The 144179-nt window shown below is 43.2% G+C and overlaps 1 protein-coding gene across 6 annotated transcripts; it reads left to right on the top strand.

The window, feature by feature from the left end:
- The first annotated feature begins 70396 nt into the window (after nucleotides 1-70396).
- On the top strand, nucleotides 70397-138862 carry RMDN2 (regulator of microtubule dynamics 2). Of its 6 annotated transcripts, none has more exons than XM_059716431.1 (11): nucleotides 70397-70654; nucleotides 72430-72719; nucleotides 82412-82610; nucleotides 83973-84075; nucleotides 86624-86684; nucleotides 103451-103526; nucleotides 105984-106061; nucleotides 123055-123153; nucleotides 124959-125012; nucleotides 125115-125195; nucleotides 136476-138862. In XM_059716431.1, exons 1-11 carry the CDS (start codon nucleotides 70424-70426, stop codon nucleotides 136527-136529), a joined length of 1326 nt encoding a protein of 441 aa, XP_059572414.1. In that variant the 5' UTR covers nucleotides 70397-70423; the 3' UTR covers nucleotides 136530-138862. The 6 variants fall into 6 exon arrangements, with proteins under 6 accessions (XP_059572414.1, XP_014455560.1, XP_019356113.1 ...); XM_014600074.3 differs by having other exon boundaries at nucleotides 70517-70654; nucleotides 72244-72719; XM_014600073.3 differs by lacking the exon at nucleotides 70397-70654 and adding an exon at nucleotides 70786-71145 and having other exon boundaries at nucleotides 72244-72719.
- The last annotated feature ends 5317 nt before the right edge of the window (nucleotides 138863-144179 follow it).

Genomic DNA, 144179 nt, shown 5'->3' with positions numbered 1-144179 from the left:
CTCATCTGTGAGGAGTGGCCACACATTGATGGATTTAATCACAGCAGTTACCAGACAGCCACTGTAATTAAGACAGGTCATTGTCATGTGTATTACGCCCCCATGCATTTTTAAATGGCCATGGGATGCTTTGTGTAAAGCTCATTTGACAAAGTTTAAATTAAGCACCTCCACAGCTATTTTAAAATGTGTAGGGGCTTAATACACATGATGGAGCAGTGACGCTAGAGCATTCTAATTAAAATGTGGAGCAGACTTGATGCTCCAACAGGTTCTGATAAGAATGCAAATGAGCACATGTATAGGCAGCTAATGTGTAACAAGGTCCATATTCAGCCTTCTTCTGCCAGGGGAAGGCTTGGTGTCATGCAGGAACTCAGAGGAGATGTGATGATTAAAACCAACAAATAGAAATTAAATTCTCAGGAATAAACACTCTTAAACCAAACTGTGCTAACCCAGGTTAATACAAGCAAGGACTGGTAGAACAAGGACCAGTTTTGCCTTGTCTGTGGCATTGTTTAAGATGAGTGAATGTTCTTGGGTAGGCTTCTCAGTGGGAGACAGCAAATTATAGAAAACATAAAATTGGTAAAGTTCTGCTTTCAAACAACTCACCTACTCCACAGAAACCATTTGCAGTGACAATTTCCCTCCCGCTTTTACTGCATTTTTCTGTTTCAACAGAAAATTAACGAGGTGTGCGTACATGCAATGAAATGGGGACCTGAAAGAAGGTGGGAAGATGGAACAATTTCAAACTTGCATGGTGAAAAAAGTATGCAAAGCCTTAACATGGTGCCTATTCAAATAGACATATTCATAATGTGTGTTGAAAATACAAATTAACTTCCTGAACTGTTGATAACCATTTGTCTCTAAAATGGAAGGCACCAGAGAATAAATTAAACTGGTTACCATTTCATACCATCTTAGAGATATGAACTGTTCAAACATGTGAAGCTTTAGGTAATTTGACATGGCCTATGAAGGCTATGCTAGCCAAAGCAAAGACAGAGGCTCATTTTCTTGTCAAAATAGGACTGTAAGGTAACCTCAAATACCTACTCAGCAGCAAGAGCCCACAGAAATCTCTTTACAAATATTGTGGCATCTACTAATGCCAGGAAATCTCACCTTAGCTAAAAAATGTGACTAATATATTGAGAGCAAGATCTTGAATGCTACCTCCAGCTCTGCTGATGATAACTTTTGGTACTCTAGATAAGCTGAAAGTGTTAATATACCATAACTAGGACACCTGTGCTAGCTTAATCTAGTTAGCACAGGTAACAAGAGCAGTAAGATCCAGTATCATGAGCTTCTGTTTGTGCTAGCAGCTGAAGAACAAAATCTCCAGGGACTTTGGATTCGTGCTCTGGCTGCTAGCATGTACACCCAAGCCTGTGCCGCTGTGTCTTCACTGCTAGTGAATATGTCTGCATGGCACAAAGTGATGCAATACAGAGATACCTAAGTAGCTCTGCATATAGACATACTCATATTAGTTACTAGGGCTGTGTGAAATTTCGCCAGCCATTTTGTTTTGAAACTTTTGACCAATTTTGAGGTCAAAACAGCAACATCGGAATGAAACAAAGGCTGTCAAAATAGCCTCAAAACAAAATGAGGCTAGTAGAAACATTTGGAAAGTCGAAATATTTTGACTATAGGCTGGGGATGGGAAGTCAGTCCACCTGGGCTGACTTCCCATCCCCAGTGCAAGATCTGGCAGGGGACAGAGAATCAGCCCAGCTGGGTTAACTCCCCATCCTCCACGCTAGATCCCCATCCCCCATGCTAGATTGCACAGGGGGTGGAAGGCAGCCCAGCTGGGCTGCTTTTCCATCCCCAGCACTAGATCATGCAGGTGGTGGGAGGCAACCCAGCTGGGCTATCTCACTGCCCCTGGCATGATCTAGTGCGGGGGATGGGGAAGCAGACCTGCTGAGCTGCCTCCCGCCCCCCACGCAATCTAGTACCGGGGATGGAGAAGCTGCTCAGTTGGACTGCCTCCCACCCCCAGTGTGATCTAGCATGGGGGATGGGAAAGCAGCCCAGCTAGGATGCCTTCCACCCCCTGCATGATCTAGCACTGGGGATAGGAAGTCAGCCCAGATGGGCTGACTTGCCATCCCCAGCAAAACATCAAAACAGTGTTGAAATAGCCTTCCTGTTTTGATGGAATGGAATGGAACAGTGGTTTTGACTCAAAATGAAATTAAAAATGGAATGCTGTCTTGTCAAACCGTCAAGACTGAAGGCAAAACAGCACGGTGCCATTTTGCACAGCCCTATTAGTTAGTTCTAGCTAGATTAAGCTAGCAGAAGCATGCTAGCACCTGGTACACTCACATCTTCATTTGGCTGTGTAGATATTAGGGGTGTGCGAAACAGACTGTATTTGATTCAGATTTGGGCTGAATCGGGGGACAGTGATTAGATTAATTGATTCAGATCACTGTCCCAATTAGATTTGGCTGAATCTGAATCTGAAGATTCGATGCTGATTTGGAGAATCAGTGATTTGGCCATAGACAAAGTTTTAAATGTTTTTTTCTATATGCCTCAAGGTATCAGGCTTGGGTCATGAATACTGAGATGGTGGGGTAGATGGAGCATCCCACAGCAGCACAGGGGTGCTCGGCCACAGACCCAGAAGTGGACAAGAAGTACTTCCAGTCCACTTCTGGGTCTGCTGCTGAGCGCATAGGGGACACCACCCCCACCCCATGCTCCCCTTGCTTGGTGATCACCTGCAGGAGGACCTCAGATGCCCCCCAGACCCAGGAGGCACCAGTCGCCAAGCAGGGGATGGGGGAGAGTCCCCCGTGCACTCCGCGGTGGACCCAGAAGTGGACCGGAAGTCCTTCTAGTCCACTTCCAGGTCTGCCACTGAGTGAACTGGGGACCCCCCCGCATTCCCATGGGACACTCCATCCACCCCACCATCTCAGCATTCACGAGCTGCCTGGTACCTGGAGGTATGTAGAAAAAGCACATAAAACTGTGTCTATGTCTGAATCATCGAATCTCTCTGAATTGGTTCGGAGGGTTCCAATTCAATTCAGAGAGATTAAAGGGTCTCCTGATTCGATTCAGATTTGGAGATTTGGCCACCAAATTGGGCAGAATCTCAACCGAATTGAATCAGTGACCAAAGCTTCACTCAACCCTAGTAGATATGCTCTTTTTTCAGTAAATGAAAGTAGATTTCTTTCCAGAACAGAAAAAGAGGTGTGACATTCATACTCTGGCTAGTGGGAATACTCAGTCAGATGGTATCTGGGACTTTTGCTGCTTCAGTGCTACCTTTCCCGCTTTATTTATGCTGTAGAAACAATACTGTTATATCTGGTGGGTGGCCAGTGCAGTTGGTTAAAATGTAGCTTCTACCCCAAGATGTAGATAAAAAAAAAAGAGGAGGAATTGTAAGGTAAATGGATAAGTTGGAAATAAGAAACACCTCATTGTCCCATAGAAATAGTCAACATTTATTTTGTGGGAAATTCTTTTGCCATGTCGAGGTTAGGGAATCCTCTGGAACACCTGCACTTTGCTATTAGAACTTCATCTGAGCTGGAAAATTCTTCCTCCGGATGCAATTTATTACCCATGTAGCGGATGCTATTCTGCTGAACGTGTAGCAGCTAAGTTTTGGCTAATAGTTTCCCTTTTTCAACACAAAGTGAAAGCAGGGAGTTTGTGGGTCTGAAAGAATTTCTTTTATCAATATGGAAAACTGAGAATATACATTTAAAAAATGCTTTGATTATTTTGCATGTCTGCTTAGGTAAGGAAATAGCTATTAAGGGTACGTATGTACAGATTTTATGTTTAGGTCATCGTAACTAGGGTTAGATTGATCTAAATGCCCATCTGTGCAGACATTTGAGGCATATAAATTGAGTAAAAAATGGCGGACCCAATCTAAGTTGGCTCACCTGAGTAGGTGAGCTAACTTTGATTAGGAATGGGGTAACCTGAGCCAGCAAACATCTACACCTATCTGAAGCACAGCCCTTACACTTGGAAAACCCAGTTTCTTGCCCCAGCCCTGGGGCTGCGCTCTTCTTATCCACCCCTGCAACCTTGACCAGGCTATTTTTAGCCCCTCTTGTTCCCCCGCCCCACTCCCCCAGCCCCAGATAAATAACCTCCCCTATAGACCCACTAAACCCCTCATACCCATTATCCGGCCCCTGGTACTTCCCCTGGGTTCAAGTTGACCTGGTTGCTTTGGGGTCCATGTGGCACACCCCAACTGGTCCAGGACCCCTACTTCAGCTGGTCTGGGACCCATGCTGCATGCAGTGTCCATAGGCACCACATGCAGTGCAGGTCCCAGATTGGCTGAATTAGGTGCTGCATGTGGTGTAGTCCTGGACTAGCTGAGTTGGGGGGTAGTGGGGTGAGCCACATGCAGCACAGATTTTGGAACAGGTGCCTCACTACATGCAGTGTCCAATCTGGCAAGTCCAGGATCCATGCTACATGTGGTGCCTGCTCTTACTGGACTGCACCATATACGGCACCCGTTCTGACCTCTCTGGGATCCGCACTGCAAGCCCCAGCCATCCAGCTGTCTGTGTGATGTGTGGCATGGACCCTGGATTGGCTGGAACGGATGTTGTGTGAGGTGGGTCTGGCATGTGGGAGTAGCAGAGGTGAGGTCCCTGGGCCCAATCCAGCCAGTGGAATGGCCTCCTGCCACCCATCTGGCTTGCTGGATCAGATAAATTTGACACCCCTAGCCCAATCCCATATTAGATGCTGCAAGAGTACGTGCATAAAACCTATGTAATGGACAGTTCTGAAAAAACAAAATGCATTCATGAATGTGAAACAGGGCAGTGGAGATATCAAATGCATTCAAACATTTTACATTTGTTCAGATTTACCTGAAAACGATGACAGCACTTATTCCTCTCTCACAGATACAGCAGTAGTTTGTTGACAATAGCAATCAGCATATTTCTTCTTTTTAAACTAACAGACAAACCCAATGGCAAAATATTTGTTAAAATGTGCTCCAATCCAAAAGTCCTTGCACAGGAGGGAGGTTCTGATTGGGATCCAGACCTGCATGTCACAGCTGGCCCTTTCCTGCCAGACCAGAAAGCCTGAAGACAAACACCCCATTTGTGAAAATCTGGCTCCAACTTTGAATTCTGTGGCTTGGACTTTATTTTTACCATAAAGCAAAACCCAAAACAAATAAATAGAAAACAAGCCCAAACAAATACTTGGATTTAGGGGAAAAAATCCAGGGATTGAAAAATGACAGGAGCAAAATAAACGGATTTTACAAAATGTTTTCATTCTCACAGTTTTCAACATAGTAGTTCTAGGTGGTCTTATTGATTGTACTGTCACATAAAGTTTGCATAGGCTAAATGTCGATTAATAACCAAGTCTCTGAAGTGCATCAGTTTGACATTTTCCTGCTGTGGTTGAACCTTAAGCAAGTCTTTCAAGCCTGGCGTACGTCATACCTAAAGAAAGACTAAGATTTGTGCATTCATTCCACCTCCCCCTCCTTCATATATACATCTTTGGGTTTTTACTAATGAGAATGTTCTAGGGAAATGTCACATCTATAAGGACAAAGAACAGGTACTTGCCTTTTTATATACTGGAGTTTACATATAGAGAATGCCATATTATATAGCGTAGAGTTCAGTGGTACAAAACCCAGAGTGGAAAGACATATACCACAACTCCTAGATCTATCCATGCACAGAAAACAATTGCAATGCGTGCTTGAAGCGGACAGAACTATCCTCAAGACAGACTGAAGCCAGATTAATTTGCTTTTAGCTAGACATTGCCGTATTTATGCAGTTCTTCATCATAAAAAAAGACAATTTGGTAATACCAGTACAATCTATAGTACTGGTTTTACCAATTTTTTTAACATTATTATTGAGACAAACACTGAGAACACTAATCACCCAAAGGGCATGGAGGGGAGAACAAGAAAAAGGTAAATCAGAGCCAACTCATTCTTCAAACAAAGTGGTGCATCTTGGATTCCACAGCATCTGCACTGGAAGTATCCTTTGAACTATGGAAGATAATAAATAATGAGCCACCTCAGTAAGGAAGAGAAAAGTTGTACTTCAAGACTTGTTTATCAGACAGACAAATGACTTTATGTAAGTTGCCAAAAGCGATGTGTTTTTTTTCTTAATTTGGTTTGTTTAGCTGTCAGTATTTATTATCTGGGTTTTGTTTCTACTCTCTGGATCCAGTTCAATTCATATTTGGAATATTTGGACTCCTTTTCCAAGGCTGACTGTTAAAGCCTACTGAAACAGCAATTTCAGCAAAGGTACATTTGCCCTCAGTTAACATTAGCTTCCCAATTACAATCAATTAGGCTGTTTTTTCCTGCGGTGTTTTTTTGTTGGTTTTTCTGAAGCAGCAGCCAAAACCAAAAAGTACAGGCTATAGATAACACAAGAGAAGGAGCCCACAATAAAAACATCAGGGTTTTGTCCCCTGTCACACAAACCTCCATCTGTTTCCTGATTTAGACTGGAGTGGGGAGAGTTGGGTCTGGTTGGTTTTGGTTTTTTAATTTCCTATTTTAGTTTCTCTTTCATCTCAGTTGTTCAACTGGAATCCCTCACTCCCTTCTCCAAAACTCTCAGTAATCACCAGGAGGTGTCAGCGTTCTGAACGCTCTCTGAGCCAAATTAAAAGTTGTATGCTGTAGCAATAGCTAATCTGTCTAGTTTCAAGCTCCATTTTCTTTTCTGACTGTGGGTTCAAAGATAGCATGCCAAGCTGCTCTTGAAAGTTGGCATTAAGGGGTGCTCATACATGTGATGCCATTAACATGTACAGGTGATGAAAATGTCACTTTGTGTGGCTTAATGATGACACGTACACATACGAGACTTCTGGGGGGTTTAAATTATATAACATCATTGCAAACTAAATTACATCTAGATGTAGTTTGGTATGCAACTTTGCAAATTGCAGTGATGCACCTGTCAGCTTCTGCCCCCTCCAGAGAGCTGAGAGGCCCCTGAGCTGCAGGGGGCCCTAGTCCTTTCCTTCATGGCAGCAGCACACCCCATGGCTGCCCAGGTGGGCTGCTAGAAGGCTGGGTGCTGCCCCACCTTGGAGGCAGCACCTGGATGGATCCAACTCTTCCCCAAGCCCACCAGGGTTTCCTGCACCCTGTGCATCATCCCCACAATCTTCTCCGGTAGCCAGCACTCTCAGCCACCCCCCTGCTGCTTCCGCACACTGCCCCAGGGGCAAGCCAGCTCATTCCTGGGTGGTCCCAGGTGGCAGGAAGGTGGCAGGGGCAGTGCATGGGGCACTGGATGCCCCAGCAGGCTCAGGGGAGGGTTGGAACTGGCCGGGTGCTGTCTCTGAGCTGCTAGCAGCACCCAACCTGCTAGCAGCCTGCTCGGGCAGCGCCAGGAGGTGCCGCCACTGTGGAGGGAAGGACTGGGGCCCCCTGCAGCTCAGGTGCTGCTCACCCTGCCAACAGCTTGCCCCCCAACCACAGGCAGGCTCTGGCTCTGCCAAAAGAAAATAAAAGGGATCTGGCCTGTCACCCTAATGTGACGGGAAAATTTAAATGGTTTAGTTCTCAGGATTTTATTCTATGCTCCACTGTTTCAATTTAGGGGACGTAGAATAAAACCTTGGGGATTAAACCCCCATCACCTCTAAAAGCACCCAAGTTGCTCAAGGGGCAGGTTTTGCTCCTGATGGGCTGTGCTATATTAGGAGGGAAGGAGAAATGAGTGGAACCACTCAACCCCACTGGGACATGCAAACTCTCCTTGTGCCCAGGTAGACAAAGGGAGATCACACACACACTGAGGAAAAGGCAAGTCCTTTTCTTTGTCACTTAGTGTGGCACAGTGTGTCCCTCTCCATGTGGCTAAGCCAGCTCTGCTCACCTGCCCTCCTATGAGGTAGGGGAAGGAGGCAGACTGTGTTCTTTCTTCAGGCACATATATGGCTCCCAATACTGTTTTGCTCAAGCATCCCCCTGTGTTTAATTGATTTATACTAACAGTGCCCCAAGAACTGTTTTTATTTTCCTTTTGCAGATGGAAAACTAAGGCCTGGGAACACCAAAGGACATACTTAAGGTCACACAGGAAGTCTTTGGTACAGGAGGGACCTACACACAGCCCTCAGCTAGGGTCCTTACCACTGGAGCATCCTCTCTGGGGACACTAACAGGGGAGGAGTACATGTGTTTCCTTGAGTGCTGAGACTGCTCTTCTGCCTAATTTTTGTGTGGTAAGTCCAAAGACAAAATGTTTCTTGAGCTATCTCTGTATATTCTTACCCAACCCCCACCCTACATCCATCAAGGATATGGTATTTCACTGTGAAGATTTATATAGGGTGCATCTACATGTGAAATTAATGAACCACAATAAATGCCGGCACAGTTTGTGCCGCAGTTAACTGTTTCTTAGTGCAGCATCTACATGTGTGCCCAGGATAGCAACAGGATAGCAACAGTTTGAGCCAGGGCAGAGCAGGTTCAGGGGGACAGCCCTGGGCTCCAGGCACTGGTGTTGGGCAGCGGAGGGGCTGGCTGGGGCACGAGAGTGCCAAACATGTGGAGCCATGTAGCTAGGCAGCAAACAGTGCCTGCACTTTAGCACCCTTGCACCCCAGCCAACCCCATGTCACCATCTACATATGCATTTCTGTGCAGTAAACTACTCCACCATAAGATAGTACTGTCCCTGACTATTTTACAGTGAAATTGGTTAATTTACTGTGCTCTAATATCAGCACATATGTAGACTGTGATGCTTTACTGTGGAGCTAATTAGCTAACTCCACAGTAAAACACACATGTAGATGCACCATAATGACCTAAACTGTTCCATGCAATGGCATGAAAGGCATTATATATTTTTCCTCTTACTCCACCTCTAGCATGGGAAAAAATGTAAGGCATATAATATCACATCTATACTACCTCTGTGCCTCACCCAGGGATGCCACTAGGCACATCTACATGAGGTGCTGACTGTGCATTAGCTCGTTACTACCACACAGTACCCTTGTGTGGCAGGAAGCATGACGCAATGTTCCTGTGCAGTGGTAATGAGCTACTGCACAGTCAGCATCACCTAAAAGCCATTCAGTGATGCTACTGCGCAGAAACTCTGGTTATTTTGCAGTCATTTAGTACTTGTTTATACAAGTATTAAATGACTGTGCAGTAACAACTGTGCAGACAGCATCTCATGTAGACATGGCCACTGTGAAGGAGAGCCTCCCACTTGCTCCTTCTCTACATCTGCCAAATCTTGGAAATGAGGCAATGGAGTCACCACAAAGCAGCTATGAATGCATGTCCCAGTACTGCTCTTGGTCTCTCTGGGTGAATCTATATGTGCAATTATAGTGGCTGAATAAACTGTGGAGCTTATTGCTCCAGAGTTAATTGCTCCTGTGTGTGCAGTTTGAACGTGTGCCTGGGAGCAATTAACTCCAGAGCAATAAACTCCACAATTTATTCAGGTGCAGCATATGGAGCCTAGGTGGAGCAACCCTGGCTGTCAGGGGGCCCTGGGGTTCAGCCTGCCAGCCCAGGGCTGCTCCCCCTGATTTAATGTGCTGCAGAGGGGCTGGCTGGGGAATGAGGGAGCTTCAGTGCAGGACTAGCTGCCAGGCAGTCCCTTCACTGAAGCATCCTTGTGCCCCAGTCAGCTGGGAAGTGTCTACACCTGTACTACTGCAGAGTTTTTTCTCTGCAGCAGGATAGTACTTGTAAATGCTAGCTACCCTGCTGTGTAGTATTACTCTATCCTAATAGGGAGAGCATGTATACATGCCAAGAGATTTACTGCACAGCTAATTAGTCAATTGCACAGTAAACATCTCATGTAGGCACGCCTTTTGTCTCTCTCTCTGTGGTCAGGCTCCTCTAAGATGGTGACAGTGCCAGGTTTTGGTGCATGTGGAGTAGGAGAGGGAGTGATCAACATCCTGGGTGTGGTGTGTTGACAGTGTAAACCTGCCTTGAATGCCTTTCAACTAGGATTTACTAAGAATCTTTGCAAACTTCTGACTTCCCCCTCTTTAGAAATGCTGGAAGCAAAATATTTTCAGAAGCCTCAAAAAGATAGGTTCTTTCAATGACTAATTGTGAAAAGCAGAATTCATAGATGAGAAGTGTGGCCATTTCATAATTCTGTAGTCAGAACAAACAGGGCAATATTTTTTTGGCTACATCTTTTGGATATTTTGTTAGAATCTTTTTATTTCAACTTAAAGTGCCAACAGGCTTCTGCCAGTAAATGGGAATGAATTAACTGTGTAGCACTTCTCCACTGCCCAACTTCTCCTTATCCTGTTCTGAAGAAGAAAGGCTGAGACATCAAGTCCGACCCCCTGCCATGGCAGGAAAAAGTACTGGGGTCAAATGACCCCAGCAAGGTGTTCATCCAGTCTCCTCTTAAAGACCCCCAGGGTAGGAGCCTGCACCGGTTTGCTTGGAAGTTGGTTCCAGGTCCTAGCTGCCCTGACAGTGAAGTAGCGCCTCCTGATGTCTAGTCTGAATCTACCCTCTGCCAGCTTGTGACCATTATTTCTAGTCACTCCTGGTAGTCACTCCTGGTAGTGCTCAGGGGAACAGGGACTCCCCCAGTGCCTGCTGGTCCCCTCTGACTAGTTTGTAACAGGCCACTAGTTCCCCCCTCTGCCTTCTCTTGTGGAGGCTGAACAGGTTCAGGTCCCTTAGCCTCTCCTCATAGGGCCTGCCTTGCTGCCCCGTAATCATGCGGGTGGCCCTCCTCTGGACACTCTCAATGCTGTCCACATCCCTCCTGAGGTGCGGCGCCCAGAACTGGACGCAGTACTCCAGCTGTGGCCTGACCAGTGCTGCATAGAGGGGGAGGATCACCTCCTTGCACCTGCTTGAGATGCATCTGTGTATGCATGACAAGGTGTGGTTGGCCTTCCTGACCACGTCCCCACACTGGTGCCCCATGTTCATTTTGGCATCAATAATGATTCCAAGATCCTTTTCTGCCTCTGCACTGACAAGAAGGGAGTTCCCCAGGCTGTAGGTATGCTGCTGGCTCTTCCTCCCCAGGTGCAGCACCTTGCACTTGTCAGTGTTGAAACCCATCCTGTTCTCATCCGCCCACCCCTGTAACCTGTCCAGTTCTGATTGCAGCCTGTTCCTCCCTTCTAGCGTGCCCGCATCCCCCCACATCTTAGTGTCAGCAGTAAATTTGAACAGGGTGCTTTTTACCCCCTTGTCCAAGTCACTGATGAAGATGTTGAACAGCGCAGGTCCGAGGACCGAGCCCTGGGGGATCCCACTGCCCACATCCCTCCAGGTCAAACAAGACCCATCCACCACCACTCTCTGGGCGCGGCCCTCCAGGCAGTTAGTGACTCATCTGACTGTGTAGGTGTCGACGCCACAGTCCCCTAGTTTTTTAATGAGAATGGGGTGAGAGACAGTGTCAAAGGCTTTCCTGAAGTCCAGAAAGACTACGTCCACTGCTACCCCTGCATCTAAGGATTTTGTGACCTGGTCATAGAAGGTCACCAGGTTGGTCCGACAGGACCTGCCTCTAATGAACCCATGTTGGTTGCCCCTAAGCATAATCTCCCCTGCTGGCACCTCGTGGACATGCGCCAGGATAATTCTCTCAAAAAGCTTACCCAGGATCGAGGTAAGACTAACTGGCCTATAGTTTCCTGGGTCCTCCTTTTTTGAAAATGGGAACCACATTGGCCCTTTTCCAGTCCTCTGGCACCACACCAGAGCACCACGAGTGCTCATAAAGCTGTGCCAGGGGTCCCGCAATGACCTCTGCTAATTCCCTCGGCACTTTGGGGTGGAGGTCGTCAGGACCAGCTGATTTAAATACGTCTAGTCCCTCCAGAAGTTCCCTGACTAGATCCTCGCTGACCCTGTGCCTAGGTGTGCCTCCCCCGGGGCCTGAGGGGGTCCCAGCAGATGGGCTAATCTGGTCCCTGCTCAGGAAAATGGAGGCAAAGAAATCGTTAAATAGGTTAGCCTTGTCATCTGGTGCGACAACTGGATTTCCTAGCGTGTCTTGCAGAGGCCCCACGTTACCCAGTACCTTCTTTTTGCCCCCTATATATTTAAAAGTTCATTGTACATCTCTCAGCAGCACAAATTCCTGCCACTAAACGAATTAACTCTTCTCCCACACAAGCAACTTTAAGAGAGGGCACAGCACATCCACCCCCATGTAAGTGAACCATTGTGTAACTGTAAACAGTGGACTTATTTGCCACTTACAAAAATTAACGCCCTCCCCCCTGCCTCGTTACACTTGGCTTTGGAGCAAAAGCAGAGCTAGATCCACAGAAGCCCTGGTTGTCGAAACCAATCTAATGCCCCTTCCCCACAACTTACAAGTCCCCGGCATGACTCCTTGGGCATCTCTGGCACTAACATTGATCTTTGGGTCTCTGGAATTTCTGGCGTGTCGCACAATTCCAGGGACAGTACCATCATGGAATCTGATGCGTTCTCCTCTGGGTTATTGGGGAAAGTGGGGTCATGGTCAAGACAACTTCGTCTTGGCTGTCTCCATCCTCCAGCTGCTGCAAGCACTAGCCCCCACGCCTCTGACTCATTGCCTGAAGGCTGTGTGGTGCACATTGCACTGTCTGCCGCAGTGGCAGGACAGTCTGTAGACTCTTGCAGGCTAGGTGATGTTCTGTGGCCTCCTGCACCCTCAGCAACACTGTCCAACCTTTCAATTACTCAACTGTGCTCCTGGGGGTCTATTTGGTCTGAGGGGATGAAAATTTGGGATTTGTCCATTCAGTCTTCTGCCCAGTGCCTACCTTTTTTCTGCTGAGCACTTGACGGATTTCAGGGGTAATCCCCTGTGACAGGGGACCATCTCACGGCTGGTCAAATCATTGGCCCACCCACCTGTCAAGGGCAGTACACCCACCTGCCTTACCTGCCACGCTTTTGATGTAACCAATTAGTTGTTAATAAGGTGGGAGGATGCCCATTTTAATGCTTGATGCCAAGGGCATAATACATGGCTCTGTACTGTCCCTTCACCATGTCCCATGCCTCACAGATGGCATCACAGTGTGGCTTCGGCCCCACCTGGATCCCAATGTGGCTTCAGCCCCAATACATTCCTGTTTGGTATTCGGACCCCACCTGGATCCCTCCCTCTCAGGTGGTCTGCTCCACCCTCATTCTGGACTGCCAAGCTCCCTGAACCCGTTTCTCTCTCGGGCATGACCCCCTCTAGGACCTTTGGCCATACAGGCCCTGGCCTCACCTCCAAGCCAGTCGGAACTCCAGGCCCCTGGCTCTGGGCATCACTTGCAGTGGGTGCTCTGGTCCTTCAACTGATCAGGTCCTGGCACCAGCATTGATCAGGCAAGGGTTTCTCTGGTCAGGTTTCAGAGCAACTAGCCCCCTCCCTCTCATGTGGGTCTGTCTAATTGGGTCCCTCCAAACACCACTCACTCTTTCACTAAGGCTAGCCTATGCGCAGTCCTTCAGGCCCACCATACAGACCCTACTCTATGCAGCCCAGGGGGTGCTGATTTGTATTCATAGTATAAGCACTTGGAGAATTTCAGTGCCCCATTTGGAGAGGGGGGAGGTGATCATGAAGCGGCATTCTGCTCTTGTTTCCAGGGGCGGAGGGTGAGGGGAGTGGTATGTCCAGTCAGAAGGCCAAGGTCTCTTGTTAGCCTGAGCAGAACTTGGATGGTTGGTATGTGGATTTGAATTTGGCAGGAGCACTGGGGGCAGCCTGAGGAAACTGGGACTTGGGGGGCTATGGGAACAGAAACCCAGAGACATGGTGAGCAGTGTCTGGGGATGGAAAGGGAACACTGAATGAAACAATGACCCCCAACAGTACAGGAATGTGAACGCAGGAATGTGCATGCAGAAGGGCGGTTCCAGGTGTCTTCTGGGATTGGGACCCCCTGTGAAATAATACAGGGAGCGCATTATTAGAGTTCCAATTAGCGCAGCACAACACTCCAATATGTGCATGAAGATAGATATAAGAAATTCACAGGGTGCAGATTTGTGTGCATATTATAAGTGCTCAGAGAATTTCAGCACCCTGTTCATAGGGGTGGTTGGTTGAATGAAATAAGAAAAAGGTGGATTTACATACAAAATAAATTTTACTGGATGACACAGAAATAGGAAAGTAAAAAATAAGATAAGAATAAAAATAAAGATAGTAATGAAAAGAATAGGAATAAAATAAGAATAAATTAAAAAATATTGGTGTAAAAATTAATTTTTAAAAATATGTGTAAAAATTAATGACATTAAATGACACTTAAATTAATGAAATTGCACCATTTTCAGTCATGTATATTTATCAGCGAGCTGTGAGCTACAGACATCACCACGTAGTGGGGATTAGCATTGTGTGGCGCCCCCTGCTGTAATTTAGTACGAGATCAGCAGGGTGGATTGTTATGCAGTGACCCCTGCAGTAATCTACTGTGAATAGCACACTGAGCATTTCATGAGACTTAACACTGATGATGTGTAAACACTTACAGAAAAATAAAACGCGCCATTTCAATTTAGAGGGCATAGAATGCAACCCTGAAGGACTAAACCCCCGTCATGTGTACAAGGACCCATTGGGATTATTTTACTCTGGCTCAAATTGCACCAGAGTTTATTCAGTTGCATTAATTGCATGTGTAGACATGCCCATTCTGTACCAGAAGAAAACCGCTGGTAGCGCTACCTCTTGATTTGGTTTTTAATGTATTCCTTTTAAATGTAGCAAAAAAAATCCAGTTTCAAAAATAGATCAACAGGTAACAAATCATCATGTCATTCCTGATGCTCTTTCTTTGATACTTGTTCTGTTTAATTCTTCATAGCTGTAACTGGCACAGGATCCAGTCCTTAAGTTGTCATTGACTTCAGCGCTAAAGGATCAGTGCCTACTAGAATTCTATTATTTGAGCAGGAAAGAAAATATCCTGAAAGGTGCCCCAGGAAAAGGGAATGGGAGAATGAGTGTAAATAAAGTATGAGGCTAGGCAGACCCAAAAGAAATGTTTAACATTCCATGCTCTCCACAAAGGGCAGGTCAAGGAAAGGAATGAGTGGTTGGGATGGAGCACATGCCACAAATATTTTTCAAGTCCTGTTCAGCACAGTATATCTGGTCACGTAAACATCCACAACAAATAGAAGGAGTCTGTTCTAGAATGTGGCAAACCTTCTGGGTAACTGGATATATTCAGAACTGGGTCAAACTATCTTGAGTAGCCACAGAAATTGAATTCACAGCTGTACGTGAAATACACAGGCACAAGCAACACAGAACTGTGTCCCAAGACCAGATGTTTTCAGAACCAAGCAGTTACAGCACATCTTGCATGAGTCCCAGTCAAAACAATATACATTGCCATGTTATACGTGCACAGATACGCCCCAAAGGGGTGAGTTTTCTAGAAGTTTGAACTGAAAAATGTCACAAAGGTTTTCATAGCAAATTAAAATGACAGACATGTTGAGCCAGATTGTGATCTTTCGTATGCCAGTGTGAAATCCATAGTAGGTGCATGAACTTCAGAATCCTGACGCATCTAAATAAGGAATAAAAATTCCGATACTGATTTCACTTTGACTCATGCAAATCAGGATTAATGCCCAGGGGATCTATGTTATTTCAGTGTTTTAAAGCTAGTGAGAGACCAGAACTAGAGTTATTTTCTGTTTATGCTGCAATTCAACTCAGCCAAACATTTGGTAATTGTAATTTGACCAATGTGGGTAGTTTTTAGGAAGCTGCAAAATGGGATTCAACAGAGGTGATCGTGTGTTTGTTATTTAAGCCCCCCTGTTGTTGTTCCTATTGCACAAAAAGGCCTCCTTCATGCATTAGTAAGACTTTCTCTGTCTGAGCTGCAGTGCATGCATTTCAGTTTTGTTCATTTATCATAGGAGGAGTCAGTGCAGTGCTACATTATCTCAGGAGGCTGATCAGCCTGCAGATGTTCTGTCTTAAAGGGGCAGCATTTAAGACAGAACAATGCACAAGAGGAGAGCCCATGCCTTTACACACACAGAGTGCAGAATATTTTCTCTCAAATGGCTGGCTATCTTTGCTGGTTGGACCACGGGAGACAGCCATAGTTCTATTTGCTTTGTGCAGACAGGAAAGCAGGGAGGGTTTCCCCATACACTTGGATTAGAAATCTTTCCAATTCTTTATAAGAACAGAGGAGGTTTCTTCCTCTTACTCCTATTGCACACCTATGCACCTAAACCAGATTCTACCCGGTCTGATGTCCTCTACTCAGCCTCTCAAAACACACTGTTCCACAGGGTCTCTGACTGCCTTTCAGGAAGCCAATAATTCTACTATCTAAAATAGTTTGGGCAAACCATAGTGCTTTTTTTTTCGTCTAGTGACTACTGCCAGGTTAGTTTCTGCAGACATTTTGCTCTGTGTGCAGCTTAAAGCCACTTGCTGGGTAAGGATGTGAACTCCCTGGAGCTCAAGGTTTTCTGAGCCCTGAAAATTATTTTTGAGAATAGCAGGGTTCAAAAATTTAGCTGGAGTTCATGAACCTATTTTTCCTGTAATCAGAACCCATGTTTTAGTCAAGATTGATTCAGTTTTAAAAATAAACATTTTCCTAGCTAAAGGGAAAGTCTGCATTATGTATATGAGATAGAATAACACCCTCCAAAAACTCCATGTGTCAGAAGTGGGTGGCCTGTACACTAGATACACAACCACTTCTAACTGGGTTTTTTCCTTCCCTTCCTATTTCTCTCTGTTCCCTCACAGTCATTGTGTGTCTTTCCCCCCTGCCTGTTTTTTGATATATTTGAACATAATTTAAAATTTGTGTTCATTATTTTCTGTTTCCCTAAATGGAAAATGAACTAAGGAAAGCTAGGCCATGTGTAGATGAAATGAGAGGTGAATTTGCAAGGCACTTTAAAGCAGGCTAAATGCTTTTGCACTGCTTGAATGGTGTCAGTGTTTGCATGCCTTGGCAGCATATTGCACATTAATTCCAGCTGCTGTAGGAAATTCAGTGGTGTAATGCACCTTAAATGACTTGGGGTGCAGCAAACTAAAACTCCTTTGAGGAGTTTTAGTTTGCTGTACCTACAGCCACGGAGAAAAGCACCAGGCTACATGCAGCTCCACAGCTCTGCAGGAAGCCCTGCAGACAGCCTGACAGCAGTCCAGGAAAGCAGTGAGCCTGATCTTCTCTTTTGCTCCCCTGGAGCCTGTCTGCCTGCCTGAGCTGCACAGGGGCCTGGTGCTTCCCTCCACAGCTGCAGTGCCGCCTGGGACTGCCCAAGCCGGGTGCCTGTGGGCGGGTACTGCAGCTGCTGCAGAGGTAAGCACCAGCCCCCCTTCCCCGCCCTGCAGCCCAGGGACCACTCCGCCCACCGGCAGCTTGCCCTCCCCTCCCCACCGGAGAGGCAGGTAAATTAGCTGGGTGTGTGCACAACACAGGTTTAATCAGCCCTAAATTGAAGCAGTGTTTTTTAAAACCCACCGCTTTAATTTAGGGCCCCTGTTTCATCTACACACACCCCTAGAGTTCACATCAAATTTCAAACTGACAATCCTTGTGTGGTTTCAAAACTAAGCAGAAAGCATTCACTTCTCCTTAAGGGGTCGCATGTCTGATCTTGAATTGTTGACATAAACGTGATGATGAAGGGTTATCATGGCTTTCGTGTAAATTATTCCATCCAGCTGATAGCCTGAATTAGTATTAATATCTAGCAGACTAAGTATCAGGTATCTCTACAGAGAGCATAGGGTAGGGGATCCAATCCACCAATCCACAGAGTGACCTTGGAGACTGTTTAATACTGAAGTGCTGAATAGCCTCAACAGAACTTTCTTCTCCAGAGACTGTACAGTGTTTATTTAAATCTTGCCTAGTACCTGCCAATCCCTCTTCTCTTTGCACAAATGATTTGCATGGTACTTCACAGCAAAGGGCTCTTTTATCCTCTAAGCAGAGGAAGAGTCAAGATTTTCTTCTTCAGGTGTTCTTATGTCAAAATCCATATGGAATCTCTATTAGCCGTAGCAGACGTTGCATCCACTGATCAAGCACACTAGAAAAATAATTGTGCATGGTCATCAGCCAGTGACAGTTTTGCACTGGGTTTGTTTTATAAAGCCATAGAATTATCCATCCTCTAAAGGAGATAAATCATTAAAACATGTTAGGATATTAGGCAGGAAAATGTAAATTACCCATGTATGACAGGGGCTGTTCCAGATCAAATTCTTTCCTTTGATCTTTGAAAAGATGGTTATTAAGTAGAAGGGTCAGCTCTCAGACTTTTGCTGGAAACTGTGCTCATCTCAGCCACCCACGTAATAAATAGTCACTAAATCATTTTGCTGCCCTAGGCAACCCCTTGGACAGAGATCTTCAGAGAAAGGGGGTAACAAAATCAGCTTAGAAGCAAAACAGTCTGCAACCTGTGACTCACAGGCCAGATCCAGCCTGGAGAGCCATGTGACCCAGCCTGTGGCGCTCCCCAAAGGTCCAGAAATTTGGCAAGGGGGGAGCGGTGTCAATTAACATTGGGGACTAATCCAGCACATGCCAGATCTGGCCTCAGCCTTATGCACACACAATGAGGGGCACAGACTGGATCCGCTCCCCCCTGACCCCAACCCACACTGCACCACTCATCTAGCCCACAGGGCCAAAAACCTGGGCACCACTAAACCATGCTATGGATGAGGTATCTGGGAATAATCATGAGAGGCCAAAGGCAACCTGGAAGTTATACCCTGGAGTAGCCAAGCTGGATGAAGTGCCTGGGCAGGCAGGCCCAGTCACAGGGACTGAGGTCATGGCACAAGAGGGCTGATGATGGACATGACTGATAACATCTGTGAGGCATGGGTGTCATCTAAGGGGCAGTTGGAGCCATATTATAAGACCTTAAAGTGAAGTAGAGACATCTGAACACTAACATGGGGTTGGGAATCCCTGGGGCAGCCTCCCTTTCTAAAGATCTAAGAAGAACAAGGTATGGCAAGTGAGAAGAAGGGGAGCAAGCCAGAGAAGTGAGGGCAGAGCAAAAGGCTAAGTGGCCATCAGGGGGAGTCATGGCCACCCCTGAAATGAGTGCTTGTTATAGAAGTTTAAAACATGTCTTGGTCCTATCCACATGGCAAGAGAAAACTGTATTTGAAACACTGGAGGATACCAATTCTGCAGCACAGTAGTTTCTATAGTGGAAACAGAATTTGGCTCCATCTCTTAGTCCAGAAGCAAACCAGTAGAGTATATCTGCAAGGGTCCCCAATGAGAGTGAAATCTATGCCATAGAATTAACAGGCAGCCATTTTCTCTTAACATGAGACAACTTGATTGTTTCCATTATTCTGCCAATGAAAGCAGAAGTAGCCTATACAAAAGGAAACTATCAAAGTAGCAGATTATGAAAAAGGACTACAGTTTGCTGTCTACAGTCTACCTTCTTTGAGATGGCCTATGCTTCTAGAGACACAAAAGGAGAACAGTCCATCACCCAAGACTGCAAGGCTTATATTTATGCCTAACCTTTCTGTAAGAAGCACCAGAGATACAGAAGTCCCTTGTACACTTTTCATTTACACAATAATTTAAAAGAGAGACCCAATTTGACCTAAAGCAGTTTGGGAGGAGATTGAGTGCATGCTGCATTGCAGCACAGTTGCTTTGAAAATCTTATCTTTTTAAACTAATAATGCTACAGAACATTGTAGAACTAGAAAAAGCATTATACAATGCAAACCACTATAACTGATACATTACTAACCTAAAATTTGTTCCTGCCAAAATACATAACAAGTTTGGCTATCTGTTGTTTCTTGGCTGCCTGCTTCTATGGAAACTATCTAGAACTGAAAAATAAAACTTGCCAGATGATTCAGACAAAAGTGTATAGTGAAAATTGCCTGTACAATAGCTGAAAACACTTCAAAAGGCTGACATCCATGTCCTGGAATTACTTTCCAGTTACTATAAAGAACCAGGTTGCTTGTAATTTATTGTAGTAGGTTCTGGTTAACCACTATGGTATGTTATGGAATTGCTAGAACATTTGTAAGGAAAAATCTTCAAGCATTTCATCCTTACAAATAAGGTTTAGATGAAGATAATGCATAAAGCTGGTTCAGAAAGACCAGAAACCTGAACCAAAACAAAACCCACACAGACCAAACCATACAAAACCCCTTAATTGATTTTCTTTTTAAATCATGGAGAATTATGTAAATAATTCTTTAAATTGTATGGGGACAGAGTGGAAATGTATAATTTAGGTTTTGATTCAGCAAAGCCTTCAGCATGTCAGATCCAAGGTACCTAAAACAAACTTAGACATAGTTTGGATACTTATGTCTGAAACCACAATCCAAAAATCCTCTACTCAGCATTCACCTAACCTCAACTCACTAGCTACCTTCTTGTATAACCTGAGCTCTCCCTAGGTACCTGCAGTTGGGCTTCTTTCTATTCCCAGAACTGTTTCAGTCTGAACAGGTAGATGGCTAGCTTCTGTCTAAACCCCACTAAGGGGAAGAAACCAAGTGGAGTGACACCTAAGTCCCCTGAGGGACCTATTCTGGTAGGTGTGCTCTGATGGCACACACTGACAGCATTGAGTTCAGAACAAAACATGTGATGGAACTCTGACCATTCCATCCCTGATTTTGGGTGTATTTCTTACTTGCCAATTGCCCATCAAGAATGATTTTGGGGGGGTGAAGGGGGGGTTGGAAATTGGTTGGTAAGCCAATCAGCACGAATAAAGCATGATAGATAGACAGACAGACAGATTTAGGCTTTTATAATATTACAATTTTTATCCAATGGCTGTTTTATGTAAAATGCATGAGAAGCGGGAAGGAGACCTTTCACCCTCTCCCAGCTGGTTGCTTTAGTCATTACACTACAGAACCAGACTCCATTGTACTTGTTCTCCTTCCGGCCTCATGAATCTTGCATTCTTTGCTGTATAGTAGCTCGAGTTCAGCAGGAAGAGCAGCAGGTGCCTGCCTCCCTCCCTCATCCTTAGTCTATATCTTCGTGGTTAGGGTATTCTTCTGTGAGATTTGAACTCATAGGCCATGACCAGATGAGCACAGATGTTTGGTTCCCCCAGGAACAAGTACCAGTGGTGCACCTTGAGCCACAGCTACTTGTCTTAGGGGAATGTCCGTGCCATGTGTGTTTTGACGCACAGCTAGTTACCTCAGGGGTGGTACAGGAGGCTGGGGCCAGCACTGGGCTGGCCCCAGTAGCCTTACCTGGAGTCCTGGGGGCCTCCAGCAGTAGTGATCCTGCTGGGCTCCACTTTTCAGGGAGGGATAGGTTTTCAGATACAGCCCCATGCTCAGAATTTTCAACCTGCTACCTCTAAACAACGTGTGTGCTTTTTGGATAGAGGAACAGTAGACAGTTAACACTGGATTTTTGGATTCCACTCTAGAGGCCATGGCATTTATCCCAGAGACTTCATTTTGGTCTGGCCCCAAGTGTATAAATAGACCTATTGAGTTCAGCTGGGATTAGTCACATGCTTAAAGTTAAGCACAATCTGAGGTACCTTGCTATCTCAAGGTCTTAAGGCTAATGTCAGAAGTCATTTGCAACCCCAACTGAAGCTTGGCATTGCTGCATAATAATCAGGTTCCTCACTCATCACTTATCTACTATCTCTTCACTTTTAAAACCAGGCACTTATACATTCCTTCTGGGCATGACTCAACTCTTTACCTTTCTCAGTAAGAAGTTCTTATTGGGTACACTACATTGTACAGTGGTGTTAATAATGTCTGCTGTTTAGGATGGATAATTTGGTGGAATTAAGTATACAAATCCCTTTGAGCATCCTAATTGTATTTTACTTGTTTAATGGACAGCTGGAAAAAATGAAAAAAAACCAGATTTTTTAATTTGATTTTGCAATGCATAACTATAATAAACTGAGGTTGAAAATTAGGCAGTACTGAGGATGTATTTGCATCTGTCCTACCCATATTTTGCTTTTTGAGTAGTGTGGTGAGATTGCATTAATTTACTGATCCCAAACTACTGAGATTTGCCCCTTTTCTGACCCTTTTGGAACTCTTCCCTCTCTACAAGTCTCCTATAAAGCCCCATAAACTACTTGCTTAAAAGTTCAGTAAACTTTTAGGAACTGACTATAAATAAAGAACAACAATATGAAAGAGCAGCAACCTACCTACCTTATAGCATGCCTTCACTTGCATCTGGGACTATAGACAGATAGTTACCCATGTGGGTCTTAAGGTAGGCAAAAGGCAGGCCAATGTGACACATTATAGACTAATTTATTCAGACAGGCATAAATTTTCATGAGGTGGAGCAGGGGTGGGCACTTATTTTGGGTGGAGCCTCTTAATGAGTTTTGGTGAGCTGCCAAGGGTTGCAAGAGCAGCTCCACCCCTTGATAGGTACCCTGGCCCCTGGTTGCCATCTTGGGATGGGAAGTCCCACCCCTAACCCCCTGACTTTTGCCACCAAAAGTCCTTCCCCTTGCCCCCAAAAGTACTCCCTTTGGGAAGGGGATTTGCCATCGTGGAAGAGGAAGAAAAAACAAAATTGCATACTAAAAATCAAACAATCACAATAACATATTTTAATTTTATTTTTTTAAATGGTGTCCTGATTTGTGTGTGTTTGTCTGATGTATATAGAACTGATTGCATAATAGTGCAAAATGAGGTCTTACTCTTGTATATTGTAGGGAAATGTGGAGGGGTGGTGGGGTGTGGAAGGGTGGGTATGGGATTTGTGGGGGCCTGTGTGTGGGTATGGGGTATGTGTGGGTGGGGGTGGGTGGGTATGAGGGGTTTGTGGGGTGTGTGGAGGGGGAGGGTGGCTGGTGGCCTGTGTGGGGGATGGGTGTAGGGTGTGTGTGGGGGTGTGTGGGTGTGTGCATGTAGTAGTGAGCAGGGCTCCCCACAGAGGTGCATAGATGTGTGTGGTTTGAGGGTATGGTGGAGTGTGCATGGGAGCCCCCTGTGCACTCCCCCCCCCGCAGCCAGTCAGCATCTGCCCTGCAACAGCCTGGAGCCCCGTCCACCCTGCAGTGCTTCCCCACCACTGCCAGCAGCATGCAGCCCCAGCACCCCCTGTGCCCACTCAGCTACACAGGAGCAAAGCAGCCAGAACCCACGCACAGCCTTGACCCAGCCCATTCTGCACCACCTGCCTGTGATGCATCCTGCCACCCCTGGGCACACAGCAGGACTGAGGTGGCTCCACAGCTGGACTGCCTTTCTAGGCAGCCTAGGTGGTGGCTCCTACTGCAGCTGCTGGCCCCAGCCCCACAGAACCAGCAGGGACCTGTGCTGCACAGCCCCCATCCCACGTGCCCCACACCTGCCCCAGACTTTCCCACCCAGTCTCAGCAGTGGTGGCGCAGGAGAAAAGCTGTTGTTCAGTGCAGGGGGAAAGTGGCCCCTGCCCCAACCACTGCTGGCAGTTCCCTGCTGTAGCTGCCTGGAGCCTGTGCTGCACTGGGCTGCCCTGCATCTGCTTTGCACTACCGCTGCTGCCCTGCAGGGCATCTCAGAGATGGTGGTGATACAGTGTAGATGCAGGGCAGCCCTGCATGGGCTCTAGGCAGCTACACCAGGAAGCACTGACAGAGGTGAGGGGGAGGGGCCACTTTTACCTTGTGCTGAGCAACAGCTTTTGTCCCACGCTGCCACTATTGAGCTTGGCTGGGTGGAATTGGGGCTGTGCAGCATGCCTAGAAAGGCAGTCCTGCTGCAGAGCTGCCCCAGCACTGTTGTGTGCCCAGGGGATGGCAGGACGTACCATGACTAGACTGTGCCTGGGCGAGGAGGGACTGAGGGACCTGCCACAAACTAAACCAGGGACGGGCAATTATTTCAGGTGGAGGGCTGCTTACTGAGTTTTGGCAAGCCATCGAGGGCCACATGACAGGCAGCCAGGGGCAGCTAAGTATTAATTTTCTTAATTTTTTAGGGTCCCCACGGGCCAAATAGAATGGCCTGGTGGGCCACATCCTACCCGTGGGCCACATTTTGCCCACCCCTGAGCTAGACAAAGACCTGCTGTGGACCAGGCCTGGCCTGCAGGCCATATTTTGCCCACCCCTGGCTAGAACCTACTTCATTCGATATTATGAGTACATTAATAACATCTGTTGTGAATAGATTATTCATAGCATCTGATGAAGACAGCTGTAGCCTATGAAAGTTCATGCCTCTCTGAACAAGTTAGTTTATAAGGTGCCAGCCTGCCCTGCTTTCTGGGAGTATAAGTAAAGCTATCTTTACCTAACAAAGCTAAACCAGAATGGTAGGAACATGCACTCAGTATCTACCCAAAAAGTGGGTAGATACTGAGTGCATGTTCCTACCATTCTGGTTTAGCTTTGTTAGGTGGTACACAGAGGACCAATCCAGATTTCCTTCATTACTTATACTTTGAGAATACAGGGCATGAGTTTCTAATGAGTGGCTGCAGAGCTATATAAACTGGGGAATGGTGGCTGAGGAATCTGTTTCCAGGGGCTGAGGTGAGGCTGATCATTTTGTAGTTCTCCAGGTCCTCCTCCCTCCCTTTCTTAAAGATGGGCACTATATTTGCCCTTATCCAGTCATTCAAGTTCTCTCCCAATCAGCATGAGTTTTCAAAGATAATGGCCAGTGGCTCTGCAATCTCACTGGCCAACTCCCTCAGCACCCTTAGGTGCATTGCATCTGGCCCCATGAACTTGTACACTCCAGCTTTTCTAAATAGTCCCTAACCTGTTCTTTAGCCACTGTTGGCTGCTCACCTCCTCCCCAAATTGTGCTGCCAAGTGCAGTAGTCAGGGAGCTGACCCTGCCTGTGAAGACTGAGGTAAAAAAGGCATTGAGTACTTCAGCCTTTTCTGTATAATCTCTCACTAGGCTGCCTCCCCCATTCAGTAAGGGACCCACACTTTCTCTGACCTTCCTCTTGCTGCTGACATACTTATGGAAACCCTTCTTGTTACACTTCATATCCCTCCAGTTGCTCTTTCGCCTTCCTGATTTCATCCCTGTGTGCCTAAACAATACTCATATACTCCTCCCTAGTTGTTTGTCCAAGTTTCCCCTTCTTGCAAGCTTCCTCTTCATATTTTAGCTCACTAAAGAGTTCTCTGCTAAGCCAACCTGGTTTTCTGCCATACTTGTTAGTATTCCTGTGTGTAAGGAAGGAACAAGCATTCCTGTGTCCTCAGGAAGGTTTATTTAAAATACAACCAGCTCTCCTGGACTCCTTTCCCCCTCAGACTGGCCTTTCGGGGGATCCTGTCCATCTGTTCACTGAGTCTAAGTTTTCTTTTCTGAAGTCCAGGGTCCTTACTCTTTTGCTCTCCTTCCTTCCTTTCCTCAGGATCCTGAACTCGATCATTTCATCGTCATTGCTGCCCAAGTTGCTGTCCACTTCTACATTCCCCACCAATTTTTCCTTGTTAGTGAGCTGCAGGTCAAGAAGAACATGGCCCCTAGTTATCCTCTCCAGCACTTGCAACAGGAAGTTGTCTCCAACACTCTCCAAAAGCTTCCTGGAGTTGGAGGAGGCAAATTCAATAAAAGCAAGGACAGGAACTCAATATAGTGATCTCAGTAGCTGTACTGACTGTAAATTCCCACGCTACTTCCATAAGACTTTATGAGTAAATTATGACAGGGACTTCAGCCTCAACTCTGAGACCTAAAAGCAGATGCTAACTGTATGTTTTCATATAAAAAGAAAAGTGATATGTAGATATGCACAGATATATCTGTGGTTAACTGAGGCCTTCTGAGGGAAGGGGTGTGTTTGTGTGGACATGCAAAAAATTTGCAAGCACCACCCTGCACTATTTTAAGTCCTGGAAACCAAACTGGTGATTATTGGCTGTCTAAGTTGTCAGCAAATGTCTAGCCAATGTGGTGCTGGGACAAGCTGAACTCAGTGGCAAATACAGGAATGTGATAATGAGCAGACTGTTGCACAGGTCTTCAAAAGCATAAAACTCACTAAAAATTATATATGATTAAAAAGGCATAAAAATACAGAGAGAGGGTTGGAATAAATGTAAAGGGTTGACAAAAATGTAAAGATGAATAAACTGTGTGCCTGTTTACCTAACAGAATCAAGGAAAACATTCTAGGCAAGGATTTATTGCCCTATCATTATGTCTTTGAATAGAATCCGAAGTCCCGAATTCCTCTCTCTGCAGCCTCTGTTAGAAAAGAGAATCATAGGACACTTTTACAAGTGCTCCAGGGGTGAGGGGCATGGTGCTTTAATTAGAGTGGCTCCAAGAGGTGCTCTAATTAGAGCACTGCAGCATTTTATGTATCAGTGTCCCCAAGCTTCAAAATGGTGGCACGCGAGCTTGAACTAAAACTCATCTGTTTAGCTCAAGTGCCCTGCCACCATTTTGAAGCCTGGGGATGCTGATACACAAGACAAGGAAAGCTGTTGGAACACAGTAATTACCACACTCCAGCAAACTTGATTAATTGTAATTACAGCATGTCAGAACAGCCTCTGCACTCATGTACAGGCGCCCACAATCTTCTCAGTGGGTTGCTGGAAGCACTGACAGATCATTTAGGCTGAATTTTTTCAACTTTTATGCCCCAAATCAGATACCTAAGCTTATGTATTAGGCATATAAATAATCGGCATGGTATTGAGAGGTCATGAACACTTCAATGACAAGTGCCTTTTCATAGCTAGCTGAAGCTGCTTTTTTAGGTGTGTAAATTTAGGCATGCAGGTCTGAAAATGTGACCCTACACCACCTGTGCCTCTATCTGTCCTGTGTCTCATGGGTAACATGTAATTGCTTCTGCAATTAATAGCTTTTAAGTACTTTATAGGTTAAGCATAACTTGTTAATAACTGATATGTATATATTCAGTTTAATGCTAATTAAAATTAACATTAATTAATTAACTAATTCAAGCCTTTGTTTTCAACTTGACTATTTCACAGGGCTGTAACTTCACTCTTACAACATTTTTTGCCATGATTGCAGGGATTCTTAGGTAGTCATTTTACCTTAAATACAATGAAGAGTTGGTGTGGCCTTTTGTAAACCAGAAGCTCTTGGCCCCTGTGGAAGGAGAGACTCTGGGAATGGAGGGAAGTCTGCGGCTGACCCTTCTTTTCCGCTTACCTCACTTGGAAGAGGGAATGCTACAGAGGACTGGAGCACCATACTGCACTTCCAGAGCCAGTGCTCGGGACAACTGGCAGCAGTGGATCCCGGAGAAGTACTTCCAGCCCTGGAGAGGACAGCTGGAGAAAGGCTGCAGTGTTGCAGCGGACATGCTGGAGGACTCTCCTGTTTGAGCCAGTCTACGGCAAGCAAGAGACAAGGACAAGCAGGAGGCACAGGCAGTCAGAGGCTTGCCAGCTAATTAAGGTACTGGTGGGCAGGATGCCAGAGCTACTGGCCTGACTGTGATGGAATGCTCAGGGTGAAGAGGAACTGGATCAGAAGCAGCATGGGGTGAGCTGAGACCTGGGAGAGGGGCTGCCGGGTGTGGAAGTCACCAGCAGTTGATTTTTTTTTGTTCAAAGACTAAAAGTAAATAGAGAAAGGAAGTGACCTAGAGTATATTGAAGGACTTTACAGTCAACCTCAGCTGATAGACAGGGGATGAAACGATGAAAGTGTTTGGTTTATTGTTTTTGGGGGGGTTTACAACTGATTGAGGCTGAAGTTGATGTTTGGATTTGGACCTCTGTGGGACTGTTAAAAGGGCAATTGGTAGAGAGCACTGACCCTGAAGACAATGCATGCCTGTAACAGGGGGCCTTCTTGGGGCCGATTTTCCTGTGGCCCACCCACCTGTTTCTGGGCTAACTGCCCGCCTTCTAACTGACCACCACGCCTTGTTGTTAATTAATTAATTGATGTTAATTAGGTGGGAGGCTGCCCATTTCTTGCCCCGTTGCCAGGGGGCACTATCTGCAGCTCCGTTCCTCCCCTACACCACAGCCCCTGCCTCGCAGATGGCATCCAGATGTTACCAACATCACCAGCCCCACACTGGGCCCCAGAATCCTACTAGTTGAACCCCACTTAGATCCCTCCATTCAGGCAACCTATTCTGCCTTCATTCCCAGCTGCATAGCTCTCTGAGCTGCTCCTCCTTATGGGTGTGGTCCCCCTGGGACCTCTGGCTCACTGGCCCTGGCCCACCTCCAGGCCAGTTGGAACCCCAGACCCTCAGCTCTTGGGCGTTCCTCACAGTGGGCCCCTGGCCCTTTGACCCTTCTGGTCCTGGCCCCAGCTTGGACCAGTTGGGGGATGTCAAGACAGGTTAAGATTCTATGGCCCGATTCTCTCTCTTTCTGGGGTCCACCTTCTAGACCCTATAAAGGGGGTAACCCACCCGGTTGTGGGGGTTAGGGGTTAAGTTGCCCTGACCCACCTTTCACCGGGGTGATAACTGGCCTGGCATTTCCTGGGCACTCCCGCACCACTGAGAGCCCCACCAGGCCACCCACTCCCAGCAGGGTGCAGTTTTAGGTCATGCCCAGGACCAGGAGCCTCCTGACCATCCCCTACAGCTCCTCCCTTACCTCCAGATGATACCAGCAGCCCTGCAGCTAGGCAATGTTGTTGCCTGGCCTTCCAGCAGCAAAATGCCCTGTTTATATGGGCAGCCCTGAATCCAAAATGGCTGCCTTCATCAGGTACCTGCCAGCTGCTGTCTTCAGGCCCTTAAAGTGGCAGGCACAAACACTGCCCTGCCACAATGCCCTGTTGAATTAATTCTGGTTTGTTTTGGGACTATTAAAAGGAATTGATATGAGTTCACGTGGGCACCCTGTCAGTGGACCCATAACAGGGGAGAGACCTTTGCTGAACCACCAGTCAAAAATCCAAGGCACCCCACAGTAGGGCCTAATGTGGATTCCCAGCAGCCTGGATAGGTCTGCCATATGTGACTCAAAAGATGTTGCCCCCAGGAGCAGAGCCATCCTATAGCATCGAAGAAGTGGTAAGGATGGGGTGTAGTGGAGGTGGAGCCCCATGAAGAAACTCCTCTGGCAAGCCTCAAGCTATCACCCAGTGGAACTAGCTCTCTAACAGAAGTGTGATCAAAGTCATGGTGGGTGACAGAATAACATCAGAGCATGGCTGGGGGATAGCATGGCCCCTTTCACATCCTGTCATCATTTGCCGGGAAGATGCCAGGCCAGAGAGGACTTAGACCATATAGTACCTACCCCTGACTGTCCCCAAAAAGATGAAATTACTGGAGATACCAACAGGTCAAGCAAAGACATAAAGACACAGTGTAAACATGCTAGCATTCTATCTTATGTGTTTGTAATCTATTTATAACCCTTGTGGTTAATTAATGTGCAAAACCAAAGGCTTGACCCTAATACATGGACTTCTGGGTTGTTTTGGGCACATCACCATCCTTAATCAAGAAACAGTCTAAAATTCTGTAGGAGTTACCCATGTCTGTTATCTGCACCACACCCTGAAGCAAACCTTAATCTAAAGCCCTGTATCTTTATGATACATTTACAAGATAGTCTGGATAGCAACTGCATGGAAGGTCTGGAATGCTTGAGCAAGAGATAGAAAGTTCTTTGTTTGGTATCTTTATATGATCCTATTTTGTGCTATGGGCTCTGGTCTCATTAGCCATGAAATATTCTTCACTTTTTTAACTGACTTAATTCTATTACTTATGGTCTCTAACAAGGCTGAGTATGGAGGTGTTTGGTGGCTGATGAGAGACATGGATAGTACCTTTACAGATACCAAACATATAAATTATAGACTTGTGGAAACTGAGCCTCTTAAAGGATGTTATCTTTTTAAAATATAATCTCTCTGGTTTTAAGGTCTAATTTGTTGTAACGAACTTGATGGCTCATTAATGAGCGCTCTGTTACCTTCCTGTCCAACTTTGTGACTCCATAGTCTCTCTAGTACAATAAAAGAGGAGTCAGCGACTGCATGTAAGCAGGAGTAGCAGACTGGAGGCAACTGACCAGCAGTGTAGAGATGCAGCCAGGTATCCAGGGCAGAGGGACAGTGAAGACTTTCAGTTGCTGCCATAATCACAATTGTGCAGCCTCCAGCAGCAGCCATTTTTTTGTTGTTCCACCCCCCAAATCAATGTCTGAGATGATTGCCCCATTTTCCTCCATCCTAGTTATATAACTGCAGCTGACTGGGAATTGGTGGTGTAAAGAGATCACTCATTTACTAGCCAGAACCTGCTGCTTGGAGCATCCTGTAGTACTCACCTCTGAGCCGATGGTGGATCCAACTCACTACTGAACAACAGAGGAGGCTGTGGCACACCATGACACTTGGGTTGCCAGCTCTCAAGTGGTTGTGATTCTCATGATAGTAATTGATATTTTGAAAGCCTCAGAGGCTGGAATCATCTAAGAATCAAAGCTTCCATTGATTAAACCACCCCAGGAAAAATAACCTCAATTGTCCAGGCACAATGTTGGGTTCTGAACTATCTGTTATGACTCAGGAGAGACCATGGAGTCATTACAGATAGTTATTTTAAAATGTCAGCTCAGTGTGCAGTGGTAACCAAAAAAACTAATAAAATGTTGGATGTCATTGAGAAGGTATTGACAACAAAACAAGAGAACATCATTGTGCCATTATATAAATTCAGTGTGTTCTTCCCTCCTGAATACTGTGTGCAGTTCTGCTTCCCACATCTCAAAAAGGATGTAGTAGAATTTGAAGTGGTACAGAGAAGGGCAACTAAAATGATCATGGTCCTGGATCAGTTGCCATGCCAGGAGAGACAAAAAAGGCAAGGACTCTACAGTTTGGAAAGAAGAGAAGGCTGAGTAGGGACATAATAGAGGCCTATAAAATCCTGAAGGGTATAGATCAAGTGAACAAGGAACTGTTGTTCACCAAATCTCAAAATACTAGAACTAGGGGGCACTCACTGAAATTAGTAGATGACAGATTTAAAACTAACAAGAGAAAGTATTTTTTATGCATCTCATAGTTAACTTGTGGAATTCACTGCAACAGGAGGGGGTGAAGGCAACTAGCATAGCTAAGTTCTAAAAGGGACTAGATACATTCATGGATAACTCTGAATGGCTATTGAACAAAATGGTTGGAGATGATTCCTCTGGCCTCTATAACTCAGTAAATGATGGATGCCAGAGAGGGTATTGAATAGGGGATAGATCACTCTAGAGATATCCAGTTTAATGCTCTCCCTGTATACCATCCACTTCTACCATAGTCAGGCCTATTTGATATGCCAAAAGATCCTGGGTTTAGGGCCATCATGAATTACTATAAACCTCCCTTAATAAGGGAAGCCACTGGGGAGACATCAACTAATTCCAGGGGAGAAATAAAGAGAAAACAGGAAGGGGAGTGAGGTCATAGGTTAATAACAAAGGAGGCAGAAGGGGACACTGAGCAGAGTACACTGGGCAGAACCTACTACCCCCTGAATGAGTTGAGAAAGCCTGTGGATGCCAACCAGTGAAACTCTGCCTGAAGACATGAGTGGAGGAGTGACAGGAAGATGGCCCCACACTTGCCTGGGTTCCCCCAGTTAGAGCCTCCTTCCTGGTCTTGTAGATGTCCATCTTGGCCAGAGCCAGGAGAGGGTTGACCAGGAGGTCCCAAGGCTTGGTGGGGCCATGGATGGGGAGTGCATAACTAAGAAGTGTGAAAAGAAGTGCAGCCAGAACCTCAGCAGGAGGATTTGGAGGAGGCAGAAGAGGGGCTGAAACCTGGAGCACTCGAGGTAGGCATGTACCAGGGTCTCCCTCTGTTGGCAAAAGGGGAAGATGTTGGTGGTGTCTGTAAAGAGTGTCAGGTGCACACCTATGATGCCAGCTCTATGAAAGAGCCACACAGTCAGGGACAGGATACTGGTCTAGAAGGACCACTGATCTGATGCACTATGGTATTTCTTATGTTCTTACTTTTAAAGGCTGGGAAGTTCGTTCCAATACTTAGGATAGTTGCCTTCTAAAATAATTATTTTGAATATTTTCTGTCAAAATTGGAGACCACCAAGTAATACATTTGGCTAGGGGCTTTTCTGTTACTCAGTAAGAATAGGTATGATCTAATTTGAGTTTCAGAGATGAAGTAATGATCTGCTTGTGATTTAACAGATAAAATTTACTTCAGCAAAGTCATTACTTTCCTTACCAGCTGCAAATAAGGTGTTAACTGTATTTATTTTTTTAAATGAAACCCATGTTTCTGCAGAAACTTGTGCTGAGGGTCTAAGCTAATTTTTTTGTCCCTTTGGGTATCATCTGCCAAAAACAGTATCTCTATTTTCTCCCTGCAGCTGCTAGTTCCTCTCTCAGCTTCATTTGATACTGTTTCTTCTTTATACCTATTAGTTTTTTATAAATTAATCTTCTTGATCTGTTGGAAACTGATCATTTGTAGACCTATATTTCTTCAAGGCTTCCGTTAAGGAGTCTAGCTTTGAAGCAGTCTTCATCAAACCATAGTTTGTTCCATCAACCCCTATTCTCTATGAAGACACTCTTTTTTGTGAGAACATTTTCCAGCTGTTAAACAACTTATTTGTATTGAGTAATTGCTTCCTAGTTCTTTTTCTTGAGAACACAAGATAACTGGCCTAAGACAGTATCTTTGAAAAGAGCAACATATCTCTTTCTTAATTCATTGTTCATTTGATTCTCTTATAGATTACTTTGACACTGAAAGCTAGTTGTATAGTTTGTAGGGAAGACTCTTCATAAAATTTTAATGGACTTGTTAGGGAAAGGGAGAAGTATTCATTTTCCATATGTGGCAGAATTTCAAATTATTTATACTACATAAATGGTTCTATGAGTATAGAGTCTATAACACTTGCTCCTTTATTTGTAACAAAGATGAATGTTCCCGTTGGTTTTTTCAAATCTCATGATTTTGGGAGTGGGACTGGCTCATGACTTTGAATATTTGGAGTCAATAACTTTCAGAGCTACCCTAACATGGAGTCATTTTTGCTATATTAATTGGGCTTCCTTATATCTGGCCCTTTCACTGGGGAGCAGCCTCTAGCTTTCTTTTCTTCATTAGCATTGCTGGAATAGAGACAGTTTGTCTTTTCAAGGGTTTCACCAACATTGTCTCTTCCATGGTGTCTTCCTGTGGCTTTCCCCCTCTCTGACCAGCTACTTTACTGCTCTGAGCAAGGATTATATGATAGAGGAAAATTGTTCTGGATGAAGGCTGAGAGAGCAGAGCTAAACAAAAGAGAGTTATTTAAGATAAAGGGATGGGAAAAACCAGAGGATTCAAAGGAGGGAGAAGATGGGACTTTTGAATGCCATGTGCTGTTGGAATGTATGGCGTTACACTATGGCGGTGTTTTCTTGAAGTTGTTGAGGCACATTTTCAACATTAACTCCAGTTAAACAACATTATTTTTGTCTGGGTTTTATAAATTAATAAACAGGAAATGTATTATAGCAATAAACTAAGAACAGGAAAAAGGAAACGCTACTAATCAAACAGGAACAAGGTTTCTTAATGCAGAAAGGAACAAACAATAGTTATACACTGTTATCTCTCAGCATTGAGGCAGATAGCGAATTACTTTTAAAGGATTACCACAAAATAGTGCAGGACAGGAAAATAAGAGACTGTTACCATAAGAGAGAAATAGAAGTTAAGGAGCAACATATTTGGGGCGGCTCTGTGCCTTGGTGTTGCCCTATGAAAAGGTATGACTAGCAAGACTTCCCACTTCTCTTGTTCTTGTGCAAATGCTAGGCACCCTCACATAGTAGCTATTCTGTGAAGCCTTAAGTTTATGTTGAGGACCAGACACTGAAGCTACCTCAGCTTGGACCTGGCCCTAGGTTTAAGGGTTTTTTTAAAATTGTTTTAAACTGCACACACACACATATGCATACACACATGCACACCATACTTACTCTAAGAAGACACTGAATTTAAGGTGATCCACCTTATAATTAGATTCTATACATGGAAATTTATAATTTTCTTCTAATTTTCTATGTATAGAATCTAATGGTTGGAGGTCACCATTGCTGGGGGGGGGGGGGGGGGGGCAGAGGGCAGGGCAGGGCAGGGCAGGGCAGGGCAGGTAGTGTGAAGTGGCCACCAGATTATGCCTGCTTCCTTTGCCCTCTGCCTCTCCCGCGCCATAGCCTTAGCCCCACTTCCCTCTCTGTCTCTGCCTCCCTCCTGCCCCTCCTCTTTAGGCCCTGCTCCTCCCTGCCTGTTTGTCCCAGCCTCTTTTCCCTCCTCTGCCTCACCTCCAGCTTCTGCTCCTTGCTTTGCCTCCACTTACTCTTGTTCCAAACTGGCAAATTCCATGCACGCTGTAACCTGGGGCATGGAGCAACCCCCCGAACCAGCCCTGAAGTATCTGGGCCAGGCTGGGGCCATGCTCAGTGCCTTAGGCTGGAGTGTGCATGGAACTTGCCAGTGCAGAGCAAGGGTAATTGTGGGGGAGGGAGAGGGGCATGTAGGAGAGCAGAGGGGGAGATGGAGGGAAGAGGCTAAAGGGGGAAGATGGCAGCATGCAGAGGTTATGGGAGGAAAGGCAGCAGCTAAAGCCCAGGTAGGGGCTGGAGCCCAAGCCACAGCAGCTGCCTGTCTCCCCTCCCACCTCTCCACTCCCTTATTCTGTCATACTCTATTTTAGGATGAGGGACTTTCCCCCCATGCTAAGTAGGAAAAAACTCACCTTAGAATTGAGTAAATACAGTAAATGCGTTAGCAAGACGTTAATGGAACACACCCACCATCGCTAAAGTTAAACTTCACTTGCTGGCAGGGACACTAGTCAAGCAGACTGGGCTGGGCCCAGTGGTGTCAGGGACTCTGAGCAAGCAGGCCAGCCTGAACCAGATACTACAGCAGGCATACCTGCAGCAAGACCCAGCTAACAAACTGTGCCCCAGTTTAGGAGCAGCAAGCATTTTGATGGGCTGCTGGGAGCACCACCTACCCATTTAGGACCAGCTAGGGCCCTGGGTCTGCAGGCCAGGCAACTGTTCTGTTTCTGACCCTGATTCTCAGTTCTCTGCTTCAGCTTTGGATTTCCCTGCAGTTCTGTTTCCTGGCTCCTGACCCTGGTTTGGCTCTCTGTTTGGACTCTGCCCTGTGGATTTCCTTCTGGATTGGTACCCAACATCTGACCCCTGGATCCTGACCCTGGATTCTGTCATGGATGATACTACTGGCTCTCCCTCTGGCTTGGGTATATGGCTCCTGCCCTTTGACCTCACCCCAGGGCCTGCTTTCCCTTGGCAGCCTAACCATTAGGCCAGAATGTCTATGCCCTGGTCCCTTATCCTAAGACAGGGTTTACAGCAGAAATATACCATTGCTCATTTAAATTTTTTTGGTTTTTCTTGCACAGGAACATTCTATTCACAGTATTCTTTAGTGGGCAAGTGAAGATCCTTTCATGTATCCTTTGTTCTTTTTTTCAGCCTATGTGCTATGCATTTTAGCCACAAATTCCTCCTTAGATGACAGATGACTTTTTTTTTTTTGTACTGAATCCTTACTCAAGAATAAATTGTTGTTCCATGAGGTCTACTGTAAAAACAAAACTATTTCCCTGGAAATTCTTAATCATAAATCTTGTAGAATTAAGAGCCATTTAATAATCCAGTGTTATATCTCATTTAATAATCCAGTTTAATAATCCAAGTTATATTTGCAGGGTAAATGTGTGCTAATGAAGTATTATTTGTACTTACATTTTAAAAAATTACTTTTCTGAATAAATTGTGATCATAATTAAAATGCTGAAGCAGTTTAGACCAGATTGTGGCTGTCTGCAAAAGATCACCTTAAATCTTATCCTGTGTCTCATCTGATTTCTAGGCAATATTGCAAATTTAAGTAATTGTATTTTCACTCCCTCTGGTCTTAATTCTTGCTGGCACTGAAGCCTAATCCTGCTAGGCTCTTATCACTGTGGTACCTGAATTTATTATAGTCATTAATGGTTTTCATTCTCAGAACAGTCTAGGAAAAGAGGAAGTGATATCTATATGCTACCTACGGCCAACTGAGGTATGGAGTACTTTGAGGGCTAAGTACAGACAGTCAAAAAGCCTTAGGCTGAATTCAGCTTTTGCAAATTAGTCTAAGATGCATAGATTAAACTGAGAAACAACTGGATAGACATTTACACCTTTGATTTAGGAAATTCAGGCACATGCCTGCAGTGGCTCAGGCCAGAAGCCAGGGGGCACTAGACCACAGCTCTCTGGCACACAGCTAGCATGAGCTGTGTGTTCACTTCTTCTTTCTTCTGCCCCAAGCTCTCCTGGATTTGCAGTCCAGAAACACAGAAACAGGACCCAGCAGGGTTGCTCATCACTTCCTCTTCCTGTTTCCAGGTGCCTCTGGCATTTGTAGTCCACAGTCGCAGCCAGCAGTAAGTTTGAACAGCGGAAGGGGCATAGGTGACGCATGGCAGGACATGGGGAGGCACTAGCTGGCCACTTGGGGACCCCCACCCCCGGTCATGACCCACTGGTGCCCCCCCAGACTCGTGAGGCAGCAGTCAACCATGGAAAAGCATGTTTAACCACCCTCCCTGGCCCCAGACTCTAGCAGGTTTGCCTGGGGAGGAGGGGCAGTCCCTCTTCCTCACAGATGGCTGTATCCCCTGCCGGGCTTACCTCTGCTCTCCCTTGTAAGCCAACCCACACTGCTTCAGCTAGGGAGCAGAGGGGCGGGGCCAGCCCTGCTCTGCTGGAGCTAACAGTACAGCACAGCCCAGGGCTGCAAAGCATGCTAAGGGACTGTGATTTAACTTGAAGCAGGAAGGGGTCTGGGACAGAAATTTCATAAACCAGTTTCACCCAAATCAGTTTGGGTCTGATATTACATTCAACCAGGTTTATCTTAAACCAGTTTCAGTCATTTTGAAACTGGTTTATGTGCACTGAGCTTCTGGTCTGTTACTGGTTTAAACCAGTTTCTGATCACTTAAACCGTTTTATGTGTAACTTCTGTCCCTAGCCTTAGTGACTTGCCAGCAGTTATGCAAGAAGCCAGTAGCTGAGATAGAGACTGAACTATGGTGTCTTACGGCATTTTTACATATGCTGCAGGACACGGTGCTCGGCACTTCAATTAGCAAGCCATGCTAATTAAAAGTGCCCACATGTCATATGTATCAGCGTCCCTGCAAGTCCCTGTGCTGAACAAGGCATGGCAGGGCACTTTGAACTAAAGCTCATTGAACTTGTCTTATTTCAAAGCACCCCACCACCATTTTTTCAGTGCAAAGATGTACTAGGATGCTGGTACACATGATGTGGAAGTCTGTCAGAGTGTGTCATTTTCCATGCTCCAGCAGACTCAGTTAATCAGGTCTGCTCCAACATATTGGATTTCCTGCATGTAAAAGCAGGCTCTGCACACATGTATAAGAGCCCTTAGTTTCTTGTGCACTAAAAATATCCACTAAAACCAACTTATTTTCCACTGGTCAACAATTTCCCTATTAACTTTAGAGGCTAGATCCTCCTCCTACTGCTCAGTAACAACATGATTCAAACGCCCATACTCACTGGGCATGACTACATGAAACGTTTACTGTGAAGCTGACTAATTAGCTCTGCAATAAACATCTCAGCATCTACATGTGCACCCTTATTAGGATGCGCAAAACTAATACACTCTGCAGCAGGGTAGGACTTATAAATATAAACCCTACCCTGTTGCGGAGTTTTTTCGTGTGCAGCAGTGCATGTGTAGATACTGAGTCAGCTGGCTGAGGCACAAGGATGCTTCAGTATGGGAGTTGCCTGCCAGCTAGCCCTGTACTGAAGCACCCTCGTGCCCAGCCAGCCCCTCTGCAGCACATTGAGCCCAGTCGGAGCACCCCTGGGCTGGCAGACTGACTCCCTGGGTCTGGAGTTAGCTTCGTAGTTTATTGCTGTGCATTAATGGCACATGTAGAAGCACCAACAGAATAGTATCTTAGTCCTCATTCATTCTAGCAGGGCTACTCCTGCAATAAGGTACTACCAAATCTAAGAATGGCAGAACGGGATACCAAGGTAAATCAATCCCCTTCCTCCATTATGCAGTAGAAAATTGCGAAGGAGAGAGGAATGGATTTGTGCAACTAGACTGTATCTACTTGAATATTCCATGTAGTATCACAAGGGCAGAAGTGGGGCATTACTTAGCAGCAGATTAGAAAGTACACAGTGAAGGAAGTAAGAGGCTTACTTCCCTGAAGTGCCCCCCATGTCTCTTCATCACCCAGCACAACAGCTGAGGATGGGGTTTGTGCCAACAATCAATAGTGCCCTATGTGGGCAATGTGCAGATACATTCTTGCAAAATCAGCTTCACTCTTCATTTATAGGAATTTCAAATACTGTACCAGGTCACCAGGCAGAACAGACTCTGACAGGAGTAGCTGTGAGGTGATGTTCCTAGACTTGTCCTTCCTCTGCTGATATTCAAGAGTTCTGTGCAAACTAATAACTAGGGCTAGATGGATGTCCACGTATGCTGACCGAAGCGGTCACATTTCAGGTCTCAAATACAAGACTTCATACCTTAGTTTCCCTCAATTTAGTTCACTCAACTGGAATCCCAACCCAAATTCGGTGATGTAGCAACAGGTCAGATTAGCAGATTCAAAAAGGACATGTGCTATATGATGGATCTTCCCCTTTATGAAAGGCCCAGCTTAAATAGAGGAACATGGTATAACAAAGGTCTTCCAAGTCCTTTGGATCACAGGCAACAGTATAAACCAGAAGAATCCTTAATTACAGTAGAACATGTCTTTGTTATGAAAAAAGTGAAAAAAAATCTTCATGCAAAGTTATGCTGTGTTCATGAGCAGCAATGTGAAGCATGGCACAAGGAACAAGACTCTGACTCTAGAAATATATGATAATGCACATACAATGCAGTTTACCAGCATGTACTAATAAATATGGTCATTCTTTAAGGGACAGGGTAATTGTTTAGGGTTCACAAAACCTAGGCCCTGTTCCTCAGCTGATGTAAATTGGCATGACTCTATTGAAGCCAAAGCATAGCAAGGCACCGGGGTGCTCCTTTAAGGTGGCAAAAGGGTGTAATCAAGGACTCACCTGGTCAGTAGTAAGCCAGGGTGGAGTGATAAGTCTTAAGCCATTAAGCAGAGACCTCCTGAGTACTGGAAGAAAGCCACTCTGCAATGCAGAGAACAAGGGAAGGTACCTGGACCAGACAGGGCCTTAATTATGTGGGCAGGTGGCCCTGGGTTATGTTAAGCCTAGGAAAGGCTTGAATGCCTGCCAGAAGGCAGATGTTTGCTATTAAGTTGTACTGGCAGTTTAGCCTGGAGCCCTGCAAGGGCAGGCAGGGCCTACTCAGAAGGTTGGCAGCTCAAGAGTGGCTGAGAGTGGAACCATCAGGAAGTGCAAGGACTTAGCAGGTAAGGTTGTGGAGATCCATGAGCTTCAGGCCCAGAAAGGACTGGAAGGGTGATCAGAGGGTCCAGGAACACAAAGCAGGACTGAGAGAGAGTGAGATCAAAGAAGGTCCAAAGACCAGGAGAGTGCCTGAGTGTAGAATCTGGCAATTCAGCAGCCAGTGACTGGCAGATGGTTGGACTAGAGGGTCTCTGGGCCCAGGGATGGGGTGAAAGCTGGACTAGGGTCTATGAATGTGAAGGGAGCTGTGCACGGGACCAGGGGTCTAGAAGCCTATAGAAAGGAGCTGTGTGTGGGACCAGGGGGTCTAGAGCCCAGAGAAGAGCCAAGCATGTGAAGGTAACATCATAAGTGGTAACACCTGTGAGGCTTGGGGCATGGTGTAGGGGTGGAACAGAGCCACACAATTTGCCTTTAAGGCTGCAGGTGCCCTGCAGGGGCACAGACAGGCCAAGCGTGACGTATCAGGTCTGAGGGTGGGATTTAGACTAATGGGGTCCAGGAGAGACCTGGTGTAGGAACAGTCTGGATTAAGGCTCATTCTAAGGCCTCCATTACCCAACTTTCAATAAGAACAAGGTGTGATGGGCTAGCAATTGAGTGTGTGTGTGTGGGGGGTGATATTAGAAGCAGAGCTGGGCAGGAGCTGCGTGGCCACCCCTGTGGCCACAAGCCTGCTACACAAAGCTTGAAACCTTTTGCCCAAGGCACTCCTAAAATCTCATTCACGAGCTGCTTCATTCTTTTATAAGCATTGAGGCTAGATTGTGTGCATATACTTCTGATGATTTGGTATTCACACTGGCCAAATACATGGAAAACATGTTCCTCCCATTTTTCTTCACCTGTATTATTATTTAAGATATTAATTAGCCTTGCAGTTCTCAGCCAAGCAGTCATTCTGAGGTCTAATTGAGTGATAATGGAAGGAAAAATCCCCTGCTAATTTCAGACTCTCTAAGGAAGGCATGAGCCACTAGGCAGGTGTAGTCCATCAAGCCATTAAGACACATTACAGTCTTTGAAAATCTGAGACTTTCATTCTTGAACCCATATTTTAAACCCTTTACAGCTAAAACCTCACAAGTTACAGTCCAGAGAGTAAAGCAAACCTAAATCTGCATAAAAGTTCGTTTTGGCAAAATTAGTTAAGAAAATAGGACAAAATGTATGAGCAGGGAAGAGGGAAATCTGAAGACACTAAGACTTTTTTTTAAAAGAGGGTTTTCACCAAGATCTTTACATAAACTGAAAACTTCATTAAAACACACAGCTTGAAAGGGCTTAGTGGACATGGCTCTTGTTTATTATGTGAGACTGTGATGTCAGTCCAGGTGGAAGCAGTAATGAAAAGTTATGAGATTTTGATCTAGTTTCTTTGAAGGTTAACCAACATCAGAACCATCATATAATACAGCACTAGTTGGCAAGACTAGCCGGTTCCATGTGAGAGGCCTTAGGACCACATGAAGGATATGTAAACGGAACTACAAATCACTTGTGGGGGAGTGGATCAGTAAACGTAAGTCAACATCTTTTGATGCTTATTATGACTAGTTTTTAGAACATTATGGCCCTTATTTCCAGAAACGTGCATGTTCCTGCCTTATAGATGAAAAACACTAATGGAGTGTGACTGAGGTCAGCGTTTACACACAGGCCTCCCTACGTACACACACAGCCCTGATGTGCAGGTAACCCCTGAGAGCTGTGCATTCTCAAACTAGACCATTTAAAAGAAAAGCAATGTAATATTGTTCAGAAGCATTTATAAGCCCTAAGGATAAGAGGTAGCATACCAAAAGGGTGAATTAAACCACAGAAAGTGGAGGCAAGCTAAACAGCCACAGTAGCTGAATTTTAACAAGGAGCTGATGAGATCCCCTTTCCAGCATGTCCCTGAATGGACTTATCCCAGAATCTAGGACTCAGACACCCCACAAATTTTGGGACAGGTTGGATTTGGTTACAAGGTGCTAAACATGAGACTACTACTTTTCTGTCAAGGAAGGATACTCTTCTCTTGCACTTTTTTCAGCCTGCAGTCAAAACTCTTTTTTCCTACAACTGTTAGAAACAAACTTCAGCTGAGATCTGCAGCATAAAGAAAGCAAAATGGGGCAGATCCTCAACTAATGCAATCATTAAAATTCTACTGAAGTCAGTGAAGCAATACAAACTGCGCATCTGTCTCCTGCATGCTTAGCTACCTACACCGTAATGGAATACAAAGGCATGCTAACATAAGTTTGCTAACATACATTAATTAATAGCATTCCCAAACAACTTGAATGAAATGGGATCCTTTGCTAAGAAAGGTCTTGTAAATGGGAATTATCTTGTACAGCATATTTGCAATGCCCACTGCATATGCTTTTCAAATTCCTCACTCAAGATGTCTTAGTCATTGCCAAAGAACACACCTGTTGGGCCCAAATTCTCTCAAATTTCTTCATTACCTTGATGCAAACAAATGAAAAAAAAACACTTCACAATTGATAGGCAGCTGATGTGCCAAACACACAGTCTAGCAGAGTGGCCAATCGCATCTCAGTTTCCTTGTGCCTTTCATTCTGATAGCTATTATTTGTGGCCCCATCAACTCCTAAGCTACCTTTGGGCCTAAACGAGCTTCAGCATTATCCGTTTTGTTGGCCCCTCCAGCACACTCCCTGAGCCTAAGCTATTTGTTACTCCTAGGGTCCTGAGGCCCACTGTTTAGGCTTCCGGGGCCAGTGTTGGACCCCAACCCCCATTCCCCCACTTGCAGCTTACATATTACCTTTCCCCAGAGCACCACCTATATAGGCATCCTGGGTTCACAAGTTAACTTTTCAGGACCAGATGAGATGTAGCATGTTACTCTTCACTTAGCACAAGAAAAACACAGAGCTGCCAAAACTGTAAGCCCTACAGGCACTGCCTCAGTTTTCTCATCACTTTGCAGCATTCTTTGGAGTACCCAGGGATCTTTCTCCTACAGCCCATGCCTTTTGACCAAGGAGCCCTGTGCCTGCAGATCAGCAGCATACTTTGATCTTGACAGGCTTTTCAACCAAATAAACCCTCTCTGGGCACTGGGGACAGGGGGAGCCCCAATTTGGAGCCAATCCAGGAGGAGCTGCATGTCTGCAGCCTCTCTCCAATAGCCTCCTGCCCCCCAACTCCAGTGCTGTCTGCATGATAGGAGGGGGAGAAAGGAGGGGATAGAGCTCCAGGTTGAAGTTTGCCCAGCCTGTGCTGGAGGGGTGGTGGTGGGTGAATTGGAGTCCCCCACCTTCGTTACCCCAAAGAATGCTGCCTTGAGGGGGCTCCGATCCACTTGCCCCCACCCTTCCAGCACACACTGGGCAAACCCCAGCCTTGAGCTCCATCCCCCTGCTTCTCCCCCTCCCATCATGCAGACAGGACCAGGGGCAGGGCTGGGCTGCATCAGCTCAGCTCCAATTAGACAGAAGTTAATGAAGGGCTCCATTTTAGAGTGCCTTCATCTGAACCCTCATGTAATGAGGGTTAATTTGTTGTGTGACTGGGCACTTTTAAAGCATTCTGCACCCATGTACTTCTGTCAGGGTGTGGCTACAGAGCACTTTCAAGGGGCCAGTCATATGATAAATGTCACTTCTGTCAGTGCCCTCTATTACATAAGGATGCTCCTTTCTTGTTTCTTGCTTCTCTACTTCCTGTGTGATTGAGAGATCCTCTGTCCCAGTCTCTCTAGTTTTTAAAAGCCATGTGTTGGTTTCTTTATTTTGTATTATGAACTTTTGCATTCTCTAAATGCCATTCTTCCCCTTTCCCTCTCTGCCCTCTTACCCCCAAAGAGGCAGGGGAAAAATCTCTTCTTCTGAGGTTGATCTGTTGTCCCAAGTTGCTTTTCCCTGAATTCTAATCACCCAGCATTGTATTTGGTTTGAAGGGCTTCAGCAAAGTGTAGTTTACACATACTCTGAGGCCTCCCATGATACAGGAACTTCATAAATCCAGCCAGAATTGATAAGCTGTACATAGATTCCCCAAAACCTCACACATATGTATGATACTTTCTGTTTATGATTTAGATAGTCAACATTTTTGCTTTTTAATGTTTAATTAAATTATTCATTTTTGGAGGCCATATAGTATACAACCCTTGCTCTTCTGGAGGTCAGCAATATATGTCTGTAAAAAGGTAGAAAATGGGCCTGAGAATGAAATATTTTGTTAAGGATATGTGCTTGTCATTCTTGGATGACATACAAACAGCACTGTGATAGGATGTCATTTATATCATGCTTATGTCTGTAGGTAAACAATGAAGAGATTGCACTGGATGCTGTACATCTCAAGGTATGCTAGGAGTGAAATTGCCTATTTTCACCCACCAAAAACATTTATTAATTGTAATTTTTACTATTGTTTGCTCATTTCTGCTGTATGCCATTAGATAATGTTGAAAGAGCTTATACCCACAGTCCTTGAAGTGAATCACTCCTGTTTCAACACAGTTTCAACACAGTTTAAAATAAGCTACTTATAAATTTAAATTCTCCTTTCTCAAGGCAATGTTAACTTCTAATGCAAAAGTAATGCACTTTTTAATATTCACTATTAAGATGTTTCTAAAATCATTTAATGTTTTCTTCCTTTCATCCAATTGTTCATAACCTTTACTTTTTTTTTTTTTTTTTACATACAATGAGATTTAATTTTTCTCTTAACTTTTCTCCATAGCAATTGGTAAGATATAAGACAAAGAGGAGCCATGTGTGCAAGTCCTCACACAGTGTTAGCTCTTTTTGAATTAGTGTAGGGACTGATTAAGAAGAATTGGTGGAGGGATCACTTCTAGAACTGATGGAAGATTTTTGAGTTCTATTTTTTTGCATCACAATATAGCACCTACCAAAAACCTTAGTATAGCAATTATTATTGACATTCCTGTAATCAGAAAACTGAAAAGGATATTAAAATTAGTTATTTAATGAAAATAAACTAAAATTTTAATAATCCCTTTGATGATATTTTCTGTAAATATTTCAAAAATAGTTCCACTATATTAAAAAAAAAAACCCTAAATAGATTAATTTTGGACCCTTAGAAAAAATAGGTTTGACATTTCAAAATTTTTGAATTTTTAAACCGATTCTAAATGTTTTATTAAATCTTTTGAGAAGAGGGTAATGAAACCATCATTACCTTTGTAGTTTGTGCTCATAACTCAGTCATGAGTTTCATCAGCATAACATGCATCCCTTTGATTGTTAACCAATGCCCATGAGGCTTAGTCATATACCAGGACCTCATTGTGCCTCTGCATTTTACAAACACAGGACAAAAGATGGAATTTGCAGTGCAATCCATTTCAGACAGTGAAGGCAAATATAACAGGTGGTGAATTCCTAGAATATGATGTGTAGAGCTGATATTTTAAAACTTGTGGAAGTTTATCCTTTGTAGCACAATAAGATAGTATTTGTTGGAAAAATAAATCAACATTCAAGTGTTTGGGACCAGTTTTATGTTCAAAAATGAAAAAAATTATTGATGTTACTAATGCTCATAGTATGGGGAATAAGGAGGAGGAACTTGCCCTCCGGATAGCTAGTACAAACCCAGACATAGTAGGGCTCACAGAAACCTGGTGGGATTCATCCCACAACTGGGCAGTAAACATTAGGGGCTACAGACTATACAGGTGGGATTGAATGGGAAGGAAAGGCGTGGGTGTGGCACTCTACGTCAAAGAGCAATACACGTCCTCAACTAACAGGATGGAGTCAGAGGAGGGGCAGGCTGAAGTGCTCTGGGTCAGAATACAGCGGGGTCGTGGGGAAACAGGCTTAACGGTGGGGGTCTACTACAGACCACCCAACCAAGGGGAAGAGCTGGACCGCCAATTCTCAGGTCAGTTTGCAGAGGCACTTAAGGCAAGGGATGTAGTCATCATGGGTGATCTAAATTACCCAGACATCGGCTGGGAGGAGCAGTCAGCCAGGTCTGACCGCTAAGGAGGTTTCCTTGCTGAAATACAGGACCTCCACTTAACCCAGGAGGTGCACAGTCCCACCAGGAGGAATGCCCTCCTGAACCTGGTCCTGGCCACAGGCGATGACCTGGTAAGGGGACTTCAGGTTCTTGACCACCTGGGAGACAGTGATCATCACCTATTGGAATTCACCATTCAGCGCAGGGTGTCAGCGGTCTGCAGCAAGGCAGTAGCCCTTGACTTCAAGAGGGCCAACTTCAATAAGTTGAGAAGATTGGTAGGAGAGGCACTGGGGTCCTGGAGTGTCCAAGATGAGTGGTTGTTCCTCCAAGCCCAAGGGGTGACAGTCCCAATGAGAATCAAAGGGAGCAAGAGTGCTCAAAAGCCCCCCTGGCTCACCAAAGGCATTCAGGAACACCTGAAAGCAAAAAAGGAGGCGTACACCCAGTGGAAGGGAGGGGCTATCAACAAAGAGGAGTATACCTCCATTGCTCGGGTCTGTAGGGGGGCTTTTAGGGGCTCTTAGGAAAGCTAAGGCAGATACGGAACTAGGGCTAGCATCAAGGATCAAGGACAACAAAAAGTCCCTTTTTAAATACATAGGGAGTATGAAGAAGGCACCAGGTAATATGGGGCCCCTGCAGGATACGCTTGGCAATCTGGTGGTTGCACCAGAGGAAAAGGCAGACCTTTTTAACAATTTCTTTGCCTCCATTTTTTTGTGCAGGGACTGGGACTCCCCCACCAAGATTCAGGACAGACTCAGGAGAGACTCTGCCGGCCTAGGGTCAGGGAGGACCAAGTTAGGAAACTTCTGGAGGGGCTGGATGTGTTCAAATCAGGAGGTCCAGATGCTCTCCACCCCAGGGTTCTGAGGGAATTGGCAGGGGCTATCACGGGGCCCCTGGCATGGCTTTACGAGCACTTGTGGTGCTCTGGCCAGGTGCCAGAACACTGGAAAAAGGCCAGTGTGGTTGCCATTTTCAAAAAAGGGAGGAGGAAGGACCCGGGCAACTATAGGCCTGTTAGTCTTACTTCAATCCTGGGGAAGCTTTTCGAGAAGATTATCCAGGAGCATATCTGGGAGGGACCAGCAGGGGGGATGATGCTCGGGGGCAACCAGCATGGGTTCATTAAGGGCAGGTCCTATCAGACCAACCTGATTGCCTTCTACGATCATGTCACAAAATCATTGGACACAGGTATTGTGGTGTATGTAGTCTTTCTGGACTTCAGAAATGCCTTTGACACTGTCTCCCACCCCATTCTCATTAAAAAGCTAGGCGACTGTGGCACTGATGCCTACACAGTCAGATGAATCACAAATTGGCTGAGGGGCCGCACCCAGAAAGTGGTGGTGGATGGGTCATATTTGACCTGGAAGGATGTGGGCAGTGGAGTCCCCCAGGGCTCAGTCCTCGGGCCCGCACTGTGCAATCTCTTTATTAGTGACTTGGACAAGGGGGTAAAAAGCACCCTGTTCAAATTTGCTGATGACACCAAGATTTGGGGCAAGGTGGGCACACTAGAAGGGAGGGACAGGATACAGCTGGACCTGGACAGGTTACAGGGGTAGGCAAATGAGAATAGGATGGGATTCAATACTGACAAGTGCAGGGTACTGCATTTGGGCAATAAGAACCAGCAGCATACCTACAGGCTGGGGAACTCCCTTCTCAAAAGCACAGTGGCAGAAAGAGATCTTGGAGTCATTATCGATTTGAAAATGAACATGAGCCGCCAATGTGAGGACGCGGTCAGTAAGACCAACTGCACCTTGTCATGCATCCACAGATGCATCACGAGCAGGGCCAAAGAGGTGATCCTCCACCTCTATGGGACACTGGTCAGGCCACAGTTGTAGTACTACATCCAGTTCTGGGCGCCACACTTTAGGAGAGATATGGCCAGCATCAAGAGGGCCCAGAGGAGGGCCACTCACATGATCCGGGGACAGCAGAGCAGACCCTACGAGGAGAGGCTACGAGACCTGAACCTGTTCAGCCTTCACAAGAGAAGGCTGAGAGAGGACCTGGTGGCCATCTATAAACTTACCAGGGGGAACCAGTGGGGAATGGGAGAGACCCTGTTCACCCAAGCACCTCATGGAGTAATAAGGAATAACAGCCATATGTTGTTTGAGAGTAGGTTCAGGCTGGACATTAGAAGGCACTACTTCACTGTCAGGGCAGCTAGGATCTGGAACCATCTTCTAAGGGAAGTGGTGATGGCTCCTACCTTGGGGGTCTTTAAGAGGAGGCTTGAAAATTACCTGGCGGGGGTCATATGAGCCCAGTATTCTCTTCTGCCCAGGCAGGGGGTCAGACTTGAAGATCTACTTAGGTCCCTTCTGACCCTACATCTATGAATCTATGATGTTTTTGCCTTTTTAAGTTTATAAAAAATACAAAATTTCTTCAATCCTTTGCCCTGAATTTGGAAAATGTTGTCATGGAGTTAGTGAACTCAAGCCCCAGCAATGTGATTGGAATATAAACTTCTGTAATTGTATATATCACATCATTTCCAGGCTAGGAAATAAAGACTATTTTCTTACCAACAACCTTGTTCCACCATCCCTACATTATAGACTTGCCCAAGCTTAGTTGATTTTGGATTTTATTCCTTTTTAATGTAAAAAAAGATGAGCTGAAGTAGGCTGCTTTGAAGCACTTAATTGCAACATTGCAAACTGAATTACATCTGGATGTAGTTTAGTTTGCAATGATGCAAAGTCATTTCAAACTCCCAAAGGTCTTGCATGTGTACACTGTGACACTATTAAACCACACAAAGTGACATTTTCATCACATGTACATGTTAATGGCATCACATGTACAAGCGCCCTAAAAGGTAAATGTCAGTAAGGCAATTTAAGTGAAGGAGTTTATTTACTGGATCTGGGATCTCTGGGGAAGAGTTTACTGGGTTATTTGGAGAACTCAGGATGTTTTTGTAGTGTAAAAAACCAAGATGACCTTGATACAACTCTTCTTGCGTGGAACATCAACTTATTTTCTGTGTTTGGTTAAACCCTTATATTTGTGAGTAATTTAAAGCATCAATTATGTTTTATCAAAGATTTGCAATTCAGTCTTCTCAACCTCCCTGTAAATATTAGGTTCTTCTTTAAGCTTGTCTGTGACTAACCCATTTTAGACTAGCGGGATTTTGTTAAGGTATATTTTCAAAGTTAGTTGTTCCCCATTATAAATAAGTTTGCCTTCAAAAAGGGGGAGGAAAAAAGTTAACAACAGATTATATATACCTGCATCTCCAAAATTATAATATGTCTCATCCAGTACACTAAACGTCCTGATGGAAAATATGTAGGAGAACCCAAACAACAACTGCACACCAGAATGAATGCACACTGAAAATCCAACCAAGACAAAAATGTTCAATTATCTGTGGGTGCAAATTTCTTGCAAGACAACCACTCTCTCCAGTCTCTCGGTTCTAATCCTCAAAGGGAATTTACAAAACACATTTTGCAGATGAGCCTATGAACTTCACTTCATCAATCTACTGGATACTAAAAATCATGAACTAAATGAAGACATTGGATTCATGGCACATTATAACCTTCCTAACATCTGATAACCCCAGGTAACCTCTCTACAATTTACAAGCTACATTCCATCACCAGGTCACCATTCCTGCTTCCACCTCACTCCCCCCACCCCCCCACCTATTTCTCACCTATTGTCTCACCGTCCCTAATTCCTCACTGCCAGGCATTTGCATTTTCACTGACCTGCATGCTGGCTTCTATCCTATCCAGGAGAGCACAATACAACTGTAGATTCTTCCTCTGCCTGAAGAAGGGTGTTTGTACCCAAAAGCTTGCAAAGAAAATGTTTTTATGACTATTTAGTTGATCTAATAAAGGATATCACAGTTACGCAAAGAACCTTGTCTGTCTTAACAACAGATGACATTCAGGACAGTCACTAGCACCCAGGAGCATGATCTTTGGGTTAAGCAGCCTAGGATCTGATCCAAAGTCCACTGAAGCTGATAGAAATTGAATCCATTAATATTTGAATCAGGCCCTTAGCAATTCTATTGTATTCATTATCATGATAAATGCAAAGAACTGTGATTTAAATATTGTGGTGCACCACAGATTTTTAGTCATTTGGGTGTATTCTATTCTTTCATGTGCGACTCAGTACTAGAATTTGAAGCCAGTGGGAAGATCGCACTATATGTAGAGTAATAAAAAGGAAGTAAACAATGCCAGTTGGGAGTAGAACAATAGAGGATTCCTGTTTCATTTTGCCCAAACAAAGCCCACAGGAAAAGAGTTAAGGCACAGCAATTCTATACACCATTCCAAACTCATGCTTTTCTCCATTTAGCTCATGTGTGCAGTATGTGAAACAGGTAGAGAAAAACACTGTATACACTGAAGTTTTGTAATTATTATCCTTCCTGTTAAAGCAGGCTGCTTAACACAAATGCAAGTAGACACCTTGATTAGCACTTTCCTAAATGTATGGCAGATGCTTACTAGTAATAAGCTCCTTTATTTCAACAGGGGCAGAATATTACCCTTACTTTATTATTAGCATTGAAGTGCTCCATGCACTAGAGATGGCTGACTGCCTCTCTTTGCACTAGATAGAGGAGACCTCATATCCATTCCCCCATTACAATCTTAGGGAGAGAAAGCGGAGTATGTGTTGGTGGGCAGGTGGGGCATGGGGAGTGGGGATAGGCTGGTCTCAAGTAACCTTCAAACCAGTCTTTGGTGGGGAAGATATGGGAACATTTGTGAGGATGACAACATAGCTAAATTTATTCAGGTTCTTAGTGGCTGTTAGTTTTTAAAATACTATCATATTATGACTGTGTACCCGCCGGGCCTCGTACATCTTACCTTGGGCTTCCTTGCTCTGAGTGCTTGCCGGTACTCGCCTTGCCATCGCAGGTGGCCTTCCGGGAGGTCTTCCCACGCACTGCAACCTGCCCCTTCTCGCCTGCCATGACTTGAATCTTTCAGTGGGCGGGGCTTCGTGCACCACTGTTGCCCTTGTCGGTCACCTGCTTCTTAGATGTCTTCTGCGAGGCTCCTCCTCCCCTGCACCTCACCCTTTACCCAGCCTGGCGGATCTTGGCTGTTTCCGTAGTTGGCTGAATCTCCTCTAAATACTTAAACAATGAGCTCACCTCTCGCTCCATCTCCCTGTCTCCAGAACCTCAGCCCCTTCTCATACGGGGAAACACAAAACTCCTTCCAGAACTCAAACGAAAAGCTCAATGAGCCTCAAAAGAGGCCTAACCCTGCCCCTATTGGGCTTCCTTATGGAGCCGACAGCCTCTCTATCTCTCCGCTTGTTGACAGGGCCACCTGCCCATGGCTCAGTTCTGTGGCCCCTCTCCGCCTATCCCAGCCTCATGCCACTCCTTCTCCAGTATCCTACCGGCGTGACCCTCTGTCTGGGTTCCCTGGCAGCAGTGCCCCTCTCTTCGGGTCTTCCCCAAACTGCAGCCCTCTCTCTGGGTCTTCCCCGAACTGCAGCCCTCTCTCTGGGTCTTCCCCGAACTGCAGCCCCCTCTCCGGGTCTTCCCTGAACTGCAGCCCTCTCTCCGGGTCTTCCCCGAACTGCAGCCCTCTCTCCGGGTCTTCCCCGGCCCACTGACCTCTCCGCACCGCTGGGGCTCTCACCATTTCCTCTCCTGGCTCACCTGCAGCTGTTGTGCTGGCCTCGGGCGCTGGCTCGCCCCCGGGTTCCTTTAGTTCCCCGTGGTGAGTGCGGGTAGGCACCTCTGGCATTCTGCGCCTCTAGCTGACTCCACCGGCCAGGCTCCCTCCCGGCAGCCACGTGCGCGCCCCCACTCCTTTTCGCCGCTGGCCCTTTTATTTCCTCCAGCCAGCGATTGGGAGTGACGTCATCCGCCAGCCACGGGTAACTTGAGGCGTGATCTACGCCCCGCGCTGGCTTCTCCTGCTGTCCCTGCTCCTCCTCCCATCCTGCGGTGAGCAAGTTACCTTTTTTTATTTTCCTTTTCTCCATTCCAGCCCCAGCTCCTCGCCCTGGGGCTCCCCCCGTGGACTCGGGAGTTTCCCCAGTCTTTCTCTCCCTGTGACAGACTGCTTTAAAGGAAAATGCATTCTTAGCCTTAACCTTATCATACCTCATATAGGTAAAAATTTGCAAATCTAAGAGCTAATGTTAAGTGAATGCTGAACACCCAGCTGCAACTTTTGAGTATTAACTTAGAAATACACAAAAGTAAAACTCTTAAAAGCCTGCCCCTTTATTAGTTTTATGAGTAAATCTGTATTTTATTCTGTGTTATTTTCTTTCTAATGTCTCGATATGAAATATCACCTGTTTCTCAATCAGAGAAAGACTGGAAATCACACAAGAAATCTATGATATGTCCATAATCAGATCTCACACACACACACACACACACACACGGAACCAGGGTATTGGCTTTGATAGAGCTATATTTATACCAGTTAAGCGTACAGCTTGAAAGCAATAAAACATGCACATTACAGTATCACCATAGGCAGAGGTATCCAGACTTCTCATTTTTAGTTCATTGGAAATCCACCAGACCCACACTATATATTTTCCCCAACAATCCAATATATTTCTAGTATAAACCCAAACAAAGGAGACACTGCTGCCGCAACAGACAGAAAGCATAACTCTGTGAAAACCAGATGCAAATTCCAGAACCAACAGCATCAATGACAGGAGGAATACATATTTTATAAGGTGTCTTAAAAAAAAAAAAAAGCCTTAAGCCTTTTCCTATCAAGAGCTGGGACAGCAGATGGACAGACTCCCATCTGCAAGTTGTAAGGAACTAAAACTGAATTTAAAGGGCAAGTTATTAAATGATTCAAACTACCTATTTGTGAGTATCTTGCACTAAAGAGAGAACAGATAATCAATATTTAATTCAAAACTGTAGGAACAAACAACCTACTCAAGTTGAAGTTGCTTTTTTCTCTCCAGTAAAAATGTACAAACACTTTTTGCCTATTAAGAAAAATGTTGAGACCCACACTTTGATTTGAGGTAAAGATAAGGCCCTTCCTGTGACCCACTGCTAATGTAATGTTTTATAACGTTTAGGAAGACTAGATTATTATAATGGTACTTTCTGGCCTCAAAAAATTGATGATTCCAGTCTAGGTGGGAGGAGCCCGCATGTTGTTCTAACCTGTGACAGAAAGACTGAAGAGATCATCAGAAAATTGTAACAGATGAGGTATTATAGTTGTTTCCCAACCCTTCCCCACTGCTCACTGAACAGAGGTCTGGTGTAGTAGAGAATCTTGGGCAATATTTTTAAATGAGCACATTCTATCTCCTGGCACATCTTACCTTACTCAAATCTCTCCTTTTAGTAGAAACTCTTTGAGGCAATGACCGTCTTTGTGTCAGTACTAAGACTCTAAGCAGTGCTAAGCAGTAAAACACCATAAATGTTAGCTCAAGGCTAGTTGCAGTACCAGGATTATGAATTCAACCTTTTCTATTTGAGTAGTCTGGTTACTACCTAGATTTCAGTTTCTTGCATCCAAGCTTCCTATCCTGAATTATGGAGAATTTAAAACCATGCATTAAACACAAACTCTTATGCTTCCACTCCAAATAGAGAAAAGAAAATAATGGACAAAGGAATGAAATATTAGAAGACTAACATAACAGTTAAAATGGTACTGAGGTAGGAAAGACACAGCAGTACTTTAAAGAGAAATGTATGTACAGGGTGTCCCAATTAATTTCAGTACCCTCACTTCAGTGGCACTAAGACCCAAAAATATTTAGCTACTGTATACTTTAGATACAGAACTGCACCATTCAAATTAATATTTGTGAATTTGAGTAACTGTGATGCAAATACAAATGTAAATATCTGAATATTTAATAAAGAAAGCACATACTTCTTGGAGCAAAAATGTCAAGAGAATTCACTTTCTTCTGCAGTTAAGAGACAAAATTATGAAGTTCTGGGAATTGAATGAAAAATAGATTTTTTTCAAATCAGTAGATTATAGTGTTACACAATGCCCTTGTATAAATTATAGTAAAGCTACCTGTGTTATTTCACTAGCTGCACCAGATTGAGGGAACATATTTACGTTTGGCAAGCCAAGAAGTGTATATAGGACTGGACTAAGACAACCTTGTGCCCAGGCACACTGTCACACAAAGCCCCCCCGGTTCCACTCACACAACCCTGCCATGCGTGATGGCCCTGCTTTTCCTTTACCCCACTTGGAGAGGTGGTGGCAACAGAGAACAGAGTTGACTGGAAATTTTCTGATGGAATATTTCCCCACTGAAAAATGTGTTCTGGAGGAACAGAAAACAGGCAGGTTTCCATCTGGTTGCTTTCCTGCCAGCTTGCTCAACTCCCCAGATGTGTAGTTCTTGACAGCTCACTAAGCAGGCTGCTGTGGATTCATGGAAGCTGAAAGCCCTGGGATGCGGGACTAGAATTATTCAAAGAATTCCACATGGAATTTCACTCAGTTTTGGCATGAGCATTTTTTTCAGAAATGTGACATTTTTCATGGGAGGAAAATTCCATTTCCTGCACAGCTTTGATGGAGACCTTCTCCTCTCTCCTGGAGAAGCTAGAACAAGAGTAGCAGCCAGGGGCATCCTTCTTGAACCCAGAACCAGCAACTGGGAACAGTAGTCCTCTCTCACCCTTGGACACAGATAGAGGAGTCTCTTGGGATTTACTCCAGTAGCAAAATTATTTGCTGTAGGGAAGGGGGAGGGAGAAGGAGGCTGTACAACTCTTACTCTTACAGTTCTCCGCTGACATGATGTTTAGGGACCTCTCCAGCCCCAAAACAGTGAGTGTGGGATTAAACATTGAGATATGTGGGGTCGGTTGCAGTTCTCAATTGTTGTTTCAGCCTGACTTCAGACTCCCAGTGATGGGTAGGCACATTTTTTCTAAATGAGTGCTGAGTTCCTAAAATATCGCACAGCACAAGATGTTTATGCCCTATATCAATGGATGCCCTTATCCAGCCTCAGGTATATTAATGTTTCTTTACAGTAAGTGCACTGTAATAAATTAACTGAAGAAGGAAAAATAGCAATTGCTCTACAGTGAAGTTTAACCGTAGTCAAAACCCCCAATGCAGTGTGTAAAATTCAGATTAGGTCAAAGCCTGAAGTTTTTATTCAGGCTATTGTTCAAGACAAAACTTAAGCATGTGTTAAGTCTCATCACCATCTGTGGTTTGCTAAACTGGGGCTGTCCCAGAATCAGGACTCTGCCTCAGGCAAAACTGTCACTGAAGTCAGTGGAAACTTTTCCTTGGTAAACACTGACTTTCAGCTTTTGATCCATTGTTTGAAATTTCAGGGACTGTACACCTGTTGATAAAGACCATTATCACAATCTCTTTTTATACCATTTAGTTTCTCTTCAATTTTTCACAGTCATTTCTAATTTATTTTGCCAGCTATGGTTATTTATGCAAGCACAAATAGAGCAGTAGAGCCTTGTAAGGCATCTGGTCAAGAGGCAGAATTAAACTTGTCACAACTAAGAGATTTGCCATAAAAACAAGGGAAAAGCTCATTCATCTTTCACTGATTCCATTTTAGGTTGTGAGAAGTGAGGCAAGTATTTTGTTAAAAAATGTGCCTATTGTACACAATACCAGAAAGTTGAACATGATTTTTTTTTAAAGCAAGTTCAAGCTTTTGGCGAAAGTCCAAAAGACGTTTTTCTTTGTCCATTAAGATGATCTCCTACGCAGCTTTTCAGGGGAGGATGAAATTCCTTGGGTTGTGCTATAAACATTCATCACTGAAATCACACTCCTAGCAGAAAGAACAGAAGACCAAATGTAAGACTGCCACATTAAACGGGCTCTACATATGTAGAACAGAAAGTCAAGGCTGACCTGGTAAAGCCAAAGACCAAATACGCTGCTGTGAAGGGATTAAATAAGACAGTTTTCTGATAGTCAGGAGTCTTGGCTCAGTAAAATTCCATATAAGAGAAACTCCGCTCTATCATTGCAAGCATAAGACAGTGTAACACTAAGACGTCAAAGGGAAGAGTTTGTCATATCAACATTTTTTAAAATCTAAACAAACAGAAAAAGTATTCCAATACTTTCCTCTGGATCATTGTACTTAACAGATGGAATCTGGAAGTGTTTTAAAGCTAAAATATAGGCTTTTACATCCTCCATTTGGGCTGGAAGTTCCCTACACTTCTGTAAGAGCTGTGAAAAATCCCCATGTTATCCCATCTCTAACTCTGTCATCAGCTCCCTCAACTTGGTTTAAGCTGTAAGATAGTAGGCATGTAATTAAGACTCTATTAAGTCAGTGGCACCAAAGCTATATTGATTTGAGGGTTGGGGGGTATATGCATGAAAATGCACCTCATCAGGACAATACTGACAGCAACATCCTTTAGTACTTGGGCAGGACATCAAAGTTCATTTTTTCTTTCTCCAAAACATGGTCTATTCACCTTTGAAAGAACAAACCTACTGTGAACCAGGACCAAGTACTTCTGGAATGTAACATGTAAGGACAAGTGTTTGTAATTACATTAATAACATGCTAGAGAACACGGCTAAAATGTGCTAAGGTGAGTGCAGCCTGTACACAGAGCCTTCTTTTGACCCCTGAGCTGTTTCTGCCTGTTCTCCTCCTTGTTTCCCTTCCTCTCATTCAAATCAATGTGGGTTGGAGAGCTCAGTACCTCACAGGATCAGACCCAGAGCCAGTGCTACACCCTGTTTAAAGGAGGGAGTGTTTTGATCAGCGTGACAGACCTAGCACAAAGAGGGAGGAGAACTTGCAGCATCAGGTAATTACCCCAGTGATATAACTATGCTCCTATGGTCATCTTGCAGGGACCCGCTTCTTAGCAGGTTAGGTGTTAGCTCCCTCTAGTGGATCATTGAAAATGTGAGCTGCAAAGAGAAAGGTAGTATACAGAGAGTTGTTTAGTGAACAACCTGGATTTTTCTAACAATAAAATAAATCTAGTTTATTTAAAGAGGGCCCTATGTCCACAGGAATCTATCATGACTCCTTCCTTCTGCTAACATCTGCCATTAATGCTGCATTTTCACACATGTAGCTTAAAACATGAATTTTATTATTGCCATCTTTTTACCAGTCAGGAAATAAGGTGTGCTGCTGGTGCTTCCAGAGAGCAATTTATTCTCCAGGCTTGCATGCTAATAGCTCTAGGTTTTGTTTATGAAATATGTGCAGTTTTATAAAGTGATTTTTATGTTCAGGATGATGTTGACGCTGAACTAGGCTAATAATACTTGATACCACCTGTGCTTGTCCAGTGCAGCTAGATGGACTGAGGATCAGGACCCTTTCCAATTACAAAAGCTCCACTCCCTCACCCAAAGATGTAACTGAGATATGCTGTGCTAGGTTTAAATTATCTAGATCCAGCACTAGTAGCAGACTATCTAGGGCAGCATAGAGAGCAGCACAGCCATGGGTGTCTGTTGCCTCTTGAGTCAGCGACCAGGGCTGGGGAAAGGGGATCCCGCTAACCAGGAGGGGGGTCCCCCAGTGGCCAATCTCACTCACTGGAAGCAGCGCAGTCATTTTTGCTGGTAGTCCTGCTCCCCAGCCGGTGCTCACAGGGGCGGGGGGCACTGGTGCTCCTGCCTGCCCCCCTGCCCACCGGCTAAACAGGGAACATGGCCTGACAGGAGGTATACCAGCACTCTCAGGGGGTGCACGTGCACCCCCATGCACCCCCTACACATTGCCCTTGAGCACAGTCCTTCTTACCTTGCCTCTCTGATTCAGAGCTTGCTACCCTTCACTGCTGTATCTGCAGGGTAGACACACCCTTAATGGGAGAACATTCAGCACTTGCTTTCCTCCATCAAAGGACACCAGATCCCACCTACAGAAAACAGCCCTGGAATGGAATATAGAACATTGGACTGAAAGGTGGGTTCCAGGTTATCAAATCCAATCCCTTGCTATCTTGGTGTGGCAAGTGGCAACTCTTGAGGTCAGGTCTCATGTTGGCCCCACCCACCTGTCTCTACAAGGCAACCCACCCAATCCCACCTGCCATGACTTTGTTGTTCTCATATATGGATGGTACATGTGAGAGACTGCCCATTACTGCCCCTATGTCAGGGGGTGCTATCTGCTCCCACCTCCCCTACACCACAGCCCATGCCTCACAGATGGCATCCAGTTTAATATTACTCCCAGTCTGAGACCAGACCGGAGCAAACTGAGTCCAAAGCTGGGCTACACACACACACACACACACACACACACACACACACACACCACCTCTCCTCTCACAGGAAGCCTCTTCCACTCCACCCCTCTCTCACGGGAGCCTCTGGCATACTGCCCATTACTGGGCCACACTTCACTGCCCTGATCCTCCTTGAGTGGCCCCCTTTTAGCCCCACATAGGACACATCTACCAAAGACGCTACTGTGCAATTGTTATTGCGCACTTATTTAGTACTTGTATTAGCAAGTACTAAATAAATATGAAGTAATTGAAGTTACTGTGCCGTAGCTGACAAACTTCTTTTAAGTGATGCTACTGCACAGTACCTTAATAATACTGCTCAGTAGCATATTAGCACTGCGCTGTGATGCACTATTGTGTAGTATTATTTGGCTACTGCACAGTCAGCTTCTCTTGTAAATGTGCCCAGTGTTGTTGAGCTATATTGTTTATGTTACACTTATCTAGAGGGTGGAATAGACATATATTCATAGATTCATAGATTCATAGATGGTAGGGTCGGAAGGAAACTCAACAGATCATCGAGTCCGACCCCCTGCATAGGCAGGAAAGAGTGCTGGGTCTAGATGACCCCAGCTAGATGCCTATCTAACCTCTCCTTGAAGACCCCCAGGGTAGGGGAGAGCACCACCTCCCTTGGAAGCCTATTCCAGACTTTGGCCACTCTAACTGTGAAGAAGTTCTTCCTAATGTCTAGTCTAAATCTTCTCTCTGCTAGCTTATGGCCATTATTTCTTGTAACCCCCAGGGGCGGCTTGGTGAGTAAAACCTCACCAATTCCCTTCTGTGCCCCCATGATGAACTTATAGGCAGCCACAAGGTTGCCTCTCAACCTTCTCTTGCGGAGGCTGAAGAGGTCCAGGTGCCCCAGTCTCTCCTCGTAGGGCTTGGCCTGCAAGCCCTTAACCATACAAGTGGCCCTTATATGTAAATACATTAAAATATATATGTAAATACATTAAAATAAATTAATAAAATAGTTATTTTGTCATGTGATTCATCTGTGTTTACGGATATTTTTACTTTATCAGGCAGAGAAGTTTACTTTGTTGGCATTCTAGCTCTGTAGATTCTCTTCCTCATTAAGCATTTGCATTGGTGCTGGGGTACAACCCAATTGCAAAGTTTCCTAATCTAAAGGAGTTCCCCTTGATTCTAATCTTTTTTATAATGTCTGCTGTTCCCTCCCTAGCATCCTTCTGTGGTGTTGTCTTGACAAGAAAATCAAGATGATATCCTGTGGCCCAGATGATCTGGGCCCTGTAGTAGGGGCCCCAATCCTATTGGCCCCTATCCTATTACTAAGGAATAAAGGCACAGCCCTTTTAACACAGACACGTGCAATTAATGTAAAGCAATAAACTCCAGCACATATTGCACCGGAGTTTATTGCTCCTGGGCACCGTGTTTACGTGTGCGCCCAGGACTGCAGCACAGTGATTTGGAATAGCCCTGGTTGGCAGGGGGCCCAGAGGCTCAGTCTGCAAGCCTGGGGCTGCTGCAACCTGGCTGAACATGCTGCAGAGGGGCTGGCTGGAACATTAAGCTGCTTCATTGCAGGACTAGCCAGCAGGCAGCCCCTGCACTGAAGACCCTCTGCACTGAAGCACCCTTGTACCCCAGTCAGCCCTGTCAGCATCTACACACCTGTTGCAGCACAGCAAAAAAACACCACTGCAGGATAGTATAAGTACTAACCTATGGCAGTGTTTATTACTTTACTGTGATCTAATGGGGCCGCACATGTAGACAAAGAGACTTTACTGTGGAGCTAATTAGGCAGCTCCTCAGTAAACATATCATGTAGACATACCCACAGATACTAATACTGAAGCAATTCTGAAGTGTAATTCAAAACTTCTTCTAAAGTAACATTAAAAGAGCAGTGGATAAATATGCATTTTCAGTGATAGATCAGACAGTGCCATTGAGATCAATTTAATTTTATCAAATTGCTGTAAAATCATTATTAATTTTTTAGGCAATGGGTTGAATCTTGAAATCCCTATCCTAACAAAACTCCCATGAAAGCCCACAAAAGTGTTGCCTTCATAAGGACTGGAGGATTAAACTCTTCAGCCCCAATTCAGTGATTCATGCCTGTTATAAAAAGCAATAAGAATATGCTTGCTAGATAGTTATGGATTTAAGAATGTGGTCTTATGTATGAATATGTGCTAAACATGGATTTTTTTGTTTAATATGCCAATTAAAGTGAAAGCAGTATATTGTGTTGATATGAACTTTTGACGACAAAATGAAATTTTTGTACAAAAAAATTTAAAAATTGTCAATCCATTTTGTTTCTTAGGCTGCTAACCCTAGTTAACAGTATTCATATATGACCTTAAACTTGTTTCACTAAGGTTCAGTGTAAAGACACAAGCTAATGAAAAATATTCTGAAAATTCAAGTAGCTCCCAAGAAACTGCCCTTTCAACAAGTCCAGAGTCTAAACTAATTTTCTAACTTGATGATAGCTTTGCATTTATAATTTTACATTTCAGCAACGTTGTAACTGATACAGAAAAAAACATTTCTATCATTTTCACGGAGGGCATGGGGTTGGGATGGTGAAGGGTGCCAAGGTGTATGGTTGACAGCCCAGAGGTTGTAAATTTGAGCCCACAGCAGAAGTGTTCATGGTATGACCATGTCAGATTCCAGTAAAACTGTGAATTCTGCTAGATACCTTGTCACGAGGACACTTAAAAGGAAGGGCATGAGCACTCTCAGTTCTTCTCCTATGAGTCATGGGGCAAATTCTTCTGTGCTAAAAAAATGCTATAATATTTAGGTAGCTAAAACCAAAGTAGTCATATCTTAAATTAGGCCAACCGGAATTTCCCATATGGGCTTTTCTTTTATTCAGAACATAAGCTATATAAAGTCTCCCTCAGATGTCAATAACTCTTCCATTATAATTATAACAAAGAAAACACATGGGAGGGAAAAATCATACCGCTTGCATTACTGACATTTAATTATAATACCACCTTGCACAAAAGGGATTTGACACAGCTAATACCACAATTGTTACAACATGTATTCCCACAAGGTGGCAGTGTTAGCGTTATTATCGGTAAGAAAAAATATTGCTAAGAGCATCACACAGCTCAAAGGCTCTTCACTTTTTCCATCTTCTGGAAAAGAGCAGGTTAATCTGTACCCACGATTTACACGGGTAAAAATGTCAAAAAAGAGGGAAGCAGCTCAAACAGCAGAGGAAAAAAATAAACACTAGGATTTACACTGCATATTGCGCGCCTGTCAAAACAAAAACTCAGTATGGGGGTGGGGTGAACTTGCAACACCATTGTCGTCAGGTGCCTTCACTCCACAAAACTGAAATATATTACAGAATTTTGTTTTTGTAAAAAATAACTTGAATCATGGGCACAATTGTTATTGTATGTAGATAATATTCTTTAACTTATTTTGAATCCATTCTTCCTTTTCCTTCTTGGTTTTTCTGATTTTTCTCCAGTATTTTGAAAAATTAACAGGCCATTGATTAACTAATTGAGCTGATGATCAGACATTGATAAAGAGCAGAGTCATACAGTATCTGTCAGCAAATGCTGATTACTTTGCAGTCTGCTTTGTATTTGTTCTACCAGAGGCTGTGATATTTCTGCATCTGTAAGTTTATTATCCAAATATACAAGATTTCATTTTTCTTCTATGAAAGGATAACTGGCTTAGTGGATAATGGAGAAACAGTAGGTACTATATATCTTGACTTGCATAACATTTTTAAGTGTCCCACATGACATTATGTTAAGCAAACTTGGAAAATATATGATAAAATTACCATAAAATGAGTGCCCAACAAATTCAAATAATAATTAATGGCTCACTGAAAAACTGGAAGGACGTTTCCAGTGTGGTCCCACGGGCGTCTGTCTTGGCCTCAGTTCTATTCATTATTTTCATTAACAACATGGATGACTGAATAGAGAGTAGGCTATAATATTTGCAGATACCACGAAACCGGGAGGGGCTGCAAACACTTTGGAGGACAGAATTAGAATTGAAAATTATCTCAAACTAGAGAAATAGTCCAAAATCAACATGAAATTCAGTAACGACAAATTCAAAGTACCATACTGAAGAAGGAGAAATCATAAGCACAAATACAAAATGAGGAATAACTAGCTAGTCAGTGGTAGTGCAAAAAGGGCTCTGAGGGTTATAGTGGACCACAAACCATACACGAGTCAATAATATGCTGTTGTTGAAAAAGCAAATCTCATTCTGGGATCAAAATAGAAGTGTTATATGCAAGGTATCCAGAGTTATTTATTCCTCTATATCTGGTGCTAGTGAAGCCTCACCTGGAATACGCTGTCCATTTTTGAGCCCCACACCTTAAGAAAGATGTAGACCAGTAATTCTCAACCAGGGTGCCAGAGCACCCTAGGGTGCCATGAAATCCTTTGAATAGTGTCACAGGAAGTGTGAAACAACAAGCAGATAAAGGCAACTATATGGGGCGGGTACTCCAACCCTATGCACCAGTCAGTTGATTGGTGATCCCAGCCCCATGACTGCACTAGAGTAAGTTTGACAGTCCAGTGCAATCCTGGGGTTGGGATCAGCTGCTGGTCTCAGTCCTGGGACTACCAATATTGTAGTCTCCCCCATCCCTCTATTCCTCATTATGTTGTTCCCTTCTCCATTTAAAGTGGAGCTGATATCTGTTGTTGTCAGTGAGAGCATCTACATGTGCAGTTAGTGTGCCTGAATAAACTCTGGTACAGTTAGTGCCAGAGTCAGCTGCTCCTGGGCACAGCATCTTCATGTGCACCTAAGGCTGCAGCACTTACAACCAGGGCAGAGCAGCCCCAGGCTGACAGGAGGTTTTGGGGAGGGGATCAGCCCCAAGCTCTGGATGTTGGTGTCACCAGCAGAGGGGCTGGCTGGGGTATGAGAGTGCTAAAGTGCAGGGCTGGGCAGCAGGCAGCCCCCTGTACTTTTGCCCCTCATGCCCCATTCAGCCCCAGTCACTGCCTACATGAGCATTTCAGAAGAGTTAATGAGAGTTTTTTTTCTTAAAAAGGAGCGGCCGTGAGGGGGCTGGGGGAGCGAGGGGGGGTCAGGGGAATTGTGCAGAGCCCCTGATGCAGTGGGAGGCAGTGGGGATCACCCCCCACCCCCGGCAGCACCCGGTGAATGGGGCTTTTTTTTTTAATGCCGGGAGCTGGGGCGGACAGGGCACCTGTGGGGGAGGGAGTGGGAGGTGTCGGCGGGGCTGGGGGGGGCAGGGAGGGGATGAGTGCTGGAAGGGGTCCCCCCATGGTCCCCTGTCCCCTCCCCCACCTCTAGTACTTAACAGCCCAGAGTCGGCTGCAGCTCCCTGGAGAGCTTTGAATCAATTCGGACCTTTTAATTGATCCCCTGATTCGATTCGGATTCAGAGATTCGGCCACCAAATTCAGCTGAATCTCCTCCAAATCAAATCACCACCCAAAGCTTCACACAGCCCTAGTGGGCACTTCTACACATGCAAATGTTCCAGGGTGGGTTTACTGTAGAGTAAATTACTCTACAGTAAACCCACCCTGGGTAGGTGTCTATACATGCGGGTAAGTGGGAGCAGATTTGCTGCTCATGGCAGCAGTCTGCTTCCAGCCTAGCAGTGACCCCCTGCAGCATCCAAGGGGAGTGCTAGGCTCCCCTTGTGTGATAGCCCAGGGGCTGGCAGGGAGTATGGGGCTAGGAGACAGCTTGTGGGGGCTGGGACATTGCTCTTTGCCCCCAGGAGCTGCCTGCTGCCAAGGCAGGCTCCACCACTGGAGCCTGGACAGAGACAATGTCCCCCAGCCCCAGCAGCAGGGAACTCCTATCCCCCACTCTGTGATCACGGAGCCGGGGCTAAGAGGTTAGGGGGACACTGTCCTCACCTGTGCTCCAGTGGCGAAGCCCATCCTGGCAGCAGGCAGATTGTGGGGACAGGGAGCAATCTCCACCCCTCTGCTGCCTGGCTGACTGGGAGCACATTTTCTCCTGGACAGCAGGCTACATGTGCTGTACTGTGCAGTAAGTAATGGGGAGTAAATTTGCTGCTTGTATTTAGAGGTAGCAAATTTACTTGCAATTAGAGCAAATTACTGTGTGGTAAGCATTTGCCTGTGTAGATGTCGATGCTTAGTGCACAGTAATTTGCTCTAATCTTGAGTAACATGTCTCGTGTAGATGTGCCCAGTGATGCTTTACTGCAGAACTAATCAGTCAGTAAAGTACAAGCGTAGATGCACCCAGTGAGAACCAGAGGGTCATTTCCCCTACAGATGCTCACATTTGTACTGCTATCGCACAACCAAAGGAAAATGATCATGAGAACAGTCCCAGCTGCTCTGAGTCCCTGAAACAGTGACAGGCAGCTGAGACTCAAGGATAAAAGTTCCAGCCAAGTTTTAATTGTTGACAGTTCTGCTTATCTTGAAGAATGGAATCAGTTCACAGCACTATTTTCTCCTTGGCAAAGAAACCCAGTCAAAGCTTTATTTTGTTCATTTGCCTTCAGGGAAGAGGCAGTAAAATTCAACAGTCACTTGTGTACTCTTCCTCTCCCTGGCGTTCAGGGCTCAGGAAAGACCACTGTTTATTTTGCTCCTCTTCACAGGGGATAAAGTGTCCATTAGACAGCTAGGCACAGATCAGATCTCTTAATTCTCTTTTCTCAGAGATCTGAGTACTTCCTGAGAATAGACTCTTTTCCCAGTCAAAGGCAAACAGAAGGTGCCCTCAGCACTTCTAAGACGTTGCATAGTTCTACATAGGCTCAGACCCATGTTAAAGCTGGGCTTCTTTCCTTTTCTCGAGTCAGTGGGGGTACATGTACTACTCATTGGGTGTGTCTACATGAGATACTTTACTGCATACTAGACTAATCTACTGCATAGTAAAGTGTCACTTTTTACTATGCAGTAAATGAGTCTACTGCGCAGTTAGCCCAGAACTACCTGGCGGGATTACCTGTATTTACAGGTAGTAAACTAATATTGCACAGTAGCGCATGTGTAGACAATGACTGGAAGCAAATTTAGATGTATGTGTAGACCCTGACCAGAAGTGGGGCAGCTTCCACCCAGCCCTGGGCTGCTCAGGGAAATCCTCTCCCCAGCCTGGGGCTGGCTGGGAGCTGCCCCAGAGGTGAGACTGCTCCTGGCCAGCCCCTGGCTGTGTGGGGAAGCCCTGCTGGCCATGGGGCTTGTATCCATGTACACAGGACCAGGAGAGCTCTACAGCAGCAAGCTTTCACCGCGTGGGGTGATGAGGCTCTCAGGTGCCTCAGGAGGAAGGTGGATTCCCCCCAACAGCCCCCGGCTGATGGGAGATCATGGCCTGGAAAGGGCTGAGGGTCAGCTCTACTTACCTGCAGCCAGCTGAGCCCCAGAAGCAGAGGCACACTTGGCTCTGCTGCACCACTTTAAAAGCACGTTCTCTCCGTGTGTGGGAGAATGCACTGATGATGATGCCATAAAAAGGCATCTGGAGCTCCAGCATGCGGCAGCAGCTGATGAAGAGGGAGCAGTTGCAGCATGGGAAGCAAGGAGCTCCCACACTGATCTGACGGGCCCCAATGAGGACACCAGAGAACTGCCACCAAGCCAGAGAAGAGGGAACCCTGAGGGGTTCCTGCCCCCAAAGACAGGGAGTGGGAGGCATGGGTCTGATTGGTGGGACCCACCTCAGGACTGAGCCCAGATACCGGACACCAGATGCACCTTCTCCCTGTGCAACACCACCTGAAGCACTCCAGGTTTTCCTTTATTTCTTTCTTGTGGTGTAAAGGGAAGCCAACATGGGAGAATCTCGGCACGGCCCAAGGAGGCCCAGCAAGAAGAGTTGAGCGGCCTCAAATTAATTAGTGTGAGAGCTGGCATATGAAGGCCCCACCTGGCTGCTCCAACCTTGACCGAGGGGAAGGGTTAAGTAATATCCCAGAATGCTTTGCACCTTCCCCAGAAACCACCCCTTGCAGGGTAGGTAGGCTACATTTGGCCTAAGCTGTCTGCTCCAGCCCAGCAGGGAGGCATACTCTAGTACCCCTCCCAGTTTATGGCCTAGGCCATTACAAGCATTTGTCTGCATTTCCAGGATCAAAAGTGAATGTCTTTTCACTACCTTATTGGTTGAGTCCACACAACTTAGATTAACTTGCAAAGATTGAATTGATTCAGCCTTGGGCTTTTTGACTCTGTACTTAACCCTGGTGAAGTTCATTTTTTGTTTGTTTGTTTGTATTCGCTGTTCTTAATTTTATCTTTTCAATAAAGAATTCAGCTTAAGTCTGTTAATTCAAAGTGTTACTAAGTGCATCTACAAACTCCCAAGTTCAGGGACATTTCCTTGTGTACAAGGAAATTAGGCCAGCAGTATAAAATGATCCTTTATGTTGCCTGTGCCTTGTGAACTTACTGTCCTTAATGAGAACATGAAATGTAGAAAGACTAGTGTGATACAGGTATGACAACTAGCATCTTGTCAGAACACAGCTCTTATCTTCGCTGTCAGTGAAACAGAATCACACACCTTGGCCCTAAAAGTTAGCATGCCCAGGATAAATATATTTTGACAAAGATGTCCCTGAGCCTCCTGGCAAGACTGAGATACATGCAGTAGAAAGAACAAAATGTACGTCTGTTTCAAGGTGGCCATTGCCAGGGCCCTTTATAGATAGGATCGGCAGCATATTTCGAACTATCAATGAAAAAAAATAAGGAGAAAAGGTCAGTGCTCAATTGTCTGGCCTATTTAAACTTAGAATTTTTTTTAAAGGAAAAAAGTGTGCTTGATAAGTATTCAGAGCCACTAGCAGCTGGGGTGCATGCTGAATCTATGAAGAATGCTGCTTTCTCCCCTTCAAGGTATGAAATAATGTGTTTATTTTTGATAGCAGAATACTTCTGAAGGAGATGTGCAGAACAGTTAGATGCGGTAGTAGGTGTTTTAGTAGGATGGCCTACAAGGTGGATTAATAGTTGAAACTTTCACTATATTTGGTAATCCACTAAACAAACTCACCTATACACAATATTTACTCCACTCCAAAATGAGGTCCCCTCCTACCGCCCATTTGACATGGGAAAACCAAAGCCTTGTCTTAGATGGAGTACTTGCACTCAGCACTGAGTCCTGTGCTGCTCCCTGGCTCCATACCGATTCCAGTGCCACTTTTTTGCTCTACACTAGGTCCTGCACTACTCCCTGGTTGATTTTGATGTATGTACTGTATTATGATTACAAGATGAAGTCATATTTTGAACTGGGAAGCAATGCTACACAATCAGCATATTCTAGACATAGTCCCTTTCAGTTGTATATTTATTATACTTGCCAGGATTAACTACTCTAACTCTACTCAGTCTTGGCCAATAGATATTAAAATACTGCTAAACGTTTGGTTTCCAAGTTTGTATTTGGGTCTTGTCCAGGCACTGGCAGGCCTCTGAATCCCTCTGGCAGGCCTCTGAATCCCTCAGCTCCTCACTGACCTCAGCGGGGTCCTATTTAGGTACACAGTGACATCAGTCCACAGCAGCTTGCAGGGTCAGGGCCCCAAGATAGTCTGGAAGTCAGGTCAGTCTTTCTTACCATAAACTTCAAAGTAAAAATCACATATTACAAACATATATACACATATAACCTCCCTTGTTGTTAATAACATTATAGATAATTTCCATAATTTATTTTTCAATCACAGTTAAATTCTCTAAATTCTCTCTATTTGGATAATGAAAATCAGCAACGTCTGTTTCAATTTCAGGTCTGCGGTGCTCAAGTATTTCAGCTATAATCACTGTAGTGTAAATGTTTATTTAAAAATAACAATGTCTGCTGGATTGAAAAAATGACAAAAAATGTAAAAACTTGTTGGAGCCAACAATTGAGTTTTCAGCTTAAGGAAAGCTTTTTAATTTGGTGGTTCTGCTTCATCAACTGTTAACCTAATGGTGAACATGTCTTTTCAGAACAGTAGTGTAATCCTTTCTTTTTCAGTGATCTAGCTATGGGAAAGCTGAATTGGGGGAAAGCAAATTTATTTTCTTTTGCACCATGAATATGATTGTTTTCTTGGTTTCTCATCTGGAAGGAAGGCTGTGTGCAGTTACTGTTGTTGGGATACTGTACAGATGCCTTCCAGAAAGCTTTCTCCTGCTTGCATCATACCTACATCCTTCCAAAACCTGAAACGAGGCAGATTCAGAAATAAGTATTACAGTAAGGGAGAAAGGATGGGTCCTTCAACTGAACTCAAGCATTCTGAGTCCAATTACATGTCTTGCTATAGGTTCTCTGTGTGACTTTGGGAAAAAGTTATTTAAGACCCAATTTTCTGAACTGCTGTAAGCTTACAAGTCCCCCTGAAGCAAGAACCTACGGGTGCTCAGCTGTCTGAAAATCGGGTCCTTAAATCTTGGTTTTGAGCAATGCCCTCTCCCAGTCACTCCAATTTCAGTTGTGGGTACTTAGCAATGTTGAAAACCAGCTTCTTAAACGGTCTGATCCTCAATTCCCCACTAGTAAGAATGGGCTAATATTAATGTTTATCTCAGAGGCATAGAAAGGATACAGTGACAGATACCTTAACTGTACTTAAACCATGGAGTGATGGGAATATATCAAGAATCTGGATAATGTAACTATTCTTTGTAAAAATGAACATACCAATTTCATTGCAAAATGCAGTGAGCTCTGTGCTAGCAGCAGTCTGCACAAAGAACCTCAAAGGGCATCAGTGTAGACCACTGGTTCTCAACCTTTTTTAAACTCAAGGCACCCCTTGTTAGACTCAAAGCACTCCTCACAAAATGACAGCTCTTACTAGTTTTCATGTTTTTGACTACGGAATAACACAGCAATTCTTCTCTTGCAAATAGCTCAGGAAGACCACAATAGGGCAGAATGGTTTTGACATTATGGATTCCTACTTGAAATCTCTGAGTTGATGTTGTGCACCCTGTTTGCATACTCACAGCGCTAACACTGCATGGCAACCCCCAACACCCTTGGGAGAATCTCCAGGTACCTGGCTGAAAACCACTCATGTAGACACAAAGGCTGCCTATACATGTACACATTGATGCAATGTCACATGTATTAAGCCCCCATGTATTTTTTAATCGCTGTGGAATGCTTTATCTATACCTTGTTGAATGAGGTTTAGATAAAGCATCCTGAGGCCATTTTTAAATGCATGGGGGCTTAATACACATGATGCTGTGGCATTTTAATTAGAGCAGCTGCCCAGGAACCGTTTTAATTAAAATGCCTCCCCCCCCACACATGTATAGGCAGCCAAAGGTCATGGTGTGGTGAGCATGCTACAGAGAGAGCCTGTCTACACAGCTTGAGAGAAGTATTTATTGTGCTGTGTAGCATTTCCCCCCTACTCAGACTGCATGGCATGGGTACTTCATAGCTGGGGTCTCAGGTGCAGCATGTAAGCAACACAGATGTTCTCTAAGGGTTGGCTGGCAAGGCAGCACCTGCAGCACATCTCCCTGAGCCGGTGTAAGCTAGTCCCCTCCATACTGAGAGCAGCCTGGCAGCCTGGAGCTCAGCATGGGCTTAGCCTTCCCCAAGATCTGCTCGGTTTCTCAGGCAGGGCTCACAGCCTGTGCTCACTAAGGTGCTGCTCAGCTACCAGGCTTGTCTGGGTGCCTCTACTTGAGCTGCAGCCACTGCTGAACACTGCGAGGTCTTCCCTTCAGATTCACTTTCCTGTCATGAGGCAGGACCAGGGCCTGGGTAGGCTGTGATGATGCCAGGAGAGGAGAGAAGTCCCACTGGACTGGTGGGGCACCTGCCACACGACTGGGTCTCTAAAGTTAGACACACATACACAGATGCATGCACACATGGACACAGATGTGCACAGACACACACACACAAATACAGAGGCACACACAGGGGCACACACACACACAGATGTGCACAGACATGCACACAGATAGCTGTGTACAGACACAGATGCACACACAGGAACAAACATGCACAGCTGTGCATACATGCACACAGATGGGCACATAAGCATGCACGCACACATGTACAATGTACATACACGTATGCAGACACACAGATGTACATACACGTATGCAGACACACAGACATGCACAAAGGTACATACATGTATGCAGACTTGCACAGGTGTATATACATGTATGCAGACACATGCAGACATGCACATGTATGTGCAAACACACAGGCATGCACACACGTGCACACAGACTCACAAAGATGCACACAGGAACAAACAGATGCACGGATGTTCATACATGCACACAGCTGGGCACATAAGCATGCATGCACACACACAGCAGTACATACATATATGCAGACACATGCACACACGCATAGATATGAAGACACATATGCACAAAGACACACAGGCATACACACGGGCATACACATGGACAGACACAAACAGATGCACAGACGTGCTCACGTGCACACAGAGACACAGGAACAAACAGATGCACAGCCATGCATACCTGCACACAGATGGGCCCATAAGCGTGCATGCACACACACAGCTGTACACACGCGCAGACATGCACACGTGTAAATGGATGTGTGCAGACCCACGCACACACGTGAACACGCGTATGCACAAGCACACACACACACAGAGGTATGCCCACAGCCAGGCGCGCGCGCACAGACACGCACAGATGTGTAGGCACAGTTGCGCCAGGAGTGCCCGCCCGGAGGTGCGCGCACACCGCTGTGGGGACACACGAGCACTGCCAGGGGCCGGGGCCGGAGGCGGCGCTGCGGGCGGGGGCTCGCGGCCCCGGCGGTGCAGCAGCGGGTTAGGCCCGCAGCTCCCGGGCCGGCCCATCCGCATCCGGGTCCCGCGCCAGGCCGCGCGTCGCCGCCCCGCGCCGGAGCCCGCGCTCCCGGTACGTAGCGGGCGGCGCCCGGAGGCCCTGCCCTCGCGGGGAGCCGGCGGCGGCGGCGCTGAGGCGGGCTTCCCCGGGCAGCTGGTGCTGGGGGCTCTGCGGGGAGGGGGGGGAGTCATCCTGTGCTGCCTCCGGAGACTGCCCTGCCAAGTGCTGCCACAGAGGCCCGCACACCCCTGAGGCTGCACCTCAAAGCAGGGGCAGTGGGAAGACAGGACTTTTAAATGGAGACAGAAGCAGCAGCGTTAAACTCCAGGCCAGGCAGCCACGGGGGTGGGGGGCGAGTTCAGTTTTCTGTGAGGCTAGTGATCACACACCTTCGTGAATGCGCTGCTGGTAACAGGTGGCGGTTGACTCCTTGGGTAAACCTGATCTCTTGGATTAGACCAGCTCACATAGTTGGAAAACTTCTTCTCCGCAAGCTTTTGGGTTTAAATGCCCTTGGTCAGGCGGAGGATGGATCTGCAGTTGGTCTGTGCTCTTTCTGGATGGTAATGCCCATTCCATTTTCATAGATGTCATAGACATTAGGGCTGGAAGGGACCTCGGAAGATCATCGAGTCCAGCCCCCTGCCCAAAGGGCAGGAAGTCAGCTGGGGTCACAGGATCCCAGCAAGATAAGCATCCAGTTTGCTCTTGAAGGTGTTCAATGCAGGTGCTTGAACCACCCCTGATGGCAGGCTATTCCAGACCTTGGGGCCTCGGACAGTAAAGAAATTCTTCCTTATGTCCAGCCTGAAACAGTCTGGTAATATTTTGGTAATATGCTTTCAATTTAGGACCTGCAGGGAGTGAGGTATTAGAAAAAGGCACGTTAGCCTGCTTTAATGCACATTAGAGAAAACGTGTGGGTTTTTTGTGACGTTTGAATGTGCATTAAAATAGGCGACGGTGCATTAAAGTGCATGTGGAGGCACACCCTGTGTTGCTGAGGTTGCACGGAAAAAAGAGCCCCGCCGCTCTGCAGTGCTACGGCTAGGTGTCTGGGATGGGGCAGACGAAAGCAGCTACCTACTGACCAAAGTGGGTGGGCGTGCGGTTCTGTTTGTAGTTTGCCAGTAGGGCCTGGCCCACAATGACCTGATTTGGCAAGAACTGATGCACAAACTAAAGTGAGCAGAATCAGGGCCATGTTAACACCCCTCCGTAAATTTCTGTAGGGCTGGAGTGTGCCTTGGTGATAATACATGGTATATGGGTATGAGGTAGTCATTATTTGAAGGTGTGGCAGCTTAAAGCTCAGATAATTGTGGGAAAACAAACAACATGGGTTTAAAACAGGCACAAAATAACCCATGGAAACAAAATGCAGCATTAAGGTTACAAGCAAGGGCTTCCCATTGCCAAACACAAGCCATAAATGCAAAAGGACACATATGCAACATTGAAACCATGGAAGATAAGGCAACATTGTACTCCTATTGCCTGTCTTCCAGTATTCATGAGTCCATTAGATTTAGATGGTACCTCAGTATGTGTGATGTGCTGGTTGTTACAACCTTAGATTTTTATGATTTCAGAAAATAGTTGGGAGAGAGATGAGGGGACAGAGTTTTAATTCTACTTTTTTTTGATGTGTGTGTTTGCAGTTTCAGAAAACCAAAGAAATGTACCACTCTGAAAACAAAGGACTGGTCCTAGGCATCATGGCAGGGGCTGCTGCTGCAATAAGTTTCTTCCTGATTTGGTATCACAAGGTCCGAAAACCTCGGGCATCTATACATTTGCCTGCATTTCTGGATTTTGACAACAGGTTTCATTTTGTGGGCTTACAGAATGAAACTCACAATGAATCGGGAACCATAATGACCTTACATGGAAGACAGCTACAGGTACTGGAGAAATTGAATGGCCTAGTAATTAGTGTGGAAGAATTGAAGAGAGAGATAAAGTTTCTTAAAGAAGCTATTCCAAAATTGGAAGAGCTTGTTCGAGATGAACTCCAAGGGAAGGCCAATGCTCACAGAATTAGCCCTTCACACAGAGCAACAAAAAAGAGAAAAGCGGAGACAGCTTGTGGTACACCAGACAACACGAGCTCTGAGGAGGCAGAAAGTGAAGGAGGGTGAGTCTTTAAAATAAAGAATATGTAATACAACTTAAAATATCTATGTGGACAAAAGAAGTGTCACCACACATGTAAGGTTGTTATGTTCTGTATGCAATAGTCTAATGTATTTATGTGTACTTACTACACATTCTGTTTTTCAAGATTCAGGAGAAGCTTTCCAAAAGATTACAATATGATTTGCAAAGCTAGCTTAGTGATTTGCCTGAGGCAGTGTTGCCAACTCTCATGATTTTTGGCATTGTTCTTAAAGTCTGCACCTATATATAAAAGAAAGAATTACATTTTTCACATTACTGAAGTGTAGACTTTAAGAACAACACCAAAAATCATGAGAGTTGGCAATCTGTAGTGCTACTGTACGTACCTCTGACCAGGAAAAAAGAGATGTGCCTGTAAGCAGAGCCTGTACTAAACCAACCCCCTCTTGCATTCAGGATCTGTCCTTTAATTGTATCTTTGCACAACTGCATTCAAGAACTCATGCTATTTTTACTCCTGCCTGGTCAAAAATTCACCAAGACATTTTTCTGTTGATAAGTTCCATTTTGTCAAAAATTAAATTTTCCATGGGCATATATGTTGACTTCAACAACATTTCATTTAGGAAAAAGAAAGCCATTTATCGGGATGGAACATTGGATTGTTCTGTTTCAAAATGTATTTTGATTTTGTCAAAACAAAAACTAATGATTGACTCAAAATTCTTTTGAAACATTTCTTTTTAAAATTAAAAAAAAAATTCATTCTCATTCAGAATAAAAAAAATGCTGAAATTGAGGACTTTCCTGTAAAACAGAGATTCTAGTCCCCACAGAACTCTAGTCCTAATCTTGTTTTGGAAGAATCCTAAAACACTACAATTTCAGCTGGGATGGGTACTATAAACTGTCAGAAATTTGTCACTTATACCTGGATCATTCTTTATGGGCTTCTTGTAGTACCTGGCACTTTATATGTTTTGCATTTAGAGGACTTTACAAATGCTGTTAATTGTGTGCTTCGCTCCCCCTCGCTGGAGAGGTGGTGATGTTGTATCCTCAGTGCTTCTGCTTTCTGCTGGCTTGGAGATACAGAATCTGGCCTTTAGGTTATGGTCTCAAAATAACCCTTGAAAATACCATTGTCACTGGGATGACAAAACTTAGAAAGGTTTTCAATGCTTAATTTTTTTTTTTTTTTGCTTCTGCTTTGTGAGTGGGAAAGATATATCTTGAAGAGATCTATAAACCTTTTCAGGCACGTATACTCATGGAATAATTTGCTAAACTTCATACTTTAGTTTTTAAAGGTATTCATTTAGTAAAGTCAATACAAATTGATATTCAGCTATATAGGCTATCAGTGGTATGAATGCAAAAGTTCTGGAATTCTGTGTATGGTTTAAAAATGTTTTTAGCATGGAAGCGCTTTAAATCTTGTTTGAGATGCAAAAGAAAATATTGTCAGAGAATCTCTAGGAATGCTTTATTTATACATTTTTCTTTGATCAATGACTTAGTGGCATTACATTTGAGTAACTGAGTCATTTTGTTAACAGATATTACATACTTTGGTGTTTATCTGAATGCTACTAATGCTGAGTTTATAACTTGAATATTGAAAATTACACTGTATGATCCATTATGAAAACTTGTTGGTGTAAGACAACCTTGTTGTTATGGCTAAACACTAATATATTACCCAGATGTATTTTAAGCCATATGTAGGGTAATTTGGCAAGGAAGTTAAACAGGTTCCTAATTTTAATAACATCAGATAATGCCATTGAAATTAATATGACATAAGCACCTATGTATTTAAGTTGGGGCATATACTAAAGTATGTACCTTGCTCAGATGGAGGTTAGGACAGACTGTTTCTTCATTTGTTTCTCTATAGTCTAGCACACCCTTTGGGAGATGATGTATAAATGATGAATAATGATGGTGGTAAGGCCAGCAAGATTGTTACAATTGTATCTACAAAGGAGAAAAGATCATATCAAAAGCAGGATAGAGTAGTAATATGCACAGTGGAACTTTTTTATGCAAATAACTCAGTATTATAATTACCAGTCTCATTTGATATAAATAAATTAAACACAAATACTCAGATTAGACGTAGCTACTCTCACATTCTGTCACTGGTTTTGGATTAACTCAGGCTATCCACAAAATAACTCATTTGTGTCCTGAGCAATAGCATCCTGATTGTCTTGTTCTTTTGGAGTTTTTCTTATTGTTGATGTTGCAGTTATTGTAATTTTATTTAGTTTTTATGTATAGATTTTTTTATTCCCGTCAGAATATCTTTGATGGAATCACAAGCTACTTAAGAAGGATGAGCAGAGGAGGCAGGTTGTGTTATGGAGCTACCTGTCCAAAGGAATGGTTGCAAAATCTGTCTTGGATACACTGATGCAGTGTTATTGGAGAGGAGGCAGAGGAATCCCACTGTCAACTCTGTACAGGAAAATCAGAAGAAATCAAATGTTTCTGAGGTTGGGTGTTGAAAGAGACTCACAGAGGAGAAGTAGGTGAGAGTCTGGCTGTTGTAGGCAAACAGCTTGCCAAAAAGTTACCCAGGAATATTGTCCACGATCTAAAGAAAGACCACTTTTATGATCTATTTGGGAGTTTTCTGAATTTCTGAAACTATTTGTGCTTCTTTTGGATGTATTTTTAAAAGCATGTCTATGCTTGCCCTGGAAAGAAAGTTCACCAAGACCAAGGTTTAAGCAAAACCAGTCAATAGGTATCCTAAAACAAAATTCTTGCTGTACATTTTCAGTTTCTTAGAGGTTTCTTGTTTAATCAAAATGCCACGAGCCAGCCCTGTTTCCATTCTGCAGCTTAATAGTTTGCAAGCTCCAAGAGGACAACAAAAACCAAAACTGTGTCAATATTTCCTTGTGCTCTCCCATCTATATGTATTTAACTGTTGCTTCTGATAGATTGTAAGTGGTCTTTCTATTCTTAGTTTATGTAGTGAAGTGAAAAATAACAGGCTGCTCTATACATGAGAGTGATGAAAACATAAAGACTGTCTACACCCTGTCCTATCATTTGGACACAATTAAAGTTTTATTGCCATCATACTTTAACTGTGTCCAACTGATAAGACAGGGTGTAGAGAGAATCTTTATGTTATCATCATTATCCTCAATCCAACCCCCTGCCTAAATCAGGATCACCCGTATCCAAACCATCCCATGTAACCATAACCTAAACTCTACTTAAGACTATATCCTGCTTCTATAAAATGTTGTCAATATATGCTCAAGAGGTTCCTGGGGGGAGCTTGGGGGGACTTGTTTTTTGGGGGGATTTTTTTTTTCTTTTTCTGCCTTTAACTTTTCAGAGTAAAGCTCATCTGAATATTATGGTTTGGAAGCCTACTCCTTTTCATCTCCAATTTAGGTTCTGGTACATCGTTAGATCTTTGAACTGTCCTTTGTGAAGCCAACCGGAATTCTTATTTTTCAGATGTTTTTTCTCCCTTAAATTAATGGGAAAGTAATTCTTCCCAAGTACCTGCTACTTATAGAGAAAGTGGTATCCCTTGTGGAAAGATTAAGATTTCCTGTTTTCTTTATTAAATATGATGCTGCATTATATATTTTGTTTTGTTTTAATAACTAATTCCCGTAATTTTTGTTACTAGTATTTTAAAAAGAATCATTGGAACTTTCCCTTCAAGCAGTGTAGAATCCTATTTGCATTTTAAATGAGATTTTTCGTTTGTGTACACTTTTTCTTTGATCTAGCCACGATCTTTCTTGTTTGTTTTTTTTCCCTCAGAGAATCCTTCAGTATCACAGTTCATCCTTAGACTGATTCTTATTAGACAGCATAAGAGACAAGACCCTGCCTACAAAAGTAAACTAATGAATGTATTGATGTTTCACTATATTTAGGAGTGTTACATCTGCTAGTATGTTGCCTAAATGCTCACTGCATTTAAGTCCTTCTGTTGTTTCTCAGAATCTTTTTTTGGTTTTTAATAACCCCCCACAAAAGTATTCCCAACCAGCCAACTTTGTTCTTATCAGAAAATGCCATTGACTCACTGTGTGCTGACTCTTCCAAATAATTAATTTATTCATTGTCATTGATCCCTGACTACCAAGACGTTCTGTTATTACCCTATTCCACCCTGCAGTTCACAACCAATTTTTAACCACTTGTACAAGTAAGCAAAAGTTGCATTGTACTCCTAGAAATCCTCATTTATAAAAACCCTTGCTTTTAATATTTCAAGACGCACACTTGAGTGATAATTGCTGTCAAAAACAGGCACAATTAAAGTACATTTTTTCATTTCAAGAGGCACATAAGAAAATATGAATATCGGGTTGCATTATGCATATGTATTTTATTAAAGATTGGTTACTACACTTACGGCAGGTCTTATACCCAGATATTTAGTGAGTTTCCTTGTATTGTTTGATACAACCTTTTGCAGGCTAAAATCAGGTAAATTGCCTAGGAGCTGTCATATTTGTTATATGACACTTTCATAAAACCATAATGAATCTTCATCTTTTTTTAAGGAGACTTTTCTTTATATTTAGTCTCTTTTGAATTTATTACAGCATGTGTATCTAGTGTATGCAGTCAAGTCATAGCATGAAACCTTGTAACATGCATGTAATTTTTAGAGCAAATATCCCGTAAAAGCCTGCTAACTACCATTGTTGAAATCAGCAGTCTGGCTCCTCTTATTATATTTCATGCATGTCATTTCTTCTATGTTCTTACTTTGTCATTTAACAATTGGAACAGTTCCCCTCCTTGAGGTAGAACTGGCTGTAATTCAGACTGATGAATTGCAGCTAATCTAAGTTTCATGAGAAAATATCTTTATTTATTAGTTCATTTTGAAAATCTGCATTCTCTTCTTTGTGGGTAATGCTTTCATACTGAAAATATTTAATATATAAGAGAGATAGGGAGGCGATTAGCTAATGAGTAAATTCCTAAGTAATTTAAAACAAAAAAAATAATAGATCTTGGTCCTCAGTTCTGCATCTGGGGCCATGAGGCATAGCAGCAGAGGTGGTCTTCTGTGTTCCAGAAAGCATTTGATGCCTCCTTCCAGATTCTTGCCAAAAGCTGCCTCCTGTTGATCTAGCTGTAAATAAGTACATAATCTTTTAGGCTTGGGAGTCAGTGGTGGCTGGACATGAGGCTAGCTGCATTGCTCCCTTGTATGCTGTTGGCATAGACACCAAAGTTTCTTAACTCAGCTTGCCTGATGGGCCTTTAGGCTTGGGCGTACTTTTGACTCAAGTCCTGTAAATGATTAAACTGATGCCTAACTGTGTACTCAAGTAACCCTGCGGACATTCATTTCAGAGAGAACTACTAATAAGGATAAAGTTAAACACACATAACTCTTCATGGGATCAGAACCACAGATTGTGTTCTCTTTGGGCTGTATGGTTTTGGGACAACTAATTTCTGTGCCTTTATCAGAAAATGATGTAAGGCTCAAGCCAGGAGAAGATTTTAAAAGTTCTATACTTTGGATTGTAGATCAGCCTTCCCCTTTGACAGTTGTATAGGTTCCAAGCTCCTTGGTCAATCACCTCATTGCTTCATGACCCCTTTTCAAAAGGAACAGAGTAGTTATACAATACATCATCCCAAATTGTAGGGAACATACAAATTAGGTCTGGAAGTGTCCTCTAGAAGTTGGCTAGTCCATCCCCTTTTCCCAAAACAGGATCCAGTTATACCTAAACCTTTCCTGACTGGTATTTGTCCAATGTGTTCTTTACAATCTACTATGGTAAAGATTCCACAGCCTCCCTTCATAATCTATTCCAGTTATTAACTCACTTTACAGGTACAAGATTTTCCTACTTCTTTTCTTGTCTATAGCAGATAAGAACCGTTTATAACCTTCATGCCCCACTCTGCCCCAGCTGGGCAGCACCTGCCCCACCCCCACTCCCACTCCCACTCCCACACCAGGCGGGCCTCGATCTGCCCCCCCCTCCCTTTCTCTTATGCCCCTTCCCCCCCACAAACTTACTGGCTGGACACTGCTCTCCAAGTTACCAGGCTGCATTCCTAGCCACATGCATGCTGTGGCTGCATGCATGCACACGGCATTTATCAGTGACATTATTGGCTACACCAGCCAAAAAAAGCCGATTGCCAGTAATGTCAATTTTCCTTTTATTGGTGCAGATCTGATATGGACTGATATATCAGTGTACCTCTACTCTATATATAACTTGTGTAAGGGTGCACAAATGCAAGGAATGGAGATGGAGATATTGTGCATGTCAATATTAATATAGCCTAAGAGAGTGATTTTTTTTCTTGACAACTTTTTGAGTCCGAAGGAAATGATGTGCATATTCCTGATTCTTTCCCAGCTTTCTGTATCTTGCCCTCTTCCCCTTCTTCTAACTCACACCAGGGAGTGGCAGGTGAAAGATGTTATGTGGATTGATGCATTTTGCTCTGACTTTAGGAGGTTATTCTTCCTTGATATTTTTATGTTCTTGATGAAGTTTATTCAGTCTTAGAATACCCGCAAGAAAATATTGCTCAGCTGTGAAACAGTTATTTTCAAATGAAGCTCTGAATGCATTTATCATATGACCTATCTGTATTTCATATTTAGTAATGGTAGGTTTATACATCACCCTTTTGGAGGTCTCTCTGATGGTACTAGCTTTGAGTGGCGTGCATGCAGCTCATCACGTTTTTCTTGTTACAATTGTCCATGTCTCAGGAAAGACAAAGTTCTTAGAAGCAAAAAAGTTTTTTTTTTTACAAGTGAAGATATATTTCCACTTCTTGTCCTTAATTGGAGCACCAGGACCTTGAAAAATCAATTCTTTGTTGTACATAAAACTCATTTAAACTGTAGGAAGTATATGATGTCATGCTGAGTAACTCTTAAATCTAGTTTTATTGTTCACAATATTATGCAGGAACTTGTAGTTCCAATTACATTTACTGTTTCATTATTTCTGCTTTGACATTTTCTAGCTCCTAACTTTTCCTGCTGCTGGTTAAACAAGGTTTTAGTAGGTACATAGAAGTACACAAGATGCTTTATTGTGCAATAGACTAATCTACTGCATAGTAAAGTGTCACTATTAAACTGTTCACTAGGCTACAGCACAGTAAAATAGGCTAATACGAAGTTATCTACTACTTGAAAATACAGGTAGTAAATTAACTGTGCATTAGCTACTGCACAGTAATGCACATGTAGATGCTGGCCAGGAGCAATTTGCTCCTGTCAGACCTGATTTGGATCAGTTCCTCGACACAGTGGAACTTTCCAGCACAAGGCACGGTAAGGCAGGGGAATCCTCGGCATGGTGAAGCGTTCCGGCGTGGATAGAGTTCCCGCCGAGGATATGCAGATTTGCATAACACGATTGGCCGATGTTAAATTATTCCCATGTGGCGGCTGGCAATTGGCTCAAGAGCCGTATAAAAGGTTAGGGGCGTTTCCGCCCTAGTTTGAGAACTCCGCGATTTCCCCTGAAGTGGAACTCCGGCAGTTTGATCACCTGTCAACGACTCCCCGTCGTCGAAGCCTTACGACGTATTTTCCGTGTTGCATGCCCGAGTTAGACCCGAGCTACCCGGTCTACAAGAGCTCCTCGATTAGCGACTAGCGATTAGAATTATTGCAACTACGATTGAAGTGCGAAGTCACTTCTTGCCTGCGCTGTATACGACTCTACAGTGTAAGTAAAGTTGTCTCTGTTTTTTCCAACTGATACGTGTTGCGTCTGTGCCTAATTCCGCTCCGGTGATAGAGAGTACCCATCTACCCGTCACGGGATCGCAGCCGCAACCCCAGCTAGCGTTCCCGAGGATTCACGATCCTCAGTCCCCCCTCGGCCCCCACAGCTCCCAGGCAGCCCAGGCAGCAGGGGGCCCACTGCTGCTTGGCTAAGCCTCATGTGGCAGGAGCTATCTCCCTGCCACATGCAGATCGGGACTGTCCTAATCCCCACATCGCTGGGAGAGCTGTCCTGGAATCCAGGACTGCTGCATCCCAGCTGAGCAGGGATCGGGTCGAGACCCAATCCCAATGTGACTGGGAGGGGATGCTGCCTGGCAGTCGCATGGGGATTGGAAGGGTCCTGATCCCCACATGGCCAAGAGAGGCATGCCTATCCAGACCGATCCCCACTTGGCTGCCAGGCAGTGTTCCCCTTGGGATGCCTCTCCTGGCCACATGGGGATTGGGTCCAATCCCCATGTGGCTGGGATGCAGCAGTCTCAGCTACCAGGACAGCTCTCCCCACTCATGTGGGGATTGGGGTCTGCTCTAACATCAGAGCAGGGCAGGGAAGCAGGACCATTCCTGATATCATCTGCTTCAGTTAGAAGAACATTTGCTCCCAAGCTGGAACACGTGTAGACCCTTTCCTCAGTGGCAATTTAGTGCTCCTTTTTTAATGTGCAGTAAGTTTACTGTGCATTAATAGTACATGTAGATGCACCCAGTGTTTATTGCAGAAATATGTGTTATACTCAAAGTGCTGTCTAAACTGCCTGTTGTGGTTTCTACTAATATTTATATAGTCTCTTGTACAATAAATGTTTAAAACATACTTTTGTGCTTTTTCTGCTTGTGGTAATGTTTTGGAGAGTTTTCTGTTCGATAGCAAATACATTTTAAAATATTATATCTAGAGATTGTTTCTTAAGCATGAATTGTTGTTTTTTTCAAAAAGGGTACTAAATGTTAGACTTCCTTGTTTGTATTTATCCACTTAAGTAAATAGCTACACTATCAAGGGTTCTGAACATCCATTGGCATCAGTCACTCGTATCTACTGGGTCCTCAGTACTTCAGTAAATTAAAGTACTTGCTTATCTGTTGCATTCTTCATTAATTGTGTTTTGCTCAGGGCTCATTCAGTTGAATCAATTAACTGGTATAATTAATTTGACCTCTTTTACAGGGTCAAATAATCCAATTTTTTGAATGCACAAATATATTAATTGCACTAATCATATTACTTAGCAGGCAAATAGCATTTGTTATCTTTAAAACATTTTGTATTTGTGCAGCATTCTTATATGGTTGATTAGTATTTTCACCTCCTTTTCACAGACAGGGAACCAGATGATTTGTTCTAGGCTAAACAGCTATTATTAAAAACAGATTTAGATTTCTCAGAATTCCTGGTCTAATGGATAGTGCTTAGTCAGGAGTTCAGGGGTTGGCAGCATTTTCCAGCAGTAGGTCAGAATGACCCAGTTCATGCCATAGGCAGGTTGGAGTTAGGACCCAGCCATTGCTGCTTCTCTCTGCTGCCCAGCTATAGCATGGTATGGGTGAAGTGTCCAGCTGCAGTGCAACACATGGCCTTCTTCCACCAACCATTACTGAAGCCTGTGCTCTATAGGCTGGATCCAATGACTCTGTGGGCCAGATTGGCTGTAGGTTGCCAACCCCTGCACTAGACTATATCTGTTTCTGATTAGGAATTGTGTTCTGCAGGCTCATAGAAAAAATCCAGCAAGATTCTTTACCAAACTTAAATGTGGTTCTGTGTTAGTGATAGTGTTCAGTTTAGAATATGAACACAAACTTACCCTGAGCAGAGCCACATATCTTTAAAGCTGAGAAAGTGACAAAAATTGTTAGTTACAGTGCCCTGTGACACTTTGTTGGTATTTTTAGAATAGGTAATGATTGTTTCTGTGTTTTAGTTATATTACAGCTCACACTGACACCGAAGGAGAATCTGAAGAAGAAAAGGGATGGGTTATTTCATCTGGAGCCACTGTTGTGAGATCAGAAGAAGAAACAAAATTAGCAAATCTTCTACAGAATGTGGACCATTTGCATGGTGGTTCAGTTGATGATAAAAAGAAGAGCTTCAGGCTGTTACTTGAGGAAAAGGAACAGGTATTAAGTGATAAGTGTCCCAACATTAGTTTCATAGTCCTATCTTAGGTTCAGAACTGTACATGTCATCCTTTTAACTCTTTGAAATGGAAGGAGTAGGGACATCTAAAATATAGATTGCTTTTTGATATGTCCTTCAAAAGATGTCCTTCAAAGTCTTTGAAAGGATCATCAATATTTTTATTAACGTAGCAGTAAGGCTTAAATGTTTTCTGTTTTACCCAGGTTAAACTGAATAAAAGCTCTATATGGTAAGAGCTCTTCATGAAGATACTTGTCACAGACTTTAGAGGGTTGAAACATTTTTTTCTGATTTGAAATTTATCTGCATGGAAAACTCCTATATAGACTTAAATAAGGATCAAAATATCAGAATTCTAAAGGTGTTTAACACAAGGGTTTATATAAATGACAGTAAAAATTTGCAGACAATACACTGAGGTCTGTGCCTCATGATAGTTTTATAAACTGAGCCTCTCTGTAGAGCTAAATAAAGAGTTGTTATTTTTGTGTAGTTTTTAAAAGCATCCTATAAAGTGCAGTAGGAAGTATATGATAATCTCTTAACATTGAGAGGATGGTTTGAAAAATAAAACAAGGAAAGTTTATCATTTTCTGTTATGTGCTCTAGAACTTCTTTAGTTAAGTTTGACCCTTCAGCCCTTGTGCACAACAAATTTCTGGTGGGCCTTTTATGTATAGTAATCAATGCTGTGGTTAATAGTTTCTTTTGATCTGACAGATATTAATGGTTCGGGTGGTATCCTTCATTTATGTGAAGGAAATATCTTTCTTGCTGGAAATGTAGACAGATAAACAACTATGCTGTATTAAAAGCAGGCAGAGGCCTTACCATGGTTCCACTAAATCTACTGTAACTTGTTTGTCTATCTGTTCTGTGGTAACTGAAAGCTAAACAGCTATGATTTTTAATTTGGGGTAAATGACCAAAGTTTTACTTCACTTACTCCAGAATTTAAGTAGCAAGACAAAACAGTTACACTAGATCATCTGACATGTACTTGTATGTGGAAAGTACCCCTTACTCTTTATAGCAACGTAATTGTTTTGTCTGTCCATGGCAGCAGGTGTGATATTTGCTGGGTGTGAGTTAATGATGCTTGTTTTATGTATAAAATAAAATAACCTATTAAGTGACTGCATTACGCAATTTATTAGATTAACTTTTTATTTGTAAGAATGAACAGTTATAAAAGGCCCCTTCATAAAATAAAAGTTTTATATGTGTGTTTTCCACCAAGTTTTCCTATAACTTTTATGGAAATATGTAAATTACATTTACATCCTGGTCAAATTAGTGGTCCAAAATCTAATATATCTGGTTCCTGTCTCTCCTTACAGTATGGGAAACATGCAAGGTTTCTTTGGAGACTTGCACGAGCTTACGGGGATATGTTCGAGATGACTACTGATGTTGAAGAAAAGAAGAAATATGTTGCAAATGGTAGGTGGAATAGAAAAACCCGCTTCAAGAAAATGAATTTTGATGATGGTAGAAAGGCTTTTACTGTTAGTGGCATTTTCCCCGAAGTCTTTTAGTCCAACCAGTTTTACAGTCTGGCTTTATAATGATGGTGCTTTGACCTTAATGCAAATAAATGGTTTGTAGTTTGGCATCAGTTACTTTGTTACCCTCGATTCAGGAGAGGTCCAAAATTTGTTTAGCAGGGTTCTTGCCAGTAATGATTTGAGTACATTGGCTCCAATCAATGCTGTAGACCTCTTACTTTAATAAGAATCATACTGACATGAAATTTTTAAAAATTGCGTGATAACAACTAAATATGAAAGCAAAGCCAAGATTTTTTTCCCCCTCAGGGCAAAAGGGAGGGTCTAGTGTTTCCTTCCTCTGACTGAGGCTCCACACCACAGTAACCCCCTCTGTGTGTGATGAAAAAGATCAAACGTGGTGCTCTCTGGAGCCTGTGAACACTGTACTTCAGAAGCATTGCTAAGGAATGACAAAGCTGAACATGCTTCATCTGTTGTGTCTCAGCCTGTCTCTGTAATGTCTTCTTCTTGATGTCGTGTTGTCAGTTTTATCTGAGCATGGTCAGAATTGAATTTCTGATCTTTCCTCTCCACATCTCCTTTCCTCTGTCAATTTTGAAAATGTTGCATCCCTTTCATCACTGAAGTCTTCACTTTGGGGTCATTCTCGTCTGCTCTCTTTCCTGTGTCCTGCACATTCAAGTTATGTCCATCTCCAGCTGCTACTTGTCCAGTCTCTAGAATCTTCCTTGCCAAGTATGAAAGTTCTCTCTTAAGCCCTTTTCATCCTGACTACAGCAAAATACTCGTCTTTTGCCTCTGATATTCACATTACTGTCTTCCAATCTCTACAACACACTGCCATTAAAATAACCCCCTTGCCTGCCTCCTGAAGAAGATTCACTCCAACTGACTTTCTTCTCCTCTACAGGAGTGGTTCCCAACCTTTTTTTTAATGTGGCCCAGCAGGAGTGGGACAGGGCACACGGAGCCAGCTGCCTCCTGCCCGGGACTCCCCTACCGCCCAACTTTAATCCTAGAATCTTAGCTGTGACCCCGAAAGCTGCATGCCCGGGCAGACAGACGGGGGTCTGAGTATGTGCTCTTGCTATGACCCAGCAGCCAACCCGCCATAGCCCAGTAGCAGGCCGTGGCCTGGTGTTTGGGAACCCCTGCTTTATAGCACCACATTTAAACTTCTGTTTACTGCTTTTATGCCCCTATTTGCTTATTTTTGGACTCTGCCTCTCTCTACTCACCTACCTTTGTTTTGTTCATGGACTTCCATCAAATTCCTTTGCTCTTCCAGTGATGTCAGCTTTGAACACTTGTTTGTCAGTTTCTCACACAAATGTCTTATTTCATGTTCCTTTTATTATGGCATGATCTTCCTGGGAGAGTCTGCAAGGGTCTCTCTGTACTTTCAAGTCTTTCTGGAGAATCATCTCTGTCTTAACATCAGTTAGTAACTTTCTTATAGGAATTATTTTGTGTCAAAAGTAATTTGGCTATGACTAATATGACCTTTTCATATAATTGTTCCCTCTGTTTCCCTGCCTGTTCGTTGACGTAGCTGCGTGTCCACTGTGACCTCCTTGGTGTTGGGGTAATCTCTTCTTTGTATCAGAAGTGACCAGCACACTGTGGAATATTAGAAATAGATAATACATTTGTAATAATGTGCCCAGGTCATAGTTTCTTTACTGCTGCTTATGATTCATTTTCACATTAGTTGATGAGAGATCATAATAAGAACATAAGTGCTGGACTGAGTCAGATGAGAGTATCCTGTCTCTTAGTGGCAGAGAGTATGTACTAAGAGGAAGAATATTTAAGCAGGGCAAATTTAGTATGGCATGGAAATCTCTGAAGGAGTGGAGGAGTACAAAGTACTTGCTAGATACCCAGGTAATCAGCAGTGTCGCATCACAATCTTCTGAGTTATTTATGAATCGTGAAACAGCTGGGGGAATTCTGAATTGTAAAGTTTCTTGCAGTATTTTTCATTTTTTCTTTTGGAAGTGGTCCAGAGAGAATTGCTTTTAAAGGGGATTTGGCAATAACTTGTGTTTTTTCATTCCAGCTGGTTGGAGGGCTATTTATGTTTCCCTTTGTTTTTATAAAGTTAATTTGTAATACAGAAAGGACCGTGTGGCTTAATTGGTTACAGCTGAACCTCTGGAAACATTAATTTTATCATCTACACTCCTTACTCAAGAGTGTAAATTTGGTTAACTCCCTTATTTTTTGTATTTTTCAATCAAAAGCAGAACTTAGTTGAAACTGTCTTGATTGCATCTGAATTGAAATACCATCTAATAGGGAAAGTATAAAAATTCTATGCAAGTGTTATGAATCCATAATGTTATGAAACCTTTCTTAATGTTTATGTGGAAAGACTGAACTTTGCTTTATATCTAGAGTATATTATCTAACTGCTTAGTTCTAAAATGAAGAAAAGTACAATAAATCCTTTCGAGTATCTTTATTCCTTTTTACAGGAAAGATTAGTGCTGGAAAAGCTATTCAGTTGGATGCCATGAGTGCTGAAAGTCACCAGTGGTAAGTTTGCATAATGGAAAAATAATGTTTAGATTAGTGTTCTCTGAGAGTTATATCTCTGTACCAATAAATCAAACAACCCCCCCCCCCCCCCAACTAAAATCAGCTGTAGACCCATTACTGCAGGCTCCATACTTTACTGTTGTAGATGATTGATTGGATCAATTGTCAGTTCATTTTTTTGTTACTTGATATAGTTATTTACACAGCATTATGAAGTTACAGCTAATAATTACATTAAAATAGTTTGTGAAATACTTAGTATACCACTGAAACCTCCATGTGTAATGTAATTCTGTTGGTGTAAGACTTAAATTGGGTGAATGTCCATAAAAAATTAAAACTCCTTCCAGATCCCCAAATGAAGATGTTTTCACCATTATTTGCAAATTTTAATTTTTCCTCTACAATATAACAAAAGAAGCTGTGAGGACAGGCAGGCCTTGCAGAATTAAATGAAGGTGAAAACATTTGGATTCTGGTGGACCAAAGGTGGAAGCTTACTCTGGATTTAAGAACCCCTCACTTGAAAAGCTACACTGCCAACCTGTTGCTATTTAAAAGAGGGGAGTCATTTGTTTTAGTCTTGCACTGATCTCAACTGTCATAAAATCACACAAAGAGACAGTCGATCTCTAAAGTGACTTATTACATCTGTTCTTTGTGGTCAACACTACTGCCAACTGATTTCCAGGTTCAGTTTAAGTTACTGAATTCAGTCAATAAAAGATCTAAGTATCTGTGTTCCTCGTGAGAAATGCCACACAGGGAATGAGCCGCTACATTCTGCGGTTGCAGATATTTTCTATAGTTTTATATTTTAAAATGCATGTCTTCTTTTTCCCCTATGACTTTATAGAGTCATAGAAATATAAGGCTGGAAAGGATCTCAGTAGGTCACCAAATCCAACCCCCTACTTAAGGCAGGATCATTCCTGTCTAAACCATTCCAGTCACTCCTGTGTTTTTCTAACCTACTCTTAAAAACATCCAAGAATGTAGATTCCATGACTTCTTTAGGTATCTGTTCCAATGTTTAAGCACCCTCATAAGTAGGAAGTTCTTCCTAATATCCAACCTAAATTTACAACCTTTTTGTCATTTTATGAGTATTTCATATCCTGTCCCCTGTGGCCACAGAGACTAGCTAAATGACAGAAGCATGGATGTGGGTAGGAGAACACTTTTCACAGAAGAGCTACTCGATTTCTGGCTTCACAATCTTCATGTTCCAGGGTAATCTACAGAACACTTTCAGAAGACGGGCCTGGAAACAAAAATGTATAATCTTATTGGACACTAAAGATGAGGGATTAAATGATGACATTGACTTCATGGCTTCTTATACTTTATGTACTTTCTCTGCTAATCTTTCAGCACAAGGGAAAATGGCCCTCTTCCTTCTTGAATGGTCTTGCTTTTCTAATAGGTTATCCTTTCTACTGCAGTTTTCTTGTCTTTTAGCTACTCCTGATAATGTCTCTCTGCTTTTATTTTGCATGCCACTTCCATTCCTTTTTTTAATTAAAAAATAATAATTTTGCAGCCTGTTTTTATTTACATATGGAGTTTCATCCAGGCTGTTGTTCTATCTGCTACTTAGCTGAAGCAGTCTGCATCTTCCCCAGACCTGAGAAAGGGTAGCTTTTGCCTGAAAGTTTGTCTAAGATATCTGCCAACTACACAGTTGGTGTAATAAAAGATATCACCCTAAAATTCTCGCCTCTCTCATATTTCCTCGATCATCACAGCCATGCCATCATTCCAACACTACTATGTCATTGACTGGTTTCTACTGACCAAGCTCTAGATTCTAGAGCAGTGGTTCTCTAAACTCAGGGTTAGACTTAAGATTCAAGACTTGTTAGATTCAAGGTACTGCTCAGAAAATGCCAGCTCTTAGTTTTCCCTTGTTTTTTTGACTGTGGAAAAATAACAGAGCAATTTTTATTTTGTAAAGAATTCAGCAAGATCACAACGGGTTATATCAGCCTTCAACATATTTAGAGACTCTTTTATCACATCTTTCCCTCTTTTCTAGACTAAACAAATTCGATTCCTTCAATAGGTTGTGTTGGCTAAATCCTTATAATTTTTTTTTGTGCTCCTTGGGGGCAGTGTCTTTTATCTACATCTTTCTTAAAGTGGCATGCCCAAAATCCATGCCATACTCTAGCTAAGACCTAAATAACATCAGGGAAAGCAGAATAGTTAACTTACATATCTCATGTATGACATTCTGTAAATATGTTTCAGAATGAAATTTCCTGGTTTTTGGCTTGTGCAGTTTCATGGTAGCCTTCAGATCCTGTTCTGCAGTAGTGCTGCCTAGGACTACAGTGTTCTTTCAAAATTTTAGAAGCTTATTCCTAATATTGGCTGCATTCACATCACAAAAAAGGTTCTGTCACAACCTTCCCTGACATAGTGGTGCCAGAAAAGCAGTGGCATGCATTTAATTTTACCAGCAAAAAAAAGTTTGTTTTGTCAGTACATTTCCTTTCACTTGGGAAAAGAATGCTTTTGCCCATGGAAGCTCCATCTTTCGTAAGAGCATTTGCTGGGATAGCTTTACCAGCAAACTCTTTCTAATGTAGAAATGGTATAGCATTTTCTCACGTATTTTCCCTTCCTTTTTGCATCTGCTTCTTCAAAAACATCCTGCGTTTCACCATCATGCTGCCTGTAAGAGCCATCTGATATACAAGTGGAGAAGATCATTTTTTTTAAGATGAAAGAATATCCATACCAGATCTATTCAGTTTTTTGACCAGCAGCTGGGCCTGTGGCCAGTATTTGTCTTCAAATTAAATTTGTCAGTGGGCACTATGCAGAAGGAATTAAGCAAAAACATCTTTTACCAATAAGTAGGCCTTAGCCACAGATCTGTTTTGCAACTGCTAATAACATCAAGATTAATAGATGCATCCTAACTTTCTGCAGATGGTTTCCAGCCAAATTACAGAGCCTTCAAAGTTGCTTGATTTCTTGTATTTTAAAATGTTGCTTTTCAGGAAATTGTTGACAGTGAAAAATATAGCTGTAACCTTCAGTTGTTTAATTAGTTCAGCCCCTTCTAATGTGGGATTAGAATCATAATATGTTTTTAGAAAATGATATTGTGGCAGAGCACAGGGTGTCTCTGCCACTTTAAGGGCCTGGAGCTGGCAGCCTCCCGGTGCCTGATTAGGGCAGCCATTTTGAGGCTTAGGCTGCTTATATAAACAAGGCAGTTTGGCTGCAGGAGGCCAGGCAGCAACATCGCCTGGCCGTAGGGCTGCTGTGAACGACCGGAGGTAAGGGGGAGCTGCAAGGGGTTGGCAGGAGGCTCCTGGTCCTGGGCATGACCTGAAACTGCACCCTGCCGGGAGTGGGTGGTCTGGTGGGGCTCTCAGTGGCGTGGGAGCCCCCAGGAAATGCCAGGCCAGTTATCACCCCGGTGAAAGGCGGGTCAGGGCGCCTTAACCCCTAGCTCCCACCACCACCGGGTGGGTTACCCTTGAGTTTGTTGGAGGGCCCAGATGGGCCAGTGTTGTGAGGAAAGTAGCTTTGGGGGGGCGAGGTAGCCCGGATGAAGGCGGAGTGGCCGCCTGATAGGAAGGATCAGAGAGGGTTCCTGTTAGGATGATTCTGGGGCCCAGTGTGGGGCCGGTGATGAGGAACACCATGATGCCATCTGCGAGGCTTGGGCTGTGGTGGTATTAGGGGAGGTCGGAGCCACAGAGCGCCCCTGGCATCAGGGCACTATAATGGGCAGCCTCCCGCTTAATTGACATCGATATATGAATCAATTATCATCAAAGGCGTGGCGGGCAAGATAAGCGGGCGGTTGCCCAGAGACAGGTGGGCGGGCCATGAAGAGCTCGGCCCTGAGTAGGCCCCTGTCACGGTGACAGGTGGGCGGGCCACAGAGTTTGGCCTCAGGAGGCGTCCCTGTCTCAGATATAAATATTTCAGGTCTGCTTTGTTTAAATACAAAATTTTAATTTATGGAGAGTTTTCAAACTTTTGAGAGACTGTGTGCAAAAATTGGCACTCGCCAGTTGCAAAGCTTTTATATTTTTGGGAAATCTTCAACAGAATCTCACTTGTGTTTGCTCTGACTTAATACAAATAACTGCTAGAAAAACATAGTAAAGTTAAAGAAAAAATTACTTTATTATATTAGAAGTTCCTTTTCCCCATAACTGACATGTTTTTCTGAAATTAGGAGAAAGCCCACTGCCCAACCTTTTGAAATTTTTTTTTGGATGAGGGAGACTAGGTTACAAACTGCAAAAACCAGAAAGATTTCAAAGTACAGTCTGTTGTTGTCAGATTAGTTTACACAACAAGTTTTCTGCCTTGGATGTGGACTATGGTTAGCCACAAAGCCAAGTGCTACAGTTAATATTTGAGGTTAGATTATTGAATGTACCAGATGACAGAAAGTTACATAGCCTGGGTACTCTGTTTAATACAAGTAGCTTTTTAAAGCAAAATGCCACACCATAAAACTGTTCCTACTACATTGATCTCTAACAGAGATAAACATTGAACAAAAGTGTAGTGCCATAATATGCAGCAAATTCAGGCTTTTTCAGATACATCATCCGGAGACAAGAATTCCCTGGTTGGCAGTACTCCACAGAGAAGGCCCAGGCCCCAATATCTTGAGGATGTGGCTCCACTGAAGAAAATTGCAGTGCTTTTACTAAGGCCAGGGTTTCTCTCTGGTGGTGATCTGTTTACTTGCCTGTTCTGACTGATACTTATGATGACAGCAAATGGAGAAGATGGAGAAAAATGTTGCCAAAGCAGCAAGTTTTATAAGATGTTATACATTAAAATCAACATCTTGAATTACTCCTAGCAGTGACGAGGAAGCCTGTACAGCTGAACAAGACCTATTGTAAATAGGTCAATGGGGCAATCTTCTGTGTGATTTTAAGGGTTAGCTACTGTGGCTTTTATTTGTTGTGCAAAAACCAAGAGATACAGCCATAAACACAGGTACTATAGTACACACTGCAGTAATCCAGCCTGAAGGTTACAAAGGCATACAGAGGTTTAGATATGAGAGAGATGGTAGAAAACGCCTACCCAGAAGGTACTTGAAGATGTTTTACACTCTGTGGCAGGGTGGCACTGTCGGTGCCTGACACTTTAAGGGCCGAACTAAGTGGCCAGCAGGTGCTTAATTGCGGGAGCTGTTTTAGATCCATGACTGCCTATATAAATGGGGCAGTTTGCTGCTGGCAGCCCAGACCAGTTACCACCCTGGTGAAAGGCAAGTAGGGGTGCCTTGACCCCAGCCCTCACCTTTGGGTGGGTCATATACCAACAGAGCAGGGTAGGCCAAGAAAGCTTCTGGAGGCACCTGAGCCTGCTGGGGGAGTGACCCCACAGGGCCAGGCATGCATCCAGAAGCACCTAAGCTGGGAATGAGGGACCCTGATCCCTAAGTGCAGGCAGGAGGTATAAACCCAACTGAGGGACTTGACTGGTCAATGCTGGGGCCAGGACCAGAAGGGTCAAAAGGGCCAGGGCCCACCGCCAGGGACGTCCATGATGAACAAAGAAGCTCAGGGTCCCAACTGGCCTGAGACTGGGTCAGGGCTTACATGGAAGCTGAAGGTCCCATGATTGGGGCCACAGCTAATGGGCAGAGGGGATGGTTGAGCCAACTGCCTGAGATGCCATCTGCAAGGCTTCGGCCACTGTGTAGGGGTGGAATGGAACTGCAGATAACCCCCCCAATACCAGGGTGTACAATGGGCAGCCTCCCACCTTAATTAACAACCTAATTAATTACAGCAAGGTGTAGCAGGCGAGACAGGTGGGCAGGATGCCCAGAGGCAGGTGGAGAACTAGCTCTCTGGCTAGCCAGGGACTCCCACCTTGCCACACACCCCTTAAGCCACTTTGAAATTTAAAAGCAGTCAGGGATCCAGAAGCACCCTCAAAATATCAGTCTTCTGAACAAAACAAATAACTCGGTAATGGGGGTAAGGATGATAACCATCCCCAGTTTCAATTGGGAATCTTCCTATCTCACCATCTCACTTCCACCTCATCAAGATTAAACTTTGCCAAGTTATCAGTTAGTGTTCTAGCTCCTAAAGCTAGCAGAAGTTACTTGTGCATGTGCAAGTAACTACATTTTAAAATGGTTGCTACTGTAGGAGCAAAAAGAAAAAAAAAAGGACTTTATCAAAGAAAAATACTTTTGTGGGGATTTTACACATGTACTTCCCACACAACCACAGGAATAGAAACATACAAAATACCAGGTGGTAAAGGGGTGGTGACAAAAAATATTTCCCTAGGGAAAGAAAGTTCATCAGAATTGGGAAATATATTTGAAGAGCTTACTACTTCCCAAGGTACCTTTCTAATATGGAACAATATTTTATATGCTACAGCCAAGGCTCAAAACCTCTGTGGGGTGTGTTTTTTTTCCTTTTTTTCCTTTTTTTTAAAAACTCAGTTACTGTTTTTATAAATAATGTCAAGCTTTATATGTAAATGTAGACAAGATATTTAAAGGGCTGTACATTGTCTTTTGGTAAGCAGGTTAAGGGATATATGTACCTTCCTGATTCTTTTTGGATATAAGCATATAATGTTGTATTATCTTAGATAATTGGGAGAGGGCTGCATGGTAAGATAATATAATCACTGAGATTGGTGATTAGAGCTGATGGGGAGTTTTTTTGTTGTTTTTTTTTGCTTAGAAAATGTGATGCTTTCACCAAAAAAAAATCTAATTTTGAAGTGCCATTGTGGTGCCCTGGCGATTGTAGTTCAGGTGGCTTGTGCTCTCATTCTGCTGTATAGGGTGGGCTTCATCTCCCAGCATTCACCACATTATTTTGAAGAGAAGTGGCACATCATGGCAGTTTCATGACTGTGACAACTGAGGGAAGAGAGCGTTCAGCTGTGCAATCCAGTCCATTGGGGAGAAACAGAAGTATCAGGCACATTCTGGGACAATGTCTCCTGGTTAGCACAACCCTGGTAGAAATTCTACAGCAACTTCAGATCAGTGCATGGGAGCTAGGTTGGGACTGTAGGGTAAACAGATCTGTTGCAATTTCTTTCTTTTTTCTCCGACAAAGTGGCCACAATGGAAAGAATAACACTGATCATTAAATGAGAGAGTCAGTTAGGCAGAAGGCAGTGTAGATTTGTACTTTATACACTAACTATATCTATAGCATAAGCCAGGGCTACCCAACTTCAAATGGGCCAGGGGCCACCTGAGCTGGGGCCATGGGCCCTGGGAGCCACATGCCCCACCCTTCCACCCAGGTACCCCTGCTGCTGCTCTCTGTGTGCCCCCCACTGTTGCTCTCCACATCAGCTCCCTGCTCCACCTCCTTGCCTGGGAATCCCAACTTACCCTTAGATTCCTGGCTGCAAGCTCCCACGTACAGTATTTTGCTGGGGCTGCAGGCTGTGCCATGCTTCACTGCCCCACCCTCGAAGGCAGGGGTAGGAAGGGGAAGCCAGAGGAAGGTGAGCCTGGAGCCCTGGCTGCTGGTGGGATGAGGGGAATGATGGCTGGGTGGGAGCTCAGGCACAGCAATTTAACTCCTTGGGGGCTATATGTGACGTGGGCCACCAGTTGCTTTCATAAGCAGTGTGCTTACTGATGAAATAAGCTTGCCACTTATGAAAGCTTATGCTACACACCTCTGATTTAGTCCATGGCTATCCAGTTCGCAAATGGCTGTGGGCCACTTGGGTGCAGGCCAAGTATTCCTGTGCCTGCTGCACAGATGCACTGCCCTCCTACATCAAGCTGCCCACATACACCCTCCCATTCCCTTCCTGTAGTTCACGACCCACCTCTCTCTCTGGGGCTGCATGGCACCTCACATGGATACTCCTCCCCCCTCAGCCTCTGCCCCCCTCTGTAGTGCTATAGTGAACCCCCATGGGTATTTCCCCTTCTGAGTGCTCTGCATGGGTCCCTGCCTCCCTCCTGAGCTTTCTGGGCTGTGGATTGCGCTGCCATTCTCTGGGTCACCCTGGGGGTGGAGGCAGGAAGGTGAGGGAGGTGGGGCCTGGAGCCTTTGCTTGCTTCTCCTTTGCAGCCAGAGCAGTAGGGGAGCAGTGGCCAGGTGGGAGCCCAGGGGGCTGGGCCACAAATTAACCTGTCATGGGCTGCATGTGGCCCACAGGCTGCGAGCCTTACTTAGTCTTTTAGGTGCAAATCTACCCTGCCTTCTGCCTGACAGTTAAATGGACACCTTAAAGTTTCAGAGTTAACCATCAGTGAAGAGCACTGTTTGCACCTCTGAAAGCTATTATATACCCTGTGCACAACACTGTATCTAGACTTCTGGGGGCCCCTGGCAAACTTTTAGTATTAGGCCCTCCTTCACCAGAGGTAATGTTAACAATAATTTTAAAATTACCATTTTTTGGGTCCTCTTTCCATCCGGGCCCCAGACAGCCGCCTGGTTCTCCCATGCCTGTGTCCAACCCTGCCTGTGCAAACTGAGGAAGGCAATCCTACATTGATTTGAACTTTGTTAACATTTTCCAAATTATCTTTGCAAACATGTGGATTAGAAACATATATTTTAAAAATTCAACTTTGTTGTCTGGAGCAGAACTCTTCTGCATATTCTATGGCCTCAGAAATGCAGAACACACAGCATCTGTTACGTTCTGTCACTGTTGTTTTGTGGGCGTGTGTGTGTGTGTGTGTGTGTGTGTGTATACACGTGTACAAATGAATGTGAATTAAGTATTGGCCTGCAATATCTTTTGCTTTCAGGTCTCCTCCATTCTGATTTATTGTATGCTTTGCCATGTTTTTGCTAAGCCAAAATTCTTAAAGTTAGTTTGCATTCATATGTTTTTACCAATAGCTTGGTTTGTTTCCAGTATCTTTGCAAGTGTTAACGACACAAGTGCCTGCTGCATCTGACATTTCCATGGAACTCAGCTTTATTACTCTCTGGTGGTTTCCTAAGACAAAAACTAATGTTCCTGCCAGTTCCAGCAATATAGGTTCAATTGCATTCCAAGAAAAAAACAAACATATTACTTTGCGCCTTGGCAGGCTTGAAGACTCCAAACCCCCAACTCCCACACTGTCACCATTGTAAGTACATGAGTATCATGTAGAAATGTTTGATTGTGCCCTGGCACTTGAAAAGCAGATGCACTATTAAAAACAAAACAGTATATTAATCATGCTAGGAAAGGATAAAGCTTCAAGTATGGTATACTTGGTATACTTCAGACCATGGTATTCTTGGTATGCTGTAACAATAAAGCCACAGTGTTGCAGACAGTGCTGTAAGTCACAGAGCTGGGAATACCTCTCTATGAAATTATTATCTATTCAAAACCAGGCTCCAAAGGAAGTCTAAAGGTGTAGTTTCACTGCATGCATAGTTAGGATGTGTCAGAGGCTGTGACTCCTCTGTAAGCAGCGTGCTGCACAGCCATGGGAGAGAAGAGAGTGCTGTTTTTCAGAAGTCTCCTCTGACTGCTGATGCAGCGAGCACTGTGGAAAGATTCTGAAATAAGTATTTAGCCTTTTTTTTCTTGGCAGTGAGATCATTGTGACCCAGGTAGGATCTCTGAGAGACGGGCAGTGACAGATTGAAATGAGGGACTGTGGAGAAAGCAGGAGCAGCATTTCGGACCATGTGAAAATGAAATATTACCTTTTAAATTAAAAGTGTCTCTGTCAGTGAGAGAGATTGTGTTTGTGAAAAATGTCTGGGAACAGAAAAGTGTTGGGCTCTAGCAAATACCACTAATTACTCTCCCACGTTTTAAATTCCAGACCCCATCAGGGTCCAGAATCACTAAGGGATATAAAGCCTCTGTAGTAAAGTCCCTAGCTTTCCACCAGTCCACGGGAATCAATTAGGCAAACCTCAGGAATCTCTCTTCCCTTTCCTCCAATAGCATGTGGTGGCAGGATGATCTGCCTCATTAACATTTAGTGGGTTATCAATTTCCCTTTTCAGGGAAAATTAACAAAAAAGTTTTAGGAAATTCTTGTATTTTATCTTCCAAATGAAATGCTAAGGCCTCCAAATACCTTTTGCCATTGTTTGTGAGGGAAATCATAAATCCTATTTGTATGCAGCAAACAGTTCAATTTCAAATGTTACATCCCTAGTAACACTTAGTGTTCCTAAGTGAGGGGCAGGACAATGCTCTCACTGGGATTGTAGAGAGACAGCAGCAAGGCACCAGACTGCCATGCGTAGACCCTGAGATCGTGCAGAGTCACTTGGAGGAACTGGATGCCTTTAAGTCGGCAGGCCCGGATGAGCTCCATCCGAGGGTACTGAAGGCACTGGCTGATGTTATTGCACAGCCACTGATGGTAATATTTGAACACTCGTGGCACACAGGCCAGGTCCCGGAGGACTGGAAAAGGGCCAATGTGGTCCCCATTTTCAAGAAGGGGAGGAAGGAGGACCTGGGCAACTATAGGCCAGTCAGTCTCAACTCCATCCTAGGCAAAGTCTTCAAAAAAAATTATCAAGGCTCACATTTGCGAGAGCCCGGCAGGACAAATTATGCTGAAGGGAAACCAGCACGGGTTCGTAGCAGGTAGATCATGCCTGACTAATCTAGTCTCTTTTTATGACCAGGTTACAAAACGCCTGGATGCAGGAGTAGGGGTTGATGTCGTATACTTAGACTTCAGGAAGGCCTTCAATACGATATCCCACACCATACTGGTGAACAAGTTAAGAGGCTGTGACTTGGATGACTACACAGTCTAGTGGGTGGCGATTGGCTAGAAGGTCGCACCCAGAGAGTCGTAGTGGATGGGTCGGTATCGACCTGGAAGGGTGTGGGCAGTGGGGTCCCGCAGGGCTTGGTCCTTGGACCGATACTCTTCAATATCTTCATCAGCAACTTGGACGAGGGAGTGAAGTGTACTCTGTCCGAGTTTGTGGATGACACAAAACTGTGGGGAGAAGTGGACACGCCGGAGGGCAGGGAACAACTACAAGCAGACCTGGACAGGTTGGACACGTGGGCGGAAAACAACAGAATGCAGTTCAACAAGGAGAAATGCAAAGTGCTGCACCTAGGGAGGAAAAATGTCCAGCATACCTACTGCCTAGGGAATGACTTGCTTGGTGGAATGGAAGCGGAAAGGGATCTTGGAGTCCTAGTGGACTCCAAGATGAACATGAGTCGGCAGTGTGACGAAGCCATCAGAAAAGCTTATGGCACTTTATCATGCATCAGCAGATGCACGATGAACAGATCCAAGGAGGTGATACTTCCCTCTATCGGGCGCTAGTCAGACCGCAGTTAGAGTACTGCGTGCAGTTTTGGGCACCACACTTCAAGAGGGATGTGGATAACCTGGAGAGGGTCCAGAGAAGGGCCACTTGTATGGTTAAGGGCTTACAGGCCAAGCCCCAGGAGGAGAGACTGGGGCACCTGGACCTCTTCAGCCTCCGCAAGAGAAGGTTGAGAGGCGACCTTGTGGCTGCCTATAAGTTCATCACGGGGGCACAGAAGGGAATTGGTGAGGTTTTATTCACCAAGGCGCCCCCGGGGGGTGCAAGAAATAATGGCCACGAGCTAGCAGAGAGCAGATTTAGACTAGACATTAGGAAGAACTTCTTCACAGTTCGAGTGGCCAAGGTCTGGAATGGGCTCCCAAGGGAGGCGGTGCTCTCCCCTACTCTGGGGATCTTCAAGAGGAGGTTAGATAAGCATCTAGCTGGGGTCATCTGAACCCAGCACTCTTTCCTGCCTATGCAGGGGGTCGGACTCGATGATCTATTGAGGTCCCTTCCGACCCTAGAATCTATGAATCTATGAATCCCCAAAATAAAGAAGATGATGGTGGGGAGACAATGGTAGAAAGTGTATGTAATGAGGAGGGTATGTGTATATACATATATGTGTATATATATTTATATAATAAACATGACTTCCTCAATATGTATATACTATATACATATAAATACTTTGATAATTTTACAGTAATAGAAAATTTTGTTTTTTACATATTTTATAATACTGGTATAGGATACCAAAAAGTCCTCGAAACTCACTTATTTAATGTTACCTTCCAGTTCCAAATTGAACCATTAGATGGGGCAAATGACTATGGTGTGGCATACCCTTTAGGTGAAAGTTAGCTAACATTGCACAATTAGGAACTCTGAATATGCAGGAAGAAGGTGAATTTTGTTAAAAGTATAGAGTTAACCTGTGTGAAACAAGGAGTTGTTCCAGTTGTTATTCTTACTGGTTACCTTTAATAAGTATTAGACCATGCAGGCTCTCTGTCCACTCAATGGGGGCTCTGTTGTTTAATTCCTTTGCTTTTATTTAATCCAATGATATATTTTACCACATATGGGCATTTGAATTTTATTTATTATTAATTTTTACATTACAGGAGCATGCAAAATGTTGGGAAGAGTGATGATTAGCATAAATCTTGTTAGCCTTAATATGTTGTTTCAGTTTTTGTAGAGGTGCACTGATACATCGGTCCAATATCGGATCAGCACTGATATAAAAAAAATTGTCTGCATCGGAAATCAGCCTGATTTGGCTGATAATTTGGCCGATAAATGGCCCATGCTTGTGCGCAGCTGCAGCGCAGTATGCAGGTGGCGAGGAGCACAGCCCGGCAGCACTGAGAGCTGTGTGCAGCTGGTAAGTCTGTGGTGGAAGGGGAGGGGGAAGAGAAAGGGCATGCGGGGGGCACATCAAGGCCCCTGCAGTGAGGGAGGAGTGTGGCTAGGGCAGGCAGACAAGGGATGGAGCTGCGGGTCATCCAAGGGGGGCGGGGAAACGGCTCCCACTGCTGCGTGCCACTTGTCCGGGAGAGCATGGGGGGGGTGCACCCCAGATATGTGTGGGGCGAGCTGAGGCTGGGGCTGCACCAGGATCTTCCCAGTGGGGGGATGGGGTGGGCTGCACTCAGGGCGGGTGGCAGCGGCACTGGGAGGGGGCTACAGGGGGGACTGCAGCCACCCCAAAATTTGCTGTAGCCCTCCAACCCCCCTCCCAGCACCGCTGCCACCCACCCCGAGCGCAATGCAGCCCAGCCCCACACTGGGAAGAGCCTGCCCCACCCCACACAGATCCAGGGGCACACTCCCCCCCCCACCCATGCCCTCTGAGATGAGCAGCAAGAGCAGCAGCAGGAGCCATGAGACCCATGGCTCCTGGACGAGAGGCGGTGGGAGCTGCCCCCCCCCCACACCTCCTGAATGAACCGCGGCACCATCCCATGCCCTCCCTACCCTAGCTGGCCAGCAGTTGCCCCAGCCCCACTCCTCCCTTACTGCAGGGGCCTTGATCTATGTCCCCCACAACGCCCATTCCCTCCCTCCTTCCCTTCTACCACAACAGGCTTACCAGCTGGACACTGCTCTTCAAGCTGCCAGGCTGGTATTGGCAATTGGATCAGTATGGGCCGATATGCCTCCTTAAAAATCATCTATAGGTATTGGCCCCCAAAATCTCTATTGGTGCACCCCTAAGGTTTTGTTAAGATATCCCTGCAACTAACCAGGGGTGTTAGTTCAGTGAATCCACACAGTATTTGCAGATTAAGCTTTTTTTTCTCACTTGTTATCTGGACTCTTTAAAAATACATTGATTTCTGGAAACGTATTGATTCTGCCAGTAGTCCACTAACACCCACCAACAGTGGTCTAACATGCTATGCAGCTTTAATGCTCCTCAGTTAAATTGCCAGAACTTTTTTAGTCAAATTCTAAAATGTAAAACAGAAAAATGCAGCAAGTGCATGAGAGAGATCCCCATGTTTAAAAGAGTATATCTTTTAAGATGAATAGGTTGACTTGTTTGTTTTTTCACTGTATGATTATTTTATTGGGGTTTATTTTTTACACCACTAATTTATCTATTAATGAAAGGATTGCTCTGAACTGGTTTAAGCTAAGGCCTTTTTTTCCTGTCACGCACAGAGAAGGAAATGCTGCAATATGCTGGATTAGTTTGTTCGCTTTTCATTGTTTTCTTTTGTAGCAGTAATCCGTTTAACTATGGTATGCTGAGTTTATCTGATTAGCACTAAATGAGTAAAGGGAATAGGGGAAATGTTGCTTGAATCTGAGCAACTTATGCCAGCAAAGTTGTTTTTTTTTTAGTACATTCCCCCTCTTTTTCAATACTTGAACTTTCCTGACCTTTCAAGCTTCTTTCCTCACCATCAGGTCTTTCCCATATGCAGTGCACTCTCTTGGTGTTTTAACTGTCAGGAGTATCAGCATGATTAGCTATGTTCTTTTCACTGCTCATTGATCACAACAATAAATCCTATCCAACAGTGTTTGACAGTTGCAGACTTACAGAAGTTCAGCAGTTGACATGTTCACTTTAATGCCTTTCTAGGAAACATTTTCATCAAAAGAATGTAAAAATGATCATGATTTTTATAGTTGATTTTTAAAGTAAAAGCACTTGCTATATTTATAAGCAATAATATGATATGTTGTATATCATTTACTTGGATAATTTTTTTAGTATTTACATCTAATGGGGATTTTCTGTTGTTCTCTATTTTAAACAACTTTAGAAATCATATTTATTGACGTCTTTACAAGATGTAACAGTTCAAACTCCTGTGAATCCTCATTAAGAAAAAAACATATGCATTGGTTTTTCCTGTTTAATTATTTCCCTACTACTGCTTTATTACTTTCATACAGTATTCTAAGGAGATCTTTTTTTGCTAGTTAAATTCAGGTGATTACAGATATTTTCCCCTTGATTTGCATGTAAGATTCCACTTTTGTTGAAGTTCTAGATGCACATAAATGAAGGGATATAAATATTTGAGTGTGTAAAGATAAAAATATTTGAAAATAGAAACCTACAGAGAGATAGAAGGAGAAAGTGTGAGTGATCATTTAAAATATTTCCAATATGGCATATCTTTCCAGTTAAAAATGGAATATTTTTGTAGGAATGATACTAAATTACCTTCTAAAATACATAGTAATTTCTTATAATTAATTTAATCTTACTTAGTAATTTCTTATAATTTTAAACATCTGTCAACTGGAGGCAAATTGTAACTGAGACCTTGATCCTGCAAACACTTCATGTGCATGCTTAACTTTATGTAAGTGAGCAATACTGTTGAAGTCTGTGAAGCTACTTAGGTTTATAGAGCCATACATTCCAGATCTGGGGCCTAAATGTGTGCCTCCATTAGAAACTGAACACCATAGGGTTAAAATGTTACTTACCTCCAACAGCTGATCATCGAATTATACTGGAAAAGGCTCAAGGGAAATGAAAATGCAATGAATAGTTTGCCTGTTAGTTTGTTTTTAAAAGGAGCATGATTTCTATGTGAAATAAAAGCAATACTAAGAAAAATCATGTAAACACAAGTTATAGATGCATTAAGAAACTAGAGAAGTATGATAGAAGACCATAAAAGATTTGGCTTAGAACTATTAAATGGAATAACAAAAGCAAAGTTGTGTCTAGTTTGATGTAAAAGAGAGCACGTTTTAGGAAACTTTGGACACTGACTGAACAAAGAATAATACAGATACTAAAGTTACTAACAAATATATAAAAAAGTAGGTAAAAGGAAAAGGAAAAATCCTGAAGTATTGACTAGAACAGGGGCAGGCAAAATACAGTCTTTGGGCCAGATCTGGCCTGCCAGGCCATTCTGTCTGGCCCTCAGCACCCCTAAAATATTTAGAAAATGTATATTTATCTGCCCCAGCAGCCTGTCAAAGCTGACAAGAGCCAGGGGCAGTAGGACCCAAGGGGAGCCTCAGTAGGACTGAACAGCCCAGCCCTGCCCACTCCCAGCCATTTCACTCCCTTCCTGCTCCTGCCCTGCTCCAGCACCATGTGGCTGCTGGTTGCATCGACTGACCAGGGAGCATGGGGCCGTGCTGGTACAGGGGTGTGTGTATGTGTATGCGCATGTGCGTGTGTGTGTGTGTGTGTGTGTGTGTGTATGTGTGCAGGCAGGGATGGTGTGGGTGTGGACAGGGGCAGAGTGCATGTGTGTGTTCATAGGCTCAGTCTCACACACACACCCCACCATACACATGCACCCACACCCCCCTTGCGCTGCCATACACGCACACCCCCCACATCCTGTCACACCCCAGGCACCCAGCACCCAACAGACCCCATACCCACCCACACCCCACATATCCACACACACATCCACATGCTCCCTCACCCCATACACACACAGCCCCCCACAAACCTATAACCACCCCCCACAGTATACAAGAGTAAGACTTCATTTTAAGCTATTGTGCAGTCACTTCTATGTACACTGCACAACCACATATAAATCAGGACAAAAATATTTTTTGAAACCAAATTAATGAATGCTGGAGATGTTCACTTTTTAGAATATAATTTGGTATTTTTCTGGTTCCAAGATGGGAAAACCTCTTGGTGAAAGGAGTATTTCTGGGGGCAAAGGGCGGGACTTCTGGTGGCAAAGGTCAGGGGTTAGAGGGCAGGACTTCTAGTCACAAGATGGCATCTGGAGGTGGAGCATCTGTCAAGGGGCGGGGCTACCAATGTGGCCTTCGACAGCTTGCCAAAACTCGGTAAGCAGCCTTCTGCCCTAAATAATTGCCTGCCCTGGACTAGAATCTAAAAAAGGGGAGCACAGAAAAATCTCAAATACAGTTGCAGCAGAGGAAGCCATAAATAGAAAAACATTTTATAACATAATTCTTTGTCATAGGACTAAATTGATGATAAATTCATTCTAGCTGTTTTGTTGCTTTTTGCAGGTTTGCAGTTATGTGTGGTTATATGTCTGAATTTGAAAGTATGCAAAACAAAATCAAGAATGGTTATCTCTTTAAGGTATGTTTTAGTAATATTGTTAGCAACTATTCATTTACTTTACTTTGCTCTGACCATTTCAAACTCAGGGTTTCCAGGCAAGTAACAAAGCCTTAGGGAGAGTTAAAATGCAAATGATTATGATTAAGAAATGATTAAGAAATTATTTGTACATGCATCTACCTTGTATTACTTAATAGCCTTCAAATTAGAAGGATTTAACTGTGGCTAACTTAAAAACTACAAGATTTTTGCAGTTGCTTTTGACCTAAGCAGTCAAAGTGGGAGGGTGTAGAAGAGGAAAGGGGAAGGGATTGTGTTTTTGTAATTATTTTTAAAAACTGTAGAAAATTAAAATAAATTTAGCAGTATGGGGAGTACCTGTAGTATTTCTGTGTCTTCACATTAGCCTTGGAAATGTGATATTTGGGTTAGCATTTCCCATTTGAATACCCTTATACAGCTCATATGCAGAAAATTGGGTACAGTACTAACATTTCACTTTGATTTTAATTTATCCTTGTAACATGAAAAATGTGTTCACAGGACTCTGTCCTAAATTGCTCCCTCCTCTTGCACTACATCTGTTCCGGGGACCCTCATCTGCTCATATACCTTCTGTTTTAATCCTTACGCAAACGACCTATAAATCTACTTGAGGATCCCAGTTCTGCCACCCAGTCTGATATTTCAGTTTCTCTCCAACATTTTCTCCTGGATGCCATTCAGGAAAGTTGAAGCCCCTCAGTCACTTGCTGCCCTGCCTTGTGGCCAAGTGGATAGTGGCAGGGGAGAATGCTGTGGCAAGCAGCACTGGTACCCTTTATTTTAACATTCAGGGTGGCCTTTTGCACAGCATTATCATTGTTTCCTCTGTACCTCCAATGTTTGGGTACCATTAGAGACTTCGTTTTTATTTACTACACAAAACCATGGGTGCGCATTGCATTTTGTAAAACAAAGAATGAATGGACTCTGAACTTGCCTATACAGTAGGCAGAGTACTCTGCAAAGTTAGATAAATAAACTGAAGGAAATTCATTCTCAAACGTGCATTCTCTCATTCAGGAATAACGTGGTCATAGTACGCTGAAGTTTAATCCTCCAAGGATTTAACTGGATTGAACTAAAGCCATTCTCCTGCTAAATGAGTGCATCTACACGCTCTCAACATATGCATAAAATCTTCACCCTTTGGGTGATTAATTTGAACATAACAGAATATCCCCCTGTACAAAAGCTTTCTTTAGGTATATGCATTACATTGCAAATAGCAACCCTTCCAATTAACATCACACACGTTTATGTCAATAAGGTAGATTGTGTCAATGAAGTTGCTTCCTGTAGGCAAAATGATTAATTACCTACATAAAAAATGTATTATTTAGGTTTGGACTTGGAATGCCATGAAGTACTGTCATTCTAATACAAATCTCATTCCAAGGGCTTTCCTTTCTTAACAGTGGCAAGTAAATTAAGCCCATAATGTTTGGAGATATAGTTAATGGAGAGAGGAAAGGAATAGATTGTAACAAAATACAGTTTACAAGACAACGTTTAAAAGGGAAATAAATACTGCAGTTGTAAACAGAGTTCACAAAGAATCTCAAATGTTAGCAGCAAAATTTTCTGTGCTGTTTTTCTTCTGAGGCATAATTGGCTAAAATTACATGAATAACAGAAATATGGGGATTACAGTAAATAATAGATTGAAAAATATTTATTTAAATAATTTGCACACAACTAGATGAAATAGGTAGATCATAGATCTACAAGTCCACATGAACAGTTCAGTTAAAATTAGTGTAGTTTATGCCGGTATGTTACTGGTTGTCTTCCTTAAAAAGAAATAGTAGAAAAGAGAAATTTATAGGATCTCATAATTGAATTATTTTAGGAAGAAAATGATAAATCAGGTCTCAAAAGAATTTCATTAATTAAGACAAAGAAAGAGAAAAAAATTACCTGGGTTTGAAGGAAACACCTTATTTATTTATTTATTGTCCTTACACATCCTTACACCTCTTCTCACATGCAACACTTCAAGGGTTGGTCATAAGTGTATGATAACTATAAAGAAAAAAGGGAGTTTTCTCACTGGGTTGTTATAGTTAAATTTTGTAATACAAATATAACTATAGTTTACATTCAGTAGTTTGGGGTAAGTCTACTTATTTTATTCTGTTATAAAGAACTTGCTATTTGGTAGACATCAGATTGTTTCCTAATTGCACAAACCCTAGTAAGTTATATGCAGTCATTAAATTACTGCTTTTGTGACATTATTCTCCAAGCAAAAGCTTTTACCAATTAAAATATTTACATATTATTAGAACAAAACTGTAGTAAAAGCAGTCACGTAAGGGAATTTCAATAAATCTTCCCGATTTGCAAGGCAATTTTAAAGAATTTGAAGACAACTGCCAAAGAGAAGTGAATGGCCAAAGTAACATTATCTTTTGATCTTCTTTTTAACAGGAACATCTGGACAAAGCAATCGAACTTAAGCCTCAAGATCCTTTTTTATATTACCTAAATGGAAGGTGGTGCTATTCCGTAAGTTGTTTTGTATATCAGACCTTTGACCTAAGTGTATTGAAACATGATCGTACAGTTTAAATGGAATAACTGGACCTGAGACAAATGACACATTTATTGAAGTATAAACTTTAACATTTTCAACAAAGCATTGTAGTATATGCTTCATGAAATAATTTACGTGATTATTACATGAATGCAGTCAGTTATTTCTTCCTATCATTATTACATATGATAAATGTACTCCCTTGCACTCCCTAATTTTCTTTTATAGTAAGAATATTGGTGAAATTCCTACTAAGATTTTTTTGCCTTTGTTCCTCATCAGTAAAATGGGAATAATGATATATCTTTATCTCACAAGGGTTTTGTGAAGTCATGAATTAAAGAACCTGAGGCACTAGTGATGGGGCTATAAAAATAAGGCTTTTTAGTGGAGAAAGATAGTTAGCTGTGTTAATCTAAATTCAAGCAGAAGGCAGAGCAAGGCAGCAGCTTAGAGACTAACTGCTTCAGAGAGATATTTAAGCTTCTGTAGGTGACAGCCTATTTTGTCAAATGCTATGGACTTCCAGAAAGCAGGGTTTCCATATAGAAGGGAATTTAAATACAAAGGATAGGGGGAGGGAGCACTGCTGAGAGAGAGGAAAGTGGGTTGAGTAGGTCAACAGTGGTAAACAAGGCAGCAAGGGACTTAGGGGTTAAAAAGGCTAGTTCAGGTAATGGGGTAAAAAATCTATAATTTCTGTTGACATCATGTTTAACACAGTCCAGTCTGTGGATGATTTCTTGTTCCACAGTTCCATGTTCAAGTCAGTTTTTAAGTTTTGTTCTTTAAGAATGGCTGCTCTGAAGTGAGTAGGCTCTTGGCTATGTACAGTAATAGCTGTGTTAGCCAGCATTTTACTAACCAGAATACTCTATTAACTGGTACCGTGCCACTTTCAAAAGTGGCAGCAAGGCACAGAGGCAGGGAGCAGAACCCAGCCCGCAGCTGCAGCCTACCCTTGCCCCGTACACAGATAAAAGACAGTAGATCAGAAGAAATTTACCTGTGCTGCAGCAGCCTGTGGCCGGGCTGCCCTGGTGTTTGGGTGGGGGTTGAGCCCCAGGAGCCTCCCCACCCTATATATATCTGCCATTGGGATTCGTGTTTTTGTGACTATTCTGTTTCATTGCAAAATGTAATCCTACTTTTATGTCATCCAATATAGCATCAAAAAGCAAAGGTGAAAAGTGAAAAAGAGTTGTGTTGATATTAATGCAGAAAATAGACATTTTTAGAGGTCTAGAAAAAGGTGAGAACCATAATGTTCTGATGAAAGAATTCAGTGTTGGATCGTCAACGATATACAATATCAAGGCTCAAAAGGAACAATTGCTCAAATTCATCCCTAGTTCTGAGACAAGTAAAGCTCTTGAAATATGCTGTACTCTACATAAGTCTAAATTAGAACAGCTTGATAGTGCTTTATATGAATGGTTTTCATTAAAACGATCGAACGGTACCCCTATCTCTGGCCTATGCTTATTGAAAAGGTGAAAGATATCTACAAGCAAATGGATTTGACTGAACCCTGCACATTTTCGACTGGATGGCTTTCATGTTTTAAACTTTGTCATGGCATTAGAAGGCTAGATGTGTCTCGTGAAATAAAATTAGCTGACCATGAAGCTGCTGAAAAATATTGTGATTTTTTTTTTTTTAACGAACTAGTTGCTGAGCATGATCTATCCCCTGACCGAATCTACAACACAAATGAAACTAGCCTATTTTGGCGATGTTTGCCAAATTCTACCCTTGCTAGTGGTGGTGAGTCTAGTGCTTTTGGTTTCAAGCTGAATAAAGACTGAATAAATGTGCTTACATGTGCTAATGCAGGAGGCATACATAAAGTGAAGCTATTGGTGGTTGGAAAATTTAATCATCCTAGAGCTTTTAAGGGTATTACACATTTACCTGTTGTTTACAAAGCCCAAACTAAATGCATGGATGGACAAAGAATTTTTTATAACTGGTTTTATCATGGTTTTTGTACCCTGAGTGAAAGAACATTTTAGAAAATTTGGAAAACGTGAAGATAGCAAAGCTATTCTGCTGTTAGACAATTGTCGAGCTCGCCTTCCTGAATGTGAGTTAGTGTCAGGTAATATAGAGGCTGTGAGCTATGGGACTCTTCAGCCTGGACAAGTGCAGGCCCATGGGTGACTTGGTGGCAGTCTATAAGTACATTAAGGGGTGTGCATCAGGATCTGGGGGAATGCCTGTTAACCAGACTGTCCCAAGGGATGACAAGGTCAAATGGTCACAAACTCCTGTAAGACCGTTGGACATAAGGAAAAACTTCTTTACTGTCCAAGCCCCCAAGGCCTGGAACAGACCCCCCCCTCCTCCCCCCAGCCCCACAGGTGGTACAAGCACCTACTCTGGACACTTTTAAGAAATATTTGTGTGCTTATCTTGCTGGGATCCTTTGACCCTAGCTGACTTCCTGCCCCTTGGACAGGGGGTTGGACCCGATGATCTTATGAGGTCCCTTCCAGCCCTAATGTCTATGAAATCTATTAAATCTACCTGCCTGCCAATGTTACTTCACTAATTCAACCAATGAACCAGGGCATTATCCAGAATATGAAGTGTTATTACCGAAGAGATTTTCTGAGAAAGTTCATCAATCATGAAGGCACTATCCAGAACTTTCAATCTTTTTATAACATAAAAGATGCAATTTTTAATGTTGCTTGTGCCTGGAATTCTGTAAAAAGTGAAACATTAAGGAGGGCTTAGAGAAAATTGTGGCCTGGTGTTTTGTTTGCAGAAGGGTCTTCTGATGAAGACTTTGAAGGTTTTAATGTGAGACATAGAAAAAATGTAATAGCTCAAATTCTTGAAGTGGTGAAGGATACTCCTGCTACAAACCCAGTCAAAAAGCTTAAAAAAGCGAGATAGAAGAGTGGGTTGAAGCTGACAAGGAATTTGAAGTTACACACGTTTTTAGTGATGCAGAAATAATAGAGAGTGTTGTGAATCCTGAAAAGTCTATGGTCACTGAAAAAGATTCTGAAGAAGAATACTTTGGTGAAGAGGGGAAAATATCTTGGGCTAATGCTGCTTCCTGTGTTGACAACTTCATTAAATTTGCTGAAAGGCAAAGTTGTTATTCTGCACAGGAGGTTATGCAATTACACATTATTCACTCTAATTTCATGCAAAAAAGGCAGGCAGCAAGTAGGCAAGCAAATATTAGGGATTTATTAAAAAAAGCTTCCAGGGCTTGTCATAAAACCACTACAGAATCAGCCCCATCACCATCACCTTCTACATCTACAATTTATGTTGATGACTTTGAGGCACTGCAAGATCCCCAAGTGCCTCTTGAATGTCCAAAGAGACAGTAAATTATGTACAGTAGAGTAATGTAAATAGTTTTAGTTATAAGTGTAGTATTAAGTGTACTGTACCTTTCAGTGATCTTGGTGTATGCCATGCGCTGCCAATAGTGTACTGCATGTAACTTTAGTGTACTGTACTGTACATCACTGCCCCAGGATTTCTCTTCATTCCAGTGCTGGTTTACTACTACTTGATTGGTGAGTACTTGTATACTGTTTTATTCTTTATACAGTATATTATACTGTCATGTATTGTACACTTATTCTTTGAAAATTTGCACTACAAGTATGGTACTGTCTTCTTTGATAGCTATAACTCTCAGATAAGCAGATTTTTTTAGATAACTGGCACCCTCCTTATCCCACTCATGCCAGATAACAAAGCTTTTACTGTACTAGTTCAGTGGTGCTCCACCTTTTCCCCCCATGGACTAGATGGACAGTGTCCTATCTGCCCATGGGCCAAATTCAACCATTTCTCCCCATCTGATGTCTGAGGTGGATGTGATGGGCACCATTCGGCCCACATGGAGAGGGATGGGAGGCAGCCCAGTCCCAAGCTAGCCCTTCAGGGGAAAAGGGTGTCACTTATCCCCATGGGAAAAGGGGAGTGGCCCTTCCCTGCAGAGGGGTAAGGGGTGCATCCCAGCTCTGACAGGCTATGTGGGACTTGAGATTTGGGAATTTGGTGGGGTGGGGAGGGTGGCCATATTAATGGCAATTGCTTTTCTGCCACCAAATTTCCTAACCTAGGGGGAGCCCCGCAGGCTAGATGCCAAGACTGCAGGCCACATTTGGCCTGTGGGCTGGAGGTTGTGCATCCCTGGACTTGTTAGTCTCTAAGGTGCTCCCCTGCCTGTCTTATGCCATATTTTTAGTAAACTCCATGGCAGAAATTGCACAAGGTCAGGGAAAAAACAATTCATGGAAAGTTTGCTAAATGCTTCAGTTTTCATACATCAACATAATTAAGAGTTTCTAAATAATGAGTAATTTGTTACTAAGATCCTGACCAGTACTTATACATATAAAGTTCAAATAACTGCATACTAACAAATTAAGTATTAATTTATTATTAATTTATTTTATGCAACAGAGAACGGTCACACTTGCAATTAGTTTTCTTTGATTATGAAACATTTTTGTGTAGCAAGGTTGGCATCCTCGATTTCAAGCCTGGTGTCTTTATGTTTAAAAAAAATAAAAATAGCCCCTCTGCATGTGTCTACACATTCATTAATATGATGTAATTATGGCACATTAAGTTTAGTACCTGTTGTGACAACTTAATGTGCCATAATCAGCACTACTGCTCATTAGCGCAGATGAACGCTTTTTATGTGACACTTAATGCCTGTTGGACTGATCTACTGCACATTAGTACAGTTTTTGTCAGCTGCCCTAATGCACAGGAGAATTAGTCCAATGGGCATTAAGCATCTTATGTAGATGCACTCTCTCAGTGTGCTCTGAAAATAATTGTGGCAGGTTGATCAAAGTTCGTAGCATCGTGCACGAAAGTTTCAATTTCTTGCTGCATCAGTAGGAGCTTTCTTGACTAACACATTTTTGTTTGTTTGACTGTAAAATTATTAATGTTTACAAATGCTTTTCTCCATATGCCATCAACTAAGCTGATCAAATATGCTGTGTAGTTTATGTGCATTGTCATCTGAAACAGTGCTTCATGATTTTGTTGCCATGCTTTTGTCATATATACCAAGTTTCCGAAATCTTTCCATCACACTAGACTCACTGTTTTCATGTTCACAGTTTCTTAAAAAATGCAGTCTTGTAGAAGAGATTTTGTTCCAAACTTTTCTTCCTTAGTTAAGCACCTGAATGTGAATAACATGGCAATTCTACAATTCTTAGGTCTTAGGTGCTGAAGATTGATAGTGGTTTTCAACTTCCGTTATTTTATCTGTAACACTGATGTTGCACAACATGCTGCCCCTTTTTCAAGGTGAATCTCCCTTGAATAAGTTTAATAGTTCTGTTTAGCACTGACAGTTTCTCACTTGGTTCAAACTCCTTATAGCCATTTTTTCCATCTCATTTTCTCCTCAGTGGCATTTTTCAGTTTCCTTTTCAGCAACAAATCTTACTGACTAAAATAGATTGCTATACATGCATATTGCATGCTTGCAACAGCTAACTAGTTATTTTTTTATTGAGTGGTAGGTCCACTGCCTGGAATTGACATCAACACATCACAGGACTGGCCTTTTTAAAAAATGCATCCCATGTATTTTAGAACATAACATAAGTGCCATACTAGGTTATACCCATGGTCCGTGTAGCCCAGCATCCCATCTCCGAGAGCGGCAGAAGTAGATGCTATACAGGGAGAGCATTGAACCATATATATAGAGAGAGTGATCTATCCCCTATTCAGTACCCATCCTGGCATCAACAGTTATTGGTTTAGTGATGTCAGAGGAAGCATCTCCAACCATTCTGTTCAATAGCCATTAATAGATCTATCATCTATGGATGTATCTAGTCCCTTTTTGAACATGGCTATGCTGTCTGCTACCACCAACTCCTGTGGCAATGAATTCAACAAGTTAACTATGTATTGCATAAAGATGTACTTCCTATGGCCACAGAAGTTTCCTTTCACTGCTTATGTAGGGTTATGGGACTCTATCATTATCTTATAGCAGTACTTTTCTGGCCAGCAAAGTAAACAAATTATCAGTGAACTAAGAAAATGTAGTCATGAAATTCAGTGTTTCCAGTGTTGTAACTTTATTTTTAGTTTATTTTTTGAATGACAATTTCCTTTGCCTGTTATCATATTGTTTTCCCAGCTAAGTTGTTTCAAAATGCAAACGTAATACAAAATGAAGTCACATGGTGAGGATTTTTTATGCCTGAATTTTACGCTCAAACACCTGTGCACAGCTTCAGCAAAGTCACATGGAGTTGTGGGGTTGTTCAGCCAGCTGTGAGGTTAGGTTTTGGTTCTAAATACCACTTTTTGTTTTCTATATTTTAAATGTGGGTCTATTGTGAAAGGCATCTATGTGCTTATGCCAGCTTATTACACAGCATTTGTGGTCTCTGAGCCAGCTATTCGGTTTAGTTCCCTTGACTTAAGTGGAGCTATGCTGATTTATATCAGCTTGAGGACCTGGCTGTCTGTGGGTATATTCAGCAATAGCAACTCACTTCACTGACCAAAAATCAGTTTTTGTTCCATTTTATTTGTTACTACTGCAGATACAACAGAGCTGTAAGTAAGTGAGTTGGATTCTGTTCTGGCTTGCACATCATCATCAGCTTTGTTAACAGTTGCACATGCAGAGTTACCTTTTCAATGAGCTTTCAGAATGTTAGTATAGCTAAAGATCAGTGGGAGGTGAGATGGTGTGAGTCTTATAGGTGTGAGTACAAGTGAAATGTTGCATGTAGGATATCTTCTGACTGTTTTTCCTAACTCCATCCTTTTTAAGTGACATATGCTTGCTCTGCATTGAAAGAAAATTTGAGAGAATTAAGCTTATGACTCCAAAAGTAAAAATTGTACATTTCAGATCATTTAAGTTTCAACTTCTTTGTTTTCATGTTGTGACAATGGCTGTGTACACATGTTCAAATGATCTGGGAGAATCTTCTTCTTATTTTGCATGGCTTTAGGAGCAAGAGCTATATGGGAGAATCACCCCAGGTTTGTTTTCGTGATAGAAAAACTTATCTGTGGAGTCCTGAGCAGGCATTTGAATGCTGAGCCCCTGAAGAACAGAGAGCTTGCAGTATTGATTCTGCACAACCAGAGGGCCCTTGTGCACACATTTTAATATGCTCTGTAGGCTCCGTCCATGTACCTGGAAACAGATGGCAGCAGTGCACAGGGAAGCCCTAATTGGCTGCCCCAAACTGCTCAAGGCCTGTGTCTCCCTGCAGCATAATGTAGAGACTTTGAAGGGGGCGGGTTCTGCTCCCTACTCAGCTGGAACAATAGGCTGTGTCCAGATGAGCAAGCACATGCTTGTTTCAGCATCTCAGAGCAGTTTGAGATGCTGAAAAAGGCATGCTAGGAATGAAAAAATGTTCCCTAAATTTGATACTGGGAAATCCCTGTATAAAAAAACAACATGGGGGGAAAAAAAAGCAGCGCAAGGCACCCTAAAGCAGCTGGAGGCTGGGTGCTCCATAGAGCTGTGCTAGCACCTGCCAGGGTATCTATATGGCTGTCTTGTGCCCCTGCTGCCCCAGCACGCTGCCTCAGCATGCTGGGGAACACAGGAATGCAGCAAGGCTGCAGCAGTGATTTGACCCAGGCACTGTCCCAGGTAAGTAAGGATGTGTAGTTTCTGGGGTGGGGTTGTGGGCAGTGTTATGGGGTTTATGGGGGAACTAGAGGGGGAGCCGCCACATGCCCAACCCATGTGGTGCACAACCCCTGGGTACTGGCAGCAGCAGCCAGCCAGGCTGTCACGGCATTCACGGCTCACTGCAGGCCATGGCACACTGTGCTGTGTGACTCGGAGTCTGCACATGGCGAATGGAGCTGGCCTGGCCCACCCTGCTACTACGTGCCTTTGTACAGGAGCCACACGCAGTGGCAGGAGCTGTGCGCCTTTGGACAGGACCAGGACGCAAGCAGGGCAGGCCAGGCTGTGTCAGGATGGCTCCGTTTGTCATGTGCAGACCCTGGACCAGGCAGCGCTGCACCACTGCGGGGCTGTGCCTGCAATGGGCCATCAATGCCATGACTTCCCAGCTGGCTGCTGCTGCCAGCACCTGGGGGCTGTGCACCGGAGAAGGGGAGAGGCAGGTATGTGGCAGCCCCCCAAACCAAGAATTTTGGTTTATGATTGATTTATACTAATTTTCTATTCTTATACAAGTATTGTATTCTTGTTATGTGCTTCTGGAAGATAAGCAAACAGTACATGGTGCTTTTTCATAAAGTTTTTCAGCACTCCAGTGAAGTAAAGCAGCTATAAATCTGGCCAAGTATCTGATTAAGATGTCTGTTTTGGCTGCATGGCCTTTCAGGACTGGTACACAACAGTCAGAGCAGACCAGTAAAACAACTGTGATGTTAAAAGTTAAAATGTTTTGTTTTTCATATTTGCGAAATTTATACTGTATAACAGATTCATTGTTGGTTACATTGACTGATTTCAGTGGACCTATGTCAGGGCTGACTTAGCTACTTTGCTTGTAGTCTATAAGCCTCTTCCCCTTATTCAGTGGTAAGTAAAAGCCTGGGGAGCTTAGTCAAATAAATAGGTAAATACATATGCAGACTATGGCATTTTCTCAACTCATAGGCTGGCAAAAGTGAGAGTATTTGGTTTGGAAGCTTGTTAGTTTAAAACCAGGCTGCTGTCCAGTTGCTTAATTTCTGCCAGGAGTCCCAAAGCATTACACAATTACATATTCCATTTCATATTGATTTACTTCAGTTTAAAAAAAAACCCTCTGAGGATATTTAAGTGGGTGACATGACAATTTGCTGAAATTGGATTTGTTTTAAATTTATGGAAGATGCATCCTTATTGTGTGTAGTTAGCTGTTACGAAGGAGGCATGAGGGGGAGGAAATTCTTTAAAGATGCAAATCACTTCTGCTCTGAATTTTCAAATGGAATGGTTTTGTTGCCTTAGTACCCATTACCTAGTATTTGAAAAAGAATGTTAACAGACACTGTTTCCATTTCATTTAAAACAATAACAACCAAAAAAACCACAATATTCCCTAGCATGTTAATATTTTAACTTATATCATTAAATTTGGCTACTCCTGGACCTTTTGCTTTTCTTATATAGCCACAAAATCTCTAGCAGAAAGCCAGGGTCCATTCCCCTTTTCCATGAGAGATCACATGTATAAGTTTGTTGGCTGCCAGCTTCTCTGACAGTAGCAGCAGTAGTGCATGGGTAACTCCGACAGTAACAGATCTTAGTATCCTTAATGTCCTGCTGAAAGCACTCTGCCATTTCATCTGGTATAGAAGGGATCTTGAGAGAGAAGAAAGTGATAGTCCTGTTCTCTTCATTAATGCCAAGGTTCCTGAAAGTGAGCACCCCTGATTCTTCCCATCTTTGTTGGTAGTACAGATATGTGGTTGACATGCTGCCCTCTGGCATTAGTGAAGTTAATAAGAGATTTGATGACTTCTTGGGCCTCTGTCTCAAACAGGAGAAAGAAAAGAAGCATATAGGAAGAAGTAATGGCTCAATTCTCTTCATTCTTTGAAGCCAAGGAACAGTCCTCTTTCGACTCCCTAGTGTATGATAGACACTAATTGGGGAAGCTGACTTTTAAAAACTCATGACCTTCAGGAATGTGAAGTTCATCTTTAAAAATTGATGCTGAGGGTTTCTAGTCTTCCAAGATAGCAAAATAGTATAAAATAGTAGTATCTCAGGGACGGTGCCTTGTCCTAAGTATCTTTCTTCCTTGCAATTGATTTTGATTAAAAAGAGAAATCATCATGGCCCTTCTCAGTCCTCCACTTCTAAATAATTCACTTGCTAGGGTCCAAGGGAGAATAAGCATGTGTTCTTTTAGAACTGAGTTCACAATACTTCTTCCCCTGCCCTTCACAGTGCCCTCAGGGTGACTTCCAAGATGTCAGGTCTGCACCCAGCAGTCCCTTCATAGCATCTGATGAAGTAAGCGATTGCATGTGAGAGCTTAAGCAACTATGATTTAGCCTTTGAGGTACAATTCTACCCTGTCTTCTGCCTGACTTCAGACTAACATGGCTAACTAACTCTCTCTACTGAGTTTAAATAGAGCAAGGTTCAAACATCCAAAGCTAAGCACATGAGAAAGGTTCAGGGCAGCCACCAACCTGAAGACTATTGTCTGTCATATTGAATGAAATAGCTTGAATGTTTGTAATAGTTGCCCATTAGCCAGTTTCAGGAAGAAGACAAGATTTAGCTCCTTATCTAGGCCATTGTTTTGGTCTACGTGCGGAAGGTCCTGACTTTGCTCAAAGTCTTAACTTTTGAATTTTATCTTTAGAGGCCTTTAACAAAGAGAACCTAAAAATGACCCTTAAGCAACTATCCCAAATTCCGAGAGATCAAACCCTAGGGCCTTTGATAAGATTGGAAAGAAAAGGTCACTTGCAGTGATATGGAAGTTCCCCAAAGTAATTAAAATGATCAACAAAAGAAACTAATTACTAAGCAAAAATCAGTAAAGTAAGATCCAAGCCCAAATTTGGGAGTACTGACAAGTTTGGGTAGGAGGGGCCCAGTTTGGCAACTCACTCAATAAAAACTGTAACCTATGGTCCCAATTTGGAGGTGACTGCACTTGCAGAACAACAAAGGAAGAATCGTAAGTGTAGGCCGGATCAGACTGATCACCTGAACCACCCTCTCCGTGAACACGAATCTCTTAGTTAACGCTGAAGCTGCAGAGCGCCCAAAAGGGACTGAAGGAAGGGGACTTAGTCCTATCACTGCTGAGGCCAGCCCATTGAATCATATTGCTGAGGCAAGCACATTGAACCGTACTAGTGAGGCCAACCCATTAAATTGTACTACTGAGGAATGAAAGCATATCTAGGTGTTTGGCTTCTCCGAATTCTAGGATTGTAAGTATATTATGAAAAATAATAGTATTGATTCAAATTTAACTTTTAGTTGTAATTGTAGTTGTTTTTGTAGTACTAATTCTTATAGCATTGTTTGGGAAGGAAGTGCATTCGGAGCATTGTTTCTGATATATGTAATTATTGTGTTTTTAATGTTTGTGGTATTTCTTAAAGCTAAGCAGTGTTAGATGCGTAGCAAAGAATTTTAAAATAAAATTGTGTTGTATGAATTAAGTGTGTAATCATTGTGAAATCGTACAATCAACTAACTACTCCCCCAGCCAGTGCATCAAACGAATCAGTAAGTTGTGTGGGATCTTCTCTATTCCATAACCCACTAGGGACATTGTCTTTCTTTAATATGTTTCCGGTAATATCAACAAGCCATGCCATAACATTTGTGGTTCTTTATGCCACTGACAGTTTTAAATGCCAGATGTTTCAGCAATGGAAGCACTTGCTCCAGTAGAAGTTTTGCTATTAATGGCAATCAAGCCATCATTTCATTTGGTCTCCCTGGTCCCATCTTCTACGGGCCTCCAAAACTGCCTCACCCTCTTTGGGACAGTTCTAAATACAGTAATTAAAGAGTCATTAGACTGCCCAACTGTGGAAAAAATAATATTTCAAAATAATATTTAATTGAGTGAGAAACTAATTGAGATAACAAAGGTAATGTTTGGGTTTTTTTCTGAGACTGGCAAAGGGTGTCATGTAAAAAGGAGTTATTCTATCTTTATGTGCATTTACAGCTTGGAAATAAGATGTACATGGTTCTTTCCTTGCCATTATTGATCCGAACCATTCTATGTGCTAAAAAAGTACCTGGTCTGAGCCAGCTGTGCTTCAATAACACAGTGGATAAAGAATAACTCCTGATAGGTCTTATGTATAATTTGTCTGTCTATAGGTAAATCTGAACACTTTAAACTCTGTCAAAAGCATGAGGATGGTTGTGAATTATCCATATTTCAGATCATCAAACCCAGTGAGCATTAAGGATTATAAGAAACTTAATATTGCCCATGTATGCCAACTCATTTTTAAAGTAGTGGTAACTGTGTTGCTTTAAGTTGTGGGGGTTTACATACAAAAGTGGCCAAGAAAAACTTTTTATTTAGTTTGAACAGTGCAAAACAGCACCCAAGCCAGCCAAAAAAAAAATTCAGTAAATCAATTTTGATTAAATCTTTTAAGAAAACTTAACATCTGCCAGACAAAAATTGTTTTTAAGTTTTAGCCTGTGGAAATAGAGTGGCTTATTATAAAATCCACAGTAGAAAAACTGAAAGTCCTTTCACTGTTGCATCAGAGCAGAGATGTGTGTGTGTAATGATTACATCTATGTTGTGTGTCTTCTGTGTGTACCCAGGGAATATTGGGTGGTGGTCCAAAGAAGTACCATATAAGCAGATTATCTCCCTTCCTTACTTTTTTCTTTCCTCCCCCACCAATGAGCTCGCTCCATATGGGTATGATGGACCTAAAAATACCAGAAAATCTTTCTTTTCAAAGAAAACAAAATGCATTGCAACAGTGGATCATTCTGAAGAGAGCGAGACGCTTACTTTTAAAACCCAATGCAACCTCCCACTTGCTGCCTTTTAGAAAATAAAGAGCAAGTGAAAAGCGAACTATGAGGAGGAGTCAATTTATATGTAGACATGCAGTTATATGTATACACCCCCATGCTGCACATTATAGCACATAATTAGCACTGTGCTGTACAGGGGTGAAGCAGCATGTTTTTTTAATGAACAGGGAACAGCGAGCTTGTCAAATAGTATTTTACTCAAAAACAGGACTTTTGAAGAGGCTTTTGGAGTGGGAAATTTAAGAAAGATAATGAAAATACCTATGGTTTCTTAATATTTTTTATCTGTGAAATATTATTTTAATGGTTTTGAGTGAAAGACTTACTGACGACACGTAGCAAATAACAATTTGGTCTTTGCCAGGCAACCATTGAGACTTGGCTAGGATGCTTGCTTTCTCCAAGCAATGCTATTTTTACATGGCCAAAGAAGTAGAAGCCAGGCAAGAAAATAGTTTGTGTATACTTAATTGTTGTGTGCTGGCTACCTTAATACTTTGTAATGATATATTTTATAACAGCTTGCAGCAAGAAATTGTGAAAAGTTTGCCTTCAGTAAAAGTGGAAAAAACTGTGGTCTGTGGAAGTGGCAAGGTATCTTTTATGACCTTTACTTCTGGATGGATTCTTATCTTTTACAATAAATTTAATTGCAGGCTTTTCTAGACTTTGTGAACAATTGCTGACTGCTGCAGAAGAAAAACTGAAGCTCTGATGAAGGTTAGGGAGCAACTGAATAAGAGTATCAAGGTTATTAAGCTTTACATTCCTTAGGCACATCTACATGAGGCACTGACTGTGCAGTAACCTGATACTACTGCGCAGTAGCATCATGTGGCAAAAACTGTGCCAAGACACTACCGCACAGTATTATTAGGCTACTGCACAGTAGCATCATCTAAAAGGCATTCACTGGCGCTACTGTGCAGTAACTTGGGTTACTGTGCATTTATTTAGTACTTGTATAAGCAAACTAAAGAAACCATAGCTATTTTCATTATCTTTCTTGTATAAGCAAGTACTAAATAAATGCGCAGTAACTAGCGTGCAGTAGCAACATATATAGACACACCCCCTGTCTAGCTATTTTTATTCACCATCAGCAATCTGCAGTGCAGCAAGGCAGCATTTTTAAACACCCAAGCCTTTGGTTACAGGAGGACTTTCTCCGTAAGTGCATGATCTGCCTGAGGCAGACAAGGTTCCTTGGGTGAATTTGATATCTTTTATTAGACCAACCCAAATAGTTGGAGAATAGTTATTAAGCAAGCTTTCAGGTTCAAAAACCCTTTGTCAGGCTAAGGAAGTTTCAGCAGTTGGTGTGTGCTCTTCCTGGATGGAATGAAAAGTAAACAAGCCAGGGGCTGGGCTGGGCTGGGCTGGGGAGTCAGTTGCCAAGCAGATTATAATCTGACTGACACCTTTTTGACATTGCTTTATACTTTGTTTGTCTCTCCTGTCTGCCTACTTTATGTGGGTTAGGCCAGCAATTACCAAGAAACTGTGGTGCTTCAGTCCTTATACAAATGCATATAGTTAGGCCTAATCTATTTCAGTAAGCATAGGATGCTGGGGTTGAAGTCCTTCTGTATAGCAGCAGGTTCCTGATTTCCTCTACAGAGGCACCAGATAGCCTTCACTTGAAAGAAAAGAGGTGGTTCCTCCAATAATTTAAGGTTCATCTCATTTAAGCAAACATATTTTCCATCTCTTCATTGCCATTTTGTTTCTGTTCTTTCTTTGACTGAGGAGTTGTTAACTCATTGTGCTAAATGGTGGAACTAAAAATATAGCAGTAACCCATTCAATCTCAGGATTCCCTTCTTGTGGCTGCAGACATGTGCCTAGATAGGTAAAGGAAAAAGTGGTAAAAGACAATGAGAAGCCATAATGAAGACAATTTCAGAAAGCCCCTTTATGTCAGACTGTCATCCTGACAAGTGACAGGCTCATTGGCGTGCACTATTTGTCAGCATTAAACTGGACATCTGTGTAACAATATCAGTGTGTCACCACCACAGGAAAAGAAAAGATGCACCTTTCATAGAGGTGCACCAGCAACGTGCATAATGACAATAGCTGCCCTCTAATGGGCACCACTCCAGAGGATGATAATGGTTCTGTTCTTTCTTAGCAGGGAGGTCCCAGAGGGTAGTGATGGATGAGTGTTTGTCATCCCTTTGGGACCTTTTCTGTGGAGTCCCCCAGAGCATCATCTTACTGCCCCTTCTGTGCAATGTGTATATGAGGCTAATGACACCCAGCTCTTGCATCTTCTTTTTGGACCCTGGCCCTGCAGTCTCAGTTCTTTCCCAGTGGCTGCATTTGGAACTGGATGCAAGTGAACCAACTGCAGCTGACAAGACAGAAGTGATGGTTGGGGGACAGGCCATGTGACTTGGAGGGAAAGGGCTAGGAGTGTCTTTCATCATCTCTACCTGGTGAGAAGCCTGCAACCTTTTCTTTCAGATTCTGATCCAGCCATAATCATCCATGCCTTTGTAACCTCAAGGCTAGTTTACTGCAGTGTACTCTTCTTAGGGCTGCCCTTGAAGACTGTCCAGAAGCTGGTGCAGAAATAGAAATCATCATAGGAAAGTAGGGCTGGAAGGGACCTCTCTAGGTCATCTAGACCAACTCCCTGTCTGAGGCAGGATCATCCCTATCCAAATCATCCTATACAAATCCAGAATCTAAGCTTTTAGTAAAACTACCATCAACCCTGATAGGCATGAGTCACCAGGAACTTATAACTCCAGTGCTCCAGAGTCTGAACTGGCTCCCAATAGCTTACCAGGCACATTCAGTTACCATCAGTACACCAAGTCTGCTTGTCAAAAAACATCTGGAAGGCTGTTCTTTGCAATCGCTCCTCAGCTCTGGAACTCCATCCCTCTTGAGGCTCACTAGGACTAAATATAGACATTGGATTTATGGCATATTATAACTTGCCTAACATCTGACTCCCCAGGTACCCCTCTACTTTTTTACCAGCTACATTCATTCCCCTCCTCCCCCCAACCTGTCTCTCCCCCACTGACTCCTCAATTTACATCTTCATTGACTGCCTTTCTTGCATGCATACCAGCCTCTGGCTTCTTTACAAATCATTTCATTCAGGAAGAGCCCAGACCAACGCAGATGCTTCTCAGCCTGACAAAGGGTATTAGTACCCAAAAGCTTGCAAAGAAGAATTTTCCCAACTATTTGAGTTAGTCTACTGAAAGATATCCTACTTGGGTAGGCATTCATTAAATAAAACTAGGGTGAGACACTGTTTGGGTGGCAGGGGTGTGGAGAAGCTTTGTTTTACCTTGTTATTCTAGTTCTGTTTTAAACTGGTTGGGTCCTCTTGTCACTGAAGTTATTCTGTTTTCTTATTGTAAGCTACCCTGAGCCTTTGCTGGGAAGGATACCATATACATTGAATAAATAAACAAACAAAAAATTGATAATAATGTTCAGAATCATTCACTAGATGGGTTACCATAATGCAGTTATCTATCCTCTTAGAAACCTTAATAGAGAAAAGAGTTAACCCTTCAGTGTTAAACATTTATATAGTTTTTTGATGTTTGAACTTAAAACTTCCCACACCTTGATAAGTTCATAGCAGCTCAGTTGGTATTTTGCACTATGTTCCTTGTGATGCATGTATAGCACTATTTTTTTACCATAAAAAAGATTATACTTTTAAAATCTGTTAAGGTTGTGTGTCATCAGTCCCTGCATAAGAGATGATACTTTGAGTAGTGAACCAAAAAGTCTTTTATTAAGACTCCTTTATATATTCTTTTGCATAATCAACTGTATTAGAATTGGTAGTGTAATGTGGGGTGGGTGAGCGGGTCATGTACCCTGGAAGTTGCCTTAAAGTGTCCTTCTCCAGATGGACAGAGAGGTGGAGTGCTTCACCTCGGGGTTACTCACTGCAGCTTACTTTGCTATTGTGTGCCTGCTGCCTTGCCTAACTCAGCTGGCAGTTTTCAGCTCTAGGAAGCAGGAACTCAGGTGCAGACAATAAGCATCACAGAGCATAGTGTTCAGGGGACTGTAGTTTTGTAGAGCAGCAGTGGAGTTTGTTGCTGGGTGGAGGTGGAGAGAACTGACCCCCATTTTTTGCTGCAGAATTCAGCTTGTTTTGTTGCCCACTGGACACTGGGCTTTGGCAGCAAAAAAAATGAGGTGAAAGCTTCCCCCCAACCCTTTGGCAGCAGCCAACTGCTGCCAGTTTAGAGAACTAAGATCCCCAACACACCTTGCACTCCATGACCATGCCTGAGAAGGTAGGAGAGGATGGGGGAAGAGTAAAGAGTAAGAGACAGCTTCACACATTGGTTTTTTTTCCATACTACAGCCCTGATGAGAATACAGCAATAGAAGGCAGCATTTTGCATTCAGAACTGCAAAGTAGGTCTTGAGTGTATTATCTGTCTTTGCTTTTATCATAGGTATCTCAGTTATCTTGGATTGAGAAAAAAGTAGCTGAAGCTCTTTTTGGAACTCCACCAACTTCAACAATAGAGGAAGCCTTGCAGAATTTCTTAAAGGTAGATCCTATCCAAGAGTTTTCTTGAACAGTTGTTTTTCAAATGATCTCTGTAACTGTTTTCAAGAGATTTGCTCAACAAATGATGTTCGAGAGTTATAAATTCAAGGCTTCTCTAAATACTACAACTTTCTGTAATAAAAGATGTTCCTTCTTTTTTTCAAAATTAAATGACATAGAATGACCAATTTCACTTATTCCCTATTCTCTTTTAACTAAACTACAACATCTTGCCAGATTAGTTGCTATCAGACTGAATGTTGCATCTGTAGTGCAAAATTAGTAATGATTCTGAGTTTTAATCTTTTGGGGGTGGGAATAGCATATGTGGGAAAAACGTTGATGTTCTTCAAGTGGAAAATACAGAGACACTGCCCCCTTTAGCATCTAAAATTTCCATTCTCAGGTTTCAGTTGGACAGTTCTCCTTGTTTACATCAGGCAGGTAAATGCTACGGCTTGAATCCTATTCCACCTATTAGAAGTTAAAGTGGCACTAAAGTGTGTGACACTGTTTCACCCTGCTCAAGTACCTGAAAAACAATTAATGCGTCTACTCTTATAACACCCATTCATTTTAGCCTTAAGGCTAAGTCACAAAAAGTGTCAAGGAAGAGGATGACCTACCTGCCTTTTACCTTAATGGATTTTCAGGGACTCATGTGGGATGGAATAGGATTGTACTAAGACAATAGATAGAATTGATCCTGGCTTTAAAATAAGTGCTTAAAATGAGATTGAGTTAAGTGTACAGTTTCAAGAAAAGTGTATGCACAAATTTTCTTGCTATTCAACTTAATTCAAAGGTATAGATGTTCATCGATATGAACATTTTGGATAGTTGAACAGTTTCTCACATTTTTCTACAGTATCAGACTTGCCTTTTCATGTCCCTCCTCTATTTAAAAATAGAATTTTTTTTTAAATCTTCTGTTGCCTAACAATTTTTGTCTTGTTACGGCTTGATTTGAAAGCCCACTGAAGTCATTAGGAAGACTCCCATTGACTTCAGTGGGCTTTGGCACAGGGTCTCTGTCATTGCTGCTATAAAGTAGATCTTCTGCACAAAAATTATTTTTCTCATCTTAGGCTGATGATACATACTTTGCCACCAAAAGCAGCAACTCATGGGGCATAAGTATATCATCATCAGTAAATTCTTAGTTCCTATGTTGTGGTTATTGACTGCAATAGCCTGTTGCTTAAGAGAGATTTTGTAAAATGTACAATCATCATTCTAATTTGCATGTCTTGTGTATGTTTAAAAAAAGGGTGCTAAAGTGTTAAAACTTTTCTAGTGTAACTACTGCACTCATTAATGTTGTATCAAAGTAATAAAGTACAGTAATAAAGCTACATCTTTGGTTTATATTTCAGGAACATGTACTAAAAATACTCTGTTGAACATAAGTCATTAATTGAGGGCAAGAGGATTATTAATTAAAACATAATTCATTATCATCTCTCATCTCATGATAAAATAAGGGAATACAGTTGACTTTGTACCTAGAATGACAAACTTTTTGGTGCAGGATTTTAAGGGAGATAGGAGCAGTGACTTGAGAAGAATCTCAAAGTACTGCTTTTTTCCAGATTTTGCATATTAACCATTATAATTTCAGGCATATATGTGTTAAACAAGTCTTAAAGGATAATGAAGCATACAGTTGGAGATTATTTAGACAGCAAAAAAAACCCCAGCCTAGTCTTTGAGGAAGCTTTGTGCATTATTGGAAACTATGTTGACCACACAAGTCTTATTGTGCTATTTTTTTGTCTCTCTTGTTTCCTGTATTTCATTACCCAGGCTGAAGAAATGCATCCTGGATATTCCAAATATAATTATGTCTATTTGGCAAAGGTAGTTAAAATGATTTGCTTGTTAAAAAAACAATTAATATATTCTGTTGTTAGTATGGCAGCTGTCTGTAATTATTTTAACACTTTTTTTTTCCCTTCTTAGTGCTACAACAAACTTGGCCAGAAAAGCAATGCACTGAAGTACTGTGATTCTGCACTGTCAGTTTTATCAGTTACCAATGAGGTAGGTTCTAAAAGTGCTAAAACTTTTCTAGTGTAACTACTGCACACATTAATGTTGTATCAAATTAATAAAGTACAGTAATAAAGCTACATCACTTAGCCTCTTAACAGTGGAAACTTCTTTCTCTCTCACACCTTCACTTGAGCTGTTCTAATAGATCTCTGTCTAACAGCTCTGGATATCTATCCCACAATTTATATTTCTGCTCTTAAAAGCAGAATATTCTGCAATTACTATTTAAGGCCACCAGTGTACAGGGACCAGTAGCATAGGACATTGTTTCAGTTTGCCTTCATTTTCTTCAGGCACACTGCCATTAAATTGGTACAGTTTGAACTAGATTAGCATTGATTAGTTACAGCAGTGGATGCAACATTGTCTTCCGCCATTTGAAAGTCTTGAAATGTTTTATTTCATTTTATGTAGACCAGGCAGTACTGCTAGAATTAGCATTCACTCTCTGATCTCCCATGGAAGCGAGTTTCATAATTACTGATATACAGCTAAATATATTCTGATGTTCTAGAGTGTCAAAAGACAATCGTGCATTTTGTCAGTTGAGGACTCTGCTTTTAGCACAGGATATGTGCTAGGGAGAAGAAAGAGAGAGAAGTAGTCCATAAGAGGAATTGGCGTTATTCCATTCAGTTCTTTGAAGTGCAGGACAAATACATTAACATAGAACTATAATTTGATTGACAACAAGTATAGAATGTAGAGTACTAACATGTTCCAACATTGTCTTGGGTGGGCCTTAATATCAACCCAACTTGGTATATCACAATAGTTAATTAGGCAAGCGTTGCTTAAGTGTGATATCATCTTGTGTTATTATTGCTACATATATGAACATTAATAATCTTAGTGTGGTGTTTTATTCTTTATGTTGCAGTATGCTTTCTGTTTTCCTTTTTTTACTGATATTAAGAGTCTGCTATCAATTAGTGATAATTTTTTGCAGCACTTTATTGTAGAAAAAATAAAAATTAGTAATTTAAGGGGAACCATTTGTAACTGAACCAGTGTATAAGCGTGGATAGTTCTGTATGCTTGTACAAGCTTTCCTGAATAGATTTATGTTTTCCTTCAAATACACCCTAATGCTGTCCAAATGGGGTTGCAGTGAATCAGTTCAGATGCTATGCAGTAAAAACATACCAAGACAGAACAACTGGTTATGGTGGACACTATATTGCTTACACATAGCAAAGCAAAAGGATCTGTTCTCTTCAATGTGTGCATGCTTGAAGAGGTCTTGAGATACCATAGACTCTGTCCAGTGTTCAAAAAACCTCTGTTGAACAATCTGTTAGTTCTCCATCATCATCAAGTTTTCTGGTATTTAAAAATGCTAACTGGATGCAGATGAATAATGATAATCAGAACTGTGAAGGTTTATATAAGATTAGGCAATGAGCATTCAAACTCCTCTGTTCAACTAAACAATGTAAAAAATTTGCCCCTTTCTGCTGTGGCTGATTGTATAGATATTACAGTGTTTTTGGACCAAAATTATTGTTTGCTTGACTTGGCCTCTTATGTATGATATATTTTGGATTAGATTTAGAAGAGATCCAGGGAAGAAAAGGCATTGGGGTAATAGTGAGTAATGCAGTAAAACCAATCTGTATGATGAAAAACAAGCAAAGAGCAAATATAATATAGAGATTTGGAATGTGAATTGTGCCAGTTGTGCTGATGCTAAATCTCAACACTAGTCACATCTGAATCAGAATATTGTGTACCGAACTGATTATTGTATTAGAGGAAGACTGTTACCAAAATTGGAAAAATATGTTGGAAAAACTACTGAAATGTTACGGGTTTGGAGTTTAGGGTAGGAATAATGATTAATCAGTTTAGGGGAGAGAAGAGACTGTTCTAAGACTGAGGAGACTCATGGAAAGAAAATGGTAAATGGATACCAGGGAAGTGTGTCAAGTAGCAACAGATTTGAAAAGACGTAGCTTACAGATTGAAGCATAAGAAATAGTTCCGACAGCCATAAGAAGCAAGTCTGTAGATTGCTTCAGCTTATAGTCATGCGGAGTCTCAAGGTTATCATCTGACGCATCACTTTGGATGCTGTCACAGTCATGCTAGAAATCTGTCAGTTTTTCCAACTGTAATCATATGCAGCATCTCAAATGATTAAAAATGTCTCTTCTGATAGGAATTCCTTGATTATAATGTTTTTAAAGTACTGTCGCTGATTGAGGTACATGCGTACATCAACAAATATTTTCAGAAGCACAATTATCAATAATAGACTAAATAATAAAGTTGTTGGCCTGGTTGGTTTTAAGGAACAAGAAATAAGGAATATGTAATTGTGCAATTAGCAGTTCTGCACAAACCCAAGAAGAGAAACATAGTTAGTGATGGCTTCATCCTTCAGAACTGGTGCTTAGCATCTTTGGCTCAGGTTATGTTATATTCATAATATTGATCCTGGAAAACAAAAGGTTTAATCAACAAATCTCTTTGACCTTAGGGTTAACTTATTCCTAGATACCTTCTCTGCTTTCCCAGCTACAGGATGCATTTCTTCCTGTGGCAGAGCTGCAGGGGAAGGTGTTGATGGGAGCAGCTCCCCTATGAACAGAAAGAAAAAATCATCAATCGCAGATTATAAATAAGTCTCCAAAAAGAACAGCTAAAAATTCCCAAGTGAAATGACAAACTTCTTAAAGAGGTTTCCAAGTATTTGAGTTGGTCTAATTAAAGATATCAGATTTACCCAGAGAAATTTGTCTCCCAGTGCCTATGTCCCTAGACCAGAGTGGGCAATTATTTCGGGCGGAGGGACACTTACCCAGTTTTGGCAAGCTGTCGAGGGCCACACGGGTAGCCCCACCCCTTGACAGGTACCCCGCCTCCTGGTCACAATCTTGGAACTAATGTGCCAATGTCTTGGGACCAATGTCCCAGGGTCAGCACTGGTGGGGCCCAGAGCAGGGCGCAGGCTGGCAGGGGTCTGTGAAACCAGGCTGGGCTGCACCAGCAGGAAGAGCGGGGAGCTGGTCCGGCTCTATAGAGCCCCTGCCGGCTGAGACCCCTGTATTCCTGCCGCCCTGCTGGCGCTGGCCCCAGGACACAGGTGTGGGCCCTGTGCTCCCACACCCACTCACTCCCAGTGCCCCCTCAGCCCTGTGGTACAAGTGGGGGGCAGCACACAGCCCCGACCCCCTGCTCGCCAGCAGGGAAGGAGCTGGTACAGAGTGCAGGGAAAAGTGGCCCCTCCCCCGCCCCGTGGCCCATGCTCCCTGCTGCAGCCACTCGCAGCCTGTGCAGGGCTGTCCTGAGCAGGCATAGGCAGCCCCACATGGGCAGTGAGTGGCTGCAGCGCAGGGTGGGGGAGGGGCCGCTTTTCCCCATGCTCAGCGCCAGCTTGTAACCCACCCCCGCTGCCAGCCTGGGCCCTGGCTCCAGGCTCGCCCATCAGGGCTGTGCACGGCGGCAGCAGCTGCGGGCCTCCCCCTTGCCACGCTGGGCAGTATTTGCTGCTACTGCCCGCCCAATGCTCGCACACTGGGCAGCACAGAGGTGGCAGTGGCCCTGCCCTAAACCAACATGGCTACAACCTATACCCCTGAAACTTCTTAAAGATAATTCTTATAAATCAGCTTGGCAGCTCTTAAATAAACAACCTCCACAAGTAGCATGCATATTTTTTTAAAGTAAAGGAATACAGGAGTCACAATACAAATAAGATTTGGGAGATTAAACTGATGCCACAGAACTATATTCAAATCCTTTCTTTTTTTCACCATACTGAACTGAAGGCTTTGAGTCATACGATCATCCCTTGATCATAAATCTTCTCACATTGTAAAGCACTGTTGAGCACTTTTGAGGTGCATAAGATATTAAATTATCCTGCTTGCCTCTGGTTGCTGTCCAGGTGGATAAGCTTAAGGTCCTGGGAAACATTTGTCTCAAGAAAATATTTTTTTTATGTTCAAGGCTATGTGTGACCCATTGTTGAGTACATAATGGCTACTCTGTCTACTAATCATTGCAGTCACATTTCTAAAACCCATTACTTTATAATGGACTTTTGAGAGACCTCAAATATGAAAAGCATTACATTAAATTCTGTTCAAACTAGATATGGTGGAATAACATGATAAAAAATTATTTTGTGAAATTCTGAGAGAAAAAATGTTGAAATTTGAAGTGAAAATATGAGCATGTATTTGAAATGTAAAAACAGCAAAGGGCTAAGTTTTCACAGTTCCAGCCTGAAAACATTGATTCTTTGTTTTCAGCAAAGAATCTTACATACTGTCAGGAGTGACACTTGTAGCAACAAACCCTAAAAAACCAATTTTGTCATGACTAAGAGAAAAAAAAGCAAAACAGAAGGAAAAACCTCAGTTTTTATCTCCTGCATCTGAGCCTCTGGGAACATGACACACGTACCTCCTGGGAGCACTAAATTTACTGTTAGGAAAATAAAAAGGATAATAAAGGGGGAAAATAGTGAATTTCTTTGAAAAAACTGGGCAGTTCCAATAATCCAAGGCTTTTTAGAAAAATAAATAGGAAGAATAAAGGTTATTAAAAAAAGAAAGAGAAAATATTAGTCTTAGAAGATCTGAAAAAAAAGCAAAGTAGGAGGAGTTGTTTAATTGTAGTGGGGATATAGCAGTGTCTTATTGAAAATTCAGACAATAGTTGTATTGAACTAGCATTAAGATTGAGACTATATTACAACATAGTGTTGATGGTAAAAAATTACAACTGTTAAAAGCACTGGAAATTCAGAGCTAAAGGTAAACAGTTAAAAATACGAACATTTTAAATGTTTTAGCAATGTACAGTGAATGTCCTGGTACCCTTAGTAAGTTAACAGGGACCATGAGTCTTGCATGGATTCTTTTAAGGGCTAGAGTGACTCTTGCAGATTTTAAAAAGTCTGTAAGGAGGCAAATATGGGCCCAGAAGCAAACATTAATATTGTGGGATTAGGAGAAAGGGGGCAGAAAAGTCAGAGTAGTCAGCTGAGAAACCTAGAGATCAGCAGGGTCCCTGAACAGAGACAAAAATGCAGCAGCTGGAAAGAATGTAGATATAAGGGGTTTTTTTATATGTATGTATAAGTCACCGCACTATCCCTAATGTAGTGCACCCTCATCTTGAATACTGTGTGCAGTTCTGCTTCCCCCATCTCAAAAAGGAGGTGGTAGAACTAGAAAAGGCACAGAGCAGGGCAACCAAAATGATTAGGAGTACTGAGCAGTTGCTACACAAAGAGAGACAAAAAAGGAGAGGTCTCTTCAGTCTGGAAAGGAGAAAAGGCTGAGGGAGGATGTGATAGAGGTATATGAAATAATGAAAGGTGTAGACCAAGTGAACAGGGAACTGTTGTTCACCAACTCCCAGAATACTAGAACTAGGAGGCACCCATTGAGATTAGTAGGTGACAGGTTTAAAACTAGAGAAAGTACTTTTTAATGCAATGTGTAGTTAACTTGTAGGAACATGTAGTTAACAGGAGGTGGTAGAGGCAGATAGCATAGCCAAGTTCAACAAGGGACTAGACATTTGTGGATGATAGATGTATTAATAGCTGTTAAACAGAACAGTTGGAAATGTTTTCTCTGGCATCTCTAAACCAGTAATGGTGGGTGCCAGGAAAGGTAATGGATAGGGGAGAGATCACTCTAGATCTATCTGATTCACTGTTCTCCCTCTAGCATCCACTTCTGGCACTGTCAGAGATAGGATATGGGTTCAATAGGCCATTGATCTCACCCAATATGGCACTTATTATGTTCTTAATGATAGGTTCATATTTTGAATATTTTCACTGCAAAGAAAAGGGCTAAAAACATTGGGTCAGATCCCATTCACCTATTAGGTGTCTAAATGCCATTTAAGCATCTATATATGATCCTATTCTACCCTGCTTAAGTCCCAGAAAAAACATTACTGCATCCACTTTTGTTACATGCCTTCACCTTAGCCCTAACAATAAGTCACACAGAGCAGCAAGGAGGACCCACCCACCTTTTGTATTATGGATTTTTCAAGCACTTCAACAGGGTGTAATAGAATTTCATAGATTTCATAGACATTAGGGCTGGAAGCGACCTCGGAAGATCATCGAGTCCAGCCCCCTGCCCAAAGGGCAGGAAGTCAGCTGGGGTCATAGGATCCCAGCAAGACAAGCATCCAGTTTGCTCTTGAAGGTGTTCAATGTAGGCGCTTGAACCACCTCCGGTGGCAGGCTGTTCCAGACCTTGGGGGCTCGGACAGTAAAGAAATTCTTCCTTATGTCCAGCCTGAAACGGTCTTGTAGTAGTTTATGACCATTCGACCTAGTTGTCATCCCTTGGGGCGCTCTGGTGAACAAACGTTCCCCCAGATACTGGTGGTCACCCCTGATAAACTTATAGGTGGCCATCAGATCACCCCTGAGTCTGCGCTTTTCCAGGCTAAAGAGCCCCAGGGCTCTCAGCCTGTCATTGTAGGGTCTGCTTTGCTGACCTCTGATCATGCACGTGGCTCTTCTCTGGACTGAATTGATGCTGAACAGGTAGAATAAGATATGGCTTAGCATTCATGTGTATGTGCATGTGTGTGTGTTAGGGCCCTGACCTCCATCCTTGATGGATTCTAAGACCCAGCTAGACAAAGCCTTGGCTGGGATGATATAGGTGGGGATGGATGGTCCTGCTTTGAGCCGGGAGTCCCTTCCAAGGTCCCTTCCTGAGTTCCTTCCTTTCCTGAGGTCCCTTCCAACCCTAATTTTTCTATGATTCTATGATTTAAATTAATGGTGTGATGGGATCTGATCCCAAAAATCATGGGCCCAGTTATGCCACATGTGCATGATAAGATGCTTGATATTGGGATCAGGGATCAGATCTCAATTGTGCCCTTTCTACTTGCCAGTGTAGGTGGAGCCCTGGATCATAATTTCAGACTCCAACTGCACTGGCAGGTTCAAAGCAGCATGCCCACAGCCCTGCATGTCAGGCTGCAGGTGCTCAGTTTTGAATTTGCTGTGTTATGTGGAGTTGATTGACTTCCCCAGCTTAGCACTTAAATAGCTGTGTGCCCACATCCTCCCATGTGGGGCTGCCACCATGTGGCTTTGAATCTGTTGTGTGTGAGGGGATCCAGCTGACTTCTCTCACCATCAACATTTGTGTTATCCATGCCATAAATGTAATGTCTGCCAGGGACCTTAGAAAAAGAGCGAGTGCAAATAAGAATTGCAGATTTCAGTCATTTGTCTCCCTTTGAAAGTGTGTTGTGCCACAACAGGTCATTTTGATGTTTGTAACTCTTTGGTTAGCATCGTCCAAAACATGTCTTCTCCCATCTCAAAACTAGATCCGTTTACTAGACTATGCAAAGTCAAATTAGATCCATCAGAGTATTTGAAGTCCCTATGCTAGGCAATAAATCTAATTTGAAGTCTCTAGGCTAGGATATTTTTAAGGTAAGACATGGCAGAGAATAATTAAAACAAGATTACAATACTACAAAATTTTGAATAGAAATTGTATTCATTTAGGGACCACAGGAAAATCAGGTTTATGGGTAAAAGTAAGTCTCAGGGTAAGTTCTGTTAAGGCAGCCTCTTCTTAATAACTTGCTGTGGGAAGGAGCTAAAAGTCCTGGTAAACCACCACCGTTAAGAATATCAACATTTCTACGGAAACAAGAAAGGGGCATAGTTAGGTATTTTTGTGAAGACATTACTTGTAAAGTAGAACTCTGTGAATAATGTGAGTCAACCTAAAATGAAAATGTGCAGTTTTCCTACTGAAACTTCACCCACCCTAAACTTCTTTCAGGTTGAATAAAATAATTTATGCATCTGTTCATGTATAAATTCAGATTGCAACATAAGCTAGGAGTTGGAGGGGAGAGGAAGCTAGTTTTATTTTGTGGAAGGTTGGTGCTTAGCTGTCACAAGTTCAGGATATGTTGACTGCCTGTACATAGGTTGCCACACTGTGGCCTTCATCAGGTAGGCTTGTGTTCCCTGAACAGTGCCTCATCCAGCCCCAGTATTAAACAGCATCTTTTCCAGGCTGGTTTTTGTTCCCTTGAACAGCCCCTCAGCAATAGAGTCTTTAAACAAGCATAGCAAATATACAAAACCTTGACACTGGGAAAGGTCCCCCTTGACTCTGATCTTCACGGCGGTCTTGTCTTCCATGCAGTTCAGCTCACCATTGCTTCTTCTATGTTTGCACTCTCTGGGCACATCCAGATGAGGGCAATCGTGCGGTATGTGGTGCTGCAAGCATGTTTCCAGAGCCACATTCTGCACAATATGGTGTTCTGTGCACCGTGGGGGGAGGGGGGGGGGGGGGCAGTTTCTGCAGGTTTTTGTTGGGGTTTTTTGACCCCTGGATATCCAGCATGCACTGCTGAAAAGCAGAGCAGGGCTGCCTGGAGCCGTGCTGTGGCTGCCAGCCAGGCTCCATCCAGCAGGATCACTGTGGCTGCAGCCCCAGGAGGCCCCCAGGACCCCAGGTAAGGCTGCTGGGGCCAGCCCGGTGTTGGCCACAGCCTCCCCTACTGCCCCCGGGGTAACTTGCCACACACCAAAGTGTGCATGGCACAAGTATTCCCTAGGGACAAGTAGCTGCCCTGCAAGATGCACTGTTGCTACTTGTCCCTGGGGAACCAAACATCCATGCACATCTGGATGTGCCTCTGCTTCCTAGGGTTTTTAACACCAGCAAGTCACTCCTTTATTAGCAGCCTTTTGACAGCTGTAGCTCCTCAACCAGGCTGGCAGACTCCTCTTAAGAGGGCAGACCACCCTGTTACATTACCGTATTAAAATGTAACCAAGTGGTGGTGAGATTTGGTTTTTGAGGTTAGACACAGAACAATAAGGATATTCAAATTTATGTAACTTAATTAGGAGAAACTGAGTTTAAGTCTTTTGTAGAAGACATAACTATGCAACACAAACCATAAAGATAGTTGAAATATCTGGTTTTTGACATTTTGAAAAAGTATTTTTGTATATAAAGTGCACTTAGAGCATGAGGAGTTGTGAAAAGTCTCATACTTATTTTTTCAGCCTTGGTGGTATTAATATTGAGAAGCTTTGAGAAATCATGGCATATTTCCAGAGGAAGACATTAAAAGCATGAGAGAATGTAAAACACCCCATCTTGTGGCATGCAGCAATTTCATAATATGTTGCAAGTGGGGGACTCGATTGATTGAAATATCTTAAAAGGAAAACAATATTATGAAATTATACATTAGTTAATGGCTGTTTGAGTCAGACACATTATTTATGAAATGGTATCAAGAAACTGAGGGCAAGCAGTACTTAGTTTATAGTTAGTACTAGGCTGTTCTGAGCCTTTCTGGGTAGAGTGGGATATCCCAAAAGTGAAAAAGCTCTGTGTTCTATTACCAGCCTCTCCTTTACAAGAGGTCTTAGAAACAATCACATTTTTATTCCTGTTTTTAATAGCAGAGAAAGATGCAGAACAATTGCCCAGCCTTTGGCCTGGAGTAGTGTGCAGTTTTCGTTTTTTCTTTAAACAAAAAGGTTGGCCGATGTATTTCCTTTCCTTTATTGCCTGTTCTGAAGAGAAGAGGTATTTATGTATGACTGTACTGAAGACCTATTTTAAAATGATATAATTTGTAGAGTGAATAAAAGAATATTGTCTAACTTTGACATACTGACCAGAATACATCAGGATACGGTAGAACCTGGGACTTCGTTGCTTTTGGCTGAGAAAGGTGAGACTAGGATTAAATAGAATTAAATCTTCCTTTTTGAAACTGTTGAAAACCATGTCTGGACAGTTGTGTCTTAGCTTAGTCCTGAAAATTATTTCTGAGTTCCATAGAACGGTCATAACTAGATAAACATATGTGTATTTATTCTGAACCAAATCATGGCAATCTCTTGATGCAAAGATTGTATATTCCCCAAATCTTCCTTTAAGAGCCTTGGACCTGACACTCTAAGAGAGGTTCATTGAGATGGAATTTAAGGGGTGTTGAATTTACTATGACATTTCTTCCCATACTCTGGCAGAATACTCTGGCAGGAGTGTGCAGGCTGCACAACACATGCTTTTCAAGGCTCTGAGAAATGAATAGGTAGATAGTTTAGCCTATGGTTGCCTGTGACAACATATTGTAGAGGGAGAAGCTCTGGCTGTGTAGGAGGTCCCAGGGATTACAACCACCCCACATTTACCTCAGGTGGAAGAAGAAGCACAGCTGGAGCCTGAAGCGCCTTGCCGCCTTTCCTCAGTGATTGCTCTGTCCGGATTGGTAGTCAGGGAGTTCAAAGCAGTACTTCCAGCCCTGAATGAAGGACGGGACTGCAGCTGATTCACAGTTAGTGAACTGAGTGAATTGATTTAAGTTGCTTTACTGTTGAAGGCTGTTAGCCAGTTAACGAAAGGAGCTGAACCCTGAATGAACAGTGGACCAAATAGGATAGACCCACTGATTGGCTTCTATGGAATCAATTAAAAAGGCCTAACCAGGACCCCAGTGGCATAGAAAAGACCGCTATACTTGTAACAAGGGGTCATGCCCAAGTAGAAGAATTTGGATAATATCTAGGGTGTGGTAAGAGAGGCAGAGCGCCGCAAAGAAATTCCTCCAACGGGCCCAGACTTATCAGCCAGCATAACCAACTCACACCTCAGAAAAAGATCAAAAACATGGTAGGCAAGAAAGACGACACAGGAGACCAGCTGTGATAGCATTGATCCTCCATCCTGATGTCGTCCTCCAGTAAGACGCTGGGCCAGAGAAGGCCTAGGCCATACAGTATCTACCCCCAACACAGATATCCAAGGGAGGTATTCAGCTACAATAATAATGTGTCAATCTGGACTGATAGTATAATATTGCTTGATATATCTTGCATTTGCTTTCTATCATTTTCAGTTATTTCCATTTATTCCTCCCTCATTATTATAGACAATTTAGGAAAACAAAGTGGAACAGGAGTTTCTTCACCTATAAATTATGATTTAAAATGTGTTGTATTTTTTGAGTCCTTTAACTCAGCTGACTCTTTCACTTTTTTCATCACATGAAGAAGACTGCCATCAGGCTTTGCTTTGTGATCACTGATAAAGACAAATTAACTTAGTACGCAGTCTGTAGTTTTGCATGTTCCATGGCTATTAAAACTGGTGTTGTCTAATGTTAATAAAAATTTTAAAACTGTGTAAGTCCGTTAGCATGACAAAACAATGCAACACAAGGGGTATATCACATCTAACTGCATATTTGTTTGTTTCTCTCTCTCAGGATAGAGAAGCCCAGAAAGATTTAGAAACCTTACTTCTAACACTGAAGCCATGATTAAAAGCACTTTTAAGTCTTCCTACTGTGAAGATACTGTAGAAGATCAATGAGAAACTAGTCACAGGAGACTTTCAAAACTTGTTCAAGCCCATGGAATAACACTCATTGATTTCTGTGGGATTTGGTTCGGGTCTTTAAGCAGTTAGGATATGCAAATAATGTTTTCCGACTTTTTGAATCATAGCTTTATTTTTAATTTTTGGATCTAAGATTTGTTTTAAATGGTTATTGCTGGAAGTTTATTTTTCTTACCATGAAGTCCACTGCTGGCAATGGACACCACAGAGGCTAGAATACAAAATGCATTGATCTGTGTTCTTTGAAGGATCAGTTAATCTGCAGCATTAGCACAGGATTGTGTGCAGCATTAGCTGCTTTGTCTTTACATTAAATTATATTCTTGTCAACTGATCTATATAAATATTTGTGAATGTAAATCATGAAACATATTGTTATATGTGTGTTCCTCTGCTTTTACTCACAAAAATATGTAATCTTAATTACATTAAGGAAAAAAATAGTCCTAAAAAATACTTTTTACGTTTAACCTATTGGTGGCTTTACCTGGAAATGTGAAAAAATTACAGATTGGGTATTACATTTGTATATTATGTTATTTGAAACCTCTGCCAGTAAAATATTAAAACCAGACCAGTGAAATGAAGCATTTTGGCTAAATCTGTTCCAATTTTGACATGTCAGTCTGGAAAAAAAAATGTTTGAGCCCCATCAGGTATATGAATCCTGGGCAAGTCTCTTTACCATCTTAGGGTGGTGTCAGATGGTCTTTTGCAACCCTTCTCCTGTTTATAACAATTATAGATCTTTTATGTGAGGTCTGTCCAACTTTGGTGCAGTTAGGCAGGGATGGGCAAAATGCGGCCAGGCCATTCTGTCCGGTCTGCAGGGCCCCTAAAAAAATGAGAAAATGAATATTTATCTGCCCTGGGCTGCCTGTCATGCGGCCCTCGATGGCTTGCCAAAACTCAGTAAGCGGCCCTCTGCCCAAAATAATTGCCTGCCCCTGAGCTAGGGGATGAATGTAAGAAGTGATCAAGGGAAGTGATTCTTCTGTTCTGTTTAGTACTGGTGAGGCCTCATTTGGAGTAGTGATTATGAATGAGGGTGGTTAAGTGGAGCATTGGAACAGGCTACTCAGAGAAATTATAGAATCTGCACTCTTTGAAACTTTCAAAAGCAGTTTGGACAGACACGTGGCTGGGATGGTTTAGTCAGAGACGATCCTGCTTTGAGCAGGGGGCTGAACTATGAGATTTCTTCCAGCCTTACCTTCCTAAGATCCTATATGGTGCCTATATATAGCCCTGGGGCCACGCACCATGCAGGCTGCATAAACAGTCCCCTACTTCCAGCACATGGCCCCCCCTGCAGCCTAGGCAGTAGCACATAGTTCCCCTGCTCCACCACCACATGGCTCCCCCAGCCTCCGACACATGGCAGCAAAAGGGGTGGCCACTGGGGCCCATGAGCCGCATATTAACTGCAAACCTCCAAGTGGACAGTCCTGTTTTATTTCGTGTATCAAACCAGGAGTTTATGGAGCAGCAGGTATCTCAGACTTGGGTTCATTTGGAAACTGAATCAAGGCTCACTGAAGTTAGTAGATTCCAAATCCGTCAAAAAGCTTTAGATCAGGAGTTTAATCTGGATTAAAGTATATAACCAGAACAAAGAAACAGTTTTTATAAACGTTAATTGAAACAAGTTAGGTGAATGTATAAATCTTCTTTTATCCTTTGTTTGGTTGGAAAATGAGGTAATGAGTACCAACTGACTGATAACAAAAGAGTATAGAACTCTACAGCTTTTAAAACCAATGGCATACCCCACTCTGTTTCTGAAGTCTGGTATTGCACATACAGCTGCTGTGATTTTGGCCCTCAGTTTAGGTCTGAATCCAGACCACACACCAGACTCACTAGTGCAGAACATTTACTATCATGTCACAAAACCAGCCCTCTAGAGAGTTTAGAAATGCACATTACTGCTACCTTTAACAACTTGACTTATTTTGTCATGCATGTGGATTAAATCTGTTCTTTAAATTAAAGCCATTTCTTATGAAATTTTCACTTTTAATTACATTACCAAACTTCTTCAGAGCAGCTTTTCTAAACTAAATCACTGTGCTGTTTTAATTTTTTCGCCAATATTATTTGTCTGTATGTAGAAAAAAAGGGTTTCAAAACTACAGTTGAATACAGCTCATTTAAGTAATTGTTTGTGATCTATGAACTATGGAAGTCTTTTGCACACCATTTTATTAAACACCAAGTTTCTCCTTAATAAATTCAGAGGTGTTCTCTCAATTCTTTCTTTGTTTTTTTACCAGCAACAATAGTGAGTCCATTAAGTACACAGTACTTTCTCTGGTTTTATTTTCTGTTTTGCCAATCTTGTGACATTTGAAATTACCAATTTTTTTCCTCAAACTTTTGTTTATTAGTTCTCTGGTTAAAACCTTTAGTTAGACTTCAGTCCTGAGGCTCTGTTCCTCAGACAATAAAAACTTGGTAGTTGAGGAACACTGAACTATCCCTAGATAACTTTTACTCTGGTATTTCAGTGGGAGGAGTAGTAAATGGCCATACACTTTCCTTCACCTTTGAAAGCATTCAGGAGAGGAGCAAGGACTTCCTGAGGCCCACCCACGGTGGAGAGATGCTGATTAACTTCTTTAACCCCATGGGGACCTGGAGACAGCGTGAAAGAGTTAGGGGCACTACCAATAGTAGTGGGACGGGGCCCAAGGTGGGAAGGAGGCCTGCTCCTCCCCTCCCCCAACTGCTGCTGCATCAGGCTGTGTTGGCTGCTCCCCCCACACCACCATGGTGGGCCGAATTCTCCCCCAGCTTGGGCTTGGTTCTCCTCCCATTCGGGCCTGGTCCCACTCTTCCCCCACCCCCCTCCCCTGCGTTGGCTCAGAGCCTGCTCCTCCTGTCCCCCGCACCGTCGCCAGGTCGACCTGGGCCCACTGTTTCCCTTGCCATGGTGACCCAGCTTCTCCCTCACATCAGGCCCGGGCCCGCTCCTCCCCTCCCCCCACTGCCACCATCATGGTGCGCCTGCTATTCCTCCCACTGCTGCCATGTCGGGTCTTGCAGGCAGCAATGATGGAAGGGGGAAGGGGCAGGCCAAAGCCAGAGCTGGTGGCCTCGCCCCTCCACCTCCCACAGCATCCTGTCCTCACTCCCCCCATGCTGCTGCCACCATCACCTGCAAGGAGTTGGGGGGGGGGGGGCAAGGCCAGCTCCAGCGGCCTCGCACCCCCCCCGCGCGTGCGCGCACACACACACACACACACACACACACACACACACACACACACACACACACACACACACACACACACACACACACACCATCGTCGTGACCTGCAAGGAGCAGGGCAGGGGGGTGAACTCTATAAACCACATGTGCACTTACTTTTTTTTAAGTTCTTTGATTTTTAACACCCATTTGACTTTGCTTCGATTGCAGTCTTAAGAAATCCTTGGTGCAGATACCCAGTTTTGTTTCCATCTCGGTCTCTTTCTGATGCACAGAAGCTGATCATTTAAAACTGTTGTTGGGATGCAGGGTACAAGCTCTGTGCCAGCCACATAAGTTTTAATGAAGCACTGAGGGTTAAGGCAAGGCTAATGCCCCATTTTCCCATGCTTCCTCCCTGTCAGGTCTGAAGGGAAAACCTTAGAAGGGAGAAACTCAAGCTCAGTTAAACAGCAGCCCTGAGCAGCATGGGAACTCCCCAGTCCTCTGAGCGGGGTTTGGGCTAGACTAGGAACTGCTCGTAGAACTGCCTGTCACAGCTGTGGAGGTGAAGGCAAGCTACATCCCTAGGGTCTGGTTGTTTGAAGGTTTGTGGAAGTGACGCATCTGAGGGCCCTGAATTGGACTCTGGCTTAACAGAAGTTCCTTGAAAGCAGGTTGGCCTGCTGCAAGGAGTCATCCTGCTATTTCCTTTGCAAGACTTGTGATGGCTTCACAAAGTAATAAACTTCTTTGGGACTCATGGGGAAGATGGGATCTCTGGACTGCATTGCTGTTAACCTGGAGGCAGAAGGAATTGGGGTGGAGGTGAGCTCTGGGGGAGAGCAAGCCTGGGGCAGTCTTAAGCAAAAGCATTTGTAGTGGAGGTCTCATGACATGTGTGGACCAGATTGCTACCTGAAAGTAGAGCTCCAAGGGGAGATAGCACACTCTGCTGTTCCTGACATGCTTAGCTTCTGAAAAGGAGGTTCCCTGTTTGTGCCATGCGTACCCCATGCAAGGGGATTAGTTTGAAAAACCACTTCTGCAGAAGAAACTCTTTGAAAGATCCTCATTCTGAACAGCTCACAGTCTGCAGAATCAAAGCTGCCTGCTGTGCAGGCAGAGCTAAGAAGAAGAAACACAAAACTGCCCCTTGCACCAGAGATGGCTTTGGTGAATTAATCTCAGAAATCAGAGCTCTAAAATAGAGGCACAGTTTGGTAAGAATAAAGTGGAGATAAATGAAAGAGGGGTAGGGTCAGAGACCTGGAGATAAAGGTGGAGAGGTATTAATAGCACACACTATGCAACAGACATTGAATCAGCATTTTCAAATGTAGGCATCTAACGGTACCCTAAATCCATATTTGAACCCGTAAGTGAACTATTTAAGAAAAAAGAAACAGTCTCTAAGGATATAACCCAGAGACTTAAAGGATTTGAGAAAGCAAACATTATGGACTAAACAGTAGTGATATAAGGCCCAGATCCTCCAGCTGGCTCCCTCCAGGAAGTGGTGCAACTAGGGTAGAGCAAATGGGGCCACTTCCCCAGATGCTGGCTTGAGGGGGAGAGGAGAATGAAAAAAGTGGCTGCTGCCGGTAGCCATGTGATCATGACTGCAATTGGGACAGCAACTGGAAGTCACCACTGTCCTGGGTACCTGGCTGCATCCCTATGCTGCTGGCCCACTAGCTCCAATTAAGGCCTAAAATGAGGCTCTTGTGAGGTGTTTCTTTTGTCTTTCTCCAGTGAGTCTGTGTGGAGCAAGTTGCAGCCTTGGGGCCCTCGTTTGAGGAGCTATTTTAGTGTGTGCATGTGCGTGTGTGTGCGTTTGCGTGTGTAGCACATGCAGATATCAACTGGTTAACAGAAGAACCTTGATTTTTCCAATCCTTTTCTTTTTCTTGTCATTAAAAAGTATATCTTTTTTTTTCTTCATAGTTTTTTTTTTTAACATACCTGTATATACACTATTTTTTAGGGGGAAAATGAGGGAAAAGCATGAGGGAACAGATCTTTAGGACTTAAAAATGTTTGGCAATTGGTTGCTACCTACCTGTGGGAATAGTTAATTAGCAACAAATATATGGGTTGAGATCTAAAATGTTAATAGGGAAAATGTTGCATGTTATCATTTTGTTAGTTTTGTAGTATTTTTAACTTGTGTTATCATTTTGGGGTTTTTTTCTCATAATAGTTTCATAGATTTCATAGACACTAGGGCTGGAAGGGACCCTGGAAGATCATCGAGTCCAGCCCCCTGCCCCAGGGGCAGGAAGTCAGCTGGGGTCATAGGATCCCAGCAAGATAAGCATCCAAATGTCTCTTGAAGGCGTTTGAAGTAGGTGCTTGAACCACCTCCGGCGGCAGTCTATTCCAAACCTTGGGGGCTCAGACAGTAAAGAGGTTCTTCCTTATGTCCAGCCTAAAATGGTCACAGAGGAGTTTGTGACCATTCGACCTTGTCATCCCTTGGGGTGCTCTAGTGAACAGACGTTCCACCAGATCCTGGTGAGCACCCCTGATAAACTTATAGGTGGCCACCAGATCACCCCTGAGCCTACGCTTTTCCAAGCTGAAGAATCCCATGGCTCTCAGCCTCTCATCATAAGGTCTGTTTTCTTAACATAAGGTAAGTTCTTTGTCCCCTGGTTAATTCTGATTCATTACAATTAGCACTGATGGATCTTTAAACAGTACTATAACCAGGTTGGGCCAGTTCCTCAACTTATGGATTTCCCCTAGCTAAACTGCGGCAGAATATGGGACCTGCTGCAGTTTTAACTGGAAGCTACTTTATTTTTTAAAAGTTTTGACAAATCCAATAAATCCATCCTTGTTTCTCATGAGGGAGGAGGCTGTGCAGCTGAATACTATCATGCAGGTTTTGAGTGTGTGGTAGTACTGAAGAAAAGCCAAGGACCTAGGTGATTTCATTTACATAAATGTAACTACATTGACTTGTGTGTCGTTATTCCTGATTCCCCATCTCTGCTTTAGCTTTGAATACTTAAATTAGTGCACGTGTGCAAAAAATGGATGGTAACTGTGGGCTGAAATCTGTTTTCCTTTATACATTTAAATGGAAGTTTTCTAGCCTTCTGCCTAGTTGGCTTCAGCCCTGGCTTTATGCTGTGGATACATAAACATATGTATGTAGGCTGAGCATATGCAGTAGGGCTACGCTCTGGCTGGGCACATACATGGCTATGGGAGAAGGCCCCTCCTATTAGCTGAGTGGTTCTGGCACTATCTCCTGTTGTGACAAAAATTATTTATTCTTTTACAGTTAGGTATGTTTCATAGTTTCATAGTTGTTAGTGGCTGGAAGGGACCTTACAGATCGTCAGGTCCAATCCCCCTGCACTTGTGACGTTCACAATCTATGAAGTGTTTCCTCAAAGACAGGGTATGCCGGTATATACACCATTCACAGTGTTTGTCAGGAACAGAGTTAACACCCCACTCCACAAATGGACTCAAAGGTCTCAGTCCTCAGTTGTGGCGGCCAAGTTGACATAACTGCCCTATGTAAGGGTACCGTAACTCTCCAGTGAAGAAGAGAGGAAGGAAGAGTGCCTGCAGGGATCTCAGTGGTTGCATCTACACATGTGCTTTACTATGGAGTAGACTAATTAGCGCCGCAATAAAGCATCACCATCTACACATGGTCCAATATTAGCATGCAGTATACTAATTAACTCCATGGTCAGGGACAGTACTGTCTTATGGTGGAGTCAGTAACTATACTGAAATGAACATGTAGACAGTGACAGGCTGGCTGGGGCATGAGGATACTAAGGTGCAGGGGCTGCCTGCCACATAGCCACATGGGTCCACCCTGTCAGCACCCTTGTGCCCCAGCCAGCCCCTCTTCTGCCACCCAGAGCCCAGGGCTGACTCCGCATGCTCCCTGCCAGCCTGGGGCTGCTCTACCTTGTCTCAAATTGCTGCTGTCCTGGGTTTATGTGTAGACACTGCACCCGGGAGCAGCATACCCTGGCTCAAACTGCAGCATACTCTGTCTGGGGTTTATGGATAGAGAAAAGGTGCCAGCTGACAGCCACATGCCAGGCTCACATTTTGGTGTGGACATATCAATTCTCATTGTGGGCTACCTGTGCCTCTTTTATTAGGAGGTTGGTGAAGAGAACAAGAGTAAACATTATGGCAAATCTTCCACTGAGTTCACAGTTTAACTTTAGCCTAATATTTTGTTTTGTTTTTTGTGTGTGGTTTAATCAAGGAGATAAAATGAAAAGACAAGGCTCTGATCAGCTTCAATGGACTTTGAATCAGTCATCTAGTCCTTAGCAAATATGTCCACTGTCCATATCCCCAAAGCAGCCTACAAATCCCTTGGGGTGCATA

This window comes from Alligator mississippiensis, chromosome 1 (assembly GCF_030867095.1).
Source record: "Alligator mississippiensis isolate rAllMis1 chromosome 1, rAllMis1, whole genome shotgun sequence".
Lineage (NCBI taxonomy): Eukaryota > Metazoa > Chordata > Crocodylia > Alligatoridae > Alligator > Alligator mississippiensis.
This window is presented reverse-complemented; position numbering and strand designations above follow the sequence as displayed.

Excerpts from the sequence above, each read along its gene's own strand:
- RMDN2 (XM_014600073.3), top strand. The coding sequence starts at position 70,879 with ATGGAGACAGAAGCAGCAGCGTTAAACTCCAGGCCAGGCAGCCACGGG. Across the intron at positions 86,685-103,450 it reads AGTGCTGAAAGTCACCAGTG|GTTTGCAGTTATGTGTGGTT; the intron begins GTAAGTTTGCAT and ends TGCTTTTTGCAG. Across the intron at positions 123,154-124,958 it reads CCTTGCAGAATTTCTTAAAG|GCTGAAGAAATGCATCCTGG; the intron begins GTAGATCCTATC and ends TTCATTACCCAG.